At 45.8% G+C, this 142,974-nt stretch overlaps 2 protein-coding genes across 9 annotated transcripts; both read left to right on the top strand.

The window, feature by feature from the left end:
* Positions 1-50,892: 50,892 nt before the first annotated feature.
* On the top strand, positions 50,893-99,097 carry MRAS (muscle RAS oncogene homolog). 6 transcript variants are annotated; one of them, XM_075430693.1, is made up of 8 exons: positions 51,259-51,562; positions 51,894-52,031; positions 53,925-54,015; positions 73,910-74,120; positions 83,219-83,372; positions 86,698-86,797; positions 88,126-88,205; positions 91,356-92,275. In XM_075430693.1, the coding sequence occupies exons 4-8, from the start codon at positions 73,928-73,930 to the stop codon at positions 91,453-91,455; spliced, it is 627 nt and encodes a 208-aa protein (XP_075286808.1). In that variant the 5' UTR covers positions 51,259-51,562; positions 51,894-52,031; positions 53,925-54,015; positions 73,910-73,927; the 3' UTR covers positions 91,456-92,275. The 6 variants fall into 6 exon arrangements, 5 of the variants coding, with proteins under 5 accessions (XP_075286806.1, XP_075286810.1, XP_075286805.1 ...); XM_075430691.1 differs by lacking the exons at positions 51,894-52,031; positions 53,925-54,015 and adding an exon at positions 50,893-50,987 and having other exon boundaries at positions 51,387-51,562; XM_075430690.1 differs by lacking the exons at positions 51,894-52,031; positions 53,925-54,015 and adding an exon at positions 51,024-51,192 and having other exon boundaries at positions 51,387-51,562.
* On the top strand, positions 92,821-142,404 carry TMEM177 (transmembrane protein 177). 3 transcript variants are annotated; one of them, XM_075430688.1, is made up of 2 exons: positions 92,821-92,881; positions 141,254-142,404. In XM_075430688.1, the coding sequence occupies exon 2, from the start codon at positions 141,268-141,270 to the stop codon at positions 142,201-142,203; it is 936 nt and encodes a 311-aa protein (XP_075286803.1). In that variant the 5' UTR covers positions 92,821-92,881; positions 141,254-141,267; the 3' UTR covers positions 142,204-142,404. The 3 variants fall into 3 exon arrangements, with proteins under 3 accessions (XP_075286803.1, XP_075286802.1, XP_075286804.1); XM_075430687.1 differs by lacking the exon at positions 92,821-92,881 and adding an exon at positions 137,737-137,813; XM_075430689.1 differs by lacking the exon at positions 92,821-92,881 and adding an exon at positions 138,641-138,834.
* The last annotated feature ends 570 nt before the right edge of the window (positions 142,405-142,974 follow it).

Below are 142,974 nucleotides of genomic sequence, written 5' to 3'. Positions count from 1 at the left end.
GCACAGGCCAGGGTTTTCAGCCCTTCCTTGAGCTATGCTGTGGATATGTCTGCTCTCAGCTCTGCTGCAGGGCTTGTTTTCTAGGTAGACTTATTCCTTTGCTGCAGATAGTTTGTTTCCAGCCCTGTCTCACGGATGGTCCCTAGACCCATGCTGCAACCTTGCTTTATCTGGGACTGTTGGTAGATCCTGTTATCATCAATGCAGTGCTCTTCCTCAGCTCCCAGCTTGCCTTCTGTTGTGGAACAGCCCTGCTCTTACAGCTCCCTGGTATCAGGACAGAGAGAAGTGAGGAGGAAGGACTAACTACAGCAGCACAGGGAACACTGGAGGAGCTGCCACTAAGGAGCGAGGGAGCAAGGCAGAACAGTGTGCCTGCAAGCAAGGAAGATATGTTCAGCAGTCCTCATCCCACAGGATGGACAGGAGGATATCGTAGGACTACCTGTGGCTTCCTTGTCCCTCGGGTAAAAATTCAAGGTGAAGAAAGGGTGTGCACAGCCACCTCTTACTCCAGCAGTCAGTTGGGATGCAGTCAGGGCAGGTAGCCAGGCGCAGCAGCGGGCTGCACTTGCTGTGGATCTGTATTTTATTCTTGTCTAATGACTTTCTCACTGCACCATATCTGGTCACTCCTGGGCTTGATCTCATAAGGAGGCTGCAGGCCCTTTCACAGGGGAGTCCCAAGCAAGAGCTCTAGAAAACCTGACCCAGGGGTCCATCTCTGGGTGAAGCCAGATCCGCCTTTGGAGTTGTTAGAGTGCGAACAGCAGCTTAGCCAAGTTCACCTCTTGTTTTGCCTGACCTGAGCGGCAAGACATCTGCTCCTGGTTTCTGTACAGTCATTCCTACCTGTATATGTAGGTATAAGGTTGCACCACATCCTCTTTCACAGTGCAGGTATGCCCTGAAGTGTGTGATGACATGTAGAAATAATTCTGATTAAAAGAGGAGGAAAAACAGCAGAGCAAAAAGTTCTTTTTAAGTAAATAACAAAGGACTTTAATCTCTGGAGTTTGTTCCCTGTGTGTTTTAAAGCTTATGCTGCAGAGACATGATGCCACTTACTGCAAACTTTGTTCCTTTTATTTTCTTTATGTTGGGAAGGGACTAAAGATGAAAGTATTCAGTACAAGCAGTATCTACAGGCACTGAGGAGTCAGGAAACAGTGAATTCACCTGCCTTTGCGTACTTTATATGTCAAACGGCCACCGGTCCTTGTCAGCCTTGCAGAGTATCAGGGACTGCAGCAGACTGTATGCTTCAGACATAAGGAGAGCCAGCTGGGCTGTCCCATAAGGCAGTGCCTTTCTTCAGTGCTGCTGAGCCATCGATGTCCCCCAGCATGAACAGCAGGTTTCTGGAAGCCAAACTCATATCCTCCTAACAAAGCTCAGAGAAGGGAGTTCAGATCCCTCGTGGGGCTTTCTCCCGCTTGTCTTGCTGCGCTGCCAGCCTGGAGCCTGCACAGAGCTGTGTCAGCCCAGGTGGAAATACTGTGTGAAACAGCTCTGCATGCTGCAGGGAATAAAACTTTAGGAGATTTTTACTGAGCAGGAAACCTTAGTTTTCCCCTGAGGGACCAGGGTTGTGCATACTGAGGTGTTGGATGACAATATAATCTATAAAACTCTCAAGCTAAGAGGTGTTTCTCTGCGAAGAATGAGGTGAAGCTAAAAAACGGGAGATTAATCACTCCTCCTCCCCTTTCCTCCTACTTACCTTGTGGATCATTAGGTCTCAGGAAGGTTTTAATTCTGCCTCTTCCATGTCTACATGAAAAAAATTGACGAGAGTTTCACCTGGCTGGTGACTAGGTTGTGTTAAGATCTGTATCACAATCAACACTCATTAGTCCCAAACAACAAAGAAACAATGCATCCTCCTGGGAGAGGAGGATATGTATCAAGTTAGGAGGCTTTTATGGGGGATTATCTCATCAGCTGTACATACAGCTCTTGCTTCTTTCCACAAGAGGTACATGTGCAAGTAAGAGATGGAAAACTGGTGTTCCTGAGCATCCCTCTCACTTGAGGGATCACAGCTTTACATCCTTGACTGTTTCCTTCATGGAGTATTTCTACCACAGGAGCTTTGGGGTGAGAATTTCAAAATTAAGTAATCAAAACCAAGGTGATTGGTGCTGAAAGAACATCTTGCTCCAATGCGAAGTCCCCAAGACTGCCCTGGGTTGGATTTACTCCAATTTGAGCCCATTTTGTGCCTGGAGTTACTTAATATGATGCTGTTAGGGACTGGGTATTCACATCCGGAGCAACAGGCTGTGATTCACTCTCAGTTATGTATTGATCAGATTTTTTTTTTTTATGCAAATGTTCCTGAAAACCTGTTTTTGTGAAGGAGAGATTGGATGGTGTCTGCTCTTTATGGGTTAATAGTGAAATTCTTGTATTCGTCTGCTGGTGCTTCAAGTGATGTTAATCTGTGGAGAGAACAGGGACAACAATATGGGGTTTAGGTGATCAAATCATCTGAACTAAAAATCAAGAAGGGAGAGGAAACAGATTTGGCTTAAATGTTGGAAATGAGATAAAACTTAAAGGCTGGAAACTTGCAAGTAGGAAAGAAGGGAAGTAATTCAATGGAAAAACTCTGTGTTTCATACCCAGTGTGTTTTAAAAATGCAAATAGAATATTTTTCTTAGTTTATAGCTTCTCTTCCTTGTATTATTGATAAGTAAAGTTAGAACTAGCTCAGAACTTAAATCTTAAAGCCACTTAAATGGCTGTGCTGGTCTATTGCAAAAAAAGAAAAAGGGATCAATCTGATTCTTTCCTCACAGTTTAACAAACCAGGCACCAAATCTCAGCCTTTGTTTTGCAGCTTGAACTAACTAGAAGAAATATTTCACTCTGTCTATTAAGAAGGCGATTCCACCGGTAACTGCTTTGAAGGGGGGTGAAGTGATTTTTAAACACTCCATCTTGTTTCAATGAAAAATGCTGTTGAAGTGTATGACAAGCTATTATCAAGTTTACAAAAAAGATTCGCTCTGGAGTTATGGTGTTTTATGCCAACTTTCAGCTTAGTCTAAACTTTTATAGCTAGGGTATAAACTTCTGAATATAGAGTCTTTGTAATAGAAAACTTGGCTGACTATAGGGTCAGGAGGACCAATGGTGTAATACAATTTATAGCCCACTCAGCTTGGATTTACACTTCATCACAGTACAATATCAGGAGCAGATGTTACAGTGACAGTCCCTCTTTTTTGTTGCTGTGTAAAAACAGTACATAATATAGTCCTAAAACAGAACTGCCGTTTTCTTAATGGGAGAGCAGGGATAGCTCATGTTTCCCAAAAGTATTTTTACAGGCATAGCCTTTGCAACAGTAACATCTCAGATACCCCCAAGCCCCTTCAAAAACAGTGGCATTGAAAATAAATCCTCTGGTTTTAACCTGTGAAATTAGAGACCAGAAGCACAGGAAAATCAAAGGCTGAGTTCTCTTGAGACAGAGGTCAAGCTATGGGAGCTCCAGAAGACGTTGGGAAGGGAAAGCCTATTTTAGAGACTGGAGACAGGGCATTTACCATGGGTGGGATGGGGTCAGCAAGGTTGGAAAGAGACCCTGGAGGACTCCGGTCCAATGCCCTACTCAAAGCAGGGCCAGCAGAAGAGTTAAAGTCACTTTCTCTTATTTGACCATGCAAAGAAATGATACTTCTGCTGAACTGCAAGAATGTAGCAGTGCAGTGCTTGCTCAGTGCCCACATCAGCCAGTTCAATGACAGCTGTGTTGCTCTAATGCCACCTGAATAGAAACGTTTTCCCTGGGTCACAGTATAATGTGTATGTAACATGTAAACTAAAGATGTTTAGGCCTTCTCCTGTCCCCTTGCAACTCGCCACCACCTTTATTTTTATTTTGCTAGCAGAGGAGAAATGAACAGTTGCCATAAGGCATTTAATTACAAAAACACTTTGTTTTGAAACCTTGGTATTGTGTATGGGCTTCTTTAGGGAAAAGCTCATTTACATTAAAGTTTGGATCCAGTCTGACAGAGCTTTCCCAGTGAAAGATCACTGGGACCGGAAAGATTTTTTTTTTTTGTTCTGTGCTGGTGCAGAGTCTGCTCTGGGGAGGGAGAGTTTGAACGCAGAGCTCCCAAGCATTACTGCAAATCAAATATTGATATCAGAAAAGTCTCCCAGCAACTTTCCAAAAACTAATTATTTGATATTCCTGACTACTTGACAGAAAATCAACTATGCAATTATTTCTGCCTTTATTTTTTTGTTGCTGTCTGTCTTAAAGCCTACAAGGTTGAGGGAAGACCTCTTTGTGGATGTACAGATCCCTGCCAGGCTTCACAACCATGTCTTTTGCCATCTACCATCTTATAACTCTGAGAAGAGGACAACATTGATAATATTAGCAAGGAAATCCATTCCAGTGTGAGACTGAAGCTTTCTTGTGATTCATCTCATGCCTGTTATTGCTGTATCTTTAACTACTTAGTTGCTAGCGTTCTGTGCCACCAGCAAAGTTAGCAGGAAAATAATTATATTTAAAACGCTTTAAATACATTCCACTTTCTTTAATTAGCTCCTGGCTGCAAGGAATGCTGTGAACTACCAGTGAACCCTGGCTGAGATTTAATGCTTCTAATTTCATGCTTTTGGGCAGGTTCACTGGTGTTTCCTAATGGTGCTCCTGGCCCTGAAGGTGCTGAATAATCCATGTGCTGGAAAGGGCACTGATGTTGGTTTCTGTTAGTGGACGTGGAAGCACTGAAGGAAGAAGTTCAGACTGTGGCAAGAAAAGGAGACCAAGAATATACCATCATTTAATGTGCTGTTATGTGTCAGTGTGTACCTGAAGGTGCGTGCTGTGTGTGACTTGCCTGTGTGTGAGCAGCTGTTCAGAGGGGGGATTCAACTGGTCGCATCCTGGCTGTACTGTCAGTATGATATCACTGTGAAGCTTGCAAGACCTGTACAGATAAACCTTAAAAATACTGAAGCCTTCCAATTTGCAAAAGGAAGTCCAGACTGGCCTGCTGTTATTTGAGAAATCCTTGAATTATATCTTTCTGGCCTTGCAAAGAATTTCACAGGAACAATCTATCTGATGCCATTTCAGCATGTCTGATTTGCAGATTGTGCATAGACATAACTTTCAAGATATTTCTTAGAATTTTCTGAGTTTCCTAAGCATTAAGTGCAGGGGAAGCAGCAACTACAAGAGGGTATAATAAGAGTTTCTCCTGAACCTTTGTAATCAGTTGTTGATCATAAGCCAAAACAGCAGAATGGATCTGTATGACATCTGTGATACTGTCTAGTGAGTTGGATGCTGAAGGACAAACCAGAAGCCCTGGATTTCCTTAGCAGTTCCTCTCACTTTGCTGCTTTCTTTTTCCATGACTACTCTGCTTCCAGCCTGACTTCTTACCAAGTCCTCTATGTATGCACAACTTGTCATTCTATGATAATCTTGATGGAGGTATCAAGGAGCTATCAGCATGAAAATAAGAGGTAGGATGAGTGATTAGAAAATTTCTGGAGGACCGGATGACAGGGTGAATCTCATAGGCAGGAATTTTTTTCCCTCCCATAATCCTGGGGAACTCAGGACTTTAAATTAGGGCAGATGTTCTCTGTGTTTTCACACATCAATCTTTCATTGGCCTTGCATCAATCGTTCACTGGTTTGTGCAAATAACTTCTCCCAAACAATATTCTCCCATCAGAAATAGGCACTGCCATCTGCAAACCTGTTTGAATATTTCATTGTTGCCAGATGATGCTTTTTGTTGAGGCTTTTTATGCACTGCCTGGATGACATGGCAAGATAGTCCCTGTGCTGATTGCCCTAATGAGGCTGGAAAGCCACGGTAAATCCAGACAATGACTGAGTCTGTGTCCTAGAAAACCTTTGCTCTGTAGTCTGTGCAGGGACAGACAAGGGGAATGGCAAACAGGCAGCACTTGTTCACTCCTTGTCCAACCCTAGTTCAGTCAGTTTTAACCTAGCTGATGTCAGGAGTGGCTGAAGTAGAGTCAAGGTCATCCTCAGTTGACAGCCATTCAGCAGCTGGTGATGGGAGCCCCTACAGATGTAGTATATCACAGTCTTGTTTTCATCTGAAAACCTTTTAAATCCTCCTGTCTACTTCCCTGGGAAGTTCAGGGGCTTCACTAATTAATGTATATCGCTGGTAGGTAGTGGTAATTCTTCTTGGCATTCACTTAGAAAAATATATCCTGACGCTGTTAACTGCAAGGTCTCAGCACAAGGTCAATCTACCTATGTGGTGTTGAGCAGAGATGGGCTCCTGAGGTTTTGCTAGGGTAAAATATCTTGACTGGCATTGTCAGACTTGAGTTATAAAACCAATTAGCTGTTTAGGACCATTCATACATGTACAAAGCTTACTTTTGCTACCTATTCTTTCAGGAGTTTTAATCCACAGGTTTAAACTTCAGGCAACTGCCAGATGACTTGTTTTCTGAAGGTGCTATTGAAAGCTTTTAGCTCATGGTCTCCAAGGGGGCACATTTGCCTGAGTCTAGGTGAGCACAGATGAAAAGGGCTTATCTGGGGAGAAGCGAAGGGTGGAAGTGAGGGAAGGCCTGGTGAAAACTGCAACCTACTCAACTTCTGGAAAGGAATTTTGGTCAGCTGTGGGAAACGAGAAAGTTGGCTGAGCTGAGAACTTGAAAACTAGACCTATCCAGAAATTACATCACCAGTGCAATAAACAGTAAATGCCTGTGAACTGGGTTTACCCCTGCATGGTTTGGACAAAATAGTGTTTGTTCTGTTCTCAGTGAAAAGAACATGGTACTTGTAATGCAAGTGCATCTCAGATAAGGTCAACAATGAGTTTTTATTCCTAATAACACAGAAATGATCATTACTTTCTGTGATGGCAAATAGCTTCTGCAGGAACAGTGTGCTAACTTGACCCAGATCTTTTAAAAAGTGCATCAGCAGATTAAAATTACAAATTAACACCATGTTGCTATTTTCCTGCAATCTCAGATTTCCCCCTGAGTTTACAGTAGCTCCTCCAAGTGTATATTGAACTTTTTGTCTTTGTGCTCTCTCTCATCATGTTTCTTCTCAGTGCTATGCTCTTATAGTAGAAAAGGCTTTGAAATCAATTGCTGAAATGTGGTTCAGTTTATAGTTCATAAAGGGCTTTGGGAAACCATTTTGTATAGAAAGTGTGATATAAATATAGGCAGCATATTTATTCCCTTTTCTTAGCTTTGAAATTATACTATTAACCTGTCAAACCTGTCAAATATGTAACTTAGCTTACTGAAGCCCTACCTAACAAAAGGCACTTAAGTGAATGCTTAAAATTAAGCAGGTGATTTAATCCTGCCTTATGCAGTTCTTAAACATGGGCATAAGTCTCACTGAAGTCAAGGTAAGCACATTCAAGTATATGCTAAGCACTCTGTTAAATCAAGGCCTAACTCTGCTTTTCATATCCATTCCTAATGCCAAAAAACAAGTATGTTACAAGAGGCAGTGACATTTCAACTTCTACCCCAACTAAATAAGCTTAAAAATCATGAATCCTAAAGCAATTGCATTGCCATCATACTTCTTTCCTTTTACAATTAATCCAGAGTTTGATATATCTTTCTATAGGATTAATATCTTAACAGCTAGGTAATAGGTAGTATGACATTTAATCTCTTTGATTAAATTCCATACTAAAAATGTCCCATAAATAAAAGAAACAATTGAGGCAATCATAAATTATCTTCATTGTTGCAAAGTGATGGATTTAATGGTTACAGAGGGTAAAATCTCATGAGCTCATTAAAAGCTGTAAGGGTTTTTTCCTTCCACAGACCTAAAAGATGTTGTGGCCTACGGCAGGTTTTCTCACACTGCTTTCATTTAAGCGGCTGAAATCTTAAGAGGAGACAGAACATTCTGTGTATGGGCCCATTTCATTTTCTGCCGGAGATGATCAGATCCAAATAGGAATCTCTTGCTTAAGGTTTTATCTTGGGTGCCTCCTGTGAGCTCAGCACTATATGCCTAATGAAGGAGAGTGTATATTTTGTTTAATAGCCAGGATCAAATTGTTTCAGAATCTGAGTCTGCTTCTTGTCTGTGCCACAGGTCTCTGCTGTGGCCTTGGCCAAGTCACAGAAGGCCAAATTTTCAAGAGCCCAGCATCAACCATCAGAGCCAGCTCAAAGTGTAAGCCACAACCACAGTGCCAAGTTCATAAAGTTTGGATGCAGTCCAGTGGACTGTGCACTTCTGAGCATTTAGCTAAAAGCATCACAAGGGAGATGCTTATCTCTGAGTCCTTCTGAAAATATGCATGCCTGGGTAGGTTGCAAACATTTTAAGGCTCCACTGTGCTAATGAGATGCACCTGGAGGATTCATTTCTCACTTTGCAAAATTAGCAAAAGGTTCTATCCAACCAGAAAGGCTTCACTTAGCATAATATGGCACCATTTTTCTGGTTCAATTAGAAAACCCTTTTTACTACAGATACTAGACAGCTTTTTGCTTTCTGTTCAACTATAGCAGGTAGAAAGGCATAGTGAAGTGACAGAAGGGGAATAATGTGGATGAGACTTTCAACCAGGTTGTTGGGGGTTTCAAGGGCTCATCTTAGCACTTTCCTGCCTCCTTAAATCCATGCTGTCTCTTTGACTCCTTACAACAAACTGTCATTGCCAAGAAACCCATTGTCCAACAAGGACAACACAGGTGCACAGGCTGCCCTTTAGAGTCCTCCTGCACTGTGCCTCTGCTGAGCCACATGGTCCCCAAGGTTAGAGGTAGACAAGAGGCTGCTCTACTGTCTGACAGTGCTAAAAGAAAAAATAAAAAGCCAGCCCATTCATGTGATTAAGGATTCAAATGAAAGGCTTTCTGTAAAGACGAGTTTTTAATATAAAAGGCTGCCAGCAGAGAAGTCCCCCATGGTGCAGTTTGTAGGATCTTGTAAGAGTTTAGTGAGATTAAGTTCATGTAAATTCTTTGAGAGGCATTTGCACAACCCACAGTGAGATTTGCTGCATGTTTCACCTGAGGAAATGCTGCATTTCAGTGTTAAACCTTTTTTAGGCACCTGTGAAAACAGGGCTGGCAGTGCCAGGAGCACAAGGCTGCCTACTGGGGAAATAGGGTGAGAAGCCTTATTGCAGGTGGCATGGGTGCTCTACAAGAATGGGCCATGAGTGATTTTGCTGTAGGTCTTTGTCATCAGCAAAGACCAGGGAATTCATTCTACTTCAGCCTCCCGAAAAACAAATGCACCCACTGACCAAGAAATTTTGCTCATTACTAATCTCAGGAGCTGTCTACAGCCTCTGGCCCGTAAATCGTGCAAGGCCTGTCTTAGCAAAGATTCATGAAAGGCAGAAGCTCACTGACAGACCCTGATAAATCAATCAGATCTGGGATTGCTTTTTAAAAACTTCAGCCTCTTTTCCTGAAATCTGTTATTAAACTTGCCCTGCTCTGACCAGTTCCTTTCACGATGACCTCCAACATGTTTCTGCTGGAGAAGTTATAAAGGGAGAATGGGCACAGGGCCAGGGACCTCCAGAAAAATGCATGGCAAGTAAACAGGCTGTAAAACGTGGCAGGGCCTCTAGACAGTGCAAAAGACACCACAGTGGCCCAGCTCTGTGTCAGAAACACCTGCTGGTGGAGATCTAATAATGCTTTGGGTGGTTTAACAGTGAATGCACCCCACAGGCATGAAAAAGGGAGGAAAATCAGAGCTTCTCTGTGCTTTGTTTCTCTGTCTTTTCTTTGTGTAACTCCATATTGTAATTGGCTTATTGCAGACCAGGCCAGTGCAATCCCAATTTACTGTAGAAACCTCACAGAGAACCTCTAGAAATGCTGATTCTTCAGTCTCCCCAAACACTTCCCTTCCATTGCCCTTGTAGGTCTGGGAGTCACAGGCTGGAGTCAAGGGTGGAGATGTGCATTGCAGTTGGTGATGTTAATCTGTGTCACTCCTTCTTACAAACTGAAGCAGTGTATGTAATGTAAGTGAAGCAATCTACGTAATATAGGATGTCTATTTTACCAGCAACTTCACTCTGGTTACTTGCAGCCTGAGTTCAAAAGCCTTAACATCTAGGGTTATTTGAAATACTCCAAGGTATCTGAGACATCCATGTGGGCCTGGCAGATATGACCCAGGACGTAGAGCTACCCAAAAACCTTCAGAAGTGGCATTGGAGACTGGGGGGTAAACTAAGGCACCTCCAGTGACACATTTTGGCACTTGAATCCCATTCACTTTGACTGCAGTGAGCGTTCAGACACCTAGTGCACGTTTGGGCATGCAGACACCAAATGTCGGTGCCTCAATCTAGGAGGCTGAATCATCCTTCCCCACACAAGCTCCTCCTTTTGTGGGTACCTTGCAGAGCTCCTTGTAGTCACTGAGCTCCTTGAGACCATTAATATTGCGGAGTAACTATGAAAGTGACCAAGCAGGGAAAAAAATCTCATTGAAACCAGAGGAAAAAAACCTCTCTTGACTTTGAAATTTTTAATTACATTTTAGTTTACTATGAAAGCTACCTCAAAATACAATTTCAGAAGTTTCCTTACAGGAAAACTTGTAGGTTTTCACACAAAAAAGAAACACTTTTCTCTAAGAAGGAATTTGATTCAAAACTCAGTTTTCCATAGTGGGGGGAAATTCAGCACAGTTTTTTCACACCTCTTTTGTTGTTAAAGATGGTTGTGCCCCAGGCAAGGAGAACTTGTGGGTTGAGATAAAGACAGTTTAATAAGGCAACAAAAAGATGAATGCTAATAATAGTAATGATAATAATGATTATAAGCATGAATGTGCAAAACACACTATATACAATACAATTTTTCTCACCACCAGCCAACTGATTTGCAGCATGACAAAAGTTTGAAATCCTGTCCAAGCGAGGATTCAAACTCCTGGACAGGAGAAGAACAGATAGCTTCCTGTGCCCTGGCCAACCCGCATTCATAAAATCAGCATGATGTCTATGGTATGGAATATTTCCATTGGCCAACTTGGCTCTCTGTCTGGCAATGCTCCCTCCCATCTCCTGCACATCAGCTCATTAGGTGAATATGAGAAACTGGAAGTCCTTGATTTTACAGCAACACCTGAAAACATCAGTGTTATCAACATTCTTGTACTAAATCCACAACACAGTGGCTACTGAGAGGAAAATTAACTCTGTCCCAGCTGAAACAAGAGCACCCACATACAAGGCCAGAAGCAGCCTGGCATCTGAGGTCAACTGGCCAATGTTCCAACTGTGCAGAGATGCTGTAGGCTTTAGATATGCAGAGCAAATGAAGCAGTTTCTTTTAAAACAGACAAGAACCCCATCTTCTTTGACGGCAAGGGAATTGTCTCAATGATTTCAGTGTGTTCTGATTCATAGTATAAAGAAAGTACCCAGCTCGGGTTGCTGAGTGCAGTTGCTTGATTCAAACCAAAGTAAAACATATGTGACTTCTTTGAGTTTTGTTTGGAAGGTAGTAGTTTAGAATGGAGTGAGCTGGAACAAGCAAAATTTTGGTATAGGTAAGCCTTGATTTTTTTGGTTTTGTTTTGCGTTTGTTCCTTTTCTCCAAACAGACCACCATTTGTTGGTAATCGTGATTTGCAGCTATAAATGTAGTCCATACAGCAAATGCTGTATACGTTTTTCCATTACTTGCTTTCACTCTCCCCATGTGCCTGTTACATCCTCATGTCATACGTGTCCAGTTTTATACCCATATGCACTTCTAACAAGTGAATTTCTGATGTTTGTGTGGACAAGTATTTAAAGGAGCTTTCTTGTTTACCTTCACTGTTTGTACATCTATTGAGCCTGGTGCCCAAGAGACGCTGAGAGCATCAACATTTACTAACACGACTGGCAAATAAAAATGCTCAGCTTCATGTAGGCCTCGGTCACCTTTTCTCCCAAGTTTTGTTCGTATAGTTTATTTCATCGAAGAAAGCTTCCATAACCACAAGGACTGTCACGAGGGTCAGCTTGAAGGGGAGGGTTAGTGCTTTAGCTTGTAGACTCTCAGAGTTTGTAATGGTATTTAGGGTTGATTTAGAGGTTATTCTCTGGGGCTTTAGAGTGCTTTTTTCCCCCCATTTAAGCACTGCATTAGTGTATCTGATGTTGTCTTGAACTGTTCAAATCATCAGTCTGCATATTTATTTGCTTTTTCTTCTAGACATCATTTAACTCAGTTGTAGCAGATTTAGAAAATGAGATGTAAAACAGAAATCGGAACAAGGACTTCTGGCATTGCTGGCAGTGGCCTGCTTCAGCTGAAGGCTTGAAGAATGGGTGAAAGCTCCAGATATGCTGCAACGTATATCAGGCAGCAACCGAGCAGAACTGCAAATTCAAAAGAGGGATTGAGCGAGAGAGAAAAGGGATTTACTGGATATATGTCAGCAGACCAGGATATAGGATTTGATGGCGTCCTAGGACTGACCCCATCACTGTGACAGCATTGAGGACAAACACAGTATTTCTATTATGTTTTTCAAAATACCCTGGAGCAGTAAGTAAGCCAGAGGGTTTTTTTAGGCTTGACAACAAATACCGATAATACTTGGCATTTATCTGCCAAGTTGAGAATTACTGGTGCCTGTACTGGCTGTTTAGCTAATGAGAGGAGTAACACAATCTGACTTCCCCAGCCATTCACACCTTCACAATGAAGCCTGAGTTTCTAGTGCTCCTGGTCCAGCTGTTGTGTGGGCTTTCTTGGAGCTATGAAGTTTGTATGATAAATAGGTTTGAGGAAATCTCTTCACTTTCGTGGATCCCATGAGCAAAAAAAGTAGGGCTAAAAATATGAAATAAATTATTCATTCTGAATTGTTTACTCAGCTCCATTTATTTGTTCTCATTTACTTCCTTTTTACTTAAACTAGATCATTCATCTTCTCTTCCTTCCTTAAAAGATACTTCAAATGTTTTTTTAATCACTTTGCACATATGAAATGCTGTTAGATATTACCATCATGCTGCTGTTTGGGAAGCCTACAAATAATATTGTGTACATTGAAGTAAATAAACCTCATTAGCTTTGTTAACTCCATTAATCACAGTCAATAACATTAATGAAGCATACTTTTGCGTCACTGTCAGATTTAGGACTAATTCATCTAATTATCAACTTTTGTGGAATTACAGTCCTCTTCAAATATTATGTGAGGTCGACATTTTCCTATGAATTTTTGAAATGTAAATTAAACAAAAAAACGCTTTTGGAAGCATTTTGAAAGCTTTTGAGTTTGATTGCAGAAGCGCCCAAGAGTCAAAGTGAGAAGGACTAGAAATTGCAAGGGAAACTATGAGGAATTAGACATCTACATTTTTGCTTCTGTTGCTACCCTCCTGCCTCCGTGCAATGGAGGTGTCACTTGAGTAGTGGTGGCCCCAAGACCAAATCCCAAACAGGCTTAATCACCAGGGAGTCAAGTCTGGCCGAATGATGTTAACTTCAAGGTTTAAAGACCCTTCCAACATGGAGATTCAGTGGTCTCCAGCACACATGGACTTCACCTTACTGTTTCCTTACAGGCTGTCTTGGATATATTTATGGACTAGGATTTCTGCATTTGGGAGAGCATAGGAAGGTGTTATCAGACTAATGGGTTAGTCTGTTTTTAGACTGCACTGAGACAGTTGTATTTAGTAGATATTGTATTGTGCAAGCCTGCATGTGACAGTTAATTCTGCAGAAAGATGAAGAATTTATTTGCATTAAAATTTCATTCCTTTTTGTCCAGATGTTGACAAAACCATTTTTTCTTAACTATGTAACACTTGTAACTATTCTACTTGCACGTCTATCACATTTACTGAGCATTTTAAAATTTAAAGCAATACTTTTAATGTCACACTAATACCCTTTTCTGGTTTTGATACTATTTTTTGTTTTCCAGATATCTGACATTCTGTTTTCTGGCATGGATTAGAACTGGCAGTATCTGAAATACCTTGAAAAAGATATGTCTTCCAATAAATCTTTGCAGGTAAATGCAGGAATAACCAGAGATATAAAAGAGCCTGTTTTGCAGCCAGACTTGATAAGCATTCATATTAATACACACCAGACTTCTGTATGAGGTACCCAAATCTTCCTCAAGTGTAACAGCCTCTCCTTAGAGTTTTTTCAATTCTCACATCATAAAGACAGATTGGTTGCTCATTTCAAAAAAGCTGATACTAGATAAACATAGTTCTTGTATTTCAGTCCTCAGTTACAAAATATTAAGTGTTAAATGTCTTTGGGCTTGAGGTCAATTAGTTTGAATTTTCTTTTAAGAACAAAAACCTGAAGCATCTCCAATGTGGCATCCCCTCATTCGGGCAGCCTTGAAGCCTTTCCCCATTCCTCATGCTTTGCAAAGTAAGACATTTTTGTTCTTACATAATTAGCTGGCAGTAAAGTTCAGGAAAAGGGCAGGGGGGGAAGACACTAAGACACTTTAAAGCTGAGTAGTGACTCGTCTGCGCCTTTACATCAGTTCCCTTTAAACAGCTCTGTGGCTGACTTCCCAGGTTCCTTCCAGTGACAAATGCTAGAAATTAGTTTAGTGGGTCATAGTCACTGATTGGATCATAAATACAGAAATCCCACCACTGAAGCTTAAAAAAAAAAAAGAAAAAAAAAAAAACAAACCAGACCTGTTCAAGAGAAAGCAACAACTCAGCACAGCAATACAACATAGCGTGTATCTCCTGGTCCTCCCTTACAGAGACAGCCTTTTCTCATCTTGCTGCATTTCCCTTATGCTGCAAGGAGCGGGATTTTTTTTCTCAAGAAACCCAGATTTTATAAACTCATAAGACAAATTATTTTTCCTTTTATTAGAAGGAAGGGAGAGCAGGTCTGAGCGGTATTAGTGAAGGTCATCATGCGATGACCTGGGATTGTTTTAGAATCATGAAGAGCTCATCAGTTTTTCCAGGTGTCAGTGTCATTTCTGTTCTATGGCAGGCTGGTACATTGGCCTGAATTTCTAAGGGAAGAGACTGCAGATGAGAGCAACTTCATTATTGCAGTGCTTTATTGAAGTCTTTGAGGGGTAGCTAAGAAGTTATTTACATTGACCTTTATAGCACTGGCCTGAGGCTCAAAACAACATGGTAATATTCATTGCCAGTAAAGCTCTGCTGAGATCCTTCACACTGTAGCAGGTGGGAAGGAGGCAGATTGTTACAGCAGTGGCCTGAAAGATTTCCAGGTATGATGCCTCAGAGATTCAATGTGCACCAGTGACTGGGGGCTCTTTTCAGCCCTGCTTGAGCATCTTGCTCCTGCTCAGCTCAGGTGCTGAACTGCCGTGTGCTGCAATGGTGACATCTGCTTATTTAAACTTTAATGTTTGATATTGCAAGCCTTTACCACATCTCACGGTCTTCGGGACTAGGGTGCACAATTTTATAGCAGGGCAAGGAAGCGTAAAGATAGGGACTAAGGGCATCTGCGCCCAGCTTGCAGGCAGAAAGCAGAGACCCAAATTTCAAAGTGAGCAGGAAAAGAAGAACATCAGACCTAGAGATGTGTCAGAATAAAACGTGACCAACTGCAGGCAAATACATGTCATGAATCAGGTCTTGAAACTCATGAGATATTTTAAAATAAGATTGGGTATTTTTATTTGCTGTCTTAACAGTTCTCCTGGCAAGCCTCCTGTTGAGCTAACATAAAAATTCAGCCTGTGGTGTCAAAAAAAGGGATGATCCTTCCTAACCTGTCAACATGGTGATCTTGTACAGTAAATGCACTCCATTTTCCTCAAAAAATCACTAAATTATTTGCCCTTCTTGGGTTGTCTCTGTGACAGGTAGGGGTTTTTGTTCCTTCTTTGTTATTTCTATGCCACCAAGGTTTTCTAGAAGCATGATGGTCAGTGTAGTCTGAGGAGACAGAGGAAGAAAGAATTTTCTGTCTGGGATTTTCTTTACTAGTCAGAGAGCAGTAGTCCCAGTAACCATATTTGGGTTTATTTTATTGCAGGGAGTCTGCTCTGGGAGATGCTCAGAAAAAGGGAGAGAAGAAATTATTGTCCATGTGGATGGAAGAGAAATTCACTGAGCTGGACCTGTGTGGTCCTTGCAGTTGCTAGAGATGTAAAAATGAAAAACCCACTGGCTCCTTCACTCGGTGGAGCCAAAGCAAATCCCCAGGTGGGCTCTGGAGATGTGGAGATCAGGCTAGGTTGACCCCTCGCTTGCCAAGGCATCAGCTTTCTACCAGAGCTTTTCCCTTCCAAACAGAGCCCTCCCGTGCATGTCCCTGAGAGATCTTCGCTCCAAGACAGGACTATTTGAAGAGCAGGTGTTCAATGCCTTGGCTGGCATTTCCATGTTTGAAGTTGCTTTGCCAATTCCAGCCATACAATAATCACATAAGTAGTTTCTGAAAGCAAATCCCTTCTGGCTTTCTTCCATTTGCATTTTGCTTTGTCTTGTAACTTTTAGGTTGGATTTGGCCACATTCTTACAGCTTCTTGTTACAGCTGTGAAAAATGAACTTTAAAAACAAGTGAAGGTTGAAGCTTGTTTGGCTTAAGACTAGGGGCTTTAAAATAAAATCTTTAAAGACTCAAAATCCAGAATGTGAGTAGTATCAGCTGAGCTGAATCTCTGATGCTCTTTTTCTCTCATTATGGACTTGCTCAGGAACAGTCATTGTATCAGCTACTTGCATTTGAGTTTTAGCTTCAAGAAAGTGTAAATCTCTTAATGACACAGAATTTCCAGGGACAGGTCCCCAGTGTGGCATGCGTCAGAAAGGACAAACCATAATATGTATATTTTTACCAGGTCTATCAAAATACTGTTCTCAAGGTTTTCTGGGGAGGAGACAAAAAATCTTCCACAGAAGCTCTGATTATTTTTTTGCAAGATCATCGTAATCCTAAAAGTCATATCTGACAGCCCGCACAAGACTTTCTGCCACAGGGAAGTGGGACACCTGAAGTATCCACCCGTCATGCAGCAATGGGCCTCCGGTTGCACAGCTAGACTCTGCCTTTCCTACCAACAGTAGTTTTCACTTTGTCTAGAGACTGCCATTAGACGCAGTGTGAAAGAAAGCCTTAAATAGTCACAGAAAATTGTGAAATGGGACAACATCTTAAAATTTTGGGTTGACAAGCAGCATGAAATCAATCAGAGCCAGCCACATTAGCTTTTAAACAGGTCCAGTTTTGCAGATTTGAAGTCATTCAGATGAGTTTTCAACCCTTTTAATAGAATTAAAACCTGAGTATCATGTGAGGGGCTCAAGAACTTGGAAAGAGTTCATTGTACTTTGGATGGAGCAAATTTCAGATTCAGGATGAAGGTGCAATTACCATACACCTTGGCAAAGATTTGTCGTGTGTACAGAAATGTGAGAGTAAAAGGAACTTTACTGGGTGACAAAGTTCAGTCCCATGCATTATATAACCCCTGTTATATTTTTTTGTTTTAAAAAAAGGATTTACTTTAAAGGGTCTGTTATTTTCAAAACAATAGATTGGGGCTTAGCAAAAAGGAAAAGATGGGATTGAAAGCTTTTCAGTCCTGGCACAGATAGGCAGACAAGCCTTGGAACAGAAAACATAACAGCCTTAGTGATCTTGTGTGAAATCAAGGTCACTAAAGAATTTAAGGAGAGCAAGGTGAGAGGATCGATCACTTGCCCAGCAGAAGTAGCTTCTGCTCTCTTTTTATACTAACTGGAGAGGAATACAGGAGGCAATGTAGGAAAATACTGTCTGCAGTGATAAAGCTTCCTGTAAACCTTGTAATGCTGTGTCTCCTGTGAAGTATGCCAGACCTGCAGCAGAAGCAGCACATGTCAGATTTGATAGACACTTTGCCAAGCGAAGGCACAAGCAGAGGAATGAAAGGGTTGCCATCCTCTCCTGGCAACTCACATGTCACACGGAGATGAAGGTTAGTGCTACTAACAAGTCTCGTTTCCCAGGGGGAGAGCATGCAGCACTACGGCAGCACATATGGAAGGTGGTAGTGGAGCAGTGAGTTGGGTGCACACACAGGCTTGGAGATTAACAGCGACAACAGAGTTAGGCTTCCCCGCCATCATGCTGCCATTTGCAGAAATTGCATGCGGTTCCTGTGTGATCTCCTGGTAATCTGAGGGGGTGTGGAAAGAAGACTGTGCTCTTTGAAAAATGATGCACCGTACAAATAGGAGCCCTCGCCTTGCCCCTCTGGGAGCGTGACACTGGGCTTCATGGTGCTTTGATCATGCATCAGGATCAAAAATAGCACTGGCTTCTCTCAGGGGGCTAGGAGAGTGTCTGAAGTCTCGAGGTGTGGTGCAGGTAGGGTCATCAGAACTCCAGTTTTCTTCAGAACTTGCTTCAGCCTATTGTACCTGCTTAATTAGATTGAAATTGCTGAGAAACCATTGATTTTTTTGACTCTCCCACTTCCACTCCCTGATGCAAACTGAGTCCTTCACAAAAACTGAAGTATAGGGGAGGAGAAGAGACACATCATTAAATGTTTAGAAGCTCTGGAAATGGATTGCTATACTAGGCATAACAAACAATCCTGAATTTTACTTAGTATTAAATATTTCACCTTTATCATCTTTTAAGAATTGTTGGCTTGCTAACAGTTAGCCAGCAAGGCTGTCTTTGATGTGCACATCTTGTCTACAAGAAGTCGGGAAAATTGAATGTGATTCAGTCATCTTAGGCTTAGTGTGGAGGCAGGTGAAATCGCTGATCTTATGTTGTTGCCTTATGCCCAGAAGTAAATCTGGTTGGTGACAGATGCCCTCTGCAAAGTAGAAAAAAAAATAAAAAATAAATATATATATATACATGAGTAAAAGCAAAAGCATTTCAAGACTTTCTGGTTAAATGTTGTATGTATCTTGCTAGTTATTTTCCAGTCAGTAGCTTGAAGAGCCACTGGCTTTTAGCTTTCTGTAATACCCACCCTTCGCTCCCTTCTTTCCTCTGCCTTTTTTTCTGTCTGCCTATCAATAGACTGATAGGATTAGTAGAATGCTCGATTGAGTGCCGGTTGTCAATCACACCTCCCTGCCTTAACCACCAAACAACAGTCATTTGGGTAGCAAATTCTCTCCCAGGCGGGAGGTCTGGTGGAGGGAGTGGTCAGTTCAGGCCCACAAGATTTGCCCTTATGAAAGAGAGGTCAAGATTGCTGCTTCTGACTTCAGTCCTATTTTTAAATCCAGAACATCGCTGCAGGTCACCTGTGATGTGCACAAGGTAGCAGCTGATGCTCCTCACCTCTCCGACAGGCTTAGTAGTGTTCTTCCTTTTCCGGTTAGGAAGATTGAATTTCTTTCTGGTTTTCATGAGCTTTCTACCCTCCGTAGCCTAAAGAACTCCGCAGCCAAGGCAGGGGAAGGAAGGAGGCGGTTTTTCCCTGCCTTGCAGGGAAGCTGCAGCCGCACCGGCGTGTGCGCTGTGCCATCGCGTGGTGCGGCTGCCGCACTGCCAGCCCCTCCGCAGCCCTGGGACCCGCACCCAGCCCGCCGAGCGGCTCGGAACCCACAGAGCCAGCCTCCGAGCCTGCCTTCGTCCCCGTGAGCTGCTGCAGCCTGCGCGGCTTCCCGCAGACCAGAGCGCTGAAAGCTCGGACAGAGAAATTACCGAGTGGCCGAGGAAGAAGGCGATGGGATGTGCCGAAAGGAGGGCTCGTGCCTGTCCTGGCTCCGAGGCAGCAAAAATCCTCAAGGGGAGGAATTAATTTTCATTCTAGAAAGCTGTTTTCATTTGGATCTGGGAGAGACACAAGCAAACTATTGTTTTTTAAACATCCATTGCCAATATCAGTGAGCAGCCTTTGTCTGGTCCACTGACAATTTCAGGGATGGAGGGCAATATTCTGCCCAGTTGTCTCCTATGTTCTGGCTCCTGGCTCGTGCAAACTTCTGGAAAACTTCATCTGGTATCTCTTACCACTTAAGTGATGGTAACATTAGTGAGGTTCAAGTCTGTAGGAAATATGTGCCTAAAGGCATTCTAACGTATTTTCTAAATTGCATTCTAACATATTTTCTAAATCGCATTATGTTTTCCAGGAGGCTCCACCAGGGAATAATCTGTCTCAGGCTTGAACCTGCACAGTTTATTCTGGTTTTCTGTAGAAGCAAAGTTTGCAGGAATGTAAGTGTATCTGCTGTTCTATCCTGCTGTTTGAATTTGACACCGTAGAAGTTTCAGAGACCTGAAATTCCCATACATTTTTGCAAAAGTAAGAGAAGATCAGAGAGACTCTAATAGTGCTTTTACCCAGAATAAAGAGTGCAACACAAACTGACCCTTGATTAGACATCAAAGTATGCACTTGGGAGGGCAGCTGGAAGACATAAGTCCACAGAATCACCATCTCTTTTTGATGTGTTACTTGTAAAATGACATGTTATTCTTCCCTATGCACGCAAAGACAAAGCAACAGAAAGTGAACATCACAGGTGGTTCTCACAGCGGTGCAATTTCCTAACGTGGGACTTTTTTTAAGGTCATGGCAATACCCCAAAATTATTAGAATTGCATCTGAGCTGCCTTTTTGATCTACAGGATTCTGTTATTTCTCTCTTACAGTTTATCGTAGCAAGAAAGTACAGGCCCTGAAAATCCATGATCCAATATTTGTTCCTCAGTAATATTTATGTTCTTACAAACATACAAAGAACTTTTTCAGACAATTAACTTGTTCCATACAATTATTTAATGTAATAATGTTCCTAATGAAGAATGGTCTGAGTCAGTCATCACAGTCAAGCCAGCAAAACAATTTTAGAAAAAAAGTACCTACTGCCTATAGGTAGTAGGGAAATCTTAAAATCAGTTCAGAAAAAAAGTATCCAAAGGAAGAGCACAAACCAAACCACGTACCAGAAATAGAGGTGATGTGCTACCAGACTGGAAAAGGAGCCAGCTGTATCAAATCATTCTGCTTAGTTTTGATTAGCCTTTATTAGTATTCAAATATTTTGAACCATAGGTTTGTGAGTCATGATATAACAGGAAGAACATACCCATACTATATGCAAGCCAAAATAAGTTATTGCCGTGTAGTCATACTCATTCATCTTGGTTCATTTCTCCTCTTCCTTGCTACACTAATGGTCTTCATGAAGTTTTTCTTAGTGACTCCGTTCTCTGGCAATTTATTTTTATTCAGTTGATGAGGGGCTAAGGTTTCCATGCCAATTAACAATTCACTCAAATCCATCTTACTTCTTTTCATTTTTGGTTTGATTTCATCTTCTCAATTTCATCTGCCTTTGATTCCCTGAAACAATTGAGTTTATCTTGAAGATTTTTTTCTAATTGTTCATACAATGGCTCATTAGATCAATCTCTGCTTAAAATTCATGTCCTTCTCTCTCACCTCTGAGAAGCAACCACTGAGAAGCAGCCTCCTCTGATGTGTATTTTCTAGCTGCTGAAGGTCACTTTCTGAGAAGCTCATTTCCTTCTCCAAAAGTCAAAAGATTCAGGATGGGTGGACTATCTGGTCCTTCTCGCTTATAGCTAGTTGGTTTAGGTTTGAGGTTTTGGGGGTTTTTTTAGTTGAAGGAGATTTAGAAATGCTTGTTGGAGTTCAGTGTTTGTTTTTCAAACTGTGTGAACCAATGTGTCTTGACAAAGCAGCTGTCCTCTGAAAATGTTGAAATTTCTGCCCCCCTGGGCTGGAAAAGGAAACTTCTGTCCAGGCTCCAAAGTTCTCTAGTGACATTAAAAGAGATTTTCATGAAGTGGAAGGCAAACACCATTAAAAGCTGTAATTTTTGCTCTTAAGAAATTATGCATATTTAACAGGATGTCTTTGAACTCGTGCCACCTAAGTAGAAAAACAAACAGCTTTTTTTGAGAATTTGAGGATTATTTTACATAAGAATTTAATTTGTTTAAATGGAAATGAATATGGATGAGGATATTTGAATAGGTTCAGTGTGTTCGTCAGTCACAATTACCAAGCAGGGACTAATCTTGGTGATTAGTAAGGGTAGTGATAAAAATATGCTTGTACCCAATATGCCTCCTGATTGGCAGTTTATCGCTCTTAGAGGACCAGATGTCAAAAGCCATATGCTAATATTCAGCACAGAACAATCCTCTGGTTTTCGCTGTAAAACGCACCGTCGTCGGCACCGCTGAGCAGCGAGCGAGTGGCAGCCCTGGAGGACAAGAGCACTCTCAGGCGAAAGGAGCATTTGCTGCAGCAGTTGGCAGAGGAGGAGCGGGGGGTTCGGGGGCTGCTCCAGGCTCTGCTGCCGACTCCCAGCATCTCACAACAACAATCAGGGAAGGGGAGATGCAATATTGTACCTAAACTGCACTTCATACATATTTAGACAAGGAATGGTTTTCTCTTTATGCAGCACCTGGCACAGTGCAGTTCTGCCTTGTTACTGGAGGTGCAGCAATGAAGTTACTAAATCAGAATAAAAAAGTATGTTGTGTGAGAAGTGCATAAAAAAGGGGGGAGAGGAACTCTGCAGATATAAGTGACTTATATTTACATAGGTTTTCAGTCTGTGACCCTCCTGAGCTGTGGAAGTTTACATTTTACTGGAATTATGAGTTTTGAATACAGAGCTAACAGTAAAAAAAAAAAATTCTGTGAATTGGTGCCTTTAATCATGGTAGCACAAGGAAAAAAATCTTAGGGAGGGAAAAATACACCCTAATACAGAGGCAAAGCCAAGTTCCGCCTTCAGTTAAACCTTCCAGTCCCCAAAATCAAAGTGACCCTAGGTCTGACTGAAGGCAGTATTAGGGTCTGTTTATTCTAGTACCATTTTCCATGTGCCAAGTACACTCATTATAACAGTCACTGCTGATGCTAGCCATAATGCCAAGGAAAAAAGTATCAAAGCCATCAGCACTCGCTTTCCACCTGGTCTGACTAAAGGGGCAGCAAGAGGCAGGTTTCTTTCCCTACAAGCCAGGACGTAGTGATCTGGAGAACTAACGAGAGTTCTGGTCTCCAGCCACTGCCAGCAATATACAAACCCAAGAAGCTGCCGATGCAGGCAATGGTGTTCTCCAACATGTTCCTGCAATATCCTTAAGATAATTCTGAAGTTTCAAGTCCTTCCGATATGATAGCTTCTGAAGAAAAAAAACCTTTTCTCTTTCAAAGATCAGTTGGGCTGAACTACCTTCACAGTGGCTGTTCTTAAAGGTTATCGTGATTTTACATCCCATTCTCTTGTACAGAGAGTAAGATGAGCACAATTTTGTGCCTGCATAATTTCATGTCCAATTGCATCTACAGCCATAGCATAAATGGGAAGTCTCTTTGATTCGTTTCCATTTCAGGCTTTCTTTTGATGCAAGATGAGAATAAAAGCCTTACACAAAAGATCATACGAGTTCTTTTCTTTACGGAGAATACTTGGGTTTCTATTTGTTGAAAGAAGCTTGAATTTCATACTTGTGGGGAGTTGGTCTGGAGCACGTTTAAATGGCAAGAGAAGATATACAGTGATAGCCCTGCACTTGTACTGGTGTCATATATCTAGCATGAGCTTCCCTTTCACACTAGGGCTTTGAAGTACTTTGTCTCATTCTGAAGGAAGAACTGATAACATGTTCTAGGGGAAGGAGACATTAATCCAGTTCTTATGCTATCCCCGTTCTTCTTCTGTCTCCAAAGCAGCAATATAGTGAGGTCATACATTCTCTATAACATTCCTCATTTGTGCCATTTTATTAAGTTCTTTTAATGAGTTGTGTAATCTCACACTAATTCGGGATGGCTTAACAGACTATCACATCTCCATTAGCTTCCCCTCATGTTACTCTTGGAGGGTGTCATGCGCATAGAGGACTTAACTGGAAGAAGCTCGATGGTGTAAAACAAGCTTTAGGAGGTAAATAGTCCTAAGCGTCTGTAGGAGACAGAGGTGTTTGAGGACATGTGATTGCAGTCCTTAGTACATGGGTTTTGCCTGTCTTGTGATTATTGACTTTCTCTCTTTGTTTTTAGCTTTGGGAGATGACATTGGCAGAACACGTTGGAAGGCCACGAGCTGCAGAGCGTACTGTTGGAGCAAGAGGGATTGATTGCTGTGGCTGTGCTTTTGGGGTTGTGATGGTTGTGGGGAAAAAAGGAGGCTTGTAAAGGGATCTGCAGGGAGTGTGCACACTTCTGCACAAAGATGTCTGCTCCTTTGTATATTAAGATAAAGAAAAGTTGTGAAAAGACTGTGCTGTCAGGGAACAATGCAGACGGCAACGCATGGAGGTATTTTACTGGACTTTGAACCAGTGCTGATTTGGAGCCTGCCAGCTGGGAAGTGCAGGCAGAGTTAGTAGGCAAACCTTGCACCAGACTATTGATGTGCCCTGCAACAGCTTAGCTTTAACATACTTCTTGAGAGCTTGTTTAGTGTTTCACTAAAAAGCTTTAATAAGGTGAAACTTCAGTAAGAACGGAAAGACTTGCCTACTGTTTTGGGCTGGTGAGCAGAATGTGGTCCGAGCTGGTCTGGTATGTTTGTAAGAACTGGTCCTGTGTTGCTTGAATTTTCCCAGTGTTGTTCAGGCTGGTAGTTTTATTAACTGCTTTTCTAATACTGTATTATAAATCCACTAATTGATTTGGTTCTGGCTATCATGACTTGATGAGTGGTGTTCCACAGTCCTGGTTTTTAAGGATAGTAGTTGATTGAAAAGACTAACAATTATGGTACTTTGTTTACGGGCAATGAAACTTTTTGAAAGGACATAAGCTAAAAAGGTTTTTTCATGGAGTAGAACTATTGGTAGTTTGCACTTGTGTTTTACAAGGGGAAAAAAAATCAGCCCGGGTTGAAACTTCAAAATGCTTGCTCTGGGGTATAAACAAGAAATGCTGAAGCTTTCTCCTATCTGTTACATCTAGTCCCTTAACAAAATTATTTACAGTTAGGATAAGCTCTCCATGGACACAGATTTTTCTGAAGTACTTTATAAGGTGACCAAAATCAATCACTACAGAAGTCCAGAGCATTTTATCTCAAAGGAGACTGGTCCCTGAAAGAGGTTTGCTAAGTCGCTTAAAATCTTGCTGTCCATCATAACTGATTAGCCCCTTTAAACACCACAATATTTATAGAAACCTAGGTAAAAACCATGAGCTGTCAAGATCTAAATGTTTGAGGGACTCCTTAATTATCCTGCTATTAGGTTGGATCAAATTTTTTAAAGCGGTAGGAATATAGGGAACCATAACTGCACACAGAGATTATTATCTCTAGAGAGATGTTAATTAATTTGACTGCTAAAAATCACTTGACTTTGGACTTAACAGAGATGAAACTTTCCTTTTATTTGTTACAACACCGTATGTTATGCAGCGTTAGCACTGATATGATAGATATGTTTTATTTTTTCAGCATATGCTCTAGGAGTTTATACTGGGGGGGGAAATTCTCTGAAGTTTGGGTCACTGAGTCTTACAAACTAATGGAGACCTGCAAGTCCCAGCCCTGTAAGTCCTTGGTCAGCAATTCCTTTAAAGAACCCTTTTTGTGTCTGAGTCACCTTGCTAGCAAGTACACTTGGTCAAGAGAGGATGGTGCTCTCAAGGGGGTTATTCAGGGTCTGTTGTTTAAGCTGACTTAAAATGACCGTGGTATGGCTGAGGCTTTCTATACTTATTTGAAACCCCATTCTTTATCCTGGCTCAGCTCCCAGCTAACCCAGAGCCTACTTCATGTTCATAACAAGGCTGACTTCTGTCACTTTGTGAAGCCCAAAGGAGATTACTTGTTAAATATGAGATGGAGAATCCCTAGCTGTGGATAGGACACCATTTCCAGATGTTCCAGAGATGCATTGGGCTGTGCTGAGCTGCCCGAGGTTCCTGACTGCATGGAATGGCAGCAAGTGAAGATAAATGGATCTGGGCAGTGGGATACTGAGCTTTGAGTGCTTTCACAACACCGCTTTTGTGACTGAAAACAGCATCCTGGTGTCTTAAGGGATGCCTACCCAGAGTAAAACTGCGAGCATGCCTACATGATGCTAGGCTTGCCTTCTATAGGGGTGGTTCTGAAAAATCAGCATATGCTGGACAGGATGGGGTCTTATCTTTTTCCTGACACTCTGATGATTTTTTTACCTTAAGACCTTATTTCCTGATCCCAGCATCACTCCTTGCAGGTCTTTTGAGAAGCAGCTGTCGCCTTGGCCTACTTTGTGTCTTCTCCCAGTCACAGGGGAGAAGCAGATGGAAGCTTTAGGCTGCTTTGTTTTTTAGATATAGTACATCAAGAAAATAGTGGCTTCTGTAGCCAAGGGCAGCTTCTAGCCAGGCCAGAGGCCAAAACATTTGTTTGCACCATATGTGACCCAAGTGCTAAACTTTAAAAAATGGCCAACAGCTCAAAGCAGGGATACAGAAAGAGTTTGTTGTCTGTGCTCTGTGAGAAAGATTTGGTGAGATGCTCAGCTGAGGGTAGGAGCTTCATGTAAAAGGAGGTGGTGGATTGCTGGCTGTTGTCGGTATCTGTTAGGTGTTTACTTCTCTCCAGGTACTCTATAGGGAGCCTTGGCAAACTTGGGCAGCACTTCAGTCCCTCTCTTCTGTGCATTTAGATCTAAATGCGTCAAAAACCCAAATCCTTTCCAATGTTCTAATTTTCTGAAGTTATCAGTTATCCTTGTAGTCTGTGTATCCTAATTGTAATAGCAACTTTTTTAAATTGAGAAAAGGGGAGACAATTTGTCTATTGGCTTATTCATTTTGATTCCCCAAAGTATTGCTAGAGGCAATACTTTCCCAATATTTTTTCTGAGACTAAACAAAAGTTAGGAATATCACTAGAACTAAAATGAATTACTTGTCATAAAACAGTCCTTTCCTAAGCAGACTCTGGAAATTAGCCCCGTGCCCCTGCAGGGTGTTGCGAATAATTACACTTGCAGCTTTAATTTAGAAGTGCAAGTACTTGCTTCATCTCTCAAGCCCTGCAAAGCTGTTTCTAAGACAATTCCTGCAGCTTTTGGAGAGCCCGAGCTGATCCCAGACTCAGAGTAGTCTTGAAATCCTTTCCAAGTCCCCTTGCCAGATGCTGCTCCTGAAATGGCTGGAGTGGCCATCTGTCATGTTTAAGCCTACAAGTGTCAAATACTCAGGATGAAAATGGTCGAAATAAGGCTGCTAACTTTTCCCAGATGTATCTGTCAGTTGAATAAAAAATGACCTTTCCTGTATGTCTGAACTGTGAACAGTCGCCATCAATGTGGTTGGGCTCCCTGCTCTCCTGGCTCTTCTGCATCTCGACTGTTCAAGGTGTGCTCACAACAGAGCTACCTGCTCCTATTCCTAAATTCTTCTCCCCTAGTAAGGGACGAGTAAGGAGTTGAGTAGATAAGGGATTAAATTTTAATTCTTACTGATACTACAGGCATTCTTGAGCTCCAGCTAGGCTGTTTCCATGCTGCCTGCACTGGGAAGTGCTTGAAGTTGAAGCAGTTACACATTAGGTGGTGCTAAACTCTAATAAATGCAGGCAAAGTGGTCACTGGAGCTGTTACCCATCCTACCTGCTGCCCTTGGCTAGGCTCTGTGCTCACCTTCATGCAGTGAATGCTGCCCTGCAGCACCGATAGCAAATTCAGAGGCTTGCCAGCTCACAGATAAACTTGCCATCAAATAATTGTAGATAAAAATTTTCCTGACTACATATTTTTCTAGAATTACAGCCACTATTACCACATTTAGGAAACTAATATTTTGGGACTTCTGTACTCTCATTGATGCTCCCAGGGTAGGAATAGTTACGCTGGGTGGAGGATGTCATCTCCAAGCTGTCGGAGCCTCACAAACTGTCCCTGCCCTTCCCACACAAGGTGGTCCTTTGGGCTGCTTCACTTACCAAACTGTCACCAGTTGCAACTAGAATAGACCTTGAATTCAAGTCCCAGTCAGACAATGTTTTCCTAACCCAGGGACAGTGTGGAGGGGTCAGTCTTACAAAGGCCTTCTATAATTTCCAAAGGAGGGTGCAATTAAGACCTTCATGCACCTACTTTAACCACTACAAGGCTGAAAATGTAACTTCAGTTCCTGATTGAAGGCTTGGAATGGATGGGGGGGTGAAACATTAATGAATAGGTATATGAAGATACTTGAATGTTGTCATAGGGGATACTAGTTAAGCTGCCACTGAGCAAAATTTACAGCTGTCTTTCACCAAACTACTCTGTACTGGTGGTTTTAATAAATCAACTTAGTTATCAGAGATGATCTAGGGTTATACTGGGAGTAGGTACCTCTCAGGAGCTGCCTTGCACTTCCAAATCACTTCTCTACTACTGCTCTCATAAGCATTGAATGGGATCTGAAGGTAACACTATCGGGTCCCTCTCTGGACCAAAACACCTTCTCATCTTGCTTTAGACTTCTCCCAGACACTTGTTGAATAAATCACCATTCTATGTGCGACAGATGGGTAGAAAACTTACTCTTATACTCACCTTCCTGCACAAGCAAAGTGGAAATTCCCTTTGAGTCTGAAAGTATCAAGAAAAAAAATCCACAGATGACCTTGCTTTTCTGTGTTAAATGGGGTAATCATAGGGGATCTATTCTAATGTCTGGGCCAGATGAGGAAGATACTGGAAGAGGTAGGAGATGCTGTCATATTCACCTGACTAAGGGCTACCTGCTTGAACTCTTCTAGCTACACCTCTGTCATATTTGAGAGGCAAGAGAACAGTAAACCTGCAGTTGGGTACCCAGCAGAACTGGAGACTGTTGTGCAGAACATGAAGAGGGGAATATGCCCATAGTCTTCCTGTATACTACTTGGTACCCATTTTTCATGCTCTGTACACACCTGAACAAGCTGTCTCCAGGCTGTATGAAAGGTAGTGGGATGCAGCAAGGGCTGGCGTGGAGTACTTGCTGTACTTGCAGCCACCCATCAGAGTTTGCTGTTAAAACATTTAAGAATCACAGAAAGGCTCGTTTGAGTTCTGTTGCACGGGCAAAGCTTTGAGTTAGGAGATCAGGACCTTACAGGATAATCGTGGACAGCATTAGAAATGAAGGCGTATAAAATAGCTCAAGACATGCTTTGAAACAAGCTGCCAAATAATGAATAATCACGGAGAATTTAAATGAGACCCATAGTACAGCCTTTTGTTTCTTAAGGCAAGCTACCTCTCTTGGATTTTTATTTCCCTCTGAGAACAAAAGGCAGAATCAATAAGCCAGTCAATGAGACTACTGGAAACCACTTTGAAGTTTCTGATGAAAGAGAATTTTCCTTCCTGTTTGAATTGCAGATTCCTTCACACAAAACACGGCTGGTTCGCTTCCACCTTAGCAACTCCAATTGCGGTGCCTAAGCTCCCATCCCACCCCACTGCCTGACCCTCCTGAGTGCAATTCTAAGTGAGTTCAGTCAGCTGTAGTCTGTACTGCAGACATCACTTTTCAAAGTAGGAGCTGAACCTATTGTTTCACCACCCTGGCTCTCAGGCAGTTTTGCTGTGGCCATTTTAAAGGCTTTATATGTTATCGGGAAGGGGGGGGGGGAATGGTTCTCAAGCAGCCCTAAGCTCTTTAGACTTCTGTTTTTTGCTTGTAGTTTGTGTCCAAGGGTCATGATAGCTGCAATAGCACTATAATCTTTAGGGGTAACAAGTGTTAAGTTGCATGTAAATTAGTACTCGATAGCCCGAAACAGTTAATGAACTAATGGTTAAAAACTTTTTTGGGGGGTGGGAAATGCCTAATTCCTAAATATGAACAAATTTGAGTGCTAAGAACCATAGCAGACTTAATTTTAACTTTTAAACATATAACAGGATGAGGTTGGATGTCTTGACTTTCTGGCTCACACCTGGAGGACAGTACCACTTTGATTCTGGCAGTGAGGGGATGTTTGCTCGCTACTTGGCTTCAGCTTCACAGATGCACAGTTTCTCTTGAGCAAATTCAGAAGTGTTCAGTGGCACAGCACCAACAGAATAACTAGTGTATGGTTCACAGGGGTCCTTTGCATTTTAGTCTTACAATGGGCAGTCCTTCTTGTCCTTTGCTGTCATTGTGAGTTAGAGACCTCACCAGAGACATGGGTGGTCTCTGTTAGTGTGCACTCATGTAATACAAGATTGTCCTTGACCAGGGCAGCTCTCATTCAAAGTAACCCAGACAGGGACGGCTTCTGTGCTCTGCGTGTTTGCAGCACCTGGCAGTTTGCTTTCCATTGAGGTTCCTAAATATAGTCACTAATTAGTATTTTACCCCATTCAAAGATGAGACCTGAGACATTAGGATAGCAAGTTCCAGCTAGATTAGAAATTGGCAGAGCAGAATTTAAGTAAGCTTCCTTACCCATAAAAAATACCTTACTAACACTGTATGGTCTATAACCTCTTCTTGCCTCTCACTGCATGATCATTAAGCCTTCAGCTGGAAAACTACAGCCTACCAACCCACCAGGGCCTGCTTTCTGTCTGCAGTGGTTTGTGCTGCTAATCTAGTGGGACACAGGAGACCTGGTCTCATCCCATCTAGCAATTCCCTGTAAAGATCTTGAGTCCTTTGACTAATCTCCGTTTTAGAGGGGAAATGCAGAATGACAAACTTGGGTGCCTCTTCTTACTAATGGTAAAACGGACCCAGCAAGAAGACCTTTTCAGAGATGTCTGAGAGGACACATCATTTTCACCTTCCCTCAGCCCCTCCCAAATGCATTCCAAAGGACACAGCTATGCCCCAGGCTTCAGCTGAAGACCTTTAGTGTCCCTTTCACTGCTTCATGGCTCACAGAAACTGCTATCAGTCCAGTCATTTCTGAAGGAAGTTCACCCAACAGAAGTGCCCTGCTACTGCAAGTTGTCTTAAACACTTGGGTTCCTTCTGAGTTAAGGTAAAGCTGCAGGGAGCCATCTTCAGGTGGAGGGTGGGAAAGAAAAGGTTAACTGGCTAGCTGCAAAATTATTCCCTTTAACTGTAGGCAGGGAAGCACACTGCATTTTTCATAGATTGGGATAGAAAAGTTCACAGTATGTGACACTGATGCAGAGTAAATGTTTCATGAGCTGGCCTCCTGACAGGCATCTTCCCGAGAGGAAGGAGCTGGTACGGCAGTGACAGACCCGAGTGCCTGCAGGAGCAGGCCATGAAGTCCCTGGTAGCTGAGCTGGCTTTCTCCAAACCTGGGGACTTTCCTCCTTGGACTTCCATAGCTTTTTGTTAAATAAAATTTGGGGCCTTTCTTAGCAGAAGGGTGCAGTGCATCCAGCAGACGCACTGACAGACATCGCAGCTGGACGGCACCGGTGATGTGGTGGCAGCTCTGAGGGCTGTGAGCCTGCCTGTGCTGTACTGGTGAACACATGAATAATTGAATCCTCTGTCAGAGCATGCTCTTCTTTTTAGTAGCATTGTTGCAAATGCCCTGTGTGCTACACAGATCTGTCTGAAAAAAAAAATAATCGTTTGCAACCAGTTTTAACATGGTTAGAGTTTGAAAACATTGTAGCCTTGGAAAAACTGTGTGGGACAAAAATCTTTGGTTTGGTCTGAGATGGTTATCATCCTGCCTTTTGTGCCATCTCGGATTCATGGTGGCAGGACAAATTAGCAGCAAGTTCTTGTCACAGCTTGCAGTGAGAAGAGCCAGTGTAGCAAAGGAAACAAAAATCAGGGATAAGAAAATAGGTGATACATATCTCTGCAGGATACTTCAGCCAGGTATTTAAAAAATGTCAGACATCAGGGTATTGTTTCAGCTTCTTGGCAACTAATACTGATGTCTGGGTTGTTTTTTTTCAGAACAACTAAGTATATTACTCCACGTTCTTCTAGAAAATCACTTTGTTCCAGTTACCAGTGAATGAGAAGGCATCTTTTCCCCCAAGTCATGCAGATGCCAAGGTCCTTTCATATTCCCACCACCAGAAGGTGCTGAAAAGTCTTTTCCCTGGTAACAGCATAGTGATGCTTACCACCCACAAAGGAGATGTAAAAGTCGGTGCTGTGTCCTATAATGTCACACTGAATAAACTCTAATCTTAAGCTGGCCAGAGCACTGAGCTAGCATGAAGGAAGGTGGCTTGGAGCATGGAAGGAAGAGGGTTACAGTGCTTACACTGCCGGACAAGGGGATCAAGGTTTGTCATTTATTCTGTACAGAACTTAAGCAGGATCTCAGCATGCTCGTCTGGTGGTCAGCGGTGTTACTGCTGCCTGTGTGAACACTTGTGTGATCGTGTTGGTATTTGGCCTGGCCCCAGGAAGCTCCAGTGACTGCTGAAATGGTGGTACCAGTTCCCAGCCTCCCGCTGACCGGGGAGCAGCCTGCAAGATGCCCTGGGCCGCAGGCTGTTGTTCCCGGGCTCTCCGCTCAGCGGCCTCACTTGCTCGCGTTTTGGATCAGAAAAACCGAGGGGTCTTGTTTCAGGCTAAAAAAGCAAGAAGACCCGAGTTTACATAACTAATTAATCTGTGGAATTAAGCCCTCTAGTCTCTGACCGAGTGCCTTGGGGTTGGCAGAATCTGCCCCGGTGCCTGTTGGGTTGGAATGGCTTCAGGATGCGACTCGTGCTTTGTAGATGGTATGATCCACATTCAGGAGCTTGGCTTATCTCCTCCAAAGCCTGTGGAGTGTGGCAAAATCTAATGTGTAGGGCCTGATCCAGAGATGAAAATCCCTGGGAATCCCTCCTGATCCAAAGAGCACAGCTGTCCCACGATGGAGAAGCAAGCACAAACACTTTCACACCGTATCTGCTAATGAGTTACTGGACAGACTTGATTAGTCTTGTTTTGGATCCTGATTCTGTAAAACCTCAGTGTGTCCTTCAAGCTGAAGGCAATTCCTTCCTTGCATGTTTACTGATAACTAAATGGTCAATCAGGAAACCCCACGTAGTGCTCTGGTTTTACTTCAGACTGAAGGAGAGCTACCTGTCTGGTGGGGTTTTGGTTTTTCAACTTTCCCTGTAAAGCTCATAGTAGTGTATCTCCCTGTAAACTTCACCAAGCTCATTAATAAAATCTTACTTCCTAGATGTCTAAAGCTGGGAAGAAGAAAGTCTCTGCCTACTAGCTCAAGTATTACGATCACCTGCACATCACAAGCCTTTTAATACACCACGGAATTGCAGATTAATCTCTTCGCATTTCCCCCTTTCCCATTTCCTCAAAACTGAAATGGATTTCTTTGTAATGGAAATTATTTTAATACATGTAATCAATGAATTTGTTACTAATTTGATAATTTCAGTATGATAACTGTTGCTCACATTAAAGAAACCTCTTTGTAGCATCTATATGATACAAAAAAAGGAGATCGATAACTTTTTACCAGCTTGGACAGAGAAGGGATTGAATCAGAGCTCCATATTGCAGGTCAGCCCCAGGCTTTGGCATACTAATTGTTGTGGGGCATCTTTCTTTTCTCTCCTCGGGATTGTGGAGTCCTGGAAGCTTTACTTCTGTAGCTGGTGGAAGACAAAAACCTATTTCAAGATTGAAGTCTTTCATGAAGGAACAACATTGTATTTCAGATGATCCTAATTTTACTAACTTTTTCCTCTATTTTAAGGTCAAAAACTGTGGGGTTTTTTTCAGATCTTGTACAAAGGCATCTTGTTTCTATACAAAAGCACAAATGGGACAAAATCCAGCACTTCTACCAGAGACTTGGTCCAATGATAAATACTGACTTTGGTTTAGAATACTTTGCCTTATTCCTTTTGTGAAACATTTCCAGCTTCTGTTTTCAGCAAGTTGTTCAAGTACTGCCATTCCCTGCTAGGATAAACTTCAGAGGGATAAAATTTCCTGTTAATGAGGAATATTTGAACACATCAATTCATGAGCTGGACTTTCACCCAATAATTCCACCAACAACTTGGTAACCTAATAAGAGGATTACCTCCTTCAGTTCATGATCCTGTTCCTCAGACTCCATACTCATCAGTCCAAAGTCTGCTAATTATTTTTCAAGGCTTCTGACCTTTGTCCAATTGAGCATTACGCTGTACAATTGTATCTGACAGCATTTTAAGTCTATTTAAATCCATCTTAATTTGATCTTTCTCCTTTGCTATATAATTCTTCATTCCTTTTCTTTGTACAGCCAAATCTCAGGACACGGTCCTCTAACCTGATCCTTTTTCTTATGAATTGTTAGGATCCAGCTTGTGGCCATTGGCAGAGCTGCTTTTGTGTGCAAGATCAGGACCAGAGCTGAAAAAACAGAAGCATTTATGTCTCTGGGGTGTAGTCTGAGAGCAGCTGGAAGGCTTGGGCTGTCACTAGTGTATTAGGCATGAAACACCAGCTGTCTTTAACTAGGTGAATCTCTGACAGCAGAGCCTGTTATTCATGGTACCAGCAATAAGACTGTATCAATGGGCCAATTTTCTGTGTAGCCGTAAATTACACTGCATTTCTTCACAGAGGACAAAAAACACTGAGAGTACTGATTCTATTTGGGTGAGTTGTACTGAAGGAATACTGCTATTTTAGAAATAACCATTATTGGTTATGATTTGATGTGGAATACAATAAAGTCTGAGCTGAATTATGCAGGATTGCTATAATTATTTCGAAAGCTCGGCACAGAATATTTGTAACAGCTCATGTGCTCACATCAGGGATTGTTTCAATTTTACCCTCATGAACAGTTGTTCATTCACTGAAGATTGCAACAATCTTTTAATCAAGAAAACAGCATGGATATTTTGCTCCAGCTGGTAACAGGGGTTGGGGGAAATAGTGAGATTAATTTTACAAGCTGAATTTGAGCACTGAATTTCTTCAAAGTGATGATACTTGCTGAATAGAAAAAAATTGCTTTAAAGCCTCTTTAAAAGGAAAGATGGTGTCAAATTTGGCCTTTAGCAGTGTGTTGCAAATATGCTCCAAAGCTAGAAGCAGCAATGGGAAGGTCTGTCACAGGCCGCCTACAGAGGTGGCTTTTCCCCATCGCTCTTCATGTGTCGGCAATGGGCAGGAGCTCTGGTTTGCTTCACCAGCAACAAATTATAAATCATTAAGTGAATGAGCCAGCACACAACAAAACAGCTGGAAGCAAGGATCTCCTGGTCCATTCTCCTCACTGCTCAAATTAGCTCATGCAGTGCTTGCTTACTCTTCAGTGTCCAAACCCAGCATCTTACTGAGTACCTTAAAGGCTGGTGTTATTTGACAACAAAAAAGGTGGACAGATGCTACAGCTGGCTTCCCAGACAGGTAGATGTAGGTAGGGAGTAAAACAACAAGCCTTTTCTGTGTTCCTAAAGTCCCATGCCCCTTGCAGGTTATTCACCATCACAGCTGTCTGAAAAGCACCTTTCATTGTTTTCCCACTCTTCATGTGATAGAGGGGAGAAAGACAGCCAGGAGGATCTCTTGAGATGTTTTTCTCACCAACTTTGGTGGTTTTTTCCCTGGAAATTTTTGGGGTTAAATATATTAAAGGTGTGCACTGAAAGCATGAGAATTCTTGACAAAAACTGTTCTGAGGGTTCCCCCCACAAAACACACACACTTTTTCAACAGAAAAGGATACTTCTGGAGGAAAGAAACCCTGCTTTTCTGATCACTGTTCAACCAGCCCCAGGACTATGACAAATCCTTCAGGTCCCGATTATAGTCTGATGGTGTCTCCCATTGACATCTTTAAGCAGGGTCCATCCAGATATGAACAGCACAAGCAATAGCGCTTGCATTGAAGAGTTGCCTTGAAGAAGGACCCATATGGGCATCACCAACACCTAGTGAGTGTTCAACTTTGGGTTCTTGAGTGGCTCAGTTGCCTGCTTTTACTGTGCTGGCTTGTGTCTTCTCTGGCTCTGCTGTTGACCAGTTTGGATCCACGTTTCCTAATGGAGACGCTGCTCTGAAAGCAGGATGATAGACTTCTCGGATGGTCCATGAGGAAACAAGAGCAAAGGACAGTTTACAGACCTCACAACTGGTTTTGGTGACCAAGCTTGGGAATGTGTGAAGGAGACGCCCAAGCTGTGAGAATCTAGTCTCAGTTCAAACTGGTTCAAATAGGCAGGTATGGAGCAGGATGAAAGCCCTGCCGAGCCACACAAATATCTGTTTTGCAATCAGGAGATATGAATAAGTAGTCTATATTGAAATGGGACACTTAGCTTTTCTAAGTGTTTTTTTAAATCTAGTAAGCAGATGAAAAACTGCATCAGAGATGTATTTTTTAACACTGCAAAGTTTTTTACAGTTGAGAAGATTTTCCATCAAGTATAACAGAATATGGCCAAGATGCTTTACGCTTTCCAGGCACAGGTGGAGTGATTCCAGACACCAAGGTGCAACTGAGACTTTTCCCTCCTCCCTGCCCCAGAAAACTCTCGGTAGCTTCACTGGAAATCTTGCATACCTGAAAAATTCAGGCTGGGGCCAGTTATCCTTAATACAATAAAAAGCAAATAGGAAATCCCTGTTTAGGTATGTCTTTGCAACCTCTTTTCCTAGTTTACTCTCCAGACACATTTGGTTTAGGGGGCTGGTCTTCCTATTGCCTCTTCTGGAATGCTAATAGGGACTAGGAGACTTGAACCTATTCAAATTGATCTCTTGCTATTTCTCATTCATTTATATATTGAGATTATTCCACCATGAGAAAACATTTAGATTTGTCACATAGAATCAAACAGCTTTGATATGCCATACTTCACCCTATCCTGTATCTTCTGCATGGAAGGAATATAAATTGACCTTTGTCATGGTGATATTTTCCTTATCTTTTTAGTGGCATGAAAACTGGCAAGTAAATCTTCTATAGATGCTCCCAGCACAAAAATGAAACTGAAATATCAGTGGAAACAGCTTATCACGGCTGGAGGATTTCCCCCAAAATCAGATTGTGAGCTTCCAAGAACACATCCTGGAAATGGTGATTTCACATCAAAGCTGAAAAAGGGAGTGGGAGGAGGAGAGGAGATTTTGGGGAGGAGGGGGAACCCGACTGCCGGTGTTCACCCAGCCTGTGCAGTCTCAGCCTCCAAGATGTAACTCCTGTGGATTTAGCATACATGTGAGCCCTTCCACAGATCTTAAGCATTCCAAGCAGAAGTGCCATTGTTGGGTATTTAATCTGAAAGCAAAGAGGATCTTCTTTCTTCCTTTCAAATCTAAATCCCTTGTTAGTTTAATTTCTTAAGAGAGGAACACAATCAGATGTTTTTCCCCCAATACACTTGAAAGTCAGGTGCTTTTTTTCCTTCACTCCCAAAGAAAAGTACAGGTTACAAAGGAATACTTGCTTTTATTTGTAGCTTTTTTCTGATCACTGAAGTGCACGTGATGTGTCAGCTCCTTAAATCCCTTTATTCTGTGTCTGAGTCTGTACTCTCCATGTATTTTATTTTCAGTCTGCTGTGTCCCTTTTTGCTTTCCTCAGAGCTTTTTCTTTTAATGGCAACATTTTAAAACTCAACACCTGCGTGTCATCACACGCCAAGAAACTCTGCTCTTAAGTCTTAGATTTCCCACTCCTGTTCGTGGATCTCTACCTCTAGGCAACAGCGCAATGCACTCAATTGGTTATGCCATCATCCAGTGGCAGAAAAAAGGAAAATCTCTCACGAACGGCTCAGATCGCTTTCCACAACCCATGGATGAACCAGGACCCTCTGTTCCTGTGACCCAGAAATTATTTTCTTTCTGCAAGTGACTGAATTTTCTTCATACTCTATTATATTTCCTCAAATGCCTCAAGTCATGACACTTGGATTTCTCTTTTCTGTGGCTTCTCTGCTTGCGAAATGCTGCTCAGGCTCTCAGATCATGTAACTGCTCATGATCTTTGCATAGCTGAGGGGAATGAATAGGTCACAGCTAGCAGCCCACTTCAGAGCCTTTTATTTCTTGTCTTGCTGATTTGGATCTTGGCTGCGGTCTGAGTAAAAACTGACATTACTTGACAGCTGGTTTTTAAATGAGCTGGTAGCTTCTATTTTCTAAAGGGGCATGGCTGATATGGAATGCTGGAAATTTTGGTGACACACTCTCAACAGAAAAAGGGGCCCGGGATTGAATCAGCCTGCAATGTGAATTACTGAAGCATGCTGAAGCATCTCTTTATATCAAATTAACTTCTCATCAGTGCAAACCACCCCCACATGCTCATTCAGGACACCCTTTGATTATTCCTTGGAGCACGGACTGTCACAATCAAAAGATTACATCTTCGCATATCAAGACCTGCGCAAGCAACAACCAGTATCCAAACGTATCTCAGAGCAATAATATGCTGAGTGTGAGACGGAGTCTCGATGATGCAACCAGTTTTGCATGCATCAATGCAGCTATACTGAAGCAGACTTTCTTAGAGCATTAGGAGACCGCATAAAGAGACTTCCACTGACATCCTGTGACCCTCAGCTTTGCTTCTTGCAAAGAGGTATTTGTAAAAATGTACAACCTTACATAAACACCACCAAGGCCTAGTGAGCAAGGGGATGGGGAGAGAAAGCTGAGTCCTTGCTCTCTCAAGCAACGTATAATTGATTTCCCTCTGAAATAGTTCACTTTTATCAGAACTTGGCAGCAAGCAGAAGAAATGTGAAGGGTAGCACAATCCAAGCAGCATCCGCATAAGGTCTCCACATGGTGCCTGGATCCTGTGTGAGCAGTGACTCTTCAGGCTGAAATTATTAGTCTATCTTTGAAACCATTTCAAACTCAACTCCCTTTTCAGGAAGCACCAAAAAAGGAGCTAACTTGTACCAACCATGATGGCAATTTTAGTGACTTTCCATTTCAAGACAGTCCCTTTTCGGGTAAGGAGCAGAAGTTTGCTTGTGACCTGATCTAATGCCTGGTGGATTCACTGAGCTGTGAGTAGGTTTTCTCCTCCTAAAATTTGCTGTGCTTGAAGGCTTCCCATCAACCACCTTTAAAACAGTGGGGCAAAGAGCCTTTATTTTCCCATTTCCTATATGTGCAAAGAGATAACAGTTCCTCTGAGGCTTGATTTACTGTTTGTAAAGCTCGTGGTTGTTTCTGCTTGGGGATTTCAAAAGGCTGCACTTCTGTCTAGTGTAAGTACCCTGACTTCAGCAAAGCTATCAACTAGATGAATATCTCCATCTTGTGCTAGTAACTCCTAACTAATCTTATTAAATCCTTTCCAGACCCAGATCAATATCTGAAATGCACTCTGTCCTGTAATTAATCTGATGAGCCATGCTATCCATGTTTACAGGTCCCTTCAAATTTTTCTTCAGAGTTTTTTATTTTAAAATTAAACTGGTTTAGCAGAAACAGGGTCATGATCTCTGTTTCTCGGTAGCTTTTTCATGCTCTTATTAAATATCCTGTACTGAGTGCACTCAGTAATTTAATGATCCTGCCCGGGTGAATACAGTTGGTACCAGGGTCTTAAAGACCCTGCACAGGGGCAAGTCTGGCAGTTTTACAGCTCGTGTGTGAAAGGCATCAGTCAGACCAGCCTAACAGATGCACAGATTTGTGCCTCAGAGACATAAATTTGTGATGATGCGTGCGGACCTACAGGAGCCAGAGCAGCGTCATGTCAGCACTCCTGGCTCCTACCTCATGCAGTCATTCATCTTCACCTATGCTTGGTCTGCTTCGGCCCTTGAGGTTAGGGTCTACCTCTTGTCTGACACCTGGCTCTTCTGGAGCAAAGGGCTATTCAAAAACAACCCCGTTGATGCATGATGGACTGCAATACTACTAATTGGTGAGGGCATGAAAACACCGGCCTTTAGTTTTATATGCCCTTTACAAAAAACGGGCATGGGATCTTAGTTCATTAATAGTATAGATGACTTTATTAATAGTACAGATGACAGCAAGACTTCGCAGTAAGCTGTAGGAACAGAAGGAATTAATGGAATAATATTGTGACTCCATTTTGTTGCCTGTGACCAACAATCAGAGAGCTCACATATGTGAGAGTGCAGCAGGCAGTAATTAACAGACTGCAGTTGCATCTGGGCTCAAAACCACAGCTGGCTGATCTAGTATTGACCATAACTTCCAGTTTGAGCAGGAGGCTGGACTACAGACCACCACTGGTCCCTTCCAACATACCTCTCCAGCAGTCTGTGACGCTGCCTGGGAGTCCTGTCATGTTACACAATGCGCAAATGTTTACACTCTAGTGTCACAGAAAGGGGTCTAAGGATGGGGAGACGATATTGGATATATATGCCTAGGGAATCATGGGAGAGCTGGAAAAAATATCGCAGTGTTGCTTTCTTTTTCTTCTTCAGTCTTTAGCGTGCTTCTTTGGAAGTGACTTGGCTAATTGAAGGCATCAAGGAGACACTGGAGAGGTTTATGGCAACAGGGACGAAAGGAAGTGCAAGGCTGAGCCAAAACACTGACATGCTGGCTGGAGAGCAAAGCAGTCTGTACCAACCGGAGAGATTATCTGGTCTCTAGAGTCTTCCATGGAAATCTGAAGTTTTTCCCATTTAAAAAGTGGAAATCACAAACATTTTTGGTCTTAGATTGAAGGTTTCTCCATGAGACACAAAGAATATTGCACAGCTGAAAATGAAGTACTTGGAATCAGTGAGAAAGTTTTGTTGACTTCTCGGCCAGTGCAGGAGCTGCCAAAGGTGCTCAAAGGTCCTGGGAGGAGGTTCATCCCAATCCCTGTTATCATCTGAAGCTGACATGATCATGGAGAGGTCAGGAGGGAAATGGGCCCTTGTGTCCCTTCTGTACCAGCACTTCATCTAAGGATTCGGGTCTGGCACAGGTCTAGACTGCTCTTGCGCCCAGTTCAGTCTTGCAGCTTGTACATGTGCTGGTTTGGGTGCAGAGACTGCTTAAGAACATCTTCCTTATCTCTGAGGGCATTTGTATGCCTCACTGTTCCCTTTGCATAAAGAGGAAGGCTGGACCCTCCAGCTTGTAAAAATCACCCTGCAGCTAGGGCACTTCTGTATTACAATTTTAGCCTGGGTCTGGTGACACAGCCTTGACCTGTCGAGCTAACTTGACCAGCCAGAACAGTGCAGTCCTGCCAGGAAAATGGCAAGCTCTGCTCTGCAAAGAGGCACTCAGCTGGGCTGCTGCTGCGTGGGATGTGAGGATGAGCAACCGTTCTTGGCTGGGATCTGGGGCTCAGCTTGGCCATACGCATGGGCTTCACTACCAGGGTCACACAAGCACCCCAGTTCCTGCCACTAAATTTCAGAAGAGTGCTCTGCATACTTTGAATATCCCACTGTGGGGTGGAGGAAAGGGAAGCAGCTCTAGGTCTCCTCTTGTTCTTCCTCCTCGTGGGAATTAAACATAAGAGCTAAGTGCTTGCTTTCCTGAAGCTATTATTGGCAACCAATGCAACATGTCCCTTTTCCTGACAAGTAAATGACCTGCTAAGTACAAGCTATAAAAATTCAGGTCATGTTTTCTGTTTCATTAATATGCTGCCTGACAAAGCCTTTGCCTGCTGGGGCTCTCTGCTGGGGAATGGGAGTTAGAAAACCCTTAAGGATTTCTCACTGTCATTATGAGATAGAAAGGCAAACAGCAAAGGAAAGAAGGCTCCCAAAATACAGGCTGCCTTTGTGTCCTGATCTCATGAGCAACCACAGGAGGAGGGAAGTAATGCCATTTATACGTTCAGTCCCAGTAGTGTGGGGTTTGAACGCTTTCATGTTTCACTAATATCTGGGCCTGACTGTCCCAGAAGTCAATAGAAAGGTTTTTCTTGATTGCAACAGGCAGTGGACCAAAAGTGTTATTCAGCCACAGAAACGTTTGTGAAGTTGGTAAGTAGCGGCAGAAGAGCAACATGAATCGGAAAGAGAACCCAAGGGAGAGTCTGAAATGCTTTTCTACAAAAATATTTGCTACCATAGTCTTTGGGCCAGTAGCATCAAGAATTTAGTGGAGAAGGTTGTTCTTTCCACATAAAACAGTCTCAGAAATCAGAGAAGTGTCTCCTTGCAGGGGACATCCAAGGCAGGTTCAGAGGCTGCATCACTTCTAGGCATAGCTACAGGGCTTTCCCATAAAGGAGGCAGGGAGGATGGACCCTCATTCACATGCTTGGCTAAGGCTGGATTAATCTAAAGCTGAATTCTGGATCCAAAGCCTTTTCCCTGTGTTGGGAGCTTGGGCTCGAAGAAATATGAAGAGCATTAGCTTTTGCTCTTTGCAATGTTGAGTAGGATGCATCCTGCCTTCTTCACTGTGTTCTCTGGGCTTGCAGAGCCATGACTGATGTGCTGGCAGTGAGGTGGTGCTGCCCTGCCTAGCGCGGAGGTTTGGCTTTCCAACTCCAGGTCAGCTCCCATTCCTCTTGCCTGTCCTGCTTCCTTGGCTTACAAGCTGATAAAGTGTTTCACATGGAGAGCATGGAGGCTGAGATGCAGCAGAGAGATCTGAGATGTAATCTGGCAGGTTAGTGCCGTTCAGAGGTTACAAATATTCCTCGAGCCAACAGGTATTTCCAGGTTTAGCATACAGTTGTCCTGCCGAATCACTTCTTGCCAGAGGTGGAGTTTAGGGACCAGGTTGCTTCACACCCTGCTCTGTGTTGTTCTCTACCCCATATCTTGTTCTGCACAGTGTTCTTGCCCAGAACGCCAATGTTTTGGAGCAGCACCATCAGCCTTGTTCCAGGGATACTCAGCCTGTAGTGAATGCATGGATTCATAGCTTATTTTTAAAGCCAGAAGGAATTGCTATGCTCATCTGCTCTGACCTCGAGCATGCAGTGGGCACAGGAGTATTTATAACTGTTTACAGTGTTCTGCTCTATCTACAAGCCAATAAGACCAAGTAAAGAGCAGGGTCCCTGACCTAGTGTAGGTTTGACAGCCACCACGAGCTCAACTGCTTTATTAAGGTATTGCCCTCAGTAAATGGCAGGGCAGACTAGCCTTGCCAATTCCAGAGCACATGGGCAGAGCTGCCTGTACACAGGACTTGGTGCACATACATCTGTGACCTGTCTGCAGCAGAAGCAGAAATAAGCTCCAGGTGCAAGGACACAGATCTGGGAAATCCTGGGTCTGTGCTTTAGCGTTTCTTAATCTCCGCGCTGAGCCTGTCTTGCATCTTCTCTTGGGGGGTCATCTCTCCTATGTTCTAACCATAGTGAAGCAGCTCAAAAAGTTCATAAGGTCACTGCATAAGACGGTTGAAATGAGCCTAGGGAATAATAAATAACTTGTAGGGAGGTGCTGGAGAAGAGCAGGACAGAGCCACCACCAACTTCAGCTGCTATAGCTCTCCCCACACAATATTTCTCAATGTGTGTTCCCTGCTTTGTATTTGGAGTTGCAGGCTAAGACACAGCATGCTCCGGAGTGCCGTGGTGCCACATCTCAGATGTGGTGCTTGAACTGACCTGCCCAAAGCTCAAGCACTCTAAGAAGATAAGTTCTCTTGTATGTGTGGAACTGAGATTGTTAAAATTTAAACGTTGCTTAAAGTTACCTCGCTTTCCACTTGCCATGTCCTGCCTTCATGTCCTGCAGCATGCAGCCAGTGTCCGGGCCACTTGTCTTTCTCCTGTGCTTAATGCTGTTGCCTTAGCTCTTGACATGTGGTGAGTGTCTGACCAGAAATGTGAGCATTAACTAGGTACATTAACTAGATAGATTAGCTAGTTTTTCTTCCTGTTTGACGTCAGAGTTCTGCAGGTTAGTGCCCCGCAACTGCTTTTGGACTACCAGCATGACATAAGAAGTCCTTGTCATTCTCTTTCCAGTAAAATGGCAATTACAATATTTCAAAGACAACAAGAAGGGCTTCTTCAAGCACATCAGTAGCAAACAGAAGACTAGGGAAAATGTAGGTCATCTGCTGAATGAGGCGGGTGCTCTGGTGACAGAGGACACGGTGAAGCCGAAGGTACCAAATGCGTTCTTTGCTTCAGTCTTTACCGCCAAGACTGGCCCTCAGGAATCCCAGTCCCTGAAGGTAAGAGAGAAAGCCCGAAGAAAGGAAGACCTTCCATTGGTCAAGAAAGGGTCTAGTTAGAGATCATTTAAGCAAACTGGACATCCACAAATCCAAGAGAACCCATGAGTGCTGAGGGAGCTGGCAGATGTCACTGCTGAGCCACTCCCCATCATCTTTGAAAGGTTCTGGAGAACAGAAGGGCCCAAGGACTGGAGGAAAACCAGTTTCACACAGTTTTCAAAAGGGCAAGAAGGAGGACCCAGGGAACTACAGGCCAGTCAGCCTCACCTCCATCCTGGGAAAGGTGATGGACCAACTTATTCTGGATGCCATCTCTAAGCAAGTGGAGGAAAATAAGGTTATCAGGAGTAATCAACATGGATTCTCCAAGCGGAAATCATGCTTGACCAATGTGACAGCCTTCTATGACGGCATGACTGGCTGGGTGAATGAGGGGAGAGCAGTGGATGTTGTCTACCTTGACTTTGACAAGGCTTTTGACACTGCCTCACATAAATAGCATCCTCCTAAGGAAGCTCAGGAAGTGTGGGCTAGGTGAGTGGTCAGTGAGGTGGATTGAGAACTGGCTGAATGGCAGAATGCAGAGGGTTGTCATCAGCAGTGCTGAGTCTAGTTGGAGGCCTGAAACTAGTGGTGTCCCCCAGGGGTCAGTACTCGGCCCAGCCTTGTTCAACTTCTTCATCAACGACCTGGATGAAGAGTTGGAGTGTACCCTCAGCAAGTTTGCTGATGACACAAAACTGGGAGGAGTGGTAGATACACCAGAAGGCTGTGCTGCCATTCAGCGTGACCTGGACAGGCTGGAAAGTTGGGCAGTGAGGAATCTGATGAAGTTCAACAAGGGCAAGCATAGGGTCCTGCACCTGGGGAGGAACAACCCCATGCACCAGTACAGGCTTGGGGTGGACCTGCTGGAGAGCAGCTCTGCGGAGAGGGACCTGGCTGTCCTGGTGGATGACAGGTTAACCATGAGCCAGCAGTGTGCCCTGGCTGCCAAGAAAGCCAATGGGATCCCTGGGTACATTAAGAGAAGTGTGGCCAGCAGGTCGAGGGAGGTTCTCCTCGCCCTCTACTCTGCCCTACTGAGGCCCCATCTGGAGTACTGTGTCCAGTTCTGGGCTCTCCAGTTCAAGAAAGATGAAGAGCTGCTGGAGAGAGTCCAGCGGAGGGCTACGAGGATGGTGAGGGGACTGGAACATCTCCCCTGCGAGGAAAGGCTGAGGGAGCTGGGCTTGTTTAGCCTGGAGAAGGCTGAGATGAGATCTTATAAATGATTATAAATATCTTAAGGATGGGTGTCAAGAGGGTGGGGCCAGACTCTTTTCAGTGGTGCCCAGCGACAGGACAAGGGGCAACGGGCACAGACTGAAGCACAGGAAGTTCCATTTGAACATGAGGAAGAACTTCTTTACTTTGAGGGAGACAGAGCACTGGGACAGGTTGCCCAGAAGGATTGTGGATTCTCCTTGTCTGGAGATATTCGAAACCCACCTGGACCTGGTCCTGTGCAGCCTGCTTTAGGTGACCCTGCCTTGGCAGGGGAGTTGGACTAGATGGTCTCCAGAGGACCCTTCCAACGCCTACCATTCTGTGATTTTGTGATTTCCATAGATAAATTTTGTTAATGTTCTGACTGACATGTCCAGTCAGGTTCAAACTCCCCTGAGAGCCTGCTTTTTTCACCAGTCTGTGTTTGTGAGTGAACATGTAACTAACTGTAGCATTGTACATCTCTCAGATGAAGCCCCTAAGAGGGAAAGTAATTGCCTTTTTACATGCAGAAATTGCAAAATCATCTGGAGCTGATGCTTTGATAGTTAAGAGAATCAGTTATTAATATTTCTGCACGGAGGCAGCACAGCCATCGAGGCACTTACAACTGTGAATCTCATGATCTTGCTCTTGGGCAAAGTATATGCAGTCATCTCTAATCTGTTCCATCTCTCCACAAGCAGCTCACCCAGCAGCGTGAACAAATTGCCTGGAAATGTCGTCATCGGGCTTCATCTGGCACTATCTCCCCTTCTGTCTGGATCATTGATTTCCTCATGTCCTCTGCCTTAAAACTCGTATCATACATTAATTTGCAGCTCTCCAGTACTGAGGCAGCTGCGCTGTGCCTTCCCTGCTCAACACCAGCAGCTTTCAGCCTCTGAAGTGTCCTTTACTGCTGCTCATACGAAGACCTCCCAAATGTGTCTCGAGTGGCCTCCCTGCCTGCTACGTAACAGCATGTGCTCTGCCAGCTTTTGTTTCATCACAAGAGAGCTTAGAGCTGTTCTGCTTTCGGAAATTGGGTAAGATTCAGTCTCCTTTTTACAGTGACTCAGTGTGCTGGAGAAATGACTCCTGCTTCGTATGAGCACCTACCGTGGAGCTCTTGGAGCTGTGCCAGCCTCTGCCAGCCACCGGCTCCCCTCTGGAAAGCCCCTTCGCAAGCAAGGAGCTGGGGCTGCTCCACACGCCAGTCTGATGATTGCTAAATATAGAGTCCATTGATAAATAACATAAATGCATGAAGGGCACAAGAACTAACAGTTGTTGCAGAATCGTCTTAGCTAATACAGCTTTTTCCTCTGTTCTTTTGCCCGTGTCCCTGTGGCCTTTCAACACCACCCTCTGCGTTTTGAGTAGATATCTCTGCATGCCAAACTCATACTCAGTCGTCATTGCAGGAGTGTCCAGGATCAGGCCTTCAATGTGTAATTCAGCCCAGAAAGATTATTCTGTAAGAGAAAAAACTCTTGTCCGGCTACTTACTGATGCTGTGGTCGTTCTCTGCTTGCGCTGGTCAGTTTATTCCCAGCCCCAGTCTGCTGCCATCGTTTAGTAGCCAGGCACCACTCAGATCCTGTATCAGCCCTGTTTGCGGAGCAGAAGTCAGCTCGGGCAGCTGAGCCGCAGAATTTTGCCTGCGGTAGGTTTGCACAGCTATTCCCGAGGATCTAATCTGGCCAGCAGAAACTTCCTTTCCTCGCGTTTTATTAAGAGTAATAAAGTCCCACTTTTCCTCAACATTTGTAAACTGAGTGCATCTGACATGGAAAGAAGTGCAAGATGGTGAGGCCTCAAATGTGAAGCACTTACTCCTACATTAAAGGTGATCTTAACGGGAATAATTCTATTCAAAGGAAATGTCAAACAAAATGAGTCTATTTCCTTAGGGAAGTGAGTTCTTTTATAAAGTTCTGCTGATCCTCGTCTTTCTAGAAACCAAATTGGCAGTCTCTTTGTTTCACATCCAAATTCCTCATCCCAAGCCTGGAATCTGTACGGGAAAAGATTTCCAGAGAATCCCCTGTTATAAATAACCCAGAAGGGGGAAGTATTCTACGTATACTTCCTAAAACAAAGAGCAGCAGGCTGCAAAAGGGTGTGGAGAAAGGGTTGATCTCTTGCATTAGGGGAGGGAAAAAAAATCTTGAGGCTGATGTTCAAAGTGTGTGCTCAGGGTGACCCACATGAAAGGCAAATTGAGATAAGAGCAAAGACTCCTGAAAGCAAACTACTGATTTTAATCTGTGTCCCTGCTTACAGGGTCTTTGCAGCTGTTACAGCCACGCCATGTCCCGTCTTTAGCCACGCTGGCTCTTCAGCTGTCATGTGAACTTCTATCGGGTTCATGTAGTTGCATGTGAATATCACTAGATGTCCTCTACTGCTAAGTAGCTTTACCACAGCCTGTGCCAAGCACCACAGAGAAATTCAGCGAAATGAATCTCAGCTGTTTTAAGCTGTCTTTTTTTATAGCCTCGTTGTTCCTAGTCCATAGATGCACCGCAATATTCCTCGTCTATAGCCTGAAGGAGTGATCTGCTACCTCTGACCGGCTTGGACTTCCAGTGACAGCAAAGCTATTGTGTTGGTTTCATGCAGATTTGGAGCCATCTGGCACATCACAGGAGCACCCCAACTTTTCCCTTTGCCTCTCGTTTGAGACTGAACTGTCAGGCAGGACTCAGGCTTGGGTCTCCTTGCAGTCTTCTCCAGATTGAACACCAAAGCTCAGGTCCACAGAGCTCTGCTCTGACGAGGTCTGATCCAGTGCAGCATGGCGCGTGCACCTCTGCAGGGTGCAGCTGGGTACAGCTCCCTGCTCCAGCACAATCCAGCTGCCCTCCAGGCAGCGATGCCAGCAGCGCCTTGGCTTGGCTCATGGGAGGGCCACCACGTGCCCTCAGACCTCATCTCCACCCTCTGCCTTCTCTGCAGTGACCTCTTATCCCCAGCTATATGACACCAGCAGGAACTTCTACAGCCAAAAATCTTACCCGTCGCTCTGTTCCTGCAGAGAAAACATTGCGCTTTTTTGTGCAAACAGTCCCTGCCTTGCTGCCGTGCTGTGCAAGCCCCTGTGCTTTCAGCCGCTGGCCGCAGACCTCAGCTCGCGTGAGTGTGCCAGGGGTGGGCAAGGGAAGCATCCCCAGCCAGCCCCAAAGGCAGCGGCCGGCAAAGCAAGCCGAGGGGCTCACACGGCTTTAGCTGGCTTAGCTTTAATATGGGACAATAAACAGCCACATTCATCTAGCCCTAATAGTGAAATACTATGCTACATAAATAACGCGTCCTCTTATTTGCAAGCAGTTTGCCTGCAGTATAGTCTGACCTGAGCAGTTCAGAGACCGTACGGTCACTGTAATCTGTTCAGTGAAGCTGAAACAGACTGGAAATGTCGTGTGCTTAAAGCTGTTCAAGGGGAAATGCTGGCTAAAATTTTAAGGCACTTTTTTTCTTCTGGCTTGGTATGAAGTCCCACAGTTTGAAGCGTTGGCCATCCTGCATCCACGTGCCCCCAAGGAGGGCTGGTAAAGGGAGGCTCTTCATGCCACCACCTCTGCTGTCAAACCGAACGTGAAGTTTTGTTTGAGGGCTCCTTGGGGTGACTCAGCAGGATACAAAAATGCTCTCAAATAGTTGTATTGTGTAAGTGCTCAACCACAGCAACAATTCCCCTTTAGCAACATTGTTAACTAATACACACTACAAGAAATGTAATGCTGCTTCAGATACCAGCTGGAATTGAAAGAGGAGGTTTTGGCTTTTCTTCTTACATTATTTTAGTATTTCTTACAAGCAGGAAGGCTACTGAGAACTGAGGAATACCCCGGAGACTCAGCGTGTAGGAGCCAGGCCATGAGCTTTTTCTTTCAAATGTACTGACTTTGGTATGAAATGCATCAGAGATTTTCGGGTTTGGGTGTCTGAACATCGGGCTTGGTTTGGAAATACAGCTATCTCCACAGAAGCAGAAATGTGCCCTCTCTGAAGGGTGATCTGTTTAAGATGCCCAAGTACGAAGCTGGAGGCTTAGATTTCAAGATCTTAGCCTGAAACCTTCGGCCCACCAGGACTGCCGTGTCCGTAGCGTTTAGTGACAACGTGTCCACACCTTTGAGGGTGTTTTGAGACTCGCTAATGGGTTCTGCTTGCCCATGGAATGTATTGCTCACCGGCAGCCTTGCCAGTGCTACCCTTGCTCGTGGCAAGATGTGCTGACGGCAAACAAGCCGATCCCTTTAAGCCGGCCACCTTCACCGCTGCTCTGCACATGTGGCTGCTGACAACACCTGCCCTTGGGACACCAAGGAGACCGTTTTGTCCCAGAATGAAAAGGTGCAACCAACAGAGGAGCCGAGCTTTGCACCAAATTCACGTGCAAAACTGTGACTCCCATTGACAAACGCGTGTCTTACAAACCATCTGCTGATTCACGTGAACAAAACGGCTCCATTCTGCGGTTCGGTTGGGAAAACCTACGGGGGTTCCCCTGGACACATCTCCTGTGCCGGGGATTAGTGAACAATTTGCACACTGTGGCTGCTTGCTGTGGGTCTGCACCCTCTCACCTCCTCCATGCCACTGGACCTGTGCAGATTCCGAGGCAGAGACTTGTGTATCTCCTTTGTAAAATGGCAGCCTGCTCCTCTCTGCCTCTTACTTCTGCGGGAAAAACAGCACGGAGGCTCTCTCCTGTTCCGTGCAGGCCACGGCACGGTGCCAGACTGCCTCGGGTAGGTGTTTTCAGGGAGCACCGGGGTGTACATAATGCTGATTTGGCACAGGAGGGGAGCTGGGGCTGTTCACTCGTCTGCAAGAACCAATTCGAGTCACACACGCCTCTGCTTTGCAAACCAGCATGGAGGTGGGCTCTGACCCAGCGAGGTGAATCAGCAGGTGCCTAAATGTAGCCCCCTGAGACACTCTGAGTGCTCGGCACGTGCCTGAGCACCCCGCAGCATCGCGCCCGAGACGTGATGGGACACAGGGGCACAGCCAGGCCGACCAGTCCTTCCCGAAGCGGCTTACCCTCGCGTAGCCGCTACCATCGCAGCAGCGGGGCTCCGGCCCCTGCCAGCTGCGAGGGGAAGGTGCGAGGTGGCCAAGGCGTCGGCGGGCGAGGTGTGAAGCGCCGCTTCGGTCGCGTCTCCCAGCGCCAGGGGCACGACGGAGGGGCAGGGAAAGCGACCGCTGCCCCTCTGCTTCCCGAGGTCCCGCCGAGCTGAGCCCTGGTGTATGAAACACAAATTCTGCCGTGGTGAGAAAAGTTGGCGAGGCTTCCTCATATTTAGTATGAATACATACACGTGTGCGCGCGCACGTAGAGGCTGCTTCTTAACGGCACGGTGTGTGCCGCTCGTACAACCCCGCGCCCTCGGGCTGCTGCCCCGTCCATCAAGCAGCGCCCGCAGAGACGCACTTGTTTACCACCCTCCTCCTCCTCTTGCTCCTTCTCGTCCCCCGCCACCCGGAGGCTCTGTCCACTCCCTCCCAGCCACCACGCCGCCGGGGCCCGGGGTGCCGTGCCGTGCCGTGCCGTGCCGTGCCGTGCCGTGCCGGGGGGGGGGGGGTGGGGAGAGCCACGGGGCGGCTTAAGGTGCCGCCGCCCGCTCCCGCCGGCTCGGTCCACCTTAACGCGGCGGCGGACGGGCCCATTGCCGCGCCGGGGGTCGGCGGCGGGCCCCGGCCCCCCCCCCCGGGAGCCGCGCCGCCGCCCCGCGCCCGCCGGAGAGCGGCATAAAAACGAGCCGAAAGGGAGAACCGGCGTCGCCGCCACCGAGCCGCAGGTGACGGCGGGACCCGGCCGCCGCCGAGAAACCCCCGCCGGCGGCACCCGGCCCGGCCCTCGGCGGCGGGCCCGGCTATTTATAGCAGCCGCCGCGGCGACATAAGGGGCGGCGGGGTGCGGGCTCCCCCGCCGGGGTGGGAGCGGGCGGCGCTGCCCGGCCGCGGGCACGGGCGGGCGCTGAGGGCGCGGCCCCGGCAGCCGGGGTGAGCGGGGCTTGGGGACTGGGGCTGCAGGGCTGGGTGGTGCTTTGGCTGCTTCCCCGCCCCGCACGAAGCGAGGGGTGCGGGGTATCGCTGCGAGGAGTCACGGCGCTCCACGCGTGAGCAGCCCGCGGGCGGGGCGGGATCGCCGTGACACCCGGCGGTAACCGCGGCGGGGCTTTCCGCTCTCCCCGCAGTCGTTCCTGCCGAGATGCGGGGCCCCGCTCTGGCATGAGCTCCCCCCCCCGCTCCGGGAGGAGAGCTCCCCGGGCTGCCCCCGGCCGCAGGTCCGTGTCGGGAGGAGACAGAGCTGTCGCCGACTGTCGCCGCGGAGCCGCTGCTCTCAGCAACGCCGGACGCCGGGCTCGGGACGGTGCGGTGCGGTCGCGTAGTGCCGCGGGTCTGGCTGCGCGGTGGCGGGGGGCTGGGGGGGGGGTTCTTCCTTCCCCTCCCTGCGGAGCGCTCGGGTATCGGAATACATAAAGCAGGGGTCGGGCCGCTGTGGGTCTCGTGACTTCTTCTGGGTGCTTGGAAGGGGAGAGGGGGTCTCTCCGAGGTACCTGGGTGGTGGAAGAGCTTTGGAAGTTGAGGGTTTGTTGGGGTTTTTGTTGTGTCTGGGGGTTCCCCCCCCACCCAGCGGAGTCAGAGCCACGCTCATCTCTTACTTTCCTGCCCCACGCGTGTTCTGCCCTGTGTGTTGCCAGAGTTCTTATTAAAAGTGCTCATGGGCCACGGAGTACCCTGTGCAAGCTTCCAGATTCGTATCTTTGAGCTGTTTGCTAGACTTTCGAAGAAAGATACAGATGCTTTCTTTAACTGCAAAGCAACACGGGGAGGAGGAGGTACTTTTTTTTTGTCCGCTTTTACTTTTTTTTTCTACTTTAAGAAAACAAACTGAACCACCGCTGAAGGACAAGGACTTCTCAGCTCTTGTGTTTGGGATTGGTGGGGATTACAAAGAAAACTTGTAACTTTTTTTTTCCTCTTTCTAAATGGCTCAAGAGCCCTAGAAACCATGTTTAGAAAACTCTGTTTCCCAGATAGAGAAACTAAGATAAAGCCATGCTGGCTGCAAGTTGAGGAGCAAGTTAAGGGTTAGACCTTGGGTGGACCAGTCCCAGCATCCTGCGCTTGGCTGCATGAGTAACCCTCCCTGTCGCGCTGATCACTTTATGCACCAAACTGCGACTTCACACCGCTATGGCTCAGGGCAGGGGCTGGGGTTTGGTCAGAAAAGCGAGGGGCACAGCGGAGTCCTGACCACGATGTGAGGCTCTCCCGGGGCACGGGTAACTGCAGCCCTTCTGCACCCATCAACTGGCACTCTTCTACATTAGTCGCCTCACGTTATGAAAGTGTGAAAATCTCAGCCACCAACTCCTCAGGTATCTGAAGTCATCTAAGTTCAGGTTTTGGTGGGAGGCTAAAAGAGATGCTATTGGCTGGAAATGTTCTATTTATGTCTTATCTGGAAACTGTTGTTCATGCAGTAGTTGGTACTAAGAACAAGCACATCAATTTTGTACTTGGATATAGATTCTGAATTTTCACTGTGAAATTATCCAGATAGCTCAGGCCCTTTCTGCACAGGAGAGATGCATTTCAAAGGCCTCAAACTGCATGGGTCTGCTGTCATTATTTTTCTTTGAACCGTGCTTGTCTGTTGCTCTGAGTGATAAGGGCATTGCAATAATGGAGTCTATTAATTTGAGAAAATCTAGGAGAAGATAAGAGAGAGAACAAGGGTGTGGCAAGGAAGTTATGATGTAATAGCTTTAAAAAAAAACCACCTCTCGGTAGCATAGCTGCAGACTGCCTAATAGAGACAGAATTTCATTCTATGCACTCAAGTCTGAAAATACAAAGCTAACAGCATCTCTTTGAAAATAATAGAGCATGTGGAAAGTCGGAATTCTTCGTATAGTTCTGTATCAATTTGCTTGACTTCCTTTGGTTTTGCTTCTCCGTTCCATGAGATAGCCCATAGGATAGGGTGCATAGCCCAGATTGCAGGGGGCCCAGCACCCCGCTAGCATGATTCCCAAATCCGAGCAGCTGCACCAGGGTCAGAGCTGGCCCAGAATCTGTTTTCAGAAATGATGTGAAAGGCAGTTTCTATTTATTGAAGTTTTTGGTGGGTGTTTTCGCAAGCTCAAAGTTTTTTGCAGAGGAACTCAGAATTACAGAAACAAAGCTTGCCTTCTTCATGGGGGGAGTTTTTGGTATGTGTTACGTTGGGTGCTTTTTTTCTTAAACTGGGGCTGAGGCTAACAAAAGGGAGGAGTGAAGCTGTATCATCTGGTGGTTAGAGAGGACTTTTTCCCTTCTCCCCACATGTTTTTTGGCCCTGGGAGGGATGTGGCATTTGGGGACTGGAAGGGTGAGGATGAGTCCTGTGCCTGAGCTGGTGTTTGTCACTGGCAAAGTAGAACACGAGGGCAATGTAAGGACAAGTGAATATAGGACAAATGAATGTGATGATTCATGATCATTGACATCGTGCTGGTGTTCCTTAGAGCTCTTAACTTTAACTGAGGAAAGGGACAGTGTCCTGTAGCTGAGACCTGCAGGGCCCTTGAGCTCGCACCACGTGCTGTCAGCGGTGTTTCGCTGTTGAGACCATCAGGGCAGAAACTCCACTCCCTTCTGCTCTTAATTCTGGAGGGCTCCTTGAGGAGAGCTGCTTAGTTCTGTTCATTTCTGCCCTTTCCTTTTTATCTTTCATGAAATTTGAGTGTGAATTTTATGGTTGGATTCAAGCCAAGAGCCTCTACCTACCTCCCCCAGTTGCCAGGCTGGACATCCCTGCTGACCAGCTGGGTACAGGTGAGTCCGTTCATTAGGGTGTCTCAGTCTGCCCTGTGAAAGTTTTAGGCTCCAGGCCTCAATGGGACCGGTCTTCACCTGGTTCTGCCTGGTTTGTTTGCTTTGCACCGCTTCTGTGATGCTGTCGCTGCTGGTGGCTCCTCGCTGCAGCCACCCTGTCTCCCGCCTGCCCGCCCTGGCTGCGGAGGCTCTGGTGCTGGTGCGGGAGCTGCCCTGGCCTCCGCGTTGGAACTCCTCCGGGGCTGCACACCCCTCTGCCTCTCCCACCTGCAGAGGAGGAGGCGGGAGGGGTTGCATCTCAGCATGGGAGCATGCAGCCCTCGGTGCAGAGAGGACTCCGGGCTTTGGAGATGGAGAATATTAACAGGAATCTGCAGGAACAAAGAGGGGAGTGTTTTTGCATGGTGGCGGTGTTTGCATAAGATTTTACTGTCATAACTAAGTAGATCAGGGTTGAGGGGACAGATTCAATAAGCAAAATATGGAACTCATTTTCAGCCTTCCAAGACAGCGCTATAGGCAGGGCTGAAGAAGAGAAGTGGTGTTGAAAGATACGGAAATGTGCTTTGAAAGTGACCTTTCAAAGATCAGCCATATTATCCTTGGTGTATGAGGCACCCACATTTAATGAGGTATAAAGCAGAAGGGGTTGGGAGGATTTGGTCCAAGTGGAAACAGAATGAGCGTGGGACTGGCAGATGGGAGGAACATTAGCCCACTCTTTGGTGGAGTTATTGCTTCTTTCTCCTGTTGTTGCCTACAGAGGGACTTGACAGAAGGTACTTGGTGGGGAGGGGAGTACAGCCTTCCCGTTCTACTTGAATGTCGCTGGCTATATTTTTCTCCATGGGGAAACAAAGGTCCAGCACTCCAGCAGGTCGCAACCTGAATGTCTTTATCCAGTGTAAATCCAGAGCAAGTCCATTGACTTCAGTAACATCTGCAATAAGCCAGAGATTATTTGAGATTTATGACTCTCATTCTCTGAGAATGTAGTGGAGCAGTTGCTGTTCCATGCATGTGTATATATGTGAGAAAATGTCAGGGGAGGAGTAATACGTATGGAAGTCTTGCACAGAGATATGACAAACTGTCCACCTGTTCTTAAATGATGAAATAATTATACAAAAGTATGTCTCCTGAAATAATGATTGAGGGAAGAGGTGGGGGCAGGGTTGGGGGAGGCTAACGATATTTTTAAGTAGTTTACTGTACTTATAGTGCTTATGGTGCTTATTACTGACTCTCCTGCTAATTTTACTTCTTCAGAGGCTAGTTCTTCAGTAAGTGGTGGTTAGTGTTGCACAGGCATATAGGTTTCATTAGAGAGACCAGTCCAATGGCTGGAATTAGCTGAAGAGATGGGAAACCTCCCCCCGGGTACCTTCTCTGTCACAGGCTGCCCAAAGCCGGGTAGGCTAAGGTCGGCAGCTCCTATGGGTACCCATAACTGTGACTGCCTCTCACTGAGCCCACTTTTCTTCTTTCTAAAATGGGGTAGTGGAAGTTTCTTCTTTGTGGAGTGTATTGGGAGCGTAAATGTAGCAAATGCTGAGATACTTAGATGCCTTCTGAAGTATCTGAGATACGCTGAGATTGGATTTGCTATCCTGCTGCTGGTCTTCTGGCCAGAATTGATCAGCAGAATTGCTCAGTGCTTCTACAACTGAGATTTTTTTAAATTAATTTTTGGCAAAATCTTGTTTGCTTCAGAATTTGTTTGCTGTTGATGGGCTTGAGATTAAAATCTTAAAATGCTTTCTTGTACTTTCTTCTACTACTGCTATAGAGCAGCTTAAGGTGTGCTGGCACCCCTTCACCTTGTCCCAGATAACATGATGCCTGCCTTGGCTTCTCTTTCAGAAGGTCTGCTTCTGGGAAGAATGTTGTGCCAAATATATAACTTCATGCAGTGTGGTAAAAATGCTTTATTCTTTCTTAGTCCCTCTCAGCCCTCCACTATCTAAGCTTTCTTTGTTGCTGAAAATTCCACATAGTTTCATATAAAACCTCTCTTCTGAATGTACAACAGTTCTCATTCACTAAACCTGCCTGAAGTGGGCGCTTTGTTTCGTGGAGGGGAAAAGCTATGTATTTTCCCAAAGGTGGTGGAAATGCCCTCAAATGGCTTGCTGATCTCTGCTCTCTCTGTTTGGCTATTGCCAGCTCCTGACTGCATCTGCCCGGTCTTTGATCTAGAGATGAGTGTCACTGGGGACTATTTGACATCTGAGTGGTGACTTGTAATGACCAAACATGGCGGGTCAGACCACTGGTTCATGTAGTGGCTGGTGTGAGTCCACTGAAGACCAAACAGCTGCTCCAGGTTTCCATTAGCTCCAGTGAAAATGAGCACAACTGCGTCAGCTCACAGCCAGCTTACAGTAAACCTGCTCCCTGGGCTGTGGGCTAACCTCGCTAAGTGTCTCCTGGGGTCAGGTCTGTTACTCTTGTATGTGAAAATTAGTCTTGGTGTGCTTTCTGATTTACTGGAGTGTAAATAAAGCAAGAAGGTCTTTCACTTACAGGCTCACTCATCAGCATATATTAGTAACGCTCATCAGCTTTTGACTGGAACTTTGATGGCATAATTACTCTAAAAGGGTAACATATTCAAAACTACCTGTGTGACTTTGGGAGTTGGATTCCTAAGAGTCTTAGTCATTATTTTAAACAGGAATCAGCTTTGTAATCCACACAGACTCCTGGAAGTTTTAAGAAAAGTCTTCTGTTATCATGTCTTTAAAATGACAGTTTCTAGGACGAGCGTGGCAGCTCTGCCACCCCACTCATTTCAGATATTAAATAAGGAGGTTGAAGAAAGGATTAGACAAATACTGTGCAAAATAGATTCTCATGGGTAATCTTACGAGAGAGGTCCAAGATGTAAAAATGTCTGTTCTTCAGACACCTGCCAGACGGATGGATGGGAGCATGTATTTTCAGCTATGTCTTTAGGACAGCCGGGAGGATGACTGATGTCTTGGCCATCACTGTAGACAGAGCAAAACATACATTTCTCCTGACACGATTTGGTACACTGAATTCAAACAAATTGTGACTGGAACAGTTCAAGTCACCAGGGCAAACATGGTTATCAAAAGAAACAGATAAACTAAGAAAACAGTCGTGCATACTCTAGCATTTACGTTTGTGTAGGTAAGACTTTAATTTGCTATCAATCTTAGGTTTCTTTTTGAACAGTGATGGATTAGTCTTGGTACTTGTGCAATTTTTAAAACATTCCTGGAACACTTGTAATGTAAAATCTATGTAATTTTTAACATACCTGTGAGATAGGGAACCTACTATTTATCAGGCTTATACAGCTGAGGGACTGGAGTATTCAGTAATGCAAAACACAGCACACAGGATCATACAGGAGGGTCTGCAGCAGGACAGGCAGAAGGGTGCTGAAACTGGGTCTTGGTTCCCATGAAAACTGTTGAGCTCTAGTCCGTGCTCTTCCTACCAGGTTCCTCCTTGGTTCCTCCTGAGGCAGCTCAGGGCATTTCCTTGGCTAGACAAGGTGGGGTTTGGCTTTTCCAAGGGGGAAAGCTCAAGCCTGGTGACGGAGGGAGGAGGATGATGCATGTCTGGGGTAAGATGGGAAATGGGGAGCATCCCCCAGCTAGGGCTGCCCCCACTGTTTCTTCAGTGAGCCTGGCTTCCCTGATGCTGGCACAGGCTGCTTCACAGCTAATAGAAACTCTGGGAAAATCCTGTTTTTCCTGTGCCCAGAGCCAGCTCTGCTCTTTTTGACAGAGTTGATATGAGCGGCTGGGTTGGCCATGAAGCCTTCTGCCCAGCTGCCAGCTCCATGTCGGCTGCCACCTCGCTGTGCCCCGTGCTGCCTGGGCTCCCTGACAGAGGAGAGTCAGACTCGTGAGGGGCACCAGTGGTTTTGGTGTTGGGGGGGAGGAAACTGTTGCAAAGCTGGCAGAAGGAATTTTTTGTTCTGGTTGCATGGTGAATGGTAGCAATGACTTTTATTTCTCAGAATGTATCCACATTTATAGGGTGCTAAATTTAAAAAGTAGAAAAAATGAGTCATGGGGAGCTATGCTAATGCTCAGTATTTATGTCTATCTCTTGTGAGGCTGAAGGCAGTGGGAGTTGAGCAACACTCTTGTGAAGTGTCCAGAGGATTTACGGATCAAACTAAGGCCCACTGAAGCCAGCTGCAAGTCATGCTGTGCCTGGCTCCAGGCCTGGACTGTGTACCTTGTGCTGGTTACAGTGAAATACTCATCTTGAAGCACCTGAGAGCGCTCAGTGCTGTCCACTTCCCCGGGCTCGGGCAGGAGCTCGCTGAGCCGTGGGCTGCAGCAGGGACCTTACCCACGCAGCGATCGCTGCTGCTCCGCTGGGTAGTTGCACCTCGACCACAGCCGGCAGGTGGATGTCCCAGTGCCCACATGAGTGGGCACCCGCACCCCACGTGGGAGCAGGCAGAGCCTGGGCACGTCTCGGCTTCTGCCCGCTCCTCTGCGAAAGATGCAGTCCCAAAGAGAAGTGAGGTCGGGCTCTGCTGCGGTAAAAGCTGCCGGAGCTCTCCTTTCAGAGCCTGCTAGGGATACAGGGATGCCAGGGTTCGGATACTTTCTTATGGCATGTCTTGACATTACTTCAGCTGGCTTGCACTGAATGATGAAGTGCAAGTGTTGGGCTTTGTTTGGTTGGTTTTTGTATTTAAAAGTTCCTTAACGAAATACAGTTCTACTGGAGAGTGCCAGTGAATGCAGCTTTCCAAGTGTCTGCTTGCCAGTGTGGCTCAGCTCTGGTCACAGACACAGGAGGGCCTGGGACTGGGATTGCGCTGCTGGCTGGGCCAAGAACAAAGGATGGAGACGAACTTGCTATGAACAAACCCAGGCAGCATGGTGTGCCTGGAAAATGCAGATTTGGTAACAATAAGGTGCTCTGCAGCTCCTCTGTTTTGCCCACTTATTTGACACAAGGAAATTTCAGAGTAGAAAATAATTATTAAAGTGATATCTTCAGGTTTATTGGGCTTTTTTTGTTTTGTTTTATTGCTGGGTTGGATTTTTTTAAGTATTGGTCATATCAGTATTAAAATGAGCTTCCTTCAATATATTTTTTGGGGGTACACTGAGAAACAGAAAAGGCTGTAATAATGTAAGACTGGTTCAGGTTTGTGGAAACAAATACCTGCTCATCTTGCAAATGTAAGAGGGATTGAAAAGCTTTTGAACAGGGATCCATTATTTGCATTGCTGGAAGCATAAAACCTAATGGTGAGTCTGATATACAACAGCTGGAAAAAAGACCCACCCAACCGAATTTAAAAGGATTTTAATGGACATTGGTGCAGTGGGAATCCTATCCATTTTTTTTCTTGAACTGCCATTCCACCTTAAAGGGCTACTAAAACATCCACTGTAGCATGTCTCCAGGTACCCGGTCACTCCAAAAAAGCAGTTAGATGATTTTCATCTCTAAGTTTGTGAGCCTGTGATACAAGCTCTTTACTAGTTGGTTGTTGTGACACAGAGAGACTCCAAAAAGGCCTGAAAGGACAAAAAGTAACAGGATGCAGATGGAATTTAATCTTTCAGGCACATCCAGACACTGTTATCGGGTCTGTCATCTGTACTTAACGTACCCAAATAGCTCTTGAGTGGTCTGCATAGGCAGCTGGCAATTAAGTAGAGACTGTGATCTTCAAAAAATATGTAGCTGATGTCTTGTGTAATACTTCGTATAGAAGTATTGGTGCCACCAATGTAAGTACTAGACTTGCCAGGTGGGGAACATCTATCTATAAAGTAGGACTCTTTTGGGAAGAAGTTATTTGGTACCCAGCACTCAATCTCAGAAAGAGTCATGAAGGGCATTCACAGAGCTGGAGCTGTGGGGTTCAGGAGTGCTGGCTGCGGAGCTGCAGACTGGAGGGTGGTTTGATGGCTGCTGGCATTTGGTGGGGACAAGAGTCTCCAGCTGACCTCGGAGGAGACGTGCCCTAGTGATGTCCGAGTAAGCAATACCCCAGCTGTTGCAAACTGGTTTTGTGCAACGGCAGTGCAACATCAAGTATTGCCATCAGCGCTCTGAGTGGTGTGTGATCTCACTACTAGGTATCCGCTTAGCCTCAAGTCCACGTCTGGCCTAAGTGTCCTTGGAGAACAAGGCTGGTATCACCTGAGCCCATTCTGCGCATGCTCTGCTTTCCTTCCACCTGAAGAGACCTTGCTGGTAACTGGCTGAAGGATTGTAGCTCTGGATAAAAAGTCTGAAGGTTACAGTGAGCTGTAGTGTTGAGGTGGACTTGAACCAGTACTTGCAGCTCTTCCCTCAGAAAATACTTTGTAACTCAAAGGCAAAGCTCTGGGTTAGAGACTTCTCTGTTTCCTCCACATGCTGTGAATGCTTTTAAATTTAATGTGCAACTAGTCAGAATAGCAAGCATGAGGAGCTGAGCAGACTGCTTTTCCTGAGGTTTGGTCTGGTCTAAAAAGCTCTGTTAGAATGCTCTGCTGAGCATCGTTTCCTCTGCACGTTCTGCAAAATGGCTTCATGCGGCACGGAGATGCTGATAAGATGCTGCTGCATCATCCCCGTCCTGTGACCTGTGAGCAGTTTGTTACGTGAGATTTACCTGCAGAGTGTTAAGTCCATTTCAAAAGTTTGACTTGGACTGAATGTCTGCGGAGCGTGAAAAGGCTTTCATGTTAATCAGCAAAGTTAGTTAAGGGAATATATAATATCTTATTCTTTTTGCAGTGTAGCGAGTCTGTTTAATTAAGCACCTGGGATTTGAATTATTAAATAACAGAACAGTTTCTACGTTTCTGGCGATAAAGATTTCCAGCAACCCATTTTTATTCCTTGGATTTTTAAATTAGGAACTTCAGAAACTCTAAACCTCAGGAGAACATCTTACTGCATCTGGGAGGGTAGAGAAATACAACTCTTTTTCTAAGGTCTCCTGAGCACAGCAAGTCGCTCCCTGTTGTTTACATACCAGCCTCACAAGAGTATGGGAATAAATGTTAGGTTGTCGAAGCACAGCAGAAAAATTGCATTTTCAGCCATATCCTCCGTTGAAGCATTTGTTTGGTTTTGTGCAGTGTAAGAATAAATCCTTTTGCTGCACAAAACACTGGGAGCAATTCTTTGGTTTGGAGGTCAGATTGCCTCATCTGTTTGGGGGAGGAAGAAAAATAGAGAAAAGTAACAGTTGTTGCGGTTCGCATGGGTTGGGGAAGGCTCACAGAGAGGTGAACAGGTCTAGCCGGGAGGTTGGAAGGGATGAAGAGGAGTTGTCCAAGGCAGAGAGGTGAAGGGCTGCTGAACTTGGGTGGAGGGTGGAGGTCTGCTACCTTCAAGGCGATGATGGAGAAGCTGGGGGAGGCGAGGAGGTGCCTGCTGGTGCCCATGGTAGAAGCAGAGGGCCCGGCAGCCCTGGACAGGGTGTTCCGTGGGCAGTGGGAGGCGAGAGACTTGCTGACAAAGCCGCTTGGCCCTGCCAAGCTCCCGAAATGCCTCCCAGCCTCAGGAGTGCTCCAGCTCCCTGAGCCCTCCTGACCCCAGACTGACGTGCTCTTACTCCCATCTGAGACCAGTGCACTTCAAAAGCCTTGTGGAGTGGAGGGGTGGGTGGAGCTGGTGACCCAAAATATCATTTCCCCTTCCTAAGGCTGGGCGTATACCAAACTTGTGTCTCTGTGTGGTGAAAGAATATGAACCAAAAGTGCTGAGGGATGCAGTGGTTACATTGAAACATGCTGTGGCAGGATGAAAGTAATCTTGTCCCTTACCAGCCCTTAATGCTTTGGGGCTTTATTTTTTTTCAAGTGGCTGCAATCCATGCCATCTCTATCTGTGCTTTTAATAGAGAGATTTTTATATGCAGAAACATGTCAGGACACCATCAGGGTAAACCATCCCATGTTGTGTTACAGCTCGCAAGGTCAAGATAAAACATAAGGATATCTACAGTTGTCCTTCAGTTCAAATTTTGTTTTTGCAGTGTCATCGAATGTACTGAAGCATATGAAAAAGACCCCTACGTGAAGTGAATGTCCCTTAGGGAGAACCCAGCAGTTCAAAGAAGGGCCAAATCCAAATTTCTTGCTCTTTATGTGAGTCTGGTATGTAAAATTAGATGCAAAGAGAGATTGACCTCCGTTGCCAAGACTAAGGCTAACATCTCTTCACTTGATATTTAAAAATAATGGCACTATACCAGCACGGGAATGGCATTTGAGATCTACCATGAAGTCAGAGCAACACAATGCTGTATCCCACTTTTTCTGAGAAAAGACCTTGATGTCTTGACTGTGTTGTGACTTTGCAGCAGGATAGCTGTACTTTACAGCTGTGGGTGGGATGGAAGAGAAAATGGATTTACCTGGGCTCTGACAGCAGAACCTAAATGCTTCTGTGAAATTTCTCAGCCAAGGTCTGTAGGGGATTAAAACTCAGGAGAATCTGAGCAAGGAGACCTGTTCACACAGGAGAGCAGAGCAATTGAACCAAAATGATGCTCTGGAAGAGCTCATCAAGGACCAGGGATTCTTTTTTGAAAGCAGCTCTTGATTTGACCTCAAGAGTCTAGGCTCAGAAACTTTGTCCAGATACTTTGCTTTGTCCAGTTCATGCGTGGCCTTACCTGTGAAAGCACCCTTCCCATGCCCAGGGAAAGCAGAAGTCCTCTATACTTGTGGGAGCCAGGGCTCTGTACCAGTGCAGGTACAACTGCGCATAGTACCACTCGCATTTAAGGAGGAGTGAATGTGTCCAGCCCCAGTAAATGATGAGCAATCTGGTGAGGTCGGTTTTATTCTGTTGTCCCATCAAAGGTCCTTATCCGACCCTTCGCCAGTACTGAGCGCTGTGTTACTGTCTGCATTGCTGCAGGAAGGGAGGTCCCCGGTGGGTCGGGGGTAGCCCAGGACATCTCTTCATCCCTCCAGGACAGCATCCCCTCGGGGAATCTAACTGCAGAGTTTCTGGAAATTTGTTAGTGCCAGCCCGATGATTAGACAGAAAGCATCATCTTTGGCGTGGGGCACTGGGAGGCTGAGTACCTTCAAGGCTGACTTCTGAAATGCGTATAACCATGTGGGGTGTTTCCCCCATGTGGATGCTAGAACTGGTTTATGGGGCAAAAGAGAAGATGTTATTGTTTGGTGTGTGTGAAAGATGCTTTGTGGTGATGGCAGCAGAGGGTGTGCCCCTCTCCTTTAACCGAGGAGACACTCTGCTCTTGCTTTTTCTTTTTTTTTTTTTTTCTTTCCCCCAAATGGCACTTGATTTTTGAGGGGGTTTATCTTTTCCTGAAGTTGTGACTGAATTTCTGATGTGATTGCACAGAGGTAGTGGTGGTTGGAGCCCTGCTGTTGCCTTGTTCATCGGAGGTGCTTCACGAGAGTGCAAAACACTCCTGAGATATGATTTCCCATAGCATGCTAATCCAGTGTCATCAAGTGCTGTAGACTCACTTGCTGGCACTGTTTAAATCCATAATGCAGCACCACCTGCCAAACCACGGGGCATAATGGAAGTGTTAATGAATGTACATATATACCCTCCCACGCTGCTGCAAGTTGAATGACTTGAAAAATGAAAAATTGAGGCAGAGGGTTTAGACTGAGCATAGAAGGAACAGGCTTGGGGTATCCTGGTGCAGGTCTGTGCTGAAACTGAGGTGTGAAGAGTGGCCACAGGGGTCTGAAGTTGGGTCAACTGACCCATAGAGTGTTTTCAAAGATGTGTTGGTTTTCAGCTGCTGCTCTCTGAGATATGGAATCGTCCACTCGTGAAACCTGAGAAGAAACTTGAGCATCCAACAGCAAAGCACAGGTACCAAGCAGCATCAGCTGGGACCCCGGTACGTCTTCTCCGAAGGGGTATCCTCACAGCATGCTTCTTTCTGGTGCTGGCAGGGTGAACGCACTCGATAGGAGGGAGGACTTGAGTCGTGCATAGGTAAACTCTGCTTCTCAAGGGTGGTTTGGTCAACTGCCTGCTGGTCTGAGCATCAAGGTGTGCATTTGACACCAGGAGGGCTTGCCCAGGCTGGCAGGGAGGAAGCAGACAGCCACACAGCTTGCCAGAGAGAAGGGCTGAAGAGAGGCACCGGGGCCAGCCTGGCATGTGGCTGGGGTGCTGGTGGTGTGTGTGCACCCTCTTCTCAGATGGGTTCACGGGGACGCTGTGGCCTCGCGCAGCTGCAGGTCACCGTGAGTGGGGCAGAGGAGGGGGCCACACATCCCGCCCGTCCTGCCACTCACCCTGGTACCTGGCCCCGAGCTCTGCCCATACTCCTCTTTCAGACAAGCCTGTTGGGTTTCCCAAGCACGGAGTCGCCTCCCCAGCATGTTGTACATAAATAAGTGGCATGTGCTCTTGGCACACTGTACTGAGCCTGGAAAAAATGACTGGGCCAGTGATCAGATCTCGGAGTCTTCCAAGAGACAGAGTGATGACACGGACCTGGGAAATGCATGGAAAATAGCCTTCTGCTTGGTTCTGGGATTTAGTCATGAAAATCTACCTAAAATCTGCACAGTGCCTATTTGGGTAAACCTGGGAGATGGTACTTGTGTAAACGTGGGAGATGGCTGTTCCTTCATCTTCTGAATTCCGTGCTGGTGAAGTTCTACTGAAGCTCCGGCATCAGAGACTGGCATGCTCTGTGGTCTTCTGTACCAGTAAATGAGCATTAAATGAGCTGCAGGGAACCAGGAGGACTATCCTCAACCCAGCAGCCTGGGAAAATTGACAGAGCCCCCTACAAGCCTGCCCTGTGCCCAGGGGTATAGAAGTGTTGCAGAAACATCTGTGCTGCTCCATAGCTCACAGGTAAATCCAGGGAGCGGTGGGATGCAGAGAGCGAATGGACAATCTCTGTTTTTCCACAGGATATGGACAAAAATACTCTTTATGCCTAGAAAGGATGTAATCATGAGTCAGGTTTTGGAAAAGACTTGCAGTAAAGCACAGGTTTTGGAAATAGCCTGGAGATCCCCACTCTCCTCACCTTCCTCCATCTCCCTCAAAAGGCTCTGGCAGCATCAGCCTTGGACTTGACAGGACTCACCCATCCCTACATGGAAATGCTATTACCAGGCACCTTCACAGCCTTCAGCTCTTTACAGCTGTCTGAAGAGATGCAAAGTGTTCTTGCCAGGAGGGAGGGGAGTCTTTGAAAAGCCACTTGCATCCCGAAAGAAATCCGATAGCAACACTGGAGATGTAAAAAACATTAAATATGGAATTGAGACTGACTGGAAGACAAACTTGGAGCCAAATGCATTGACTGGCTTGCAGGAGGGTGACTGGAATGACATGGCCCTGTGCCCTTTCTGTTCATAAACCATCTCCAAAGGATCTGTAGGTGCCGTGAAGTCTGTGCACTGGTTCAGCTGTGTACACATCACGATGTCCATAAAACCACAGTGCAATGAGCCATCAAGGAGGTGGGCAGGGGTTGGGTGCACAGCGTGGTCAGAATACTGTCAAGCACCCCTTGTTTTCCTAAGGGCATGCAGGACCGTGGTGGGGAAGGCAGGGTGAAGCCATGAGTCCATGCTAGGCAGTCTTCAGCACCGCTCGGGATCCCCCTGACAGCTCCACAGTGCACGAATTCAGCCCACAGACCGCTCTGCCTACGCAGGGCAATACCAGCCGAGGCCACATCTACCAGGGCAATACCAGCCGTGCACATCTGGCTGTGCCACACACATCTGGCTGCATCGCCAGCCGCAAGGCCACGTGCAGGCAGCAGAGCATCTGGCTGCAAACTGAGCACTGCTGCCATGCTGGGCTATTGCTTCAGAAACCTTGCGGAGCGGTATAACAGAGCAGCAAAACCACCCAGGGCGGTGGATTTGGGGTCTTTACACTGGCGTGTCAGCAGGCTGGGACGTGTAGGAGGGAAGCTGCCCATTTCCAGGGATTGTGCAAGCAGGAAGGGCAGCTATTGGAATTCGAAGCCGCTTCCTCCACTGTAAATTTGCTCTTGTTGTGTTATCTCTGGCTGGGCAGGGCAGGAGAACATCTTGGCTATCTGATTTTTTGCTACAGTATGTTTAGGTCAGCTTCATCGGTTCCATGATAACATAGCAGAGGCATTCCTGGCCTCACTAGCAAAGAATTTTCAAGAGTAATACAGGAATCTGTCATCCTCTGATGCCTCCTGAGAGCTTTGGAAATAAATGAGTAAGGAAAGGGATGGTGGATTTAAACACACAGAAGTGAAGAAACTAAAAGCAGCTGAGCCATCTGCTTCCTCAGGCCCCAGTCTAATGTGCAGGGATGCTCTAATTTCACACCTTAGCAAAAGGCTTGGATCAGTCTCCAGTAGACACTCCTAAACTGGAACCATACAATTTTAATCAAGGTCCGAGAGATACAGGAAGGCATCTCGCATAGCTGCTTTCTGGTCGCATATCTGGATTCTACAGAAGTGGTAGCAGCAGTGCTATAACTCTACAGATGACCCAAATCTGACTAAAGTGTTGGTTTTAATTTTTGGGAAAAAAAAAAAAAAAAAAAGAAAGAAAAATCTGGCTTCTGCATCTGAGTGTTGGCTTGTCAGAGTGACAGGGATCTTCTTATGTATTTTGAAAAGGGCACGAAATCAGTGAGAGAAGCTGACTGAAGATTAATAGAGTGGTTGTGGGAGGCAGAGGAGGAGCTGGGGGAGGGAAGCGGAGTTCGTTTCAGATGACATTTGTCAATATGATTGACACATGCTGTGCTGCTTTTACATGCAGATCAGGACACTGACAAGCACGTGCTTCCAAGTAAACACAAGTGAGCCCCTGAGCCCAGCCTGGCCGTGGGAAAGCTGCTGCTGGGTGCTACAGCAAGGGCTCCTTCGTATCGCTCAAAGATTCGCAGCAGGAGGAGACGGGGGGCTGCCTACCACCTAAGCAATTTCCAGTGACGTGGCTTTTTATTATTGTTATTTGTTCAGGCTATAATTCCATGTTTCCTGAAATAGCTACCAAGTATTCATCAGGCAGCAACTGCCTTTAGCTGCCTTTTGTGTGAATCTCAAGTGCTTCATTACTCCCCCGGTGCGTTTTCTTTCTCTTACAGTCAATCCGAGCAGCATCTGTGTAGTGGGGAAGCCGATGCAAGCTGGGATTGAGCAGGAGAAAAGGTCTGCCTGGCATGGGAAGCCGATGAGGAGTTTAGGGAGCACAGCCCTTGGGGGACAGCATCTTTTTTGCGCTGAGGAGAATTCACGAGGCCACTTCCAGGACCCACAGCTACATCCCCCGAATTCAAAACCCAACCGGTTGCCACTCTTTATTAGTGGGTTGAGGGTTTTAATTTTAAACAACAGTTGGTTTGTGACTTTTTTTTTTTCTCTTCTATAGTAGCAATGTGATAGTGCTTTGATCACTGCTCCGAAAGCAAATGTCTGTAATTTCCTGTGCGGATCTTGCCAGGTGCTGGGCTCCATCAGATCTCCTGGAAGCTGATGGGAGTTGAGAGCGCTCTCACCTGGCAGGATCCTCCTTATTAGAAAATCTCAGAGAGCTGAAATTGCACTGGGGTTTTGAAAACTTCATGCCAGAAATACAAAGGGCGTCAGGCTCTGGCTTCCCACATGATGGATCTCTTCCATGCTGACTTCTTACTGAAAGGCCCAGCTTTGGCTTGGTGGGTCCTTTTTGAGGCACTGACCAGGCAGGAAATCTGACAGGCTGGAGGAAACCTGGCTAAGAGTTAATCATCTTTTTTTAATAATAGTTGGCAGTGGTTTTTCATACACCCACAGGTCCTTTGGCTTTCGAAGGTTTGGGACATGGTCATGACAACTTGAGGGAGAAATTCCTGAAGTTCATTTGGTCCTGATCAGCATGACTCAAAGGAGGCCGCTAAAAGGGCATGTCCAATGTTTCAAGGGTTCTCAGTAGCTCCCAGTCCAAGGGATTGCCTGCCACACATAAGGCTGAACTATTTTGGTATCTGGCGAGCGTCTCTGGGCGTGTCGTGGTGGTTGTGTGGCTGCAGCCAGCAGTCTGCAAGAGGAACAGAGGGAGAAGTGTTCAGACCTTGCAGAGTTTCAGCCCTAGAGGCATTGCATGGAGCTGCTAATGCTTGCAAAGTGGCCAGATTGAAGGGTGTAATCGAGTGAGCTGTGGCTAGAGGAAGAGTTATTAATTGCAACCGTAGGAGTAGTTGGCAGCCTCGGTCACTGATAGTCTTCCTTGGGTGATGTTGATGTCTTCAGGTACACAGAGCTCTGGCAGGGCATATGTGAAGAGCTATCCATGGACCAAAACAAGCCGGTGGTAGACAAATTCCCTTGGCCATGGGCTGATGTAATAGGTCAGCATACATACATATATCTAAGTATATGTTAAATCTGAGCCTATTGCCATAGCGGGCACAGGCTCCCTAAAGCTGTCAGTTTTGGATAGCTGCAGCAGAGAAGGAAGGAGCTGGTGGTTCCCACGCAGACCCTGCTGCAGCTTTTTCTTGAGGTTTCATAACAGAATTAAGCAATTTGTGTCGCATGTTGCCATGGAGACCATAAATCACTGTCATGCTGGGCTTCTCTGTCAGGGAGCCGGTGTCTTTAATTGCACTGACTTCCACTGCAAATCCAGGGCCTGGTTCTGAGCTCATTTACCTGCCGTAATGGCTTTGCCCTGGGAGCTGTGCCTCCGGGAGAGCAGAGCTGGAACTAGGCACAGGGGTGCTCACACGCTGAATACCAAATATCTGGGGTCAATTTTATTATTTTGGTATGTGGGCACACCTCTGCTCAGATGAACAGAAATTATAATGGCTTACACAAGCCGGGATCTGTCCCACTCACATTCAGGGCAAGTTTTGCAATGAGAGTAGCGATTCGATGCACTACCTGTACGTTGTGGTGACCCATTGGGGTGTGGAGGTCCAGTTGCACAAACTAAGCTGAATTTCTCTGTCTTCGGTGGTTTTGTATTACTTGGCTGCTCCAACAGGATAGCTCAGCCCTTCCGTTCCATCCCCACATCCAGACAGGTAAAGGAGGTTATACACAGCTTATTCTGCCTCTCTAAGAAATCCTTTTTGCAGAGAAGGCTCAGTCTCAGTGACACCTTGGGTCAGCATTTCTCTTTTTTCCTTGCCATCTACCCCAGAAGTAGCTGCATTTCTGACTGTCTCAGCACTACTGGCTTGTGCTGTCAGGACACAGATCTTGCCGGTGCGTATGAAGACGGTGGTATAAATCAGCCTCCTTCCAGTGGCTTAACCAGAACCTTGACAGCTTTCATCAGTGTAGGGTATGGATCCTTCTCTTGGCTCCTTCAAAATAAACAACTATATAAATTGTAAGATGGTTATCATCAGAGTTTATTAGTGTATTACCACATGCTGCTTTGTATTCAGACAATAGATAAAAACATCTGTGCTTTGTTTTCTCAGTCAAATCTACAGCAAACACGCTTATTCTTGCTCCCATCTGAGGAGGACTGTGTCAGTGCTCTTGCCAAAAACACATGAAGATCAGCCCAAGTCTTGTGCACTTGCCCATAGCAACGTAACGAGGCAGCGCAGAAGCTCTGCATGCCTTTGGGAGTGTTTAATGTTTTCCAGGAGGTGACATATGTTGGTTTTAAGGTTTGATTTGTTGGCTGCTTTAGATGATAATCTCATCAAGGCGTGAGCTGTCTTCTTGCTTTGGTTATCAGGGCAGGTGGAGGTGTACAGGGATTGATGTGCTTGGCTTTAAGAGTGCGTTGCATACCTGCGTGTTGGGAGCACACGACCTGCCATCTCAGCAGGAGGAGGAGTGTTTCCATGATCAGCAGAAGCAGCCCTGCAGAAACATCTGAACTTGTTGCCTTTTGACACTCAACAGAAGTTTTCATCTGTTCATGCTAACATCACCTAAAATATGGGGGTCTGCAAACCAGCCTACAGTGCTGGACTTAATCATTTTTTTTCTCAGTTCAGTTCTTGCTGTTTCTCCCCAGGCTACATAATACTCAGTCTTGTAGACCAGACGTGAAGTATGACCAAACTTCTGGAAACGACGGGAAGCAAATGTCCTGATTCAACCCATAAGCGTGTTGGGCAGAGTCACAGTTTGTACAATTGGCTAAATATTGTCCTAGTACTTTGGGGACCATTTCATGCAAGATAAGCTCGAGGCTTCTTAGGAGCGAGTTAAAGGGACTGGCACTAAATGTCAATGAAAATGTAAGACTTGTCTGCCAAGCAGTAGCTTGTGGTTTTGTGATGAGGTCAAAAATCATGCACAAACAGCGTATGGTTTTCACATCCACGGCCTGTCCCCCACCATGTCAGTAACAATCGGCCTTTCATACTGCTCGGCCAGAGCCACTCTGCTGTGTAAAGAAGGATGGGGTGAAATCTTGGTGACAGGCAAAGTGAAAAATTGTCATCAAATATGTTGGGGGGGCAGGGTTTTAGCCAGAGTCTCTGTCCTAAAGAGCCTGTGAGGTTTGTCTGGCCCTGGCAGGATTACATGGAAAGAAAACTTGGTCTTCCAATGAAAAATTAGAAGTTTAATTGAAATTCATAGGTTTCTATCCGGCCAAGCATGCTGCATGTTGATGATGTGATCTTGTAAACATGAGAAAGTTGCTTACTCTCCCTAAAATCGGGATAAGAAACTTTTCCTTGGGATTATGATGAGGAACTGCCATAAGACTGGTTGAGATCTCAGCTGATGCTTGTCCAGCAGCTGTCGCTTGCAATGGAAATTCTTGCTGCTCTCACAGATTTCTCCAAAGATAGTTTAGAAACAAGCAGACTTGATCACGTTTCTTCTTGCTCTGAAAATTTTGCCCTGTCTCAACTTGGAGAAGAGGCCTTTGCAGTTCTGATTAGCCTCAGCAATCTCACCTCTGTGATCACCCTCTCTCTCCTTCTTAGGGGGTTTTCTTTTTAGAGGAGGAGCTCAGACAGTTCTTATACTTTTTGTTCAAGGAGAAATGTACATTACATGACTTTTAATTACAGGTCAAGGCATTCAACCTGCACAACAGACAGATTCTGCATACGGGAAGTTATTCCTGTGTTTGCAGAAGTCCCTCAAGTGCATGGTGTACCTTGTCGTTATACACAACATGGTGCTGGGGAGGATAGAGGTGAGGAGATTCCCTCATTCAAAAAATGGAGGGTTTTTCCTCTTTTGGCATTGAGCTGTGACTGTAGGTGGGAGTGTTCCCAGAGTTGTGTCCTGCTGGCACTAGTTGGATTATGGTGTGGTCATCAAGGGCAAGAAATAGCAAGGAAACCTTGTTCTTCTCATGCCTGCCTTGTAGGCAGAAAAAGCATAGGGTGAATCACTCGTGTTTCCTTGTCTTGATATCATCTTTGGACATTGCTGTGGTTTGAATGGTGCTCTCACGGCATGCCTCAGGTCACCTGCGGACAACAAATGTTTTTGAAGGTTATGTTTTGGATTATTGCTCAGATTCAGATACAGCTGCTTTGGCCAGAGGATCTCTTTCCCATAAGTAAAACTTAACTCAAATGTGAATGTTCACAACTGGTTTTATTTTGTCTTCTTTCATGCATTTGCCTGCATGTGTGTGAAGGTGGGTATGCAGTGGGGCGAAAAGCTGGTTAGTAGAGCTGTGAAACAGCCGTGAAAAACCCATTCTCTAGATGGGGTCTCCAGTAGACAGTAAGGAACCCCAACCAAGTGTCTTTATGGTTCAATAATTTGGATTAAATTGAAATAGTGATTTAGGAGAAAGAGACTAGAGAAACTAGAAAATAAACTTGGAAGTCTGATATCTTCTTCAATGTGAAATCAGACCGTTAGGGGGTTACACTCTTGTCTGTTTGAAAAATGGTCCAAGCTGGAAATGAAGAGTCAAAGTGTTTTGTTTGGAAAATATCAAAATGAAAGAATTTCTGGGGAAAAAAGTATTCTATACTATAGGCTGAAATAAAATGATATTAGTTGGTGGCTCAGCTTGCAATGTGCATGCAGCAGCCCTGCGGTCTTGACTCCTGAACACCACCTGGGCCAACTGTGGTACCCAGCGCATCGGCCTTGCTCGGTGGTCTCTGAGAATGGAAAAGTTAGTCCTCTTCTTAATGAAGAAAAATCACTTTGGTTATTAGGAAAGCCTCCAAAAGCTCGTGCGGGGAAGTGGGGGTACAGGTCGGGATGCTGACAGTTTACGGAGGCTTCCCGGGAGCAGGTAGTCCACAGCAGTCCTCGTCCACCCACAGCTCTGACCCCAGCCAGTGCCCGCAGCCAGAAAGGCACAAGCAAAACTAAAATGGGTGAGAAAACCAAAATGGATGGGAGCAGGTGCCTGCGGGAAGTATCACCACAGCTGCTCCCATGCTGTACGGCTTGCATCAGGAAAACCAATACCAAGAAAATCAACTACCCTCTCTTGAGCCTTATCATTAGGACGGATTTTTTAATTTTATTTTGGTTTTTTACTGTCTGAAGGCCTCCCCAAAAATTCAATGGCCGTTCAGATTTGGGAGACGGCCACCCATTGCCCATGTGACCTGAGCGAGCATCGCTGTTGCCCGTGTGCGGCAGAGGGGTAGATGGCACTGCCTTCTGCAGCATATGTACAGAACCGCTTGCTGGGCTGCTTCTTAAATGAGTGGTCACTGCTGCTGGGTGTTGAAATGGGCCGTTCAGCAATGTCTGTCTCTTCTCCTTTCTCCACACATGTGTGCTGGTGCCCTGTTCCAGCCGGTGAATTTTTTTCTTCTTTCTTTGAAGCGTCGGTTCCTCGGCGGCTGGCCCGAGCGGAGGGGAGTGGTGTGACTGCGCCGTGGGGGAAGCTGCTCACCTGGCTCGCCGGGCTGTGTCACAGCCACAGAAACCAGCCTTCCTGCCACCGCAGGCTTGGGGTGTTGTTTTTTTTTTTTTAAAAAAAAAGGCAAAACAAAAACCACCTGTTGTTCCTGGCCTGCTGCCTTCTTGGTTTTATTTCTCAAACTTGCAAATGAGGGAGAAGAAAGGAGCTAAGTGCATTTTTGTCTGCCAGCAGAGCCAGGATTGGACCTTTAACTCCAGTTTCATCCATCATTTGCTGGTTCTGCTGGCACACTGACCCCTGGCCATAACGCACCATTTAATGTTTGCTGTACCCTGGGTTAAGCAATGAAGAGTAGCAAGGCTCTAGCTTCTCAGTGGGATTTGGTCACTGGCAACTGGAAATGATCTGAAACTTGACAGCTGCGCTGACCCGGGGTGATTTTTGGCATGGCTGCATGGGCCCAGCCCCTGTAGGAAAGATATTCAGATGATAAGGCTTGATAAGATGATTAGGCTTCGGGGTGACCTTATAGCAGCCTTCTAGTACGTGAGGGGGGCCTACAGGAAGGATGGAGAGGGACTTTTCACAAGGGTGTGTAGTGATAGGACAAGGGGGAATGGCTGTAAACTCAGAGGGCAGATTTAGATTGGATGTTAGGAAGAAATTCTTCACCATGAGGGTAGTGAGGCACTGGAACAGGTCGCCCAGAGAAGCTGTGGATACTCCCTCACTGAAAGTGGTCAAGACCAGGCTGGATGGAGCTCTGAGCAACCTGGTCTAGTGGAAGATGTCCCTGCTTATGGCAGGGGGGTTGGAACCAGATGATCTTCAAGGTCCCTTCCAACCCAAACCATTCTATGATTCTATAAAAGTTTTGCACATGCATTTGGTTGCAATTAGTGATCCTTGTAGACAAGGCAGAAGTAAACAAGCCATAGCAGTGGGGCTGCCTGCACTTCTGAGTGATGGGTCTGGGTCGGGATAGAGCTGTTGGCAAGGGTAGGCGCTGCCGCTCCTGTCCACAAGGACTTTGGACATCAGTACTGCCTTCATCCTCACTCCTTAGGCAGCAGGTAAAAGCTGCCTTGTGCATGTTGCCCTCTTCTCATTACTAATGAGTGATCGGAGATGATCTCTTTCTCCGGCAGGTTTAGCACACTGGAAGCATGGCTACAAGTGCTGTTCCCAGCGAAAACCTCCCCACGTATAAGCTGGTGGTGGTTGGAGATGGTGGCGTGGGGAAGAGCGCTCTCACCATTCAGTTTTTCCAGAAGATTTTTGTGCCGGACTATGACCCAACTATTGAAGACTCCTACCTGAAGCACACGGAAATAGATGGGCAGTGGGCAATTCTTGATGGTAAGCAAGCTACTCTCGTGGTCGCCTTCCCCTTCCAGCTGAGCATAAATGCAAATAGACCTCAATGCCTCCCACAACATGTTGTGCTCTTGCGTCCCTCCTACTCTACTGTGGGCTGCCAGGAATTTGAGTGCAGACTGGCCTGTGAGCTGCAGCACGTGGTCTGCAGCTGATCTCCAGCAAAGCTTCTGCTTCCAGTTGCGTTCATTCTGGTTCTGCACAGAAATGTTTTTTGCAGGAGTGTAAAAACCTATAGATCATCATAGACGTTTGGGGTAGGCTGCTACAAAGGGTGAATTATAGCACTGTGCGGTGGTTATTGCTGATGATACTTCATTGTGGTTAGGCTCATCCCCTGGGAAATAATAGTGAGTGGGTAACTGAATGAGGGTTATAACCAGAAAGAACGTTTAATCTAACCTGTCATCCACTGACAGTGAAGAATTGTAACACTTCTTAACTCCCATCATTCAGGTATGATGATTTCATATCTAGTTACCTGTTTCATTTAAATACGGGTAGGGTACCAGCCTGGAGAGCTGCTGTAACCAAGATCTTTCAGTTCTTTGAAGAAAAATTGCTTGCTTTTTTATTAAAAAAAAAAAAAGCAACAAACAAACAAAGAAGCCCCACAAACCCAGCCAAACAAAAAACCAAAGAGCCAACTACTCCCCAGAAAATCTTGATTCTGAATGTAAGAAAAAAGCCTTATATTACCTAAAGCAGCAACTTATTAGTTTGTGCTGCAAGAGACAGACTGACCACAGCCATAAAGGGAATCTTGCTGTTAAATGTTAGAGGTTTTGTTTTGCTCTATACAATAATTAAATTGCACATAAAAACAAGCAAATATTTTGTGCCTTAATTACCCAAGTGCTTGTATGGGGCCACTAACATAACTGAACTAAATTCAACCTCACTTGCAGCGTGTTCCTAGCTCCATCCTCTCGTCAAGAAGGCACTCAAGGTCTTTGGTGTCTGTGCGTATGTGTCATTGGTATGTGGAGACAGAAAACTGGGGGACTGGCATGAATGGTGGAACGTAGAGGGTGGTGCGGTTTGCTGCGAAGACCGTAAGCTTGGTCTGGAAACTTGATGTCTTCGTTGCACTCTTAAGGGCTTATCAGATGCAATTTTGTGAGTACAAATGGTCCCAAGGTACTTAAAGAACAGCCTTTACTCAGTATTAAAAAAAAAACCAAAAACAAAACCCCAAGCAACCAGCAACTTAATCTTGCCAACATTTGTTCATTTAAATACGTTAGTAGCTGGTCACTGATACGAGGGAATTGTGGAATTGGTGCCCAAATATATCTCTTATTGTCATCTGCATCAGAGATACCTGCTCTCAGTTAACCATCACATAATATATCTGTGCACCTTTATTTTTAAAATGTCACTGTGGTGTAAAAGAAAAATCTGATCCTGCTGTAAATGAAATCCATACTTTCTTTTTAGTCCAGAATCCAGCCCTCTGAAATGAGCAAACTTCATCTCCATGGGTGTGCCCTGTGATACCACAGTACCAGCTGCTGTACACATCGATGTGGGCTGAAACAGCCTGGGTTTTGTAAATTATTTGGAAGTAGAAAAGGCATCTTTCACTGAATATTTGGAATTTTTGTTTAGTCAAAAAAAACAAAACCCTCAAAACCAACCCTGACCTGGGTGGGAGTGGAGAAAGAGGTTGTTTTCCAACAAGCAGAAGCTTAACCCTTTGTTTTAATGAAAAAGCCTTTCTTTTGCTCAGATGGAGTTTAGTGGCTGTACTTGGGCTGAACTGAATTCAGCTGTAGCCTTGAATGGCACCTTGGGAATCCCTGACTTTCAGAGTCCGTGTGCCCACAGATGCCTTGCAGCCACAGAAGTGAAACTGCAGCTTCTCCTTCTCTTTCCTACCGCTTGAGACTTTGAACAATCAGAATTTTGGAAGAAAGGCAATATGCTTGCTTGGAAGAATGGGTGAGCCTTTACCATCTGCCCAGTAGAAACAGGGCATAAAGACTGGCTATCACATTTGTCTTCTGCTACCACTTTCTGTCACAGGCTTTGGATCTAGGCCGTTCTCGGAGGTCACCATATACTTGGACAGCTGCTCTTGTTGTGGTTACATGTGGTTGCATGAATCACAGTATAAAATTAGGGACAAACAAGATAGGAAGGGTAAACATGCATCATGATAATTTCTAGACTTTCCAGTTGTCCTTTATGACCAAATCCTTTACAAGCTGATGTTGCCTGCAGTGCTTGGTGGCAAGAAGCAGCTGCCTATCCCCAAAATAGGAACCAGTTTTAGAAGATGAGACTACCAAGTGAGGATATAGCGTGAGGGGCTCCATAAGTTTCTAAGTTTGCAGAAATAGTTATTTAAAAAAAAAAAGCCAAATACACCGGCATCCAGCAACGTAAAAAAAAAAAAAAAAGAGAGAAGAAAACACAGCCCACCCTCTTCCAGACTGTTGCCTGAGCAGTTCTGTACAAAGCACCTCTAGCATTTGGTATCTGCACCAGCATTATGTCGTAAGAAAACCTCTTGTGCTAGCCAGCTTGCATAAAGCATTTGGCTTCCATGCACGAAGACCTCCACCCACGTTTATTCAATAGCACTAACTGGCCACGTGATGAAATGTTTGACTCACATTTTTTTCCTTTGCTGAAAGCTCTCACTGAAAGTAGGCTTAAATGGAATAGGCTTTTATTTCAGATTTTAGACCTTGGAGCCAAACCTACACTCAAACTCTTCTTTTACAGATTTGCTCTCTGGCTTGGGCATGTCTATGTGTCTATTTTCTTACCAAAGAAGAGTCTGTGATAGTTCCCTGCCTCCCAGAAGATTCTGGGACCTGTGCTTGGTGTATTCAAGTCCAACACTACACAAAAATACTTTATTGTTGGCCTTACACCAGCTTTATAAGACCATCAATGCAGTGTTTGGAGGACAAGTGCTGCAGAGTGGAACAGGGCACTTAACCTGAATAAGGGATGCAAAGCCCGTTTTTTCAATTGCTGCCACCCCAACGAGGCTTGAAGATCAGCCTCCAGTTTTCTCTGCATATGTTATCTTCATTTATTCCCTGCTGTTCATACTGAAATCAGCACAGTGATGTGCTCAGTTAAATGCATTCACACGCAGGTGCTATATAGACACATCAGGTCAGAATTAAGTGGGGGCCAGGGTTAATCTGCTTTGATTAGCTGTTGCTCCAATTGAGTTGCTATCATTAATTTTGCACGCTCCTTTCTGTGTGCAGGCTAACTTAGCAATTAGCAGAGGATTTCTTTTGGTGTGGCTGTAAAATGCCAGTCTGGAATTATTAATCTGAGCATGAAGCCAAAAGTGGAATACCTTAATATGGCAAAAAATTCCCAGTGGTTCAAAATGCCTAGTGGCTCATAAACCATGCATAGCTAAAAAGACCCCGTGGAGTCACACCACGCACTGTGCCTTCCCCTGAGCTCCCTCGATGCCCGTGTGTCCCTTTTTGCTGAGGGTTTTTGCTGCTAGTCATCCCAGGACAGGCTGTCTGCTTTTCTGCTTTTCTCCTCAGGAAGCTTGGGAACAGTTCAGCCAGGAGGCCAGAGGGAGATCAAAGGTCACTTCAGGCTTGCAGGCAGAAGGGTTGGTTTGCGGCTCGCTTTCCTTGTGTGTTTTTTTTTTATTTAAACTTTGGGTAGCATCATCAAAATAATTAAAATTCAAATTAAGTTTTTACTTTCAGTCTTTTATTTGTGTGTACAGTATTTTCCCTCCCTTAATTACTGGGATTTTGCAATCTTGAAAGAGGGTTTTTTTTGTCTTGGGTCATGGGGACTTTTTTCCTGCCAGGAAAATTTTGATGTTGCGACATGGAAAACACAAGGCTTTGAATATTTGCCCTTTGTCAGAGAAAGAGCCCCTTTTAGGGCTCGTATCTTTATTCTGTTTATTGATGTGGAAGCCTTTCTTCTGAAGGCCCCTCTTTTCTTTTTCCTTAAAGAAAGGGCAAGAATTCAAGTACTCGGGTTTTCCATGTTACAACATCTGTGTATTTAGTTAGGGCACAGAAGAGGGCTCATAAAAGCCCCAGTGTTTCCCCCGTCACGTGTTTTTGCTCGAGGAAAGCTCTCGCGCTGGAAGCAGTATGGCTGTGTCTGAGAAGGAGCAGAAGCATCAGAGTGACCATGGGAAGCATCTACCTCACCTTATTCACAGCGTGGGCACCTCATACTTCTTCAGGGTGACTTGGGGTGTGGGAATACAGACTGTAAGCCGTGGCCTCTGCTCAGTGCCCAGAATACCGATTCCTCAGCTGAAGCCAATGCCAGATGGGGGCTGCCCTCTCTGACTGCGCTGCTGATGTAAGGAAGATGAAGACGGTGGGCATGGCTTTCCTCAGCCTGAGAGTCTTTGGTTTGACTTATCAGTTCAAGTTAAGTTTTCCCTTGAGCTTGGCTACCAAGCTGCAGGGCAGCTGGGGATGGAGTTTCTCTCTGGCCCTACCTTTTGAAGCAGAGCTGCGGTGCCAAGAGGAAAGCAAGACTTGGAGAGAGAAGCACCACAAGGAGTCCAGCTCGGTAACCTATGGTCCCCTGACAGTGCCACATTCCCAGTTCTGCTCTTTGCTCCAGGGACTTTTCCTGTATTTCATGTTAGGAAGACAAAGAAGCAGAAGATGTCTGGAGTCAGACTTCTTTGTGCTGCTCCTCTCCCTGACATAGTGAACTCTGGTTCCTATCTGCCCGCTGACCCATCCAGCCCTTGAAGGCTTGCCCATGTGCTGCACATACCTAGCCAAAGGCATTTCACTGGAGACTGTGTGCAAAAATCATGTCGTACACATTGTGCTCGCCTTTCCAAGCATGAGATCGAGGTTGGCACAAACAACTGCATCTGTCCCTGAGCTTGGTGATGTGCAGCCACTCTTCCGGATGCTGGAGGGTAAGGTGCTCCAAGAGACATGCTGAGCTGCATTCAGCACTGGCTGTGACAATGTGCAGCTGCTGCTCAGAACAGGCTGCTGGTGTCTGATTCGGGCAGCGAAACCCAAGGGCTGAAGAATAGCAAATGGCTTTAACCTGCTTGTCTGGTCGTCTTAGGCCCCTTAGATGCAATGGACAGTGGAGAAACTCTCTTGAGTTGATCTATACACCTAGCTGCCCAGCAATGTAAAGACAAAGATGTAGGAGGGAATTTTGCCTAGGTGTGAAAAGAGAAGAGGAACATACCTGCACAACCAGATCTGAGCTCCCCGAAGGCTGTTCAGTTTGAATCTGACCTGAATCCAGCCTAGGCTCTAGAAAAAGCAATGCCGTGACTTAGATTTCACAGTATGTCTCTGCCCTTGGCTTAGGTTTACATGCCTGTGTCTCTGGATGGGCGCTCAGAGCACTGTCGGTTACAGAGACATCACCATGTAAAATACCTGGGAGCACCAAGTGCTTCTCTTTTGGGCCATAAATTCCTGTGTATTCCTGGGCTCCTGCGTCCACTCAGAAGTGCCATCTAAGCAGCTACACTCTTGCCTAACCCATCGGGATTCACAGGAAGATGGTGTGAAGAGCTCTAAGGGGGCAGGATTCAATTAGCAAGGAGTTCATCACAACAGTTGGGGTCACATCCACTGAAGAGCAGAGAAGACCATCTCTTCACTCAGCAACCTCTTACCTGCAAAGCAGGAGACCTCCCTGCTGGGCTTTCACAGCCTAATTGCTCTTAGTTTAGTCTCCAGCTGATTGCGTGATAGCTCTGTGAAATGGCTTTGCCCTCTTTGGATGTCTGTTCCTACGTCAGACATAGTCTTTGGCTTCTCTCTCCTCCATCTTTACCCAAGTGCTTTCGTTAACGCTCCTCTTTGCTCCTCTTTGCTGCTTCTTCGGTCAAGTTTGTGGGAACTTCACCAAGTTTGCTGTTGGAAGTCCATGACCATGCGCTGTGCACCCTATGGATCTGATCTCAGTTCTTGGAAGAACGAGGTAGGGAAAACCCACTGTGCTGTGGTCCAGCCTTGTTTCCACATTGGCTTTTATGTGCCACCAGTGGGGCAGCTGCCAGTAAGAGGCAACTGCTGTTCTGAAGGGGAAGAGAGAGCTCACAGTTCTTCTCTGCTCATGATTATGTCTTCTGGCATACTGTCTGCAGAAATGAGAATTTTAAAAGAAGGTGCATGCTGGCTAACATCCTAAATCTTTGGGAATCCAGTCAATCACCTTCCCAGTTTCGCCTTTCCAAGGTTTCTCTTTGCTACTTTCCCGTTTCTGTAGTTAAGAGTCTTCTTGAAGCTTTTATGCCACAAGATTACTCCAGAAGCAAAGCCACTTGCATCTGGCCCTTTTTCGGTGCTGATGCTTTTCAGTATGTGGTCCCATCTTGCCGACGCAGGATCCAGATCGCACTCTCTTCTCTGGGTACAATTCATCTAACACGGAAGTGTTAGGATGGGGGGAGTTGTCTTTATGAAGAGCACATTTAAAGTTTAAAGAAAAGACGTTCTCTGGCCATCCACATAATGCTTAACTTCCCGTGAATAACTCATCTGAGATTAACCTTAACCTTCACTGCTGCATGTCTTTTACTTGGATTTCCACAGTGCCATTTTAAATACTGCCTGGACTTGCCTGCCTTTCTACGAATGCTGCAAGTGAATCCTCTTTAAATAGCAGCTGCTGACACAGCAGCTCTGCCTGTGTTTAATGCGATGCTGTGGCCAAGATCCAGGCGAGGTAGGAGTGGCAGGACCGCAGCCCGGTGCTGTGCTCCGGGTGTCCCCACAGCCTGCCTCGGGCTTGTCCCCTGCCCTCTCCGGGGGGGTAGAAAGCTTTGGAGAGGCAGCAGCTAGGGATGGGTTAGTGGGTGCAAGAGCAGAGCTGGATGCTCCTCGTGTGTTTCACGGGAGGTTTGCAAATGTGCCAGAGCAAGGGGAAGTCCCTAAGCAAATTACCATGCAGGATGCGGCACCTCCACCTACCTGCCCACGCCTGTGCTCGGGCACCTGCCTTGTCTCGGGGGAGGAAGGGCTGGAGAGCCTGGCCCCGGTGGGAAGCTGTCCTGCTCCAACACAAGGTGGGTCGGTGTGCTGGAGAGGGGAAGGGAGTGGGCGCACACATGTGTGTGCATGTTGGTTGTCAGCGGGTGCAGGGGTCAGACGAGGGCAGCCCAACCTCTCCTCACAGGTGGGGCAGGTAGGAAGGATTAATTTCCTCTTCTGTCCCAGCCACGTGGTCCTGGCCTCACTCCATGGTAGCAGTTCTGCCCAGGGCATAGAAATTCACCAGCGCATGTAGCGTCTTTGGGTTGTGTTTCTATTTTCTTTTTTCTTTTCTTTTTTTTGTACAGTCCTTAAGAATAGCCAGGATGCCTTTGAGCTAGGACCCTTGTTTCCTAGATTTAGAGGGCAGAAGCAGGATAAAAGGCTATGAAGAAACACCTGTGACCTTCCAGCAAGCTCCAGCTACTTGGCAAACAAGCCTAAATCTCAGGGTCTCTGCAAGAGCCTAGAAGTTCTTTTCACCTTAAGGGCTCGTGGAGACAGACATTCAAGAGCAGCAAAGGCAGGCAAAGGAATGAGGCTGAAGGTTTTAAAGGGCCTGTCATCACCAAGTAAGGTCTTCAGGTCCTCCAGGGTTGCTACCTTTCCTCCAGACGTATAGCCAAGGCGTGGGCTGGCTCATGGGCTGCTCTGTGACGTGTGGCATGTCTGCCTGTGGCCACCCGTGCTGATTCAGCAAGTAATGCCAGCAGCAAAGTGGGCTTTCTCCTGGCTCCATCTGGAGACTGGGGCAGCCTGAGTACTTACCCCTATGGGGAACATCTTGCTAGGACTGCGGGCCTGCTCAGACTAGAAAAACCTGTATCGAGCCCTGCTGCTCTGTCAGCAGTACGGTCCTGCCACAGCCTCCAGCCACCAGTGCCCTGGGATTTCTCCATCACTCGTGGGCAGCAGATGCTAACGCTGTGGCTCTGCAGCAGAGGCGGAAACAGTTTTCCCACCCAGCCCAGTTGACTGGGATATGAAAATGTTCCCAGTCATCATGAAGGTCCCACATTTGCCTCTAGGATACAACGATGCATTAGGACTGTTACTTCTGAGCAGCTGATGCATTTTGTGCTCACACCGTGTTTGTACTGGTGCAGCCTAAGCTGATGAACTCCTCTTTTACCCTCCTCCTGCCAGCCAAAATCCTGGCAGTGTACAAAGCTGGGGCCCAAGAATTGGCATCAATGATGTGCATCAGTATGTGGTGCTTACCTAGAAGGCCGTTGTAGCTTGCTCCACTTGTGGTCCATGATGGAGCTGATGGGAGCCCCTGCAAGGCAGAGTGATGGAGAACCAGTGAGTTATGGTCATATTAGAGAGGAGGTTAATCTAGTGGGGAACAGCATCTGGGTTGCTGCCAGAACTGGTGTCTTTTAGGGGATCAGAGCATAGATTTAGGCATTGTCAATGCACAGAAACACGATCACTATATAGGATATGTGAGTCACTTAAAGCTTTTCCACCTGTTTTAACTAGCTTCTCAATATCATATCCCACCACTTGGGACAAAGTATATAAGGGGAGTTTCTCAACGGCTGTACCAACTTGCTCTGAAAGCACATAATTGTGTAGAAGTAATATCCATCTATTGAGAAAAGGAAAATGCTTGTAGCTGTTACTCTGGGCTTTCTCCCAGCTCTCCTTTACCACGCAGTTTGTAGATTGTCCCTGACATTTCAACTGTCATTTACTTACTCTTCTTGGGATTTTCCATGTGGAGAGCAGAGAGAGCTGGGAGAGGGCAAGATGGAGGGCTGTAAATACTTTGAGCCATAGCTTGCCAGAGGAGCAACTCCCCAAGTTCAGTGGTCATTATTTGCTCCTGGAAAAGCAAAGTAAAATCCACATAGTCTTCTTCCTCTCCATCTGCTCCCAGCATCGGCACGTGCTGATGAGTGGGGTCTGGGAGTGATATTTGGTTTGTGACAAGAAACCACCTTGTCCATCCAACTCTCTTTTGTCAGATCTTGCAGCGTTTGAGAGGAGAAAGCCCAGTGGAGACAGAAGGGCCATGTAGGACACGTAGCGGTGATAGCAGCCACAGGATCTCACAGTAACTAAAAACCATCATGTCTTCTGTCCTAGTTCTGGATACTGCGGGCCAAGAGGAGTTCAGCGCAATGCGGGAGCAGTACATGAGAACCGGAGATGGTTTCCTTATAGTCTACTCGGTGACGGACAAGGCTAGCTTCGAGCACGTGGACCGGTTCCATCAGCTGATCCTCAGAGTCAAGGACAGGTGGGTGCCATGGAGCCAATCGCTGCTGACCCTGCTCCCACTGCTCTGAGACCACCTATAGTTGCACACCTTGCCCTGCTTTTCACCCCCTGGGTGTCCCAGGACAATTCCTTGTGTGTGGATTTGTCGTCCTACATACGAGGAATAAGAAGTGGGTTTACCTCTTCTGATAAGCATGTAGTGCTTTCAACGTGGAAGAGTTCAGTACTGTTGTGATGGAGTGAAAATGGGTCTGAAGGGGAGAAACTCCAGCCAGAACAGTCTGGCAGAGCAGTATGAGAAAGGTAGACACCTTTGGAGGTAACACATTTGGCTCTGAAGAGGGAGAAGGATGCTCTGTACACAGTGCAGGCACTTTGAGAACGCCATCAGGGAGTCAGCAAGCCTTCGGCCCTAATCTTTTCGTCTGTCCTGGTAGCATCCTCCTTTCCCTGGCTTCAGTGGGTGCCAAACCAACCTTAGAAGGTCCTGCATGACTTGGATCTATGAACAAGTATCTTGAAAGGGAAAACACCCCACATTGGAAAGAACTGTATTTCTTACAAGGGGTGTAATGCACTTAATGCATCGTGCTCTGTAGTAGCCATTCTCAATGAATAAAACACCTCTGCATGACTGGGGAGAAAGCAAGAGAGGTCACCCGCTCCCCTCCTCATGCCTGCGTGGGAGAAGGTAGCACTGAGAGTTTAATCGTGGTAAGCAAATGTGTCCTGACAGAGCGAGGGGAAGCTGCCAGGGTTTATCTGCGAGACAACTCCCTCTTCCCATCCCAGTTCAAGAGGCGATGAATCCATCCTCGCTGGGTGGGGTGTGAATAAAGCCCTTATATGTCTGATTAAGCCCTTATATGTCTGCAGCTTTGAAACACTTGGTTTTTCCATTCATAATGGCTTTTAATTATGGAAGTCATCAAGAAAAGCCACCAGAGGGTTCGGGCCTCGTTGCTGGCTTCCTTTCGCAGCTCTGAATAACTTCCCCACAGGAAGGGTGGACTCGTATCATGTGAGGTTCACAGCTGACAGCTCTTCCAGTAAAGCATCCAAAGCAGAGCCCAGCAGAGTGAAAAGTAAAGGAAAAACCACCCTTTGGTTTCATCTAAATCAAGAAAAATGTCAGTCACTCAGTCTGCCTCCCAGATAAGGACAGGCTTTTCTTCACTGCCAGCTCAGCTTGGGGCAAATGAAATCTGTTTCTGAAAGTTGAAGAAGACAGGACAGCATTTCCTGTAACCTCCCCCAAACTGATGTCGGTTTTATTTAATTTAACTTTGTGAAAATAAGATGTGGTATTCATTGTTTTGCTCTGGACTGAAACTTCTACCCTGCTGTATGCCACGCAAGCCCCATGGCCGGCGTGTGAGAAGCAGGAAGCGAAACGGCTGGTGAGGTTGTTTTTGTTTCCCCGCTCAACACCACCGAAGCGCAGAGCGCGAGGAACTTAACGCTTCATCCACGACCCGAGCTCGTTCAGAGAATCGCAGCAGTAGGAGCGGTGTGAGCAAAGAAACCGTCCTGCCAGACCCGCAGGTAGCTGGGAGCAGAGCATCGTCCTGCTTTTCCAGCTAGCAGTCAGTTCTGGAAACTTAAAATCCAAAGGAACTGCAGGCTGCTGCATTAGTAGAGCTGTTCAAAGCCTGCCTCCTGTTTCTTCACATAACCTTCATTACAGTAAAGCTTCCAACTATAGCAGATTTGTCCAACTAGCAATCGTACGGCTTAGAACAGGGACGAAAGTCCCCGCAGAGTTTTGTGCCTGCTGTAAACAAGACAAATGAGATACTGTCCAAATGTAATTCCTTTCTTATCAATCTGCTGCAAGCCAAAAAGAAATCAAATAATCCAGACAAGCAAGTGTTTTGCTCCAGAATGATCAGAGTCAAGATATATCAATGCTCAGGTATTAAAATTAAATCAAGGCCACATTATCAGAATGAATAACTGTAAGACTCATCTAAAATGCAGAGTGCAGTACAGTATTTTTCCAGCCAGAGCAGTGGGGCAATGTGCCAGAGAGAAGATGGAGCCCTTATCGTCTCGATGAAAAATGGCACAGAAACACTGTTTGAAAATCCAGACTTACTCAGGGAAGTGTTTTATGCAGAAATGAGTATGGCCCAGCTGGTTCTTACCCCAGTAAAATCAGCTCTGTGACAGCAGAGAACACTGGAATCATTTTAGGAGGGTTTAAAGTTCAATGTAAGAAAATAATACTGCAGTAACTCTCAGTTATCAGAAGGGACCTCCTCCCTCGTAGCAGTGGGTGAAGGCCCTGCAGCACGACCTTGCTTTCCGTGCCATGCAGCTGGAGGAGAGGCTCCCACGTGTGGGACGTGGGGTGGGGTGGGCAGCAGCCGCACGGCCAGGACCACCTGTGGCGTGAGCTGGCTCGCTTCAGTTTGGTCACCAGAGCTATGGGGGTTTCTGCTGGGGAAGTGGCTGACCCACAGACCTTGTCAGGAGAGCCTCATGCTGGGTGTGCTGTGGATAGATGGGTCTCTTTTCAGGTGGTGTCCAAAGACAGTCAGTTACATGCCCAGTAAAGTTAAAGAAATACTGACTATTATTACAGAGGTAGATGGTTTTGGTGCAAAAGGATGGTTGTTCGTCAGGTTTTTGCTGTAGGATCTGAAACAGGTAATAGCATCTGGAAACTTAGCAAGACTCTTCCGTTCCCTCCAGCCTCCTTCCAGCTACCACAGCCAGTCTTTCAATTTGTCTTGGGGTAACAAATGATGGGGATCTTTTCCCCCAGACATTTTCTCCCCCATGACATGCCCCCCTCAGTGCCAGCTCTCCCAGAGTCCGCCTTTTCTTCCTCCACAGTTGCTCTCAGTGGATGGGTCTCCACCAGGACATGAACTGACACCAGTTCCTCCAACGTACCTCGGTACCTCGCAGTGACGAGCTGCTGCCAAGACACGCAGCTACTGATATGCCTTCACTGTTACGAGAGAGTCCTGTTCTCCTGCTCAAGATCTGTCTCTGTCTCTCAGTTTCCATAGTTCTTTCTTCAGCTAGATGGGTCTTCAGTCTTAGCTGTTATCATTGCTGAAACCATGGCACCAAGTCCCTGAAGTGCCTCCAACTAAGAGTGGACAGGTGCATGCATGCAACTTGTCAAGTAAATTTTTACAGTGTGAATATGTATAGCACAGTCTGGGGGCTGATGTGTGTTCATTTGGTCCTTCTTTATATTTCTTTACATGTGTGTGGTATGTCTGTAGCCAAAATTGTTAAATGATGTCAGCATCAGAAAGAGAAACTTATGCTCAGCATTTTTTATTGTAGTCTACTAATAATTGGGTGGTGGTTTTGGTTTTTTCCAGAGAGTCCTTTCCGATGATTTTGGTGGCAAACAAGGTTGATCTAATGCATTTACGGAAAATTACAAGAGAACAGGGAAGAGAAATGGCAACAAAACATAATGTAAGTTTGTGGGATTGTTTAATTGGTTGTTTTAAGTCCCATTACAGGCATTCAGAATTGAATTCTCTGCTCATTTAGAGCTGAATTAAAGCATTTCTCTTACATCAAACATATGCAATTACATTTTCGACGACTACAAAGTAGTAACTATGAAGCTTCCTTTCAGTAGGGCCAATTCATCACTGAAACTAGAACCTCTGCTGTGCAGCAGGCTCTGGCAAAGCTGTGGCCATCATGACGCCATGGGTACAAGGTAGCTCCAAGTGGTGAGAAATGTGAAGTGTTTAAAGTGAGGGAAGAAAGTGCGCCCTCCTGGAGTGAAAAAGCAGAGTCAGGTGTTAGGAGGTATACCAGCTGGCCTTATGAAACGAGCTTGTTAAAGATAATGAAGTTACAGGGTTGTTAAGCACTTCTAAATCTGGCCCACCATCTTAGCTCTGCATTATTCATGCCATAGTTTAGCCCAAGAAATTGGTCTTGGATGGGTGTAGATGACATGATACTCCACTAATCACCTTGTAAATGCCAGCAGCCCTGAATACCCGGAGGGAGGCAACAGCTCCCGGAGGAGGAACTGAATGGAAAAGTAAAGGCAAACAAGCCTGAGACCTCTTGGCAGCTTGCTGTGCCTACATGGCAAACTGGGCTGTGTTTTCTAAGCAAGCCCTGATGGGAGTTTGGCAGGGCAGGTTCACTCCGTCCCCTCCCAAAGGAAGCTCGTTTCTGTAGGAGCCAGGACACCTAACCTGAACGCAAGGCATTGCATCCATCTGTAGGCGCACGCTTTGGAAAAGGCCGTGTACAAAAATACCTTATCAGAGGCAGTTTTAAAAGTCTGCCAGTGTGCTGGACAAGCACTCTAGGAGGCCCCATCTGGCTGTCAGATTTTGAAGGAGAAGATCACTTTACACTGAGGGGGGAATTGTAGTCATGAAATATTCATGCAGTAGTCCTAATAAAATGTGGCAAGCAAGAATTTTTGGCAAGTCTTCATCTTTCGACAACCTTCGAATATTTTCATGTCTGCAAGCACAGCTTAGGGGTAGAGAACATCTGACAACATGAAGCCTACAATTATTCTTCCCCAAACCCGGAGTTCTGATAGCAGCTGGTTTGCCTGGTGCTTATTCCGGACCTTTTGTAAGCACTTGCTGACCTCGCTGCAAAGATGTTGATAGCAATGTCATGACAACACTGTTTACCTGTATTTCCTCGGTCTCTTAGGTACCCGATTTCTCCAGCCTTTAGGGTTTTTCATTTTGAAACTGGTTTGCTACCAACACATAGGCTGTTACTAATCTCTTCTGTGATACACTTCTCTCCTCCAGATTCCCTATATAGAAACGAGCGCCAAGGACCCACCTCTAAACGTTGACAAGGCCTTCCACGATCTCGTGAGAGTGATAAGGTAAGCTGCAAACTCGTTGCTTGCTCGCTGCCCATGGACGGGACGTGCAGGAGTCCTGGCCCGGAGAGCCAGGAGCCAAATTTTGGGGAGCAGGGGCCAAATGGTTTGGTTGGGTGTAGGAGATTTCTGGGGTTTATTAAACTTTCTTGTCCTGTATCTGCATAGGGATGTTATGAGCACTTAGTTACCCTTGCAGGACCATCAGTGCTAGGCAAGTTGAGAACTGGCTGTGGCCACGATGAACATATATTATTCAACAAACAGTGCAAAGCCTATTTTAGCGATCAGCTTTAAAAGGCCAGCGCTAAAAGCTCTGGGCCAGTAATTTGGGGTTTCATAGCTTTGTCCTCTCAGGGTCTCACGTTGCCAGAGGTTAAAAAGGACTGGCAAAAAATTCTACAAAATTCTAATGCTGTATGTGACTTCTAACATTTTCTGCTCACTAAATGGAAAAAATTAAGCTGCTTTGTATGAGAAACAGCATGACCTAATGGCTAAGCCACAGGTTTCCTCCTCAGACTGCAGAGGTTTGTTCCCAGTTTTGGCATGAGCTGCCTTTGCTCGCTTTGGCAAACGCCTGTTCTCCGGGCAAACCCCTGCTCCAGCTGCCGGCGGGAAGGGACTGCCTTCCAAAATCCCGGCTGCCCTGCAGGAAAAGAGCTACACGCACATCTCGGCGTCTCGACTGATAACCTCAAACCTCTCTGAGTAGATTTGTTTTTCTGGCACCAGTTGTCTGCCAGATTTTTCTGAGCCCTCGTTTTTCATGTTTTGGGAGGGTACTGTGCTGAAATCATGCTCCTCCCCGCCATGCAGTCAAAGTGCCTCACGCGGCAATTAAACCATGAGGCATTTATTCACAGCGTATCTGTACTTGTGAATATCTTAGCGCAGCCTCAAGTCAGCCTCCATCAAAAGCAGATGGTACTGCCCACTCTTCCCACATGTCTCAAAAGCAGGGGGCAGAAAGCCTTTGGAGAACGACAGAGCTGAGCTGGAAATGTCCCAAGCTATTTCCCAACTGTTCTGGAACTCAGCGTTAGCTGGCTAGATATTACTTTTGTGTTACAGGGAGCTCTTACCACCATCTCGTCTACTCTGGAAAAAAAAACCCACACACAGCAAAAATAAGATGGTGAGGGTCCGTTAGCTTTTTCTACATAACGTGACTCCAGACAGGCACAGTCTGGCAGGATTGTTGTAATGAGACATCGCCAAGTTTAAGCCCCGAAAATGCACTCCATAACCTCAAAAATAGGTGATGTACCTCAGTTCCCTGTGTAGTTACCGTGAAAGTTGTTGCCAGCCAGGTGAAACCCTCCGTGGCATCAAGGGCACCAGAGATGTTCACAGGAGCGTGAACTGGCGTTAAGTCTGAGAGCAGCAAGATGCTGCGTGAGCTGGCTGGTCATTTGCCACGATGCACTTTCGCTTGGTCTTTGGACATTGCAAACTGTCCGCAGCCATAGGATGGCATCACCCACCCACCACATACTGCTTTTCTTTTTTCAAGTAAGCTTTTCCAAATAAAATGTAAATTTACAGCTCCCTAATAACCGTGTCATTCCTGGAGTGCTTTACAAATGTAGAGGCTCCTCAGAGCCTGTGCGAGTGTGCGGGGTGAGGACGCTCGTTCAGGCTTGGCACTCTTCGTGCTCCTTGCACTTGGCTGATTCCCAGTTTATTTATCTTCATGCAAGAAACTGTTGTCTGGAGGTAATCCAGAAAGGGCTGATCGAGTCTGCCCGACAGATCTTTGAAGTTTCCTGATATCCCTTTCATGCTGCAGCAGCGTATACATGAGCACCGTCACAGCAGAAATCTCAAGCAGGCGTGGGACGTGGTTTTCTGGATCTCTAAAATAGTTCCAGAATGCTGTGAACAGCTTGCAGCCGCTTAGTGTTTATCCAAATTAACTTTAAAGTATTTTTTTTATTTCAGCTTTCTAGTCTTGAGCCTTAAAGTTTCATGTTTTTCAAGCCTCCAGCCTTCAAGCTTGCTGAAAAAAGAAATCTTAGCAGTCAAAGCTGAGTTTTTCCGGTGGTTGCAAGCATTTGGGAGCTGAGGCTGTAAGAAAAACACCAAATGAAGCCATAATGTTTGTCTCCCAGCTATGTCTCATGCTGGTCTGGATACCTTTGTTTTAACCCTCAGCTTAGTGCCTGGCGTATTACGTAGCAAAGAGGCTGAGTTTGAACTATTCAAACTCAGGTTGGTTATTTAGATGCTGTTTGAACCTGTGGAAGCTGCCGGCGTTCGTATGGTTTATCTTGCAACAAAATCTAAGTCTACAGGCTGCTTATCGGGTGTTTGAACTACAAAGCTTTCTTCTGTTGAATTTGCACCACCGGGCTAGCTGAGTGGCTGCTGCAAGGAGGTACGGTCGCAAACAGGCTTTTGGGCACTGCCTCATCTTAATGAAAAGGGAGGAACCCTCGACAGAACATTTCAGAGGTTGCTGGCTGCCGGGTGCTGCCGGGACACAGTGCAGGGGGACTCTCAGCTGCGTGTTCTGGTGGCTGTGACTCCAGCCAGCCGGGGACATCTTTCTGGGGTCAGCTCGCCCTCTGTGCTCAGGTGCTCTTCGCAGCTTCCAGGGATTGCCAGAGCCCCATGGGCAGCAGACTTTGGTTTTTCATGATTATTTTGACCCCCCCTCCCTAACCAAGTCCACAGCAGTGCAGCTGGCTAAGGGCAATGCCGGCTGACAGCACATCCTTCCAGGAAGATTTATTTCTCTCTGCACTCTGTATCTCTCCCATCCCCTTCCCTAACGAGCGCTAGCAGCGGCGTGATGGATGACACTGCATGGCTCAGAGCATCCGTGTTTCCCGAAGCAGCTCCCTGGCAGGGGAGGAGGCAGCAGTTCACCCAGGGCAACCGGAGGCACTGTGCCCTGGCAGGACATACATCCCTGCCGTCAGCCTCAGTGTTTGCTCATGGCTGCTTTGCTCCTTCCTTGAAAATGCAGGCAGTTGTCTCGTTAGCTGTGTGGCGTGGTGGTAGACGGATATATGGAGATATATGTGCAAATACACGTATTCACACCAAGATGCTGGACCACTGGCTGCCCAGGGCTCTGGATGCTGATGTCCAACCCATCTGCTTGGGTCTCACCTACTTATTTTCCTCTCTTGTCTCCCAAAACAGGCAACAGATCCCAGAGAAAAGCCAGAAGAAGAAGAAAAAGACCAAATGGCGAGGGGACAGAGCCACCGGCTCCCACAAACTCCAGTGTGTGATTTTGTGACAGAACTGCCTGGGAGTGCCTTGGATGCCTCCCTCCTCCCCCCTTGACCCACTGCGAAGCCAGGTGAGGAGCAGCAGCATGGCCCCGCCGCCCCTCGGGCTCCCCGGGCGGCTCGGACCCCCCCGGAGTGGGGCTGCGCATCAGGGCCAGCGTGGGAGCCGCGCGAACGGGAGGCAGAAGGCATCAGCCGGACCTCGACTCTCGAACATCCCCAGCGCCTTCCATGGGCCTCCACAATGTTTATTCAAAAAGGAAAAAAAAAAAAAAAAAAAAAAAAGGAAGGAAAAAAAGAGAAAAAAAAGTGTTGGTTTCATCAGCAAACATTTCTCCTTGTGACCCATTTCTGAACAGCCATGAATAGCCCCCCTGTTTGGTACAGTCGTCTGTGTATGCGTGGGGGAAGGGAAAGAGCTTTTCTTTTCTTTCCCTATTTTTTTTTTTTTTGTTGTTCTCTTCTCCTTTTTCGCTGTTTGCTCAGCGAGTGTTGGGTTGCAAAGAAACACGGCCGGGGTTAGATTTTTTGCACTGAACTCTCTCTTACGCGGCAGTGCCAAAACACGACTTCATATGAAAGTGCATAGATTTGGAGGAAGAAAATGAATTCCAGCTGCTCTGGGTGCTCCAGACACTGTGTCAGACTCTGGAGGGCAGCCAGCTCACAGACCATAAACTCCAGCTTAGGAGAGGAGGTTTGGGCTTGGATTATTTCTTTTTTCTTACCCTTTGTGAAGAGGTTTTGTTTCTGTTTTGTAGTTTGGGGCATGTCAAATTTAAGACGTTTTGCTAACCTGGAAGTATTTAAATTAAAGTAATTTACAAATGGAAGGGTATGTCATCCTTAAGGGGGGGAGGAAGGGAGAGAGGAAGTAAAACCTGAACTGAATTTGTTATCTGGGTGTTGAATTTCTCCCTCATAAATGTGTGTAAAGTGGTGCGATCTAAATCCCTCTTTATTATTCCTTAACCTTTCCCTGCAAAGCCACTCTTGGGTAGATGAATTGTTTTGCTTTTCCCAGGCTCATCTTGCGCACACACACACACAAAAAGAATCTGTTTATGGGCTTTGGCTCAAAGTTTCTTCATTTCTTCTTCTCCTCCATTTGCTGAGAGTTGGTGACTTGAAAGGAAGAGGTGTTTTGAAAATGACTCAAGTGGGATGTGTCTCTTCATAAGCTTACTGTATCTAAAAATTCTCCCTGAAAACAGTGGCGACTAAAAGTCTTTATGCCTTATGAAAAGGCAAGGCAAAAAAACCTGCAGCCATTCAAGCTGCCATCTGTGACACCAGAAATACAGTTGTGCACATCCTGGAGGGGCCGCATTTTCTCTCACACCTTCGCTGAAGCTAAGAACTGCGGTGGCAATTTTTTCTTTAGTTTAATGCATTGGCATCTGCTGGACTGAAGCCTTCAGCTCCATTCACAAGGTGACCAAACCCCTTTAAAAGTAACAACTTGCTTTTCATCAGCTTGAATCCTATTCAAATATGCTCTATGGGCACAAGTTAAAATATTGGCAGAGTATGAATGCCTGAGATTTATGTGTCTGAGTGCAGAAAATCCTGGTCTTGGATATTGAAGATCTGCTCAAGATGGTGGATCATCACAGACTTAAGTTGTTTGTGTTTGTCTTTGCAATCTGTTTGCCGTTGAATATCGTTTCTTGACTCTTTGCCAGGCCACCTTGTGAAATGGGAGTTGGCTGCTGATTTTTCAGGTGAGTGAGGCTAATGAAAACATTTCCTGATCTGTCCAGACTCCGTCACAGCCAGAAGATGGCAACTGTCTGTGGCTGGCTCAGCAAGCTGCTTAGCGTAACGCTGGCCCCACTACCTCCGTCCTCTTTTGTGTGATGGCAGATGCTGGGGCTGGATTAAGGAGGGGGATATTGGGAAGAAATATCTTCTCATGGACTTTTGCATTGGATGTGGGCCATACGCTTCAGTAAAGTTGCAACACCCTGTGTCAACTGAGATCTGGCTCCAGGCCATCGCAGCGTTTCTCCTGCGGTAGTGTTTCCTTGTTGCTTGAACTCTGGTGACCGAAACCATGCGGGTCAAATCCTGGCTCTTGAGACTTGCTACTGTCTTTTGGGGGTGAAGAGCTCCTTGTAGCATCTCATTTGTTCTGCCTTGAAAACCTCTGGTAAGTCAGGAGGCATCTGATAATGTGCAACCAACCCAATTTGCTGTAACCCCCATTACCACTTTCCTGCCAGAATCTCTGTCTAGTGTGACTACTGGCTTAATTTTTTTTAATTATACACAACTGATGCTATGGGATCCCCCACACAAGAAGATGATGGCATTTCCAGGGAGCCCTGCTAATACTCCCTAGAACTTTTCTACTTAAAAATAACCCAATTTCTGCTGAAACCCCTCATCCTTATTATTTTTATCTAAACCCTTGGGAATAGTTGCCTGAAAACAGCATGTGTGTATCTTGAGTCACATCTGCTCGATACTGAGCACCGTGTGTGAGAAATTATCTGCTGTTTCTGAAGTATCTTAATTGTTTCTTCAGCTTCTTTAGCAACTAACAGCTATTGCAGAATAATGGGGGGAGGAGGGCAAAGGAGCAGATTAACAACTGAATATGGGTAGTGGAAAACAGGGAAAGCATACCCATTTTCTTCTATGTTCATCAACTTGTTTATAGCAAGGAGTGTTTTCCAACAGGGATCGCATCTCCAACAAGTCTAGGGTGCTCAAAATACAAAGCCTATTGCCATCTAACTCACCCTTTCATATTCAGGGCTGTTAGCAAACCGAGAGCACCTTCCCTCCTATACGCAGCACCTACAGACCTGGCTCGTGAGACACCAATTGCTGGTACTTGCTCTGCAGAAAGCGCCAGCCGTGCTGGTGGGTGGCTGACTTTTTTCTATGGAGCTTCCGATGGAAAGGGACCCTGGCTGTGGTCATGGACAGTCTGGAGCTGGATCCTGTAAGGGTGCGCCTGGGGCTCATTTTCCAAAAAGCTGATGGTCCGAGTGACTGAACATCATCTTCAGCCCCTGGGTAAATCGGAGCAATCTGGTTCCTCTTCTGCTAAACGGGAATTTAGAAAGGAAAGCTGGCCACAGCCTTACCTTGTTTTCAATAGACACAAAATGAAAAGAGAAGAGGAGTAAATCATTGCAGATTCACTTGTATTTGATAACAAAATGGCCTCCCTTTTTCAGTTTAGACACTGAATAATACTTGTAAAACAACAAAAAAAATTCTTAAGCTACATGAGTTTGGGCTTTTTAAAGGCGTAGTTCACCTCCCCAGCCTGGGATCTCATCCCAGCTGTACCGCTGCCTTCAGGTAAATCACATTGCGCTCTCCTCCCTCAGGTCCTTCTGCCTATAAAGCGGGAGTAACGGCACTAGCTTGTTTTCTGACTGGCTATTGAGACATAGGGCATTTATTGTACAAGCAAAGTTATCTCTCTCTCTGTCTACCTTTCTCTCTTCTTTAAGGAAAATTGGGAGATGGGAAGGAAGAGAAGGAAAAGTACCTGGCTAAAATAAATATTTTCCCCTGGCATGAGCAGAGTATTTAATTATCCCTTTCTGCCTGCCAACTCTAAATGGAAGAAAAGCCTGAAAACAATAAAAAACAACCAAAAAATCCCCCAACTGTTCAGGCCTGCAGGGGGTGGGCTACCTGCAAACCTGCTTTGTTGGCTGTCTCAGCCAAGGCCAGGGCTATGGCTAGCAAAACTGCTCCATAACAGTCTGGGTACCTCTGAGTAAACCATCTTCAGGTGATGATGCTCAGCAGAAAAACACCAGAGATGGTGAACAAGACAAGCAGGAGCTTAAGGAGGGGCTGAGATTGCTTGGTTTGCATCAGATGTTTCAGTTTAACAAGAGGCCACTGCAGTATGTTGCTCTGTTCCTTAATCAGTCATAATTAATTTTGGCTGGCTGTTTAAACCCACAGCTGTACTCGAATTTGTAAATTGGGATGGGCTGAGGGTTTTAGACATACACAATGTGTCTAGTCTGGAGAGGAAATGAGCATTATTAGGAACAGAGAGGACAGCATTGTAATACTGGCTCAGACTTTTCCTTTTTTTTTTGGCTTGTTACCTTCCTAAGGCCAAAACCCAGGGCCCAGAGCCTTGTTTGGCTCCAGTGGTTTCAAGGGGTGGTCACTAAATGCTGCTGAAGTGCTTGGGAAGGAGGCAATCCCCCCCAAGCTCTGCTAAGGGTAGAACGTAACAAGGAATGCAGAATATAAGAGTGTTTTAAGAGACACAACTTGTGGACTACTCCAGATGTCAGGGTTCAGATATGTATTTACTAATGAGGGAGAGATAGAGGGCTTGAGAGAAGTCTGGCATTAGAGTAATATCCAAGCCCCTGTGGCAAGTGCCACATCAACCTGTGTACCTGGGACTGGACAGAAAAGCTCTGTGTCTGGAAATCCAAGTTCTGTGAGTTAGGGTGCAGTGGCCAATCTGCTCTACCTGCTGTAGGTCGGGAGAAAGGAGGACCTTTCGTGCCTGTATGAAGTCCTGCGTTACAGCTGCGCAGCAAGCGTTACAGTAAAAAGGAGATGAAGAGTGCTGCGGCGCAGGGAGTGTTGCAGTTCTTGGTCACTGCTCCCTGTGCTGGGAGGTCTGCTGAGGCCAGCGGTCACATGGAGTCAGTTCTGTGTCTTCCATGTCTGTCTTTAATGCCATCTGAGATGCCTCGGTATCCAGGGCATTTGCCTGAGACTTTCAGTTGTAACACAGGAGCTAGGGGAGATCAGTGCCCTTCTGGAGCAACAGCTAGCAGCCAGATGAGATTCATCTGAGCATCTGAAATGGCTCCAGATCCTTATCTTCAGGCAGCTAGTTGGTGGTTTGAGAGCCCTTTCCTATTTCACAGCAGCACTCTGAGAAAAGTCTGTGGATATTTCAAGCGTGTGCTGATATTCTAGCTCTTCTCCTCCAAAATGACCTCACCTGTTTTTTAGGGATTCACGGATGCATCAAAACAAAGGCTGAAGCAGAAGTCACCAGTTTTGCAAAAATGTATTAATTGCATCTTGCAGCCTAAGTGATCTCATGAGTATCACTTGCACAATTAGGCTGTAAATAATTCAGTATTGGCTATCAGGGATTCCATTGATGTTATGCAGGCTTTTTGCTTCTTTTTCTCCCGCATGTGAGGGGAATAAGTATTTTATAGATGATCTCACAGACACAGTTTCTGGGATGGCATGGGACTTGCTCACAGCAGAACAGAGCAGGGAGATGCTCTGTGTGTGCTGGATCCCACGACGGTGAGAGAGGAGGAGGAGTAGCATCATGGAGTTATGCTCTGGTTTGGGGTTCTGTTCCCACCACTGTGGTGAACACCTCCAGCTCCAGGAGGTCACCAGTAAGTGGCCAGTGGGTCAGGCAGGCCTAGACTTCCTGAGGCAGGAGGACCGTGCAGGCGAAGGGAGGGGGCCGGGAAAGGAAGGCTCACGCTCAACACGAGAGACCTGCCAGGTCAGCGAGCACCGGGGTTAGTGTTCCCCACAGCAATGGGGATGTCCAGCAGTGCTGGTATGGAGTAGAGACGAGCAGAATCCCCTAGTCCTTCTGGCAGTTTTGGGACAGCTTTTTTATTTCTTTTGAAGGGAGGGGTCCCTTTGCCAAATCCTGGGGGACCAGCAACATTGTGCCAAGCCCAGCACAGCAGTCTGGCTTGCCACAAGCATTACAACTTCTCTGGTTTCCATCCTTCTTCCCAGGTCTCTCTCATGCAGACCAGCGCACGCAACGCAGTCTGAGAGCTCAGACTGGGCATGTGGTCAGGCCCAGCAGCTAAAGAGAGGGGACTCAGACAAAATCCTGGATTTGCTCAATAAGAGAGCAGGAGCAAGAGGAGGAGGAAAGAGCTTTGTGAATTGGGAGCCTGTTCTATAAAGCCTAATCCTCTGCAAATCTGGGTAAGAGACGTTGTACGGTCCGTGATTATGACAATCTCTGCTGAGAAGTCAGCCCAGCTGAACAAGTCACGAGCTGGTCCTCGGGCTGCCACACGCAGAGGTGGTTATCATGGAGCTTCTGTGACAGCAGCTCCTCTGGACTGCTGCTGTCATGCCCAACCAGCCCAACACCCAGTCGGGTATCTGGCATGCCTCTTTGCATCTCAATAGCCCACGTCCCCTTCAAGCAGGAGCCCTGGTGCTGGGAACCTGCTGAATGGCCTGGGCACATACTTGTGGCGCAGGGGTTTCTTTTCTGCAACCTCCGTAACAAGAGCCGTGCTTCAAACAACAGTCCCCGGCATGCGAGCCGACAAAAAGCAGGAAATTCGAAGTGAAGGCTGATGCGCCGGGCTTCGCTTGCACAATTGTGGGGGTCGAACAAAGCACAATGGTGTGAGCTGGGGACAGGGTGCTGCCCGCCCTCCCCGGGAGCTTCCTGCCTTGCCTTGCCCTCATCCCTGGCTCCAAAGCTTCACAAAAGCTTAAGCCAGTTTCTGGCTTTCCCACAGAGCTGGTCACAGAGTTTCATTCCCACGTTTTTTTTGCTCAGCTTGGTGGAGACTCTTTGTTTTCTTCAGCACCTTTTGGTCAGAAGGGGTACCTTGCTGGTGGAGGGGTGTTTGGGCAGCCTTTGGCTGAAGGTGTTCCATGGGGAAGAGGAGTCACACCACCAGCATGAAACACTTAAACTCAGAGATGGCACTCTGCTACATTTTCTGTAGTTTTACTCTACCACGTAACAACTATTCTGGGAAAATTCACACGATACCTGCTGCCAGAAGAATAGATGAGTGGCACTAATGATTTTTCATTTCAGGATCTTGAAGCATTTATGAATCAATCCAGCCACTTTGCAGTCAGGACACTCAGAGGCAGCAGATCTTGCTCTGTAGGCTGCAGAAATGAGAGCACAAAGATCTGAAGAGTAGAGAAAGAAAGAGCTGAAGTCAGTGAGATGCCTGAACATCTAGCGCTGCTGGGACTTGTGCTCAATTTCCTTCAAGCTGAGAAACTATAATTATCGTAGACTTCACTGAAGATAAATATTAAATGCTGAAAGAAGAGGTCTAAGGCCAGCTGTCTTGAGAGGCTCAGTCCTTGATACAAACTGTAAATACCTACTAGCTACAGGCTGCTTCCAGAAGCAGCGTATTTCCCAGTATTTTCAATTCATTTTTTCTCTTAAACAATCCGTCTCCTTCCTAATTTGGGATTCAGCTTATCGCATCATGGAGATAAAACAAAAATGGAAAAGGTCACAAGTTCTGCTTCATTTAGGAAAAAAAGAAATTTACTCTTTGTAAAATGCCTTTGGACTGACTTACATGACTGCTTTTTTTTTCTTGCAAAATAAAAGCTTGAATCCTCCTTGTCCCATGGAGTCCCCAATGGCAGTGACTTTATCAGCCATGGGCTGCCCTGGGAGAACAAATCCATGAGCACCAAGCACAAGTTGTGTGAGCCCACAGCTGGGTTGCTGTTTCAAGCTTCCAAGGGGCAGAGTCTAATGCTTGTTCTTAAAATGACAGGTCCTTTGGCAATGTTGTCCTAAGGGAACGACAAACAAATGACGCTATCTAATGCCAGTGTGGTTGTTTCTCTCAGCATCCAGAGGACTTTTAGAACTGGCCATATAAATAATGTTACTGATGCCTGTGCTGAATAAACTACTTCTGCACCTTGGGCCAGAGTTAGCATCATCCTGACCTACAGCGAGGAAGGCTGCCTATATGTTTCCTATACTTTACGGCCAACTAATGCCAAACTGTAGGCTTATTCAGCCCTAGCAATGGTCTTGGCTGGGTTTCCTCTTACTGTGACCAGTATGGGACTTGTAGCATTGAAATATCACTGGAGAACCAGTTTGGCTACGGCACAGCATCTCTTACTGCCCAGCTGCCTCTTCTCTGCAACAGCCTTTTACCACAGCCTCTGTAAAGGTGAGGCAGAGCTGATGCTCTCCCTGGAGAGGGGCTGGTGCCTTGGATTTGATGGTATGGGCTTGGGTTTGTCTACTGCACAGAGCAGCTTCAAGGACAGAGTCAAATTCATTACCAGCAGCTATTGCTAAGAAAGTCTTAGCATTGCTTTGGGGCAGTCTGGCTGTTTCCCAGTAATGAATCCCCTGCGCTGACCAGATGAGGACATGAACACTTTGTCTGTGTTTTCATGCGGTATCAGGATCAGGAGTTTCATAGTGAAGATGGACTCCAGGAGAGCATCTGAGAGGAGAGGTGGCCCTACCTGCCGTCTGCACTGGCCTTGTCCCCACGCTCTCCATCGGTCCCACCTGCCCCTTGCAACAACGTCCAGCAGCAAATGCCGACAGGGTGGGTGGGGCGTGGTCCTTTGGACGCAGCAAGCGTACGGCGTCGGCCATGATCGGGGAGGTAAAGACAGCCTCAGGACCCCTTGCCGTGTGTGCAGGGGAGGTACTGCTGCCAGGCGTTGGGCACCACTGGGAACCCGCTGGGGGTCTCGGTGAGGTCATACTATGCTTTTCCAGATCCATCCTGTACCCTTTTCTTCCCTACTGGTGCAGAAAATAACCCAAGGAATAACTAAACAGCAGAAAAAGCTTCTCTAACACCTTAGTCCTTTATGTCCCTTCTCAGCAAAGGTTGGGAGTAAAACTGCGCCAAAAACAACGGTGAAAAAATTGCTGAAGGGGGAGAATGTAAAAGGGAAGATATGCAATCTGTGCTTGCATTACTGGCGGATGGTTTTTATTATTACTGATATTGGCTATTCAAACACCCAAAAAAAGAAAAGGAGAAATGGGGCGGCAGCTTCAAATCAAACAGAATATTTCAAACAGTTCACAAAGTTTTTCTAAACACATTAATCTTCCAAAGACTCTTTAGCCTGTTAGTTAGACTTAAATAATCATGACCTAGTACTTACTGAGTAACTAAAATCTTTTGAGAGTTCACTGGAGATCATTGTAAAACAAAGGGTTGAAAAAATCCCATTTGGATGTGAATATTTAATACGGCTGTTTGGAAAGCGGCTGTGCTGATATTAATTTGAGTAGATAATCAAGTAAGTATTAAACACACAATTATGCAGAGATAAAATTAGAACAGGAAAATGCTCTAAAATAAACCAAAAGAAAAAGGTTTGTAAAGACCATTTGACGATGGCCTTTCAAAAACAACTGGAACAAAACAGCAGAGTTGTTACTTTATATTCAGGATTATAGATCAGCGGCAGTACCAGTAGTGCCTGGTATGTAAATATAGGATGGATGTTGGGTTTGATCCTCGGAGCCTGTGAAGGTTAACCGGAGCCTTTCTGTTAAGTCGAACAGGCTGTGGATCAGGCTGCATCACCTTCTGGTGAGGGAGTCCCGCAGTTCCTTTAATCATCAGCTTGCAAGAGAAGCAGAAGTGAAACATATTGCAAAAGCCAAGCTCCAAGAGGAGTTCTGTTCAATTATGTCTTAACATTAAACTGGAGCTAATGTGCTTTTACCAGATGTCCTGATGAAATACTATTAAGGGCCAGTGCATCGCGTTAATTAAAGTGAAATTCCATAATGAATTCTTTTTGCAAGGCAGCAGGGATGAATCGGTGACCTACATAACCTCCCTTCCCTCTGAACTAGCTTTCCAAACTAATGAAATGAATCCTCCCGGTTGTGGCAGGAGAGCTGAGGGGGCCGTGCTTTGCATCCCAGCTGCACACTGCGACACGAAAAAATCCAGGCGCTCTCTGCAGATATTATGGCTCACGTTTCATTGTGTCTGGCAACAAGAAGGAACTTTCAGAGGGAAGAGAAGTCTCCATTAAGGGCACCTTGCATAACGGGAGGCTTTTGAAAGCTCCATTAAAATTCTTGGGCAGTGCCCTCGCAGAGAAGCCGGGGGATAAGCTGGCTGACCCTCTACCTTACAAACCGGCACTAACACACAGACAGTTAAATGCACATTCGCTTGAGCGTAAGAGGCTCAGGGTATGTCATTAAAATATAATCCACAACGCACAACACACAGCTGGCAGGCTCAAACCCATTTTTGCAAGCGCTTTAGGAGAGAAGGCAGAGTAACTGTTACATAGCTCATGTACGTGGGGAGAGGATGGGAGGAGAAGAGACCTCTGTTCCCAGGCATATGTTTTTAAAAGAGAAAATACGCCTGTGAATTCCAATTATGCCTGTGTTAGTACATTTTTATCCATGGTGGTTTGAGATTAAAAGCGATTTATGATGTTCCTAAGTCTCAGCAGTCTATGTTTCACTAAGCCATTGCAGAGCAATCAAAACAGTGCCTGCGCCAATGCTGGACTGCGCCAGCGAGTCCTAATTGCCTGAAAGATAATGGTGTCATTAAAGTCTCTCGCCCCTGTGAGCCTTGTGCTCCTCGACAGAAAAGATGCTTTTATTGTTGGTTTCAAAGGAGCCCTCAGTCACGGCTAAAGCAGATTGTCCATTCAGAGGCACTGGGAGGCTGTATTCTGTAGCTGCTTTATTTCTCTGCTTTTCCCTGCTTAGGCAGAGGACAGGGGAGGGCAACGGAGAGAAACGCAGAAAAAATGTTGACTTTTCGTCAAGAAAGCCAAAATGTAAACCAGATATTATTCAGTTAGACACCATGAAGGGAAGCAGTGGCTGAGACCCTGCATCAGTTAGGCTTCTAGCAACAGAAACAGAAAGTGCTTCTGTGAACGGAGATACACTCCACAAAAAAATGCCAGCTTCACCAATAATTCTCAATTCAGTAATCATTTTGACAGAAAAGCTGTGAACAGCTTCTTTATTCATACAAAAGTCATGTGGCTCTGCAATTATGCCTTAATTCACAGCCATCCTTCTTACTGGACAATTTCAATTAAGAAATGACCTCTCCCTAAAAACATTCAGTTCTCCTACATCATTTATTTCTGTCTTCATCTGGTAACATCTTTCTAAAAGGCAGAAAGACGCTTATGCAGGTGAATTGATCACTTGTCACTTATGCGTATGGGTTTTTTCAAATAGAAGTTCATTTTTATTTACCCGTACTCTGAGCCTTGCTAGTTCTTGTGCTTGGAGAATTGCCTTTCTGTTCGCTTTGCACAGTGCCCTACTGAGTCGAGGAGCCTGTCTTCTCTGGGGTAGCAATACAGGACCACGTAAAAATGACAGTGACATGCAGCCTATTAACAAGTACTTGCTGCATTTTTGCCATACAACACTGAACAGAGATGAGTTTAATCTCTAAGTCCTGGCACAAGTAATATCTGCGGAGCACAATAAGCGGCTTGGTTTGCAGAGGGGCTGTAGTCCATCTGACCCGCTACCCCCATAAAACCATTGCAGTTAAATGTACACTCAGTTATGGTTAAGAGACTTATATTAGGCCATTACAACATAATCCAGAGTCCTCACCAAATGCATGCATTACAGAGAAAATTGCTTTGTGTCTCTGGTGCAGGATACCTTCAAGCAGAGCATCTGTACTTTGCAGCTTACAGGAGTAAAGCAGCTCTCCAAAAATCAGCACCGAGATAATTTTTCCTTTCCTATTCTCCGTCTCATTTTCTGCGCTTCATTGTCCATTGCCTCAGCTCCTCCAGCACTGCCTTTCAATCTTCCTTCCATATTATCCACCATAGCTGGTATAAGAGCCTTTCTTCATTGCATCACCTTTCTGGAGAATTCTCTGCTGTACTTTTTGCCACTGACTCTCCATCTGTTTAACACTTACTGGCATCTAATGTTTTTTCTTTGCTGAAGCCTTCTGAATGTAGTCCTGCTGCTCAGGGCCATGCCTGTAAGGTGGCAGCAGAGCAGGGACTTCATCTGAACAAAGAGGAGTCTCAGTCAGCTGGATGAGTGGAGGGACCTTGTAGGTGGAGGGGAGGCAGTAATTATACAAAGAAGAGCTTAACACTGCTTGCCTGAAACGTGAGTGGGGTAGAGAGATTGTTTAAACCCTGCAAACAAATTTGCAGACCCCCCTGTGCCTACCATGCGTGCACATCGTGCCGCAGGCTGCAGGGTGGGGGGTCCCAGCAAGCCAAAGAGTCTCGTTCACAACCGCGCTGGAAAGCCGAGGGCAGCAGCATGGGCAGGTCTCCCCAGCCTCCCGGACCCCCTCAGGCACACCGGGCTCTGCCAGGGACTTGCTTCAATGCCCAAACCCTGCAAAATATGAGGTCAGATCTTAATCCAGTGTATTCAAAATAGACACTGGTTTACTTGTTTTTATAAAGGACCAAAGCACAAATGGCAGTAAATCCATGAGCCTTTAGGCTTAATCCCATTTCAGACACAAAAAAGAAAACCCTGCCTGACAGCCACAAGCTCTCTGGGAAGAGTCGGCTCTTCCTATGTTTCCCTAACTATAATTTTACTCAGTCATGTGTTGTCATCCTCCAATCCTCCTCGAGTGTCACTTGAAAAAAAAGATCTGTTGTCACTTATAATGACAATGCATTGAAGATGGCTTACAACAGAGAATGGCACTTTATAGCAGCCAGCTGTGACAAATCTGGGTTGCGAGAGAACATTGTGTGTGTCCTAGAGATTATAGCTTTTAAAATAAAAACCTCATTCTCGTTCCCTGGGGCTTTTTAATGAATTGCCACATGCGACAATGCCTTACACGAAGCATCAGCGATTACCCATCTGACTGCAGCTCACTCAATATTTACAAAATAAAAGAACATCCAGCACCCTGAAAACCCTAAACCTAATTGAAGAGCTCTAGTGACGCTAAGGATACCCCCCACTTTAAAGGCAATGAAGTAGTAGTCACCAAAGGAGCAAAAGCTTTCGGAGAGGGGGGACCTTGGAGGCTGCCCCATGTCTTACCATGGTTAACACCACTCGGAGGGATGATACACCCACCTCTGAGCCATGGACCGGTTGTACCACACACAGTCCGGGAAACAGACTGATGGCAGTAGGGGCCAGTCAGATCCCAGTATTCTTCAGACACCTAGCTAAAAGGAAATTGTGTTTTACACCACTGGCAAGAGCTGGGATAAGACCAGGAGCAGTGGTTCTGCCAGTACGACCCAGAGGGAAGCGGTTCTTCTTGGACCAGCAGAATATCATCCAATCAGTGTTAGGGGTCTTGTGCCTAGGGCCAGGGATAGCCTGCTCTGTCCAGACCCCTGTTTAAACACGTAAGCACTATGGCTTTTCCCTCTCTCACAGACGTGCTGGTCACAGCATTTAACTCCATGCTTTTGGCTTTGTGTGCAAGTGAAGAGTCCAAACTACCACGGCTCCCTCTGCAGTTGCTGGACGAGAGGGGCTCCTCTCCCACGAAATACAGGCTCTGCTGCAGATCACCCTGCAGGAAAGCCTGCCTGTCTCCAATGAATACACAAGGGCCTCTGGAGACCACAGTCCTAAACCAGACACCTCATTTAAATGCCCCAGGATGGCTTGTGCAAACACTCGCCTCAGTGCCAGGAGTTAGCAGAGAGCTCTGGCTCCCCGTCCCATCCCAACCTCCCTTCCATGCCATGCACTTACCCTGCACCCTCCGGGGCTCTCCCAGTCCCGTTACAGCCTGCGCACACAAACCTAACAACTCCTTTGGGTCTAAAAGTGTGTTTTAAAGCACCCCAAGCTGGATCGCTCAGAATAGCCTCTGCGCGTTTAGAATGAGGCGAACAGACCCCAATGCGTCGGACTTGCAGTTCGTGGGACACAGCGTCCCTCTGCATTTGCCCAGGCTTTCCGGACGCCCAGCAGCCCAGGCTGGCAGATATCCAGGTATCCACTAGCTCATCGCCCACGTCGCTCTGGAGCTGGCAGGTCTGCATGCTTCCTCGCCGCCCGCCCCGCATTCATCTTCCGTTCTCCTGGGCTTGGCAGCTTCCAGGGTAAATCTGGGTCAACGTCTTTCCATCGGATTTCTGTTCCCTTCCTGCCGTGGCTGGCAGAAGGGGATGTGCCAGGACAGTACTAAGGGGCCATTGATTGATGAGGAAGGACAGGCAGGGAAGGAGGGGGTTTGATTTAACTGTGTTGAAGCTGTGCATGAATGCACAGATGTGCAGACGGGCATCGCTAGCAAATGTCAGTAAAAATCACAGGCTGATATAAGAAAATCTCTTGTTTTTTTCCCAAAACCACACAGATCCCTTTGAATCAGCAGGAAATTCAGTGTTTGCTGTTTTACTGTGGCTAATAGCTATGCAGGTTTTCATATTTTAAGCCATTATTCCTAATACATGTCACAACCTAAATTTAAAACCATACTTAGACCAGTGCAACTCTGACTGTTGCGAAGCCAACAGAAAAAAAAGTCTCATCCCCATTTCAGTAAATGTGCAGGAGGATCAGTATGAATAAAAGCTCTTGTTAGTTCTCTCACGCTTTGCTCTTAGTAATTGGTTGATATTTTGGGGATGGAATAATCTGTGGAAGTTACTGTCTGCAGCATGTGCTGCTAACCCTCTTTATTTTTTTTTTCAGAAGATCCTTTTGAAATTAGATACAGCTTCTGGAATCAACCCAGACACTGCTTTTCAAGCCAGAACCATTTGTATAAGCATCATCAATCATGCCACTGGCTCTTATTGCTACTGTATACTCACTTTCTACCTGGTTTGAATTCCTGATTGGCCCTGCTGTGCAACTTCAAGCCCTGAAGAAAGCGGTAGAAGGGAGGTGGGGGAGAGTGTTACTTCCCTGGATGGGATCAGGGGGGTTTCTTGCAAATTACACTGATAAAGTCCTTTTCCTGGAGAAAACAGGCAAGCAGCAGTTGGTAACAGGGTGAGTAAGAGGCAGATGAGACGGGGTATGATGTACGAAAGTATGTACAACTGGCTCGATTATCATCAGAGCAGTTGGCCTGGCAGCTGCTTACATCATGTTTCAGGCTCGTGTACTGTAACGCAAGCGCATGAGAAGTCATTTGGACAGGAACAGAGCAGATAATTCAAGAGACGAGGCTGTTTCTTCTGATTAAATACAGGACAAGCTCTGAAAAATGCAGGTGACTTTCTGTGCAGTCTACAGCAGGATTTCTCTTTCCCTGCCTAGGAAACCACTGCTGCTCTCCCCATCCTCTAGCTCTCATTTATAGCCAACTCTTTGTTACAATAAGGTTTTCTCCAGCTGCCTAAAGCGATGGTGAGTGGGTGGGTGGGAGCACCCCCACAGGCTGGTGACCCAGGGCACAGGGACAGTCCGGGCTGTGCCCTCCAGGCAGCGATGACGGGTCAGATCCCTGCACAGCCTCAGGTACAGTGAACACAAAGGTGTCTTGGAGCTACCTCTCCACCTCAGGTGCAGAGTAAGCTCAGCTGGGAGCTCCATTCACCTATTTCATTTATTTCATTGTTTTGCACCCCTGCTGCCCCCCACCCTTTTCCCATTAAGCACTTACACATGCTGTGGGAAGCCAGGGCAGCTGTACTCATCTATCAAAGCCTGTCAGCTTGAGAGCATAGGCTCTTCCCATTAATTAAGCAAATATAATGTGATTAGCTAAGGCTGTAAATGTTTCTAGGCCCACTTAGAAAGCTACAAAACACTGAGCATCACAGCCTCTCATTTTTGTGCACTTGTGTTGTCTGAGATGCTCCTCCAGGGCTGACATATTTTATTATTAAATATCTGTGTGTAAGAGAAAATAGGGAGATGCGATAGAAAGCACTGGGAATGGGTCATATTTTTGTAGTTCTTAAATTGCTGTTTGAATTTAGAAGATTGAAGAAGAAATTAACTTCTGCACTTTTAAAGAACCCTTCTGCCTACACCTTTTTTAAATGGATGTAGCAAGAACTGCTGAAAGCTGAAATTTTGGTAAGAATCTACATCTCATTTAAGATTTCTACTTGCTTGGATGAAAAATATACATTACTTAGCAGTTAAGGATCTACACTGGGGTGCTTTAGGCTGTCAACCTGAAAGCAAATGGAAGAGTCATTGGGAAGCTGGATATAGAATAAGAAAATTCTTTACATTAATTTGAGTGGTGTGAAGAAAATCTAGTTAAGGACTTAAACCTAAAGTGGGATGGAGGTGCCTAATCTAATAGTGTGATGCTGAAAAACCCCTATTCAGCTTTTAACAGACTTTCAGATGTGTAAACTCCAAAGGCACCTCCCTGTTTAAAGTTCCCCAGATGTTTACAGTTGTTGTGACCTCTGGGTCTCAGAAGTGCTCCCACTCCATCCAGGCTCAGCATGTCACATGCATCTACAGCAATTTGGGATCCAGAAATTTAGCATTCCTTTCCCTAAATTCCTGCAGCAGCTCAGCCTGGCAGGCACGCACTAAGAACACCTCAAAAACAAAGTGGCTGTGCCCACCCAGGCAGCTTAGGCCGCTCTCGAGCTCCTCAAAGGACTTGCTAGCAGCTTGCATCCCCACATGGGTCGCAGTGAGTGAAGCCCGGTGCCTGACGTCTCACCTTCTGCGGCTTCTGTGCCAGTAATTGAGATCAAAGTCCTGGTGCGTCACGTACCTTCGTGTGGATGTTGAAAAGAACCAGGACTCAAATCGCAAGAGTCATTTCCTGGAGCCAAATTCATTCAAATGAACCATTCCACCCAGCCCTGACACCCTCTGAGCAATCTTTTAGATGACCTAAATTCCCAACTTTGTTTCCAGAAATCTGCTGGCTTTTTTTCTCCATGAGAGAGGAAGAAGTTACCACCGCAGCAGGCAAGGCAAGAGCAGCGATGCATGCCTGGTAAGTTCCTATCCCACAAGACAAAAAAAATCTTTAGGGAGCACAGAGTAAGAAAGTGCTCCCTGCAGTCCCTGTCTCCTTGCTTTCACAAATGTCCTGGGGGACACAGGGAGGAAAATGCTACTTGAAAGCACTTTAAATCCCTCCTTGAAATGGTCCAGCACTGCCGATAGCTGCTGCTCTCAGCAGGTGGAATGAGAGGGCACATGGGAGGAGGTTCAGCGGTAGCATCTCCCAGCCTGATGCTTGCTGAGGGCTTGGCACTCTGACTGCCCCAATCTCTTCCCAGCGAGCGTTTCTAACTGCCGAGGAAGAAATGAAAGGGGGAAGGGGGCTGTTGCTATAGCTATTCTCTCATATAAATGAACATGTGATTAGACATGAGGTTTGCCCTTATGGTAGGTCTGTGATGCTTGAGACCAAGATGGGGCTCAAGCCCCATCACTGTTGATACCTGTTTGTAGAGCTGGAGCCACAAACACCCCTGGGCCCTTCTCTTATGACACGCAGTCACAGCTGCTGGAAGGGCAGCGGCCATGCCACGTTTTGTAGTTTTCTAGTGCTGGGGTCAGCAAGAAGCTGGAAGCCAGGGGTTCATTTGCCCCTTGGCTGAAGCAGATTCAAAGACCTCTCTCATCAAGACAGTGTCCCACCTCAGGCTTACACGAGTTTTTTGAGTGGAGAAATTCCCCGTCTCTCCTGGACCAAAAGCAGAGAAAAGGACTGTCCAACTTACAGGGCCAAGGAGCACTTGCACGATAGGACACAAAGCTGGAACTTCTTGTTTTGGGCCTTCACCTGGCTGTTAGTATATTTGAGAGTAAACAGATCTATTGAAACACTGCAGCATCTCCTAGCCATTGCTGCAGATGTTTCAAACCCACCTCAGGGGCGCAGGTTATCTTTTTTTACGCAGTTAGGCCAAGCCATCAGAGACAATTCCTGCAAGACACCAAAATATCTCCAGGAGCCTATAACTTACTAGCTTCCAAGGAAGAACAGGTTATCAGCCTGCTTTCTGAGGGCACATCAGTACTGGAAGAGATGGGGGGAAACCAAAGTGGCATTCTGACAAGCTCTTAGGTACCCAGGTCTAGTGGAAACCATGGGAGCCTAATTCGTGGGGTATTGTGCAACTCTACCAGGTGTCCGTCTGCTTCTCCAGGCAAGATCCTCTGTAGTGTTTCAATGCCTTTTTAAATCGGTGGTGGTTAGATGGCTGAATGCTTTCAGAAATCTGGTCTCCACCTTTGTCAGGAATGGAAGTTTTTCCCTACAATTTACGCTATTGATATGTATCGTCTACCAATAGTAGTGGAAACCTAAATATTTTACTCATAGGACCCAAAGAGCCTTTTTCATACCTCAGTTTGATGTTGGCGTTCAGTTAATGTTGATGTAATGTCTCCTTTAGAAAGATTGTAATTATATTTACCAACACAGTCACCAAAGAGCCATTTATAAATTGTATATATAGTTACAATTCAGCGTGTGCTTTGAGTATTTCATTGGGTTAGTCCTAACATCACAAGCTAATAATACGGAAAACCGGGATATGGGTAAATCACAGAGGACACTGTGCTCAGTATATAGCTAACAGTGATTAAGTAGTCTCTGCTTCCAGAAGAAAGATAAGGGCCAAAAAGAATAGGTCCCTCGATAACATCAGGTAATTCTTATATATGGTCCTTCATGACACAGACATAAATCACAATAAAACCCATCTGCAGATCTAAGGGGTGAAATCATAAATCCTGCTTTATAAATGAGACCTGTACATCTGATAGTGTACACTGTTCCAGATTTACGGCAGCTGTAAACGATGTACTAAGGTTCACAAACCTGTATGCACTCTCTGTCTGGGAAGAAGAAAGAAGGCAAGATTTTTCCCGGGAGGAGAATATATTTCAAGATGTACTCAGAAATGAGACAGACCATGTGTGCGAGTGAGAAACTGACACTTTACACAGACTTGTCGTATCTTGACTTTATATTTGAGAATCTATCCTCCGGTCCCAGTTTCTGTAAACCCATGGCACTGTGTTATGCCTTCTCTTTTGTTCCCAGGTCTGATGGGGTAAATGCATCTGATGGGACCCAATGCCCACCTTTGGGTGGTTGCTGGAGTACACTAGGCTCAAATTATAGAATCATAGAATCATTTAGCTTGGAAAAGACCTTTACAATCATTGAGTCCAGCCGTTAACCTAGCATTGACAACTCCATCACTAAACCATGTCCCTAAATGCCATATCTACACTTTTTTGGAACACCTTCAGGGATGGTGACTCAACCACTTACCTGGGCAGCCTGTACCAGTGTTTAATAACCCATTCAGTGAAGAAACTTTTCTTCATATCCAATCTAAACCTCTCCTGGTGCAACTTGAAGCCATTGCCTCTCATCCTACCACTAGTTACTTGGGAGAAGAGACCAACACCCATCTCACTACAACCTCCTTTCAGGTAGCAGAGAGTGATAAGGTCTCCCCTCAGCTTCCTCTTCTCCAGACTAAACAGCCCCAGTTCCCTCAGTTGCTCCTCATAAGACTTGTTCTCTAGACCCTTCACCAGCTTTGTTGCCCTTCTCTGGACACGCTCCAGCATCTCAGTGTCCTTCCTGTAGTGAGGGGCCCAGAACTGAACAGAGTACTTGAGGTGCAGCCTCACCAGTGCCAAGTACGGGGGACAATCACCTCCCTACTCCCGCTGGCCACACTATTCCTGATACCAGCCAGGATGCCATTGGCCTTCTTGGCCATCTGGGCATGCTGCTGGCTCATGTTCAGACGGCTGTTGACCAACACCCCCCAGGTCTTTTTCTGCCGGGAAGCTTTCCAGCCACTCTTCCCCAGGCTTGTAGCGTTGCGTGGGATTGTTGTGACTGAAGTGCAGGACCCGGCATTTGGCCTTCTTGAACCTCATGCTATTGACCTTGGCCCATCAATCCAGTCTGTCCAGATCCTTCTGCGGAGCTTTCCTACCCTCAAGCAGGTCAACGCTCCCACCCAGCTTGGTGTCATCTGCCAGCTTACTGAGGAAGCACTCTATCCCCTCATCCAGATCATTGATAAAGATGTTAAACAGAACTGGCCCCAGTACTGAGCCCTGGGGAACATGACTCGTGACCAGCCACCAGCTGGATTTCAATCCATTCACCACAACTCTTTGGGCCCGGCCATCCAGCCAGTTTTTTACCCAGCGAAGAGGATGCCCATCCAAGCTATGAGCAGCCAGTTTCCCTGGGAGGAGGCTGTGGAAAACAGTGTCAAAGGCTTTACTGAAGTCCAGGTAAACAAAATCCACAGCCTTTCCCTCATCAGTAAAATGAGGTCACCTTGTCATAGAAGGAGATCAGGCTGTTCAAGCAGGACCTGCTTTCATAAACCTATGCTGACTCGGTCTGATTGCCTAGTTGACCTTTCATGCTGACCAGGAGCCCACAACCTTTCCCAGGCTGCAGCTTTACATGCCAGCTTCTCCTGTCAGCGGCAGATGAAAGCCAAGTGGTCAGTTAAGAAAGTGCAGGGCTGGCAGCTGCATGATCCAGCATCTTGCCTGGGTTATGGTTCATGTTCTGGACCAAGCTGGCCAACTTGGCCATCTTCTCCTCTGGACATTGGAGGGTGCATCTCCCCGGGAACAGGCTCACCTTCCTCCAACCACGGAGCTGCCTTTCATTTGTAACCCCTGCGCCCCATTCAAGGCCACTCACCATCGCATTCACAACATGAAACATCTCCCAGGGGCTGCTCTCACGATGGCAGGTTTGGGGTTTGGGCTTACCCAGCTCCTTGTGTTGCTGTAGCTCTCCCATGACTGCATTTGGCAGTGCACGTATTTGTCTTTTCTGTTGTCAGCATGAGACAGATTAATTCCCTGGTACTCTTCTGTGGTTTGACAATGCTAAACACAGGGTAGAGGCTGACTTGGCACATTTTCACATATGTGGCATAATCTTATTTGGACCCTCTCTCTTTCCCACCAACTCCTCTGCGGGCGCTAATGAGGAGTAGCATATTGGTGCCTGCTCCTCCCCCGCACACACTGCTTAAGCCTCAGCCTGTTAAACTGAGGCATTATCTAAAATGCATGACAAATTGTTTAACTTTGTGTTCATCATTGGGACTGGGACGTTGGAAACATCCGGGGTTTCTTAAAACATTTACATTTCACATTCATTAGGATGTTATCCCAGCGACACTCTCGGACTTTAGCTTTGGACAGCCAGAGGGAGGTGGCTTTCCCCACCCAGGCTTTCACTGCAAAAAGTCTTCTCTATCCTTCATTCTTAGCAGTTTTACTGTGAACTTTCAGTACACTCTGCAGCTGAGGTTAGCACAATCCAGCAGCGCTAACTTCTCTCCCTGTTTCGGTATTTCTGATACACCAAATTTACATTTCCCTATAATTGAGTCCAGCAGCTTTGCTTCTTTCAAAGCAGTTGGAGCTCCCTGGCGCGAGCTCTTTGTGTTTCCAAATGTCATCTATGTAAAGTTCACTACCTCCTGAAAAATCAAGTATGTTGCTGTGTTTTCCTGTAAAATGCCTCAGGGAATGAATGTAACCAAAATGTCAGGCTGAGGAAGAAGTATCTCCCAAAAGGTGAACGGAGCATGTAGAAATACAGACTTTGTTTCTCTAAGGGCATCTGCCAGACATTTGATGATGCACATAAAGCTATTTGCTATCTGTCAGCTCCCCAGAAGTCTTTCTTTTGAAGCTAGTATAAAAACCCTTTCTTTTATTAGAGGTTTCTTTATTTCTTTTTCAGGAATACATAAACATACTGTTCCAGTTTTTTAACATAGCTCTTTAAGATGAATGCATCCACGCAGTACCTCTGCCTGTTTCTCTGCCTGCTTGTGGTAATCTCAATTTCTTGGCCATATAAAAATATTAGGCAAGCAGATCGAGGCCTCCAAAAGAAAAAGTTTCCATAAGCTCAATGCAGAAACTCATGGCTGGCGAGAAGAGGAAATTATTAATGCCTCTACAGAGGGAAAAGTGAGGGCCATCTCTTCTGCTTGCTGGCAGCTGGTTGCCCGTTAGCCCTGTGTAGCTTCAGATTAGCCACATCCCATGTTGAATTTTGACCTGCCAAGAGGCAAAACCGATGATGGAGTGCAGGGAGGCAGGTGGGAAGTTGGCTTAGAGGCCACATCAGGGAGTGAAGGGCCCAAACAGATGGGAAAGGGGAGAGAAAACCATGGGAAAGAAATCACAGCGAAGGATGAGGAGCTGGGTGGGCTCTTTAGGATGTCCCCGGGAATGGCAAGGAGATGGATTATTGCAGTGGGCAAGGGCAGAGGGCATAGACCACAAATCCCTGGTGGGTTTGCTGCTCACGGGAGGCTTGTTTCAGCGGCAGTGTGCTGCTTTTTCCATTGCCTCATTAGCCTCTGTACCTGGGTTCAAAGCCCAAAAGCTAGCAACTTTGCTTTCAGGCAAACTGTTTTTGTGACCCTGTCCATGGCTCCTGGGAGGAATTTCTGAGTGCTACTGGTGCTCCAGTGCTCCTCAGTCCCCTCCTTCCTGCTGTGGGCACCCGGCTGGCACCCGAAAACCCTCGCAAAAATGACAGTGGGATGTTTTTTTGTATTCAGAAGGTTTGCAATACATTTGTCTCCTTTTCACACTCCCATATCTCACTTCATCATTTCTGTAGTTTCCATAGCTCACCTCTTTGCCTGAGTCAGCTGAAAACTATTAGAATTGTCAAGCAATTCAGAACCACTTACTGTTACAAATAAAGCTGCTTTCTCACTGCCATCTTCATTAGTTTTGCTGGCACTTGCAGCTAACAAGGACAGAACAACGTAGGGTCTAAAACAGTTGACTTCCATATTTCTAGAGTTTCAAATTTAGGAGGGATATTATCTCCTCCATTGCTCTACTTAGATTATTATCTCATTTTATTTTATTAGGAGATACCACAAATGGCTCGCTCAGGGCCAGCGGTTGTAGCCGAGGTTTGCCTTACTGCTGGAGCTCCTGCCGATCGGCCCCCTGCAATGCAAACCTTTGCCCAACGTAACAACCAGCCTCCGCTTGCTTGCTGCAGCGTCTCTGAAAGATCCTAGTCTCAGTAATAACCTTAATTCTTTCAAGACAACATTTCATAGACTGTTTTTTCCCACAGTCCCCCAGCTGGAATACAGGCTAAGAGCAGTGGGGCTGGTGCAAACAGTTGCTGAAAGGGGCAGCAAGATGAGTGAGGCTGCTCTGGTAAGCAAAGAGTTGCCAATATCCCTAGTAGGTGCTTGTTCTGGTTCCTAGGAGCTAAAGGAGGAAGGAGATGTGTTCTGTGGATCAGTAAACACCTGGAGCAAGCAGGGGACTTTGCCAGGAGCTGAAATGGTGACCAGCAGTGTCACAGGGCAGGACCCGGTTGCGTGCCCACGAGCAGGGCTGCTTGGAGTCAGGGCAGGGGACTGTTCGTTCAAGCTGCAGTTTGAAGCTGGCTGAGGGAAGCTGTGGGCAAAGCTCTTATATTAGGGTGCTGGCTCAAGGTCTGCCTGCACAGGAGCTGAGAAAATAGCTGGCCAGGGAAGCTGGGCAGTCTTTATCCCCTCCGGCAGGCCACCACCTACAGCAACAGCCATCTCCTGGGCTCTTCAGCACTGTGAAGCAGGGGGAAGGTGGGTTCTGCGGCCCTGAGGGGGCTGTTACCTCCATGGGTGTTCAGCTGAACTGCTCTTGCTAGAAATCAAGAGCATAGCACGTGTTGTGCTTTAAGGGCCTCTTACTATCAAAACAGTGTTTGCTTCTTATGCCTTTTGCCCCTGTATCCCTGCCCACCACCACTCTCCCAGTGCAGTGGGGATAGCTCAGCCTGGCACCGCCCAAGACTTTTCCATGTGAAGGTTAAGCGTGTGGTTTAGGACTTCCTCACCCACCAACCTCTCTCATCCATCCGCACATGGTTTGCTGGTAGGAGTCACTGCTCATCCTCACCAGCCGGGAAAGGCTGGTTGGAGGTGGGATATGTTACAGTCTCAGATTATAACTGATCTTCAAAGTTCACACTTACCACTGCTCACCTGCTTCAAAGAGCAGTGGTACCTTTCAGCCACTCTCCTCTGTAGCATCTAATAGCTTTCTTGCACTGCTGTTTTCCCTGAAGATTCGTTCCACAGCCTTGTACACGTGTAGAGTATCTTAACCCTCATGGATTTCCAGGATCTCCCAATCTCAGCTATCAGCTGCCTGAAACATAGCCTGACCTGTTGGCTTGGCTCCCGCACCCCGCTTTGATGGATCTGTTCAGCTTGTCCCTGATGACTTGGATACAGTCGATCTTCCTGATATTATGAGCTGGCCAGTATGGACAAGCTGGACCTGACAGCTGTGGGCACTGTGGCCCTGATGGAACAAAGGCTTTTCTGTTTTGGAGGCTGCCAGACTGTCAGTCTTCAGGCGGTGAAAGGATCGCTCACTGTTTCCTTCCCCTTCTGCTCCTTAAATGAATACAATACTCCATTTTAAACGCGCAAAAATTGCCCTTCCCCCCCTACAACTGAGCATCTGGGAACTTAAAATGGACTCCCTTAGTAAATCAAAAGAAGCAGCTTGATTAGTTTTATGGCAGCAAAAGTGGGTTAATCACTAAAACTGCTTCTTCTGCTGTCATGGTTCAGATAAACGGGTTTAGCACAGCAAGCAGCCAAAGGGCACACATAAGCAGCTCCTTCTGCAGCAGAGGAGGAGAGCATGCTCAGCGCATCACCCCTCGGAGGCACCAGCCTACTGCCTGTGAAGTTGGTGGCAGACTTCCCACTGACTTCAGTGGAGCTGAGATTGTGCTGTAAATAAATATATCTGCTTCCAAAGGGTACAAGAGACAGATCAAACACGAGTGAGCTTTTCTTGTATCTAGTAAGATCTTTTCTCCTCTCTTTCCTCCATGGATTTCCACAGCATTAAAGTTTCATTAAAAAGAAAGTGATTTAAAAATTGTATTTACCTAGAGACTCTGACCATATGCAGCCATATTGCTGCATAAAAAGCATGCTTATTCTCAGTTCCTGTTGGAAATAAAGCTATTGGTGCTTCAGTTGTGGTCTGTATAGCACCCAGATACAGCAATATCCACTCTGGCTCCACCCATGCTAGCCCCAGATCCAAAGCATGATCACCCAGCTGGCTGTTTGCAGCCCAGAGCCACAGATAATTTAGGATAATTTTGTTAGCCTGGACGCAGGACTTAGATTATGTTAAATGATCAGGTGTAGCCTGGATTTGTTCACTCAGCAGTTGCAGCTGTAAAAAGGTGTGACAGCCTTATGGAATGTGAAGAAGTACAGGAGGAAGAGGAATATCACCTCCCAGACAGGAGGGAAAAATGCAAAAAGGTTTGGTTTAATCACTGGAGTCAGAAGTTTGGCTAAAACTGGGGGGTGGAAACTCTGAAATGTAGAACATTATGAGCTTTTTTGATGCTCAGCCTATTGTTGGTATTAGGTAAAGCAGCTGTACGGTCTGGTAAGATGGTAAATAGTATGGATGGATATGGGATTTGATTTCTGAGATTTCATGTGCAACAGAGGCACTTCTGCAAAGCAGAGTCACTGTTCATGTGCATCATATGCACAGCAGAAACTCATAGTGCTTTGGTGCTTACTGGTTTCAGTCCTGGTTTCTGTTGTGTTATTTGTCCATTGCTCTGATAAATTCTCACCTAAAAACAATTAAGACACTGTGATTCTCATCTCTTGCCAATTCACCACCGAGTCAGCCACCAGCAGGCCCCTTCCTAGAGCACACTGATCCCTTGGGAGGTTTTTCAACCACCTTTTCTTCTGCTTGACCCTGGAGATCTTGCCAGACCTGGAGAGGCAGCTGTGACACAGCCACGCTGTCCTCCACTTCTTCAAACAAAGCAGTACATGAAATCTCTACATTTTGCTGACTGTAGCAAACAAGCAATTTCACGTGCATGAGAAAGAGAAGCCATTCGGTGTGGTTTGTCGCTTCAGCAAAAGCGTTCACACCAGCTGCAACCTGCAGCTCTGCTCCTGAGCCCTGCACAGCTCTTCCCTCATCCCCTGCTTTCACAGTATACTGGTACTGAGCAGGGAGATGCTGTCAGAGAACTGGCAGATGGTTGCTCAGAAATATTTCCAAAAATAGGGGAAAAAACAAGAGCTTCCCAACCCACTGGAAGTCCCTTGTTATGGCTGCATCGGTAAGGCAACGTGCTTGAAGGAACCAGGGGAAGCAAATGAAGCAAAGAGAAGGTTTAGGTTAAAACAGACACTGAGGCCTCAAATCAGAGTCCTCGATGCAAATTTTTGTGTAATCTAAGTTTCCTTTCTCTTCCCCAGTTGCTCAGCTGTTGGCCATTTTACAAGGGGAGCAGACCCAAGCGAACACAAAGCAGAAAAGCCTTGGGAGTTTTTCTAGGAATTGATGTTTCTTTTTCAGCCATGTCATCCAGATTCCTCATTTCCTCATTCACCGTTCGGATGAAACAAGGCAGCGTATCCTAGCAGCTGGCACAGCGAATGGGGAGGCCTCCTCTCTGTGCTTGAACTTCTCGCTGTTTAATTGCATGAACACCAGTGACACTCTCAGATGAGTTGCAGGGACCCTCACCCAGGCAACCCTGGGGCAGCATCACACTGCCAGCAGCCTTCAGAAGTGCAGGTAGAAGAAAGCAAGCTGCATACTCCAGGGTGGACAGGACCTGTAGCAAACCCCATGCTTCCCCACCTTCCCCAGTCTTGCATACAAAGTGGCAGTCAGGGAGTTGAGGCGGGCTGTGGTAATTTCGATGTCCCCCTGAAGTGGTATGATCGAACCTGTGCTAGAGGGTGGGCACTAGAATCATTGCTGGGGTCAGCAGCACCAACTTGTCAAAGGTCTGCTCCCTCCAGAGGTAACATTTGCATTGCCTGATCCGTGTGTGTTCCCTCTAACAGGTGACATACTGGCCAGGAAAGGCCTCCACACAGGTTTCCCAGCAAACCCTCGGTGCACCGACCCTCTCCTTCCCACCTCCATCATACTGTAGGTAAATCACCCTGTATTCACTGGAGGGAGGGAGGGCAAAGCAGGGGAAGAGTGTGAGGCTTCACTGAGAAAAAGGGATACCCGTTCCTACTCAAACCAGCTGAGGGGGAACCTTGTTGCTCTCTACAACTACCTGAAAGGAGGTTGTAGTGAGGCAGGGGTTGGTCTCTTCTCCCAGGTAACTAGTGATAGGATGAGAGGCAATGGCCTCAAGTTGCGTCAGGGGAGGTTTAGATTGGATATTAGGAAAAATTTCTTTACTGAAAGAGTGGTCAGGCATTGGAACAGGATGCCCAGGGAGGTGGTTGAGTCACCATCCCTGAAGGTGTTCAAAAAACGTCTAGATGTGGCACTTCGGGACATGGTTTAGTAGGAATGGTGGTGTTGGGTTGACTGTTGGACTCGATCTTAGAGGTCTTTTCCAACCTATGATTCTGTGATTCCTCCACGTGCTCACCCTCCTTTGCTCCCCAGCTCCCTCTTGCACCATTGGTTCAACACTCTGACATCTGAGCTTGTCTGTTTTCTTGTAACATTCTCCACACACAACAAACTCCATCGTGGATTCCTCTAGGAATACACCCTTTGCTGCAGCACATTTTTACAGAGAAGACAGGGCAGTCCAGCTGAGGAATCATGTGCAACACCCACATCCATGTCAAGCACCCAGAGATCAGCTCTTGCGGGAATCAATACTGCCTTTAATTATGGCACCAGATTGCAAGCTCTTCAGAGAAAGAGGCTCTGGCAGCATGTCCTTCACTGCCTCCTATTTCTGGGCAAGCAAATGGGTGCAGCTCAGCGTATTGCACGATGCTCACTCCGTCCTGGTAGTGCAGTTACAGCAGTTGCTGCTCCGCTCACAGCTGCACAAACTGCGCGCAAAGCATTGCATGAGGGCCAAAGTGTGCGTGCTGGGGTGGAGGGTCAGCTTTGGGGCTTTGAACCCTCCAGTGCAGCTGCAATCCTGCCTGCTGGCGACCTGCACGTGATGCTGCTGATCTGGGCTTTCAGGGCAGGTTGAGGCTGCACGGGACACGACGCTGGCCCTGGCACTCAGCGGCTGGCCCAGCCATTGGCCAGTGGGAGTCCGGGGAGCATCGGTCAGAGCCACCGGGCTCTGCTGTAGGAGTCACAGTATTGCTGCTTTTATTAGGGTTGGTATCGCTGCTTTGTGGTGAGCATCCTTATCATGACCACATTGCTGCTGCTTTCATCATCTCCTCCATGCTCTTGCTTTTTTTAGTACTTATTAACTTCTCTCCATGTCCAGAGCAGAATTATACCAAAGATATTCCAAAACTCACAGTAAATCCCTCCGTGTCCTCCAGGCTCCCCCAGTGCTGACCTTCCCAGCACTTTCCCTGGCCTCAGGTTAACGCCTGCACTGCCAGGACCTCTGGACTGCTAATGAAGGAGGTGCTTTAAAGGCTCCGTGTCCCTACTGAGTGCTTTGCCTTCCAGTAGCTCTCAACCAATTTGAAGTGGATATGGAGCTATTATAGCCCAGAAAAAAGGTTGTTAGCAAGGCAATTTTTTTTGAAGGAGCAAATATCATCATGCTTTTCTAGCCCTGGGAGATACAGAGATGTCACAACTCTTTGGGAACAGTATTATGCCACAGACAAAAGCTATTTCAGTTTCTCTTTCTCATTTTTAATGACATTAAATAGCATTCTCTCTCTCTCCTCAGGGTACATGCTGGCTAATTCATAGCTCACTGTAAATCAAAAGCATTTCAACTAATCTCAGCAAAGACTGACTTTGTGGAGAGTAGGATTTTGGCCAGGTAATTAGGGCATGAAAAATAGTATGGTCACGAGGCTTCAAAATTTCTCTCCAATATTTTTGCATTAATCTCTTTGCAAAGGTGATCAGGCAGCAAGGGAACTTGCTTAATAATTAACTAAAACCAAAATCCCTCCCCTCTGTAAAAGCTGGGTTGATACCAAATCAAATAAACAAAAGTCACTCTTAGATTTGCTACTTTGTTACACGCTGATATCTGTGCTGATAAAACCACAGCCTGTTTCAACATGTTTTTGTCGTTCTGCTCATCAGCAGAGGTTTCATAGTGTCTTCTGATCATTAACAATATAGAAAACCAGACTGCTCAATTTTTAGCCATGTCTTCGTTTGAAAACAGACTTATGCAAGAGTACTGTCTGTCATCCATGTCCTTCTCCTCCAGTCCCATCAGTGTCAGCTGCATCACCCAAACTGAAGCCAATTGACAGGGGGAGGGAAACAGAGACCTGAAGTATATCGAGTGTCCACAGATATCATGAAATGAGTGGAGAAGATATATGCTGTTAAGGACCTCAGGCTGCTGCATAGGGTTGAAGGAAGGGTGGGATGGAGACGACCCTTCCTAAACCTTGGAGAGCCCACGCTGGAGGTCTGCCTGTACATGAACCCATGGGAACAACATCTCTGGTTTCATCGCTCGAGCTCTAACATCCCTGTGCATGCCTTTCTTCCCATCCTGTGTAACTTATTAGTTGAGAAGGCATCCTCCTATGTGGGCTACTGTCTCTGTTATTTCCACAGGTCACAGATGGGACAAAGGAGTCCATTCCTCTGGGTCTCTGTTCCCTAACTTTCCTCCCTTCCTACCCCACAGCTGCAAGAAGCATAAACACAGTGAAAATTGTGAGCGACCCTCATCTGCCACCTTTCTTGCCTCCAAACCCAAATATATTCCTACACTTACAGCAGAAGTGTCCAAACGCCTTTTCACCAGAGGTCCCCCCTTACGAGGTGAAGCATCTAACTGTGCCTGAACTAGCATGCACATCCCTGCACAGACCATGTTTTCTGAGCAGGCACATGCATATGCTATGGGCATTTAGGGACCTATCCTTTACAGAGCAAGTGCATTTTATATGATGCTTATACATGTCAGCACTTCACATTTCCTCCACCTTCCCACATTAGTTAGCGTGAGTTGGTAATTCACCATTGCTTTGACATCTGGCAGTACAATCAAAACAGAATGTCACTTATCGAGGCTGCAAGGCAAGCAAATCTGTGTTTCCTCACAGCTTTGTCACCTCACCCTGTTTCACAGCAGAAAGTTCACAGTCGCCCCTGTGACAAGGCTCTTCTGCTACTAAGGGGATGACTCCAAATCGGGATCACTCCAGCAGCAAAGCCAGTGTAAGAGGTTTGTCTGAGTTCAAGCCCCCAACCTACGGGTGCTTCACCCCTTTCAGATGTGCTAACTAAATTTTTTCTGTGGTTATGCCCTCAAACTTCTTTGAAGTGGATTTGCTGCTGGAGAAACTGTAATGTAGCGTGTCACACAGATTCAACAACTCTTGTCAAACATGTAAGAATACCTCTTACTCTATGCTATGAAATACTAATGAATGCAGTGAAGTCTGGATTTTAAAAATAATTACCAAAAAAAAAGAAAATATGATGTGTTGTTTTGTATTTTTTGAATGGAAGAGGGGCTGATCCAGCTTCTACTAAATTAGGGTTTATTCCTATGCTTCCTACTCTATAATAAAGTATCTATTTCCAGACCAGGATGTGCACACAGGAACTCACTCTGCTAAGCACAGATTTGTGAAGCTGAGAGGCACAGAAGATGATCTAATGAGGACTAAGCTGAACCCTTCCCACCGTGCCCGTTCATAGCTGGGTTGTTAAGTGGCACTAAGTCACAAGACGCAGCTGTCCACCAGCACAACCACATCTGACCCTGCCCCAGGAGCTATGCCGGTCAATGCCCCCAGGCAACCAAATCCTTCGTAGCAAGGAGAAAGTCAGTGGGGGAATGAGGCAACATATAAAGCTGTTCTATATCTGACAGGTGATTTGTTGGGATCTGCCATCACTTTGGTTGAAAATGAAATAGTTGTTTTGGCTATAGTTGCTCTATCACACTGTATGAAAAAAACCCTTGAAATGATTTCAGAAAAATAAAGCTAAATTTAAATTTCTTCCATTATCAGTCTTTCTTGGGATCTGGCTGATTTTAGTTCCTTCCTCTTCCCCACCCATGCCATGTCTTCTTTCAATCCAACTGATGTTGAGCAGTGTGGTATTCCCACTAAGGGGTAGGACCTGGCTCTTACATTCGCTGTAGAGCTGTCAGTGCTGGCTCTGTGTTTTTCTTACTTTCCATATTATCTGTTGCTTGTGTTTGGATTTCTTTTCCCCTCTCTGTTCCCAAATGCTGCAAGTACAAACCAGCTATCTGTAATCTTACAGTCACTCCTTCATATACAGAGCAGGCACCAACACATCTCTGAGATCTGTCTGCAGCATCCACGGAAAAATCAATTCCAGACATATCAATTTCAACATTTTGTAGGAACTGGCAGAGTTTAAGTCTCTTAGCTCTGTATGTCTTGAATCAACTTTTCCTTTTTCTTGCATAGATACAAAGCCAGAATAATCCTCCTAACTTCAAGGGAGTTTAATTCAAATGTTCATCTGTCTAAATAAATTAAATAAATGTGTTGCTCCCAGTTCACATACTTTTTGTGAGAGAGGGGGAAGATGTCACTGCTTGCTTTTAGAGGCCAAATTTTGATCCTTCTAATGAGCATCAGCTAACTTTACCCTAGTCCCACATTCTTGAAAGGAATGACAATGGAGCAAAGGCTTAATCTTGTTCCCATTGATGTCAGTAAAAAAAAATCCCATTGATTTAAATTAGAGCATGAGTGATCCTAAAATATGAGTCAGAATTGCACAATCCGGCTTTCATTGGGTCAGGCTTGAAGGGTCTCTCTTAAACCACAGTTCTGTTCATACTCACCTGAGTTCCTCACGTGCAAAAACACTGGTTAGCAAAATGAGGCCCCAAACCCTGACTCACGCCTTCCTTAACCAAGCTCCCACTGCAGTACCGTAAGTATTATCTAGGGAGTTAGAGATCCATTCTTTCACCCCTATAGCACCATCACTTTTTTCCCTTCCCTAAGTCTTCTGCTCCACAAGCCCCCACGCTTTGCCCTGTGTCTTTGTAGAAACAGCAGAAGTAATAGACTTTCATTTCCCTCTACAAACATTATGAAACTGCTTAATTATTAAAATGTCTGTGTTGTTTCACTGGAGGGAAAAAGTCAAGCCCTGCATGTTCTAATTGTTTGTTTTCTTCTCAGTTTCCTTGGCATAGGGTTCTTTCCTTTTTTTTGTTTTTTTAAGCTCAAACAAACATTTCTCCAAACTCAGCGTTCAAAACATTCCTGGTGAATTAAACTGGCTGAGGCTCACCAACTTGAGTCTTTCAAGAGAGATGTGATGAGGGGACATGATATGATTTTATGGCAACATGTCTGTAGGACATCTCCTGTGAATCTCTGGAACTGGAAGAATGCAGATTGCCATTTAAATCCCAAGAGCTACAGTCAAAAACCTTAAATCTGTAGCTGAGCTACAAGCAATTTGTTGCAGAAAGCATTTTCTAATCAAGACTTAGGTAGTGCTGTAATAACCTGTGGTTCGTGAGATCTTTGGGGTTGGCAGGCCCTCGCACGGGGCTCTGCACGGAGGTAGCTGCACAGGGAGGCCGTGCAGGCAGAGCTGCCTCCCCACACCTCACCACGAGCACACCTGGCAGCACAGGTGCGGGACATCAGCTTCTCCCTGGAGCAGCAGCCTCCTGCCAAAGAGCTCAGGCTCTCACCTGCTTCCCCAAACCCCTCCTGCCTATGCCAGGAGATGCCCGCAGGAGCCGCAGGCAGGAGAGAGCTCCCTGTTCCCTCTCTTGATGAAAGCTGCCAGTGCTAAGGTTGGTCCTCCCTCTCTTTCTGGATTTTCAAGGCTCTTCAGGCTCTGTCCCAGCAGATGGGCAGCACAAGCATGGTGACTCCGGCACAAGTGAAGCCATTGTGCAGGGGATCTGAGTGTGTTTCATGGCTCTGGCCCAAGTTCCAGCCAGCCTGGGACAGGTTCCAGAGACACACAAGTTCAGGACAAATGGCCAAAGTCCTTTTTCAGCCTGGAGAAAGTTGGCTTTGTGAAATGTGTCCAGTGAAACCTGGACATATGGTGGCTTTAGCTGCAGAGAACTTCATGTGCACAGTCTGCCTTCCTGTGCTTCTGTGGGTGACAGCTGGGAGGTCACTATAATCATCCTGAATTTGGATGCTGAGCGGCAGTGAGCACTTGTCTGTTTGGAGGAAGGGAGAAGATTGTTTGCAAAGAGCTTGTAGCTTAATGTCACCAAAGTGTGCCTGCCCCTCGTCGCTTATGAGGACTGGGCACTGGAAGATCAGGCAGAGGATTAATGAAGTGGATACTCATCTCCTCAAGGTTTTGTTAAAGCTGAGTCAATAAACCCGATTATTTGGCAGGATGTCCAGGCAGGATTAATTTGGGATTGGAGATAACAGGCTGGTAAAGAAATGCTGGTTGTGTTTCTCCTCTGTCAGGGCTGCAAGTTGGGTCTCACACACATGGGACGCAGTGTGACCAAGGGGCTAGTCCATGAGGGAGGTTCTCAGCAGTAAGTGCGATGAGACAGATTACTTTCTAAGCTACAAGCAAAAACAGAAGGGAAGTCATTTTATTCTCTCTTTGCACTGCTTGCTATTTTATCAGAATCACAGACCCATTCTCTGTTAAAGAATTATTTATCTGTATTCTAACTTGGATTCTCCATAGGACTGGGGAATATTAAATTAGAGAGAGTCATGCTTGAAGGGGTCATACAGTTCCCAAATTTCTGCATGAGAGCTAAGTCCAGATCAGTTGTTTATCAAGTGACACCTAAAAGGTACTAAAGGAAGCCCAGAAGAATCCAGATGTAAGGCCAAGAAGACAGTGGAGCTGTCCTGGTCCCACCTACCAGAGGCAGAGCACATCACCCTGTGCGCACTACTCAGGTTACAGCAATGCAAATTTTTCAGGACCAAGAAGCTTGGTGGACGGCGGCAATCAGAGTGGAAAGTGCCCGGTGTGCATTTCTGAGCACGGCTCTCAAAACCACGCTTTTGTGCCAGTCACTCCCTTGCAGGGCAGTAGCACGGGCAACAGACACAACAAATCAGTAAGCACCTCGGTGTTTCATGAGCAGCTCCCAGGGTGACAGTTTGCAGCAGGACGTACTGTAGCCAGCGCTTTCTCCAAGTAATAATTAGGCTTACCGGGGAAGTTCTGTTATACAGAGTATGCACAAAAGCGTGGTGTGGTGATCTCTGTGAGAGGACATGGCTCTCTGCTTCAGAGCTTCTGCTTAAAATGTTCAGCACCTTCAGGCAGACAGAACTGGGGCCTCCTACCTGGGTTTTACTCTGCTCCTACGCATATTTACTAAAGGTCCTTTAAAGTGGGTAGTTACGGGCCCTCAGCTGTGCAGGCTTACTGTCCAAGCAAGGTACTGGAACACGGAGCAGCAGGATGGCATAAGGAGGAGGGTTTTTTTAATTTTTGACTTGTTAATGACCCATTAGCTAATTTCAATCATTTGTATAATTGTGTTCAGACAGAATGTGTTGATGTTTTGCTCTCTTAAACCCAAAGGGCATTTTAGGACCTGTTAATACTCTATCTCAGTACTTTACCAATGCTTGAATGAACTCTCTGATAAAGACACCCAGAGTACTGTACAAAATCAGAAGAATCCCCTCCAAACCATTTGCCATCCTCTGTCAAATAGGGGTAATTCCATAAAGTTTGGAAGGGTACAGAACTTTAAAGAACTGATTTATAGTGAACTGGAGTCCCTACTTGGGGACGGAGGAGAAGAAGCTTTCTGTGTTAGTGCAGATCTTCAGAAAACAGAGGACGGAAGATCAGCCCTCTACCCTGATGTCTTCCCACAACTGTCCCTGGAGGTAAGGATCATTTATGAAGCATTGAACCTGCAAATTAAATGAGCTATGTTGTGTGATCTCTGCATTCAAGAATGGGGTCACTTCTTACATGATATGTGTGACACTGCAGGCTGCTCTTGGAGAAATAAGTGACACTCCTGGACCAAAAGGTTTCAATGTTTCTGCTTTCCAGGTCTTGCTATTGGGCAGATATTAAAGATGGGAGAGGTGTGGGATACACTGTTTTTCGTGCACTGCAGAGAAGCTCCTCTGAGTCACACAGCCAAGTTTAACGCTAAATTCAGATGAAAAGCAATTCATTTGAATAAAGAGAAATTAAACGTTGCAAAAAATAACACTTCCCAGACAAAGCTGCTGAGGCAAATGATTTCCTCATCATCCTTGGAAGCAGAAGGTCATTTTGTTTTCTACAACTTGAGAAAAGGCAAGTGGAAATGAGTCAAGAGTGTTTGTCCCACAGCCCTTCACAGGGAACTGGATCAGACTCAGCTCTGGAGGATGAAAATCAGGCAAGGGACAGAGTTCTGCCAGCTGCCCTTTCTCCCTCCCTGCCCACAGGGGATGCTCCAGTACCAAGCCAAAGCCTTTCTCTTAAGAATAATTACCAGGTAGAAATTCCCATGGATTGCTCCAAATTACTTAACCACGGCTAATCATATCCCCCACTGTGTAAATGCATAAGATGCTGTCACTGGGGGTGACAAAATGAAACCAGCCCTGGGGAACTGAGGGGGCTAAGCCCGTCCTGGTTTCAGCCAGCTCGCGCTCCACTCTGCTCTCTCGTCACACGCATTAGCCATGCCATGAGCGGACAAATCTCTCTTAACCACTAACTGGGAAATGCAGGGCTACCTTTTCCCATTGCCTGGACCACAAAACACCAGGAAATCTGGCAAGGAAGCTCTGGTCTGCTGGTGCCTCTTCTAGCAATGACATGTGAAAACCTCCGAAAGGTGGAGGGTTAGAAGTGCCTCTTGCAGCTACCGCCTGTTTTTGGAGAGCTGGTGCCCAGGGCTGGCTGGTAGCTGATGGGAACATGTGGCACGTGTGGCACAGAGCCCAGCAGCCAGTGCTGCGGGGAAGGTGTCACTTGTGTGTGGGACAGGTAAAATGCCAACGGGTGGGCTGGAAGAGTGAGATGGCACATGTGTATTAAAGGGTGACTGAGGGGGAAGAAGGTTTTAAATCATCATAAGGCATTTGCCCCTGAACAGATCTTCACTGGGCAGAGGAGGTGGAGCTGGAATTCAGGACGTATTTTGAAACCATTCCTGTCCATAACAATGCAGCAATAACCAGGTAATTGTATTTCTTGTCATGCTCCCCCCCCCACAGTGAGCTTACTTGGCCCAGCTACTGTTTGGAGCCGTGTGTCTAACATTGGCTGGAAGGCGTTCAGGGCTCTGAACACATAGGGCTGTTGCATAAAGTCCCTAGCTACTTTAAACTAGTATTAATTCAAGACCAGCATGAGGAAGAAGTGAGGTCAGTCTGTTTTGCAAAAGAAAAAAAGCCTCTTTACCTGGACAAGTGCAAGCAGATCACCCTTCTGCTTAGAGAAAGAGAGTAAAATCCAGCTTAAGCAACTAAAGAGCGCACGCAGTCCTAGTGACCTCTTGGGAAAGATTTTTAACTGAAACTGGTCTATGTGTTGTTTATCTTGAACTGATTATGTCAACACAAATGCATTTTCTTTTCTCTGCAGCTTTTCAAAAGACTTTTAATTGCCGTGGTTTGAGATAGCATTTGATAGCATCTAACAGCTGAACAATCCTGATCGTCACCTCTGATTACAAGAGACTAGACAGGGTGGGAAACGTGAAGTCTTGCCTTATTTGCTTTAGAGCTTTTATTCTTTTTATGCTTAATCCAAAGCCCACTGGAGTCCAAACGAAAGTTTTCATTTCATTTAGGCTTTAGCTCAATACCTTTGCCAATAGCCATTTAGTCACAGCCTGACTGCTAGCATATGTAATCAAAACAAGCCCTGCAGCTAGATGCTAAACAGTATTTGTGGATAGCAGGGGCTCAGCACAGACTTTCAAGCTGGAGAAAGAGGCTCTCCAGGTCCCTCCTGAGGTACTTTGGCAGGTTAAAGGCGGTGGCATGAGTGCTCAGCTGTGCAGTTGGTCTGGCACAATTTGCCCAGACAGATTGGCTCTAAAATGACCCGAAAGCAGCAAACCTTCCCCTAACAAACCCACTCTGATATACCTTGCCCGCACCTACAGTAACCTGGGAATGCAGGTTGTGAGAGCTGAGGCATGTAGCCTCCGAAAAACAGAAAGCTTTTTTGTCTGCTGCAGCCAGGTTTTGTTACAGCCATTTAAATGGATGAACTCCTACACAGACAAAGTTGGTTGCTCTGTTTATTTTTTTTGCCCTATTTTCATGTGTATTAACTTAATCCCTGCAATCCCAGTGGGACAGAAATCAAGCATCTTCTCATTAAAATTCAGAGCTATTAATTTTGGCATCCTCTGTGCAATAAGCAGCTTTATTTCAGATTGCACAGTGCCTGCATTTAGCACCATAGTCAGCTTTACAGAATAAAGCAAGAAATATAGCGGTCAATAGTAGAGACAAAGAAAAGATGAAAGGACCAGGTTGAACCTTTCAGGCACTGGGGGTTTTTGAGTAGGAGGTAGGCCAGGACTACGTTATCCTTGTGATTGTTAGGGTTTTTAGTTTCAGAGTTTTTATTAGATTCTTTCCCCTATCCTAACAGTATTAAACATACAAGTCCTGATTTTTGTGTAAAATGACTTAACTAGCCACTGATTACATCCTTAGAAATGGTTCTTAATGCTTATCAAATAAGCAGGTTAGAAAGGAAACAAGATTCAGGTGGCCTGGATCACAACAGGAATCACTTGATTAACTAGGGGGAGATTTAAGGGAGCAAGAACTTGCTGGCAAATCCAATGTCTGTTTTGGAAGAAAAGGAAAGTACAGAGAAGAAATTCTGTGTTTCCTGTTTTGTTGGTCTTTGTGTAAATGAATTTTTTTTTTCTGCTTCTGACTTCTTACCATGGATAGGCTTGGAGCACAAACAGGTCTGTTGATTGTCTTACGATTTTTTTTTTTCCCCTCTGTCTGTATGCCTGTTCCAATACAAACTCTTCAGTCTCGTTGCTCCTTTGCATGAAGCAAAAATAAGTAACTGAAAGGTGTGCAAGTGTATTCAGTAAGTTTTACTGTCCTGTAACTCTTCAGTTGATGAAATATTGACATCTCTGTGTAGCAAACCAGAATATCAAAGTGATTTGTAGACTAACATTGGCTCGTGCTGGTTACAAGCCGTTCCCCTAAGCATGTATATATGTATGTATAATGTCACCCAGTTTAGTAACAGAGGTGGTGAAACTAGGTCCATGTGAGCTTGGAAAAGGTCTGTTGATAACCTTGCTGCTTTGCATGTTGCTTTGGGCTCTGGACTTCCCCTCCCCTGCAAATCTGCGTTGGCTGTTGCACCTCAGGAAGGCACGCAGGCCAAAAAGGTGCTCTCCTGCCATGACCCCAGCAAAGCGCGTTACCTTTTTAATGTTAACTGAGGGCAGCTCAGTTGTAGCCCAGTGGAGGCTGAACAGTAATTCCTGCTCTGTACATCATCTCCTCAGTTCCATCAATGTTATCCCAAGCTGAAGAATCGCATGCAGGAAAGCGAACATTTACTGAGGGCACATTGCCTCATTCTCTGGCCAATACCAATTTTTGGAGCCAAAGGGCTTTATCAATGATTTCAGTTATTCATTAAGACACACATGGTAGTGTGATGTCTACCTGTGACTAAACAAATTATCCTGAATGAAGGAATTTTAGTTCTCTATTCTGGCTGATAAGCTTAAATCATTCTTCTGTTAACTTTGTATGAAGAAATCACATGACAGAAATAGATACATTTCTTAAAACTTTATTCCATTTTCAAGCTGAGGACTCCATGACTCATTCTCACCTGGTTCTTATATCACTGTGAAGTGAACTTGCTCTGAAAACCACTTGGATATCTGTTGCACTTGATATGTCTGCTTCCCAGCTTTGTTTTTAGTGCTGAATTATCTATGGCAAGCTAACCAATAAGTAGTTATCATAATATACAATGTCATTCTTTGTCTTCATGGATAACATGGACTGCTCCTCCAAACACAGCTGCCGGCTCTTTGATTGACTCTCCAGTTTGTTGGCTCCTATGTGATTCTCCAGATGTAACATGTGAGCTCAGTCACTGTTATCAACTCCAGATTAGTAGGGAGATGACTTCTGATGAATGCAAACCATTCTTGACATTCAACAATTTCTGTTTCAGAATGAGGATTATCAGTTTCACAACCTTAAGTGTCATCCCTGTGTCTTTCCCCTGTGATTTGTGATATACAAAGGCAAACCACTCTGATAACAGGCCTTTGCAGGCGCAGTCTAACAATTGCCTTGCATATCCTTTGTCATAGTGTTTCACGCTTGTTCTTCATGCTCGTTCTTCCGCACGTAGTATGTTATTCTTACCATATTCCACAGACCTTCTCAGCCTCTTGTTTTTACTTGTTCCTTGGACAGTACCTTTAGTTGGATGAAAAAAACCAACAGTTTCTATTCTAGATTTGATCAATGTCTCGTGAAAAGATTTGAAGAACATGTAACACCCTCTTGAGGAGACTGATACAAACAATAGCCTCTTTGAAACAAAACTGCTTCCTGTAACCCCACATTCATTCCCCTTCTTCGGATGCTGGTTGGCTTGAAGTTTGTCTTGGGGATTTCGCAGAAGTTTCTCCTCAGGTAGAGTTATTTGGTGGATATAAAAGAATCCAGAAATGTTATTGTTATACTATGATCATGCTTTATAATTTCCAATTATACTGAACCTGTAGAAATTCACTTTTCCAGTATTCAGACCTGGAATAAGATTGTACTTGTAGGCAGCACTTAGAGGATGGCATATGGAGTGACTGTAGGTTGTAGCTGGATCTTTGGATGCTGCATCAGCTGGCTGTATAAGCCTCCAATGCTTATTTTGAAAGGTAACCGCAGCCTCTTTCTTTAGAGCTTACCCTTGCAGATGGAATGTTTATGCTTCAAGCCAGCTATAGAAAACTGCATACAGTGTAAACTTCACCAGACATCACCAGCAACATACAATTGAAGTGGCAACAGATGTATAAATGAACCTGATATAGTGGTATCCAGATTTCATTTTGGTGACTATCCTGGAAAAGTTTTTAACTTGGAAACCGAGTACTTAAATAAAGGGACACTAGTAAACCATGTAAACAAATCTGTCTGTTCCTCATCAAACTTCTTGCTCTAACAGGAATGAGTCTCTTTGGATGATGTGGCTTTCTTTAGACTTCTAGCTGAGAGGAAATATCTTCAAAACTTTATTCATTTGTAAGGATGCAGCACACACAAGTTGATCCAGTCACGTTTGAAACTTCAAGATGCCCAGTCTCAGAAACCTGTGCAGTCTGAAGAACAGCTCAATAATTTTCTTTAAAGTACTGTATGATCCTTAAGTGAGGGCTGCAAAGAAACACAGACTTTTCAGTAGCCAAACATGTTCTGTTTTTCCCAAGAAGCGAGTGTGGGATCAGGCCCCTCCCCTCCTACACACAGGCACATACCACAGTGTCAAGGCAGACATATTTTACCTGGTTCAGCAGAGTAATTGGTTTATAGAAAACAGCTTTAGTTTACTGTGGCTGCTCTCTGCTTCACACACTCCTTGTAAGACTTGACCAGCTCCCACAAAGAAGCTGTTATTTTTCTCCAGTTAAACATACTGTCCAAGAAAATATGCTGTGGGTTACAGTTATACAGGATCCCATCTTCTCATGATGACCTTTTCTTATGTATTTTAACTGTGACTTTCTGCCTGAGGAAAAATTAGATGCCACTTTGAGTGTGCAAAAAATATGTAGTTGGATAGAATTATTTTTAAATTGGAAACATCACAGGTTGGGACTGGGAATCTCCAGCAAAGCACCGAGCAAACTGGCACTCAGTAGGGAAACATAAATAAAATGCTGGATTTCCAGTGGTGATAGAAAATGATTTCTGCATTAATAGAATGTATATCTTTCACTACTATTATCAGAATGAGTCCTCCTTCCCTAGACAGTACAGATCAACATCTGTACTTTGGCTGTAACACTGAATACGGCAAGTCTTCATTAATTCAGTATGTTCCAGATAGATCTCACTTTAACATCCAGCCCGCTTTTCCTCTTCATTTAGTGCAGTTATTTCTATTGATAACTCTCGCCCCCAGAACTGAGGTGTCTTTTCAGCTAACTTGAGTCAGGGTGGAATCTGTGGTCTGTGCTCATGCCAGGAGCATATACTGTTTTCACAGGCTTCAAACGCATGAAATAAGAGAACTTTCACTGAAGATATTATGGCATCCCTGATTTGACCTCCTTTGCCTAGCCTCTCCTGGCATAATCTGATCCTTAGCAGCTTAAATTACTAGAGGCAGGAGCCACATCTTTGCACATCCTCACACAGCATGCACCACTAAAGGACCCCAGACATGAGCATATGCTTTTTTGAGGCTATGAAGACATCAGTTACTTCAGTTTCTGAATAACTCTGTAGGTGCCAACAAATTCTACGTTCAATAACTGTGGTTTGTTTCTGAAATGCAGCCTTAGCAGGTAACAGTGCCCGCCTTCTTGGAGTTTTTGCTGTGATCTGTCAAGATTACTGAGAAATAAGTCTGAGTGCATGAAAAGTTCAGCAAATCAAAAAGATGCCCACCTGACTTTTAGATACCATGTTTGTATGTTGCAGGCTGATAACCTGCAAAGCTGACAGGTACTAGGTCTGGTGTACAAAGTCATGCTCTCTTGAGAACAAGTGGAAGAAACTAATTGCACTTCATCTCCAGTACGCGACCATACCACCATTCTGCTTTTCTTAAGCAAAGCACATATTTCCAGTTCTTTGGGCACTGCATCCATATCAACACTCTCAGTTACTGCTTATATCAGAACACTGTATGTGTTACAAGCAACATTTCTGATTCACAGATACTTATTCCTAGGACCTTTATGTTGTCTTGTTCCAGGAATGTAACCATTCATGATTCTAGCTACGCATAAAATGGAACATTTAACAATAATCCTCTTCATGGCATTTTTGCTGAAGTGAAATCCTCTGAATGAAATTGTGCTCTGCCTGCCGGTCTTGCCAGCAAAATCTAGGGCCAAGTCTACCTCTGGACCAGGGTTATAAACATTTTCAAGTTTTGTTCCACAACACAAAACAGAATCCAAAGACCCGGTCCACAGAGCCTCTGCTCCCTGACACTCTCCTGCTAGAACAGCCCATGTTCTGTTCATACCTTCCACAGCTACTAGTGAGATAGGAAAATATATCCTCATCTGCAGCAAGACTTGGACAGTCATAGTGTTTGCAAAGTGCTCCCCCCATGGAGCCGTGTGCAGTGACCACCTAGGCTGACCGACTCTGTCGAACAGCCCTAATTTCTGCTTGCTGTCGAATATCATTACTTTTGCAGTAAGAATATCAGGAATTGTAAATATTATCGAGGTTAGATAGTATATTTAAGATTTAATCATTACAGCATTGCTTCTAAGAATTGGATTCTGCCCCTTCACAAGTCATGCTGCTTCCAATTCTAAAGGGGAATGGTGCTAATTAGCTGTATTATGAGGATGTGTGATGTCTTAATTCACTATAGCCACCTTCCTTTCGCTACAGATAATTGCAGGACCAGAGCTCTTGAAAATGAAGACTATATTAATTACAGACAATGCACAATTGTCCTGGTTACAAGTTTGGCTCATACGCACTGGCAAGATCCCAGGCTGGACAATGAGCTTATGGTTGTGAGTTATGTTCTGATTTTGCCAAACGGTACCAGTGATGTCTGTAACACGACTAGACCCTAATGCAATTCAAAATGCAATATGGTACAGGGTCTGTCTGCGCAATGTGGACAGATCCAAGTCAGTTTTACATAGCGGTAGACTACTTGCAGGACCATGTAGTTCAGCATGAATTGATTTGCCCAGAATCTGTAAGTGGTTTTGCTCCTCAGCTCTCAGCTCCTGCTATCCAGATTTTCCCCCAGCATCCGTGTTAACCTGGATATGTGTCTGTTAGCCTCAGCAGAGACTGCAAACTACATTCAGGTCAAGGATTGTTTGTTGATTATACTTAAGGAAAGAATCCTTGAGAGAAGGATTTTCTCTTTTACTGCACAGGATGCTTCCTCTTTATCACCAACTTCTGGTACACCCAGGTAGAGCTGAGGGAGCTTGTACAATTAGTCCCAGGAGCTGAAAATGCAGTAGCGGAGTGACAAAAACATGATCACCTGCATGCTTTCCCTTTCCCATATCTGCCACCACCAAGAGCCTGCCTAAGTTTTAGGCAGGTCTGGACCAGTGGAGCAATACTTCAAAATGTAATGCCAAGGGTGTTTGAAGGGAAACAGAAGTCAGTCCCACAGAGTCACGTAGCCAGCCAAATGCCTCACAGTTTCTTTGCTGCCTTTTAAAACACCCAGTTTTGATCCCTGACCAGTTCTGAGCTGTGGTACATTGGGAAGAAATATTCTTCCCAGCTCCTCTGAAGACTTTGTTTCACTTGGGTTGCTTTGATCTACATACCTGCCAATCCCAACACCACAATGAGCCATCTTTTCACTCCTGCTCGCATACTGGGGTTTGATTTGAGACCAGAAATAGAACTCCCTGTTCTGTTCCCACAGCTGTGTTTATGAATGCTCATTCTTTACTATAGTTGCCCATATATCAGCCCTCTTGAGACGGCAGCACAAGCTACATACTTGTCTTCAAGGACATATGCATATTCCAGGAATAAGATAGACAGTTGGGAATAGATCATATTTTTCTACAGAAAAGGCTTAACAAGGAAACAGGAAACTTATCCTTCTACTCTTCACACATGGCTTTGGTCACCAGCATAAGACTGGAAGAGCTTTTGGCATTCCAGCCAAACTTTAGGGCAAGGGAAAATGTGGATTCTAACTTGTGCTATCTGAGCCCACAGCAAAATCCTAGAGGACAGGTGAAAACTGCAGTTGTAGCCCACATCAGCTGGATAATGGGACTGTTAAAATTCACCTCATCACTAAAGTGTTTATTATAAAATTGTAACTAGTTTTTGAACATTTTTTACAAACCTTCTTTTAACTCTACCCCAGCGCTTCAAAGTAATGAGGTTTTGTTTATTTCTAGGTAGGCTCAGTTATGAGCTATCATTAGATCATCCGGGATGGAACCAGAATAGGGCAGTGGGAATGCGATATGTAAGGCAATATTATCAATATTGGCAAATATCTTCTGTTTTCATCACCTGAAATTCCTGAGGTCTCCACAGCTACACCTTTGTGCTTTTGCTCAACCCTCTGTACACTTCAGCCCCACAGTCACTTTCCTATTAACAGTTTCAACGTGGAGACATGCAGCTTGCTCAGACTGACAGGCTGGAAAGTCATTTAGCCACAAGCTTCTCTTCCCCTTCAGTGCAGTAAGATGACCATTTAAGTATGAATAGGTTTGACCTTCTGACATCTGTCAAGAACCTTAACAGTCACTTAATACATCAGTTTTCCGTGCATTGTCTGCCGTCTTCTGAGTTGGAAGTAATTCCAGCATGGATCATTGTAAGTCACCTTAATACAGGTACCTTCTAGGTGTCTGTTTTGCTTATGGGCCTTGCACTGCTCCTCCACGTTCTCACCGCTCATTACTGAAGCAGTACACTCAGCAACACTGAAAGCGGTCCAGGTAGTTGCATCAAAAAGCAGGCCAACGTGTCACGGCCTTTCTTCACAACAAGATCTTCCCCAGATCTGCCAACATGCCTCACTTCAGGATCTTTTTGCATTCTAACATTTCCTCTGTTACTCATCAGCCTTCTTCTCTCTTCTCGTGTCTTTAATTCGACAAATGCTCTTGTAGAAACCTCTAATGCCTACACTGTCCAGTCCCTTGGTTTTCATAATTGCTTCCGTAGATAATTAGCAGATGATCCTTGTCCTGCAGACTTTATAATCTCTCTCTTCCTGCTACCAATGTTACTCTGTGGTCATAGACTCACAACGTACATTTCCCTGGTCCCAGAATCCTGCAATGTCTCTTCCATCTGACACCTGCAAGACCTGAACTACATGAAGAAGTGTTTGGCACACACAACACTGCATCAACTTGGGCCAGAGTTGCAAGGCTCTTCATGCTACCCTCCATCAAAGCTTATGTCTGGAGGCTAGATTACCCCAAAACTTGCATAAAAGGGAAGATAAATGGACTTCAGAGAAGAAGAGGTTGGAGGAAGAAATGTATATATATCAGACTGGTAGATGCTCACTGACGGACCGCATCTACTTTGGAGATCACATAAGCAAAATAGACTGTGAGAGCACAAAAATCATTAAGAGGAGTCAACGACTTTCAGTTCTGTACTTAAAAATCAACATTTTCGCTAATGTAACAACAAGATTTTATACATAAAACTGTAAGTTAGAGAGGCAGGTGATATAGGCAACGATACGTCTTCTGGTAAAATGTGAGACATAACTGTAATATATTTTTGAATGTGTAACTTAGAGCATGTCCTATAGCACCACCTAGCAGGCTCATTTAAAAGTGGCCTATATCCTTTGATCCCTGACTATAACGATGTGCTTATGCAACAGGAACAAGGTGCACTTCAGTCTTCTTTCGCATTCCTTGTTGTGACAGCTGCTGCTTGAAACCAGAATCATGCCAACATGCCAATTAGTAAAGCTCTGCTTTTCACAATTATATTTATCATAAAGCTCTTAAGAGAAACCGTAGTACAAACGGAATGCTGTGCCAGCCTCTCGAGTTTTTGTGTAAGAACCTACTGGTTTCTAGACATGTCCAGACGGCACAGAAGGCAAAAGCACCTTTCAGAAAGTCAGGCTGTACAAACCCATCCAACTCTCCCTCCAGATTCACTAGTATCAGAAGTAAGTCTTAGTGACTCTCAGGCTTTCAAAATCCATCATCGCCTTGTGTGTTGTGGTCAGTAAGGAGTCTGGTCTCCAGCTGGCAGTCGTCGCCCGCATGCACTTTTTCTTCATGCTTCTGCATGAAGTATGACTATCAATGCCAACTTACAAATGATAAGCTTTGGCAGATGATGAAGCTACCTGCTGAGGCTGCAGACCCATGGCTGCAACAGCTCTCCGCTTATATGAAGCGGGAGGTGAAGCTCTCTTCTTTTTTTCTGGCTGCCTCCCACCTTGTTGCAGCCCTAGCACTTTTCAGACTTTTCAATGATCCCTTTCAGCTCGCTAACCTGGTAGAAAATGATCCCTTTTTTTCCGTTACTGTGTTTGCTGCTGATAGTGAGTTAAAAGCAGTGCACAAGAGGGTCTGATGGATGCAAAAAGTGGTTCAGAGGGAGACAGAGAGGTGGGAAAGGTGGGATCTTTCTTCTGACTTCTTTCTCCTTTTGGGTGGCATCTGCCTTGCCATATTGCGTAAAACCTTAACCTGAGGGTAGAACTGTGCCCTCTCATGAAGGACTGTGTTTTCTTAGCAATTAGCGACTTGTTTATTGGAAGTCAAAACCAAGGCTGTCATTAACAGCCTCTGTTCACCACAGGGAGGGATGCCAGCTATGCCAAGCCAGGCCTGTCCAGCACTAGCATTCCTAAAACCCAGGAAATCATCTAGTAGGAAAAAGATAGGATAAATAGCTTCATTAGGATACTTTCACGTAAGTCCTGGAGGAAGAGCTTCCGCCACCGACCCACCGGAGGCCACGGGGCTTCGAGCCCCGGTAGCACTGCGAACGCGCACCCCGCTGAGGGGAAGCCCCTCCGCCCCGCCATGGCGCCGCCGCCCGCCCCTTCCGCCCGCCGTGCGGCAGCGGGGAGGGGCCGGCCCGCCGGAGCCCCGCCTGGGCCGCGGCGCGGGGAGCCTCGGTAGGTGGGGGCGCGGGGGGGAGAGCCCGGCTGGAGGCGGGGGGCCCGCGGGAACGGCCCTCAGCGGCGGGGCGGGAGGGGGGAAGGGGGGGCGGGAGCGCTGTACGCACGGCCCGCTCACGGGGCCGGCCGGGGCTCGCCCGCCCCTGGCCTGAAGCCGCTTTTGGCCGCCCGCCTCTGCTGTATTTTCATTTTCCGGCGAGTGGACCTTGAAATCCCGAGCCTGGAGGCAGGCGCGGCCCTCGCCCGTGTCCTGGCTGACAGTGTCTGAGGTCGGGCTTTCCCCCCGGCTGCGTGCAATTAGAAAAAACCAGATTTATTCAAGCGTTCGGACAAAGTCCGCCTAGGCATCCCCGCTTTGAACTTCAGCCATTATAATTCCCACACTTCAGTGAGAAAACAGCTCAGGGATAAACAGTGTTTCAGCGCTTGGGCGAGCCCACCTTGTGAACGCCGTGGTACCCTGACAGGCACTAAGCACGTACGCGGGCAGGGCAGGGCAGGGCAGGGCCCGCAGCCGGGGCCTCGCATCGCCTGTCCGCCTGCCTCGTAAAAGTTCATGAATTAAAGCAAAGATGCCATGTGCGGCTGGGGCTGCCGTGGGACTTTCTGCAGGAGCTGAGGGTCTGCGCCGACCCTCGGGGAAGATGTGAAATCTCCAGCGCTGAAAGGTGTCCAGGGCCGTTTTTCTTTTATTTTTGTGAGCATTGACTGTCATGAGAAAATGAATTCTGCTTATTCCTGTGTTATTTCCTGTTTATTCTTACGTTAGGTGCGTGGCAGGACCGTAGGGCATAATCCAGTCAAGAATATATCCGGGGCTGCCAGGGGGCTGTCCACAAAGGCTTGAAACCATGCCCGCACAAAGCATAATTTAGTAAAAAAAAAAAAAAAAAAAAAAGATGCTTAGTATCTGTTACAATATTTATGACTGATGTAGGAAAAAGTGTCGTTGCATTGAGGTGTATGGTGCCGTTCAGAAGACGTGTATGGATGAGCACAGTGCTTCATGCCTATCCAGGTGGGCTTCCCCGCATCCCGAGTCCCCGACCGGAAGGAGTATTCTGCATCCCAGGTGCTTGGCAAGCATCATTTGGTCATGCAGGGAAGAAGAGTAGGCGGGTGTTCAGCATGGTCTGGCCTTCTGCACACTGGTGTGGACATAAGCTGAGGGGCTACATTTCCTCCTTGCTATGTTCCAAGTCTTAAAAAGATCTGCTATCCAGCCCAAATGAGAGGGCTGTCTCTAAGATGAGTGGGAGAAACTTGGGAAGTCCTTAGCTCAGCTTCATGTATGGATCAAGTGATAGTCTTCACACAATCCTCCCCCTAAAAGTTCTGCCCCCCCCCCTCCCCCCCCCCCCCCCCCCCCGTAAATGGAATGATCTTGTCAATCAGATCTAGACTACCAGATTTGCTGAGAGGTTCGTTAATTCCAAAGAGGTCATTTGGGTTAGTATTCCCATTTTCTGATTTTTACCTCTATTATCAAGGAGGTTTTCTCCTGAAATTGGGTTTCATCCAAGCCCTTGGCTTTTAGCATGTTTTTCTTGAATAATTTTGTCAAACTAATCACCATCTCTGGTCTTCAGCAGAATGTAAGAATACCACCACTTATTACACCAAGAAATACATACTAAATTGTTGTGTACTTGCATGCATCATTGTTTTTATTAAGCACTCAGTGTGTGTTTGGTGCAGTATAAACATTAAACAAGATTATTCTTCCCCTGGTGAATTTACAGTCTGAAAGAGCTTCATAGGAAGGAGCAGTAATAACATATCATTAAAACACCGCCTTTAATTTAATCCCTTTTTGTTTCCCTGTGGTTAATACTCATTTGCTGTTGGTGATGACTGGTGTATCCTGGCATGTCATGCAGCGCTGTTTTATGATGTTACAGCCCCCAGTTGTCCACTCGACCCCTCTGTGGGAGGTTCTTGTTCAGCGCGAGTGGAAGAAGAGAGCAAATGTCTGTGTTTCAGCTGCTGCGGTACAAAGCCCAGCAGCATAGCTGAAACCCACCTTTGATGGCACTCTGCACTGAGGCCTTGTCTGTTGTATCAAAGCACAACAGTATCCTGCCACCTCGGCTTCCTCTAAGGACAGCTGGAAATACTGATGTCTTCAACAGCTGCAGCAAGATTCTCTGAAGCTTGTGTGGTGACGCCCTGAGAGAAGAGACGTTGCAAGATGCAAATGGCAACAGGGGCATCCAATTTTCACTGATTCCTGTTGGGTTTAGGTGCCTAATTCACTTCTGTCTTTACAGTAACAAGTTGTGGATGCCCCCTCCCTGGAAGTGTTCAAGGCCAGATGTTCAAGGATGGAGCTCTGAGCAACCTGGTCTAGGGGAAGATGTCCCTGCTCCTGGCAGGGTGTTGGAACCAGATGATCTTTAAGGTTCCTTCCAACCCTTACCATTTTATGATTCTACCTTAGGGGAGAATTCTGTAGCTAATGGGATTTTTCAAGAGATTGGAGTTTACCTGAGCAGAGTACATCATATGGCTTGGACTATAAAAGGAACTGATCATCCCCGAGGGAAGAAGGACTCTTGAACTGAAGGAGTTGGCAGGTTTAAAAGCTTTTAAGTTTATCTGCTTATTTAAAGAGTCACAACGTAGTTAATCTGCCCTGAAACAATTTCTGTTCCAGATTCTGGTCTGGATTGCATGTATTACTTGTCACAGAAATTATTTTGGAGACAAATTTTTAAAAGTACCTACTGAAATCATGCTGCATTCTGAAAACAGCTTTTTGCTGAGTACGCTAGAACCACTGCCTGGAAGTTGAAATCTGAAAAACACTAGAAAAAACACATACTTTTTTTTTTTTAATAGCGAGGTTGACTATGCATTAGAACAAACTCTAAAGGAAAATTCTGTCTCCTGAAATTCTCAAATGAAAATGTGATCTTATTTTGGAAGTTGTAATCAAGCTCAAGTTACCAAATGTAGTATTGAGGTTAGTGATTAAAATTTTTGGAGCTGTATGTTAGAGGAGGTGAGCGTGGATTGATTATTGTCTCTTTCTGGCCTTAGCATCTGTAGTCTGTGTCTGTAGTGGAGTTCAGCAGGGTTGTGCTGGCAAGGACTAGACAAGTATGTTGGGTAAATACAGAATGCGTATTGATTACTAGGGGAAGGAGGAAGTGTGGTGGCTTTATTATTCTCTTTATTGCGGTAAATTGATTTACTGGAGGAGACGAATAAGTTAATTCTCCGTGTCAATCGTCCTACGTTCCGAGGCCCAGAAATTAATGAGCATCACTTTCTCTGTAAAGGCGTTTTGTGTTTTGTTAATGTAAGAAAGAGAATGTTTCTTTGGTTATTGTGCTCTGCTGCTTCTTATGTTTTTTGCTTTGTTTTTCAAAATGTTACAGAGATTAAAGACCCATTTATGCACACTTTAATTCCCAATTTTGTGTTATAAACAGGTTAGGATTTGGCTATGGCAGCGCGGTTCCTGCGGAAGGCATCTGTGTGGTTAAAGAAGCGCAAGCTCGCTTTGTTGGCCGTTTCTTGCGTGGGACTGTTTGGCGCTGACCTTTCCCATCACGCGTTTCCCGAGCAGACGTTCAAACTGCTGCACGAGTGCTGGTCAGAGGGGCAGCCGGCGGAGCTCTCGCAGTGGCTCTGTGGTGTCTTTCGGGATGTCCTTCAAGACATTGCGGTGAAGTCCCCTGGCTCCTATCGAGCCTTTGCGGCTTCTGGCTTCCACCCCGTGAGTGCTGGAATCCCCTGGCTGCCTGCAGGCTCCTTGGTGGGCATCCCGCCTAATTTTGATAGCACAGCCGAGGATAAAAGAGGAATAGTCAACCATGTTGTGGTGATCAATGGCAAGGAAGTAGACTGGAAGAGCAACGAAGGTGTTGCTTTGCAAGAAGCTCTGACGTTCTCACTGAAAGCTCAGAAGTTTGCCATTGCCAGAGAAGTTGTGTATTTGCAGAGCGGCAGCCCTGTAGCGAGCGCGGTTGTGGCTCCGGCTTGCTTAGCTGGTACATTTCTGTGTGGGAGAGGTATAAAGCTCCTTCTGGGTTTGTCTCCAGGCCCCGTGATACTTCGCAGCCTTTGTAACCTCATCACTGCCGTGGGTGGACTAATGTGCTATTACGTTTCTTACGATGCTGTGACCTATCACCTAGACTGCAAGGCTGACAGAAAGGCAGCTACTGTTTCCAAAGACTATGCCAGAGGTGGGGTTGAATTTTATGATAAAATCTTGTCCCGCAACAGGATTCTTCGTGGTCTGATGGGCAAACAAGGGACGAAAACGTACGCGCCGAGTGGTAACCTTTACCCAAGACACTGGTTCAGAATAAAGTATACCCCATACACTTACCGAAGAGATTTGATTGTTAATATTTTAAGAGAGCTCCAGGCATAGGAAGGGAGTGCTTGAATTTTAAACTTGTGAATTACGTATTCTCTTGGAACACTGCTGTGCTGCTGCTTTTCTTTTCTGTATCTTCATTAGAATTTTGGGGTTTATTTCTGCATATAGTTCGAAAGGAGTTATTGCACATTCTGTGAATAAAGAATTCTCTCTTAAATATTAAAGACTCGCTTCAAAAGTGCTCTCTTCTGTGTGCATCTCAAATCACAAGACTGCTGAGGAGGGGAACTTCTCAGACCCTGATCTGGAAGTTTTGCTGCTGTGCTCTGCCTTCCTGTCAGTGCAGTCTGGAAAATGGAAAGAGTAAAGTCCAATGGAGAGTTTTGGGAGTATTATCATTTAAACTGGGGTGTTTGTATGTCTGTTTGCTGTTCCTCCTATCGAACAACCCAAAGATGTTTAAAAACTGGTGCTGTTACATAAATGCTAAGACACGGTGTTTCTGTTCGGGTAAGTTCTTGCGCCATGTAAATTCTTAGACTGCAGTCACCATTCTTCGGTAGAGCACACTAGTTACGCTGTGGTTCGTACTAATACAGCTAGATTATTAGTAGAACCTGCATCATTTTGCTTAAATGTTGTTCTACTCTCTACATGACACAGTGATTGCAGTGTGTATATCTTGAATGTTTCCCAGCAGTGGCAGCACGCAACATGACTGTGATGGGTTGGTTGTGTTCTCACAAGTGGGATAAGCATGTTTAGGAGAGGGTTTTCTGTTTGCTTTGGTACAGTTTTTGTTCGATTTAAAAATACATGTAA

The sequence above is a fragment of the Opisthocomus hoazin genome, chromosome 9 (assembly GCF_030867145.1).
Source record: "Opisthocomus hoazin isolate bOpiHoa1 chromosome 9, bOpiHoa1.hap1, whole genome shotgun sequence".
NCBI lineage: Eukaryota > Metazoa > Chordata > Aves > Opisthocomiformes > Opisthocomidae > Opisthocomus > Opisthocomus hoazin.
Note: the sequence above shows the minus strand (reverse complement) of the source record. Positions and strands in the feature narration are given on the sequence as shown.

Coding starts and splice junctions, on each gene's coding strand:
- MRAS (XM_075430691.1), top strand. CDS start 73,928: ATGGCTACAAGTGCTGTTCCCAGCGAAAACCTCCCCACGTATAAGCTG. Junction 86,798..88,125: donor AAATGGCAACAAAACATAAT/GTAAGTTTGTGG, acceptor TCTCTCCTCCAG/ATTCCCTATATAGAAACGAG. Junction 88,206..91,355: donor GATCTCGTGAGAGTGATAAG/GTAAGCTGCAAA, acceptor CTCCCAAAACAG/GCAACAGATCCCAGAGAAAA.
- TMEM177 (XM_075430688.1), top strand. CDS start 141,268: ATGGCAGCGCGGTTCCTGCGGAAGGCATCTGTGTGGTTAAAGAAGCGC.